This window comes from Lucilia sericata, unplaced genomic scaffold (assembly GCF_015586225.1).
Source record: "Lucilia sericata isolate MDLA Ls3-8-SP2 unplaced genomic scaffold, ASM1558622v1 Contig000804F_arrow, whole genome shotgun sequence".
In the NCBI taxonomy this organism is placed as follows: Eukaryota; Metazoa; Arthropoda; class Insecta; order Diptera; family Calliphoridae; genus Lucilia; species Lucilia sericata.
Genome location: NW_023994796.1, coordinates 115302 through 233851, shown reverse-complemented (window position 1 = coordinate 233851; position 118550 = coordinate 115302). Strand labels below are relative to the sequence as shown.

The following is a 118550-nucleotide window of genomic DNA, read 5'->3' as shown; positions in this document are numbered from 1 at the left end:
TATAGTGATTGTAGTTATACTCTCTTTCGTAGGTATTGTTATCCTGCATTAACATCTTCAAAGCTAATGACGTAAATATTGCACATGCCATGATTTCTTTCTTTTTTTTCAATTATTAAAAAAAAATGTTTTTTTTTAAACAAATCCTATCAAAGTATTCAATTAGAAAAAATATATATTTTTAACATACGAATAAAAATATTGTAGCAGTTATTTATAATAATTTGTTACGACGACGATGATGAAGCATGAAAAATTGATAAGATCAAGGTTAATGTGAAAAAGTATTTTGTTTAAATAATAATGAGGCGTAGGTTTGTTAACAGATACAATTTACTCCTTAAAAAACAAACAAAAATTCTATATTGTTTTGAAAATATTTTCAACATCTGATAAAGAAAAAAAACAATTAAAAAGAAAAGTAAGGTAATAGAGAGGAGTCTTGAATAGACAAAAGTAGTTTGGGCATCATGTGTCCATAAGTCTTCAAAAACTAACACATTATATTGGCAGTTTGGGTTTTCTATTACCATTATTTTTGTTTGTGGATGTCATATTATACAAATGCTATTGGATATTTTAGGTGCCAAGATCCTTTGTTAGAGAAAGTAAATTGCACTTCTTAAGGTTTCAAATCATGGTTGACTATTACCTCACCTTGTTTTTCTTTTCTTTGCTAATGATTTTATCATTTCATTTTTCATCTACTTTTGTTAGAATCTGATCATATTTCATTTAATCTGTGATCAGTGCTTAGAGTTAAAAATAAATGACAACATTTTGAATACTTTAGAAATTTGAATTGTTCAGAATAAAGAGTATTTTGTATTGTGTTGGCAGTTAGCCCTTTTTGGCTTAGAGGGTGCTGTGGAATCAAATTTCCAAAATATGACGCAATGCATATTAATTTTTTTAAAATATTTATAGATATTTTGGTGTAATACTTATTCAATTGACTTTGTTTATTAATGCCTTAAGGAATTTTATAACTTTTTCGGACATATAAATTGGATCAAACATGTTTTCTTTAATTTAAAAAAATGTTATACCATTCACCTTCTTGAGAAAGGTATATAACTAAATCAGCAAAATCGATCCATATATAATGGGGATAAAGCAAAATACCGATTTCATGCAAACACAATGAATACAATCCCAGCCAAAACTTTTATTACAAAGTAAGGGGGTTTTATATCATTATGATGATGTCATTTGAGGCAAGTACCTACCACGATTACTTGCTAATAAGGAGTTATATAAGTAGTTTGGTTTTTGGAAAGTATGTTGTTGGAAAAGTTTAAGTCATTATCATGTTTTTGCTGGGATAACACTTAACAGTAACAAAATAGAACAACATGTGCTATATCCCAGGTAGAATTTGGAAGATTTTTGGATGATTAAAAGAGAAGTAAACTGAGTCTTTTTTACTCCATTTAATGATCTAAAAGTGATTAATAAGTTACGAGCTTAAAAACGGCACGCTCTGCGAAGAACACTATCCGACATCACTAGATATTCAATAGACTGGAATCCGCAGAAAAGGCCGTCCAAGTCACTCATGGCGCAGACAACTGCACATGGAGATAAGAAAGGCCAACAAGTCGTGGAGCGAGTTGAAAAATGCGGCGACAGATAAACGAGAATGGAACGCAATCGTTGAGGCCCTATGTTCCTAATAGAAATAACAGGAATTTATATATACATATATTAAAAAACGATTCGAAAATGATCCCGATATATGATTGAAAACTGATTATTTGAAAAACAATAACAAAATGTATAACAATCATAAATTGATCATCCTGGTATTTAAAATATGATCATTGTAATCATATATCAAACAGTTGGAAGATCTAAAATTGTTTCATATGTATGTTATTGATTTTATTTGTAACGGCCCAGCTAGCATTTCGAAGATTGTTGGAAGATTAATCAGTAAACTGAGTAATCTTTGACAGCCAAAAATGTTCCCGATATATGATTGAAAACTGATTATTTGAAAACAATAACAAAATTAATAACAATCATAAATTCATCATCCTGGTGTTTGAAATATGATGATTTAAAAAACTTATTTTATAATCATATAACAAGCAGTTGGAAGATATAAAATTGTTTCTTATGTAATTGATTTTGTTTGTAAAGGAACAACAATAACAATTACACTTAAAAATGATTCGTAACTATTAAACAAAAATGAGCCAAAACTGATTAGAAAAGGGACTCATAAAAGACTCTTTTAGAAGAGTTGCCAAGAACGTTTGTGTGACCTAAAATCAGTTGATGTAATTCTCATTTTATTTATAATATTAAATGTATAAGTATTTGAGTTTATCTGTAAAGAATATTTAAATTATATTATCTTTTAAAAGAGTCATAAATGACTCCAATGTGATCAAAAATTTCAAAAAATGTTAGCTGGGATGTTTCACATTTTATAAAAATTCAAATTTCAAATTTCTCTCTTTATAGAATATTTTCAAAATATTATATAAATAATTTCGAAAAAATTCTCTATTTTATAGAAAATTCTCGAAAAAATTCTCTTTCTATAGAAATTTTTCGAAAAAATTTCCTTTTTATAGAAAATTTTCGAAAAATGTCTCTTTTTATTGAAAATTTCTCTTTCTATAGAAAACTTTTAGAAAATTTCCCTTTCTATAGAAAATTTTCGAAAAATTTCTCTTCTTATAAAGAATTTTCGAAAAATTTCCCTTTTTATAGAGAGTTTTTGGAAAATTTCCCTTTCTATAGAAAATTTTCGGAAAATTCCTTTTTTATAGAGAATTTTCGGAAAATTTTTCTTTTTAAAGAGAATATTCCAAAAAAAATTTAAACAAATTATAAAAAATTTCTCTTTTTTAAAGAAAATTTTCAAAAATTTTAATTTTCTGCATTATGAAATATGAAAATGTCTCTTTTGGCTATTAATATTATTTTTCGAAAGTTTATTATTAAAATGAATTTAATTAAACGTTCCTTTTCTCTTTGATTAAATACTAACGTATCCTTCAGTTTTTTTCTCATCATTACCAACATTCTACATAAATGTAATTAAGGCTTAGATGTTTGGGTTGTATGGGTAAAGTACTACAAGCATGTTTATCTAGACCTATAACTATGTCAAAATTTCAATGTTTTGTAAAGAAATATTATAGTCCTTTTTCACAATTTACAAAATAACAAGAACAAAAAATGTATAACTGTAAATATAACAAGAAAAGAAACATGAAAAAAACTAAAATCTCTTTTTGAAATCATACAAAGAGTAACTAGAGTATGGCAACTGGAGAGGGGGGGTGAGGTAGATGATAGGAGCAAAGTAAAGGAATATAAAAGCCAATTTCTTATAGTGAAACGCCCCAAATCTGAGTCACAATGAGCAAAAAAACTAGAAATAAATGAAAGATAAAAGGGAAAACCAAAAATTGAAAGAAAAAAAACTTTTATCAACAACAGCTCGAGGATAGTGACAACAAACGTTAACGACAACAATCTCTAACGATGATAACAACAATGACGATGATGGCGACGGCTTTCATTGTTGTTGCTGTTGGTGCTGTTGATAATGATGATGATGACGATGGTGGCTTATGTGCTCAACTGAAGAATACTTGTTAAAGAACAAATATCCAACAACAATAGCAGCAAAAGACTAGAGAGTTAATAAGTGTATGTTGAGTAGTGTATACAAAACTACAAGAGTCCTCTCATACATACAATTATGCGAACAAAAAAAGGAAGAAAGAAAAAACACATACACTTAACAAACGGCAACGATATTCATACCTACAACAACAAATAAAAAAGGAAGAAAAACGAACAATACTCTCGTACACGAAGGATGCCCAATCCCATTGGATGTTAGATGGGCAGACTCATAAGCTTGTTGTACTTTTGCAATAAACTTGCTCTGAATTGTTTATTTACATCCACCCACACCAACACCCACTCTCTCTCATTCATACATTCATTCTTACTTAATGGCTTTGGTTTGCGATTTATGTTAAGGGCTCTTTTATTGCAGAGTTGAGAGCAATTCTTTTTTGTTGTTTTTTTCTTGTTTGTACTCGTAGAATAATAGAAAGAATGGTGTTGTTTCTTTTCTAAAGGTGATTTTTTTTCTTGGTTAAAGTATTTTTTTTTTGCGAAATACAAACATAATTGTTGTTAGCGATGCCGGATGTGGGGATTTGCATTGAAATGGGATAGTTAATTGGTCAATAAATCTATGACTTACAGTCTATAGTCTAGTCTATAGTCTAGTCTATAGTCTAGTCTATAGTCTAGTCTATAGTCTAGTCTATAGTCTAGTCTATAGTCTAGTCTATAGTCTAGTCTATAGTCTAGTCTATAGTCTAGTCTATAGTCTAGTCTATAGTCTAGTCTATAGTCTAGTCTATAGTCTAGTCTATAGTCTAGTCTATAGTCTAGTATTAGTCTAGTCTAAGTCTAGTCTATAGTCTAGTCTATAGTCTAAGTCTATAGTCTAGTCTATAGTAGTCTAGAGTCTAGTCTATAGTCTAGTCTATAGTCTAGTCTATAGTCTAGTCTATAGTCTAGTCTATAGTCTAGTCTATAGTCTCGGCGATAGTCTAGTCTATAGTCTAGTCTATAGTCTAGTCTATAGTCTAGTCTATAGTCTAGTCTATAGTCTAGTCTATAGTCTAGTCTATAGTCTAGTCTATAGTCTAGTCTATAGTCTAGTCTATAGTCCTAGTCTATAGTCCTAGTCTATAGTCCTAGTCCCTATAGTCTAGTCTATAGTCTAGGGTCCTATAGTCTAGTCTATAGTCTAGTCTATTAGTCCTAGTCTATAGTCTAGTCTATAGTCTAGTAGTCTAGTATAGTCTAGTCTATAGTCTAGTCTATAGTCTAGTCTATAGTCCTAGTCTATAGTCTAGTCTATAGTAGTATATTAGAGAGTCTATAGTCTAGTCTATAGTCTAGTCCTATAGTCTAGTCTATAGTATAGTCTATAGTCTATCTATAGTCTAGTCTATAGTCCTAGTCTATAGTCTAGTCTATAGTCTTAGTCTATAGTCTAGTCTATAAGTCTAGTCTATAGTCTAGTCTATAGTCTAGTCATAGTCTAGTCTAGTCTAGTCTATAGTCTGTATAGTCTAGTCTATAGTCTATCTAAGGTATTCTATAGTCTAGTCTATAGTCTAGTCTATAGTCTAGTCTATAGTCTAGTCTATAGTCTAGTCTATAGTCTAGTCTATAGTCTAGTCTATAGTCTAGTCTATAGTCTAGTCTAGTCTAGTCTAGTCTAGTCTAGTCTAGTCTAGTCTAGTCTATAGTCTAGTCTAGTCTAGTCTAGTCTAGTCTAGTCTAGTCTATAGTCTAGTCTATAGTCTAGTCTATAGTCTAGTCTATAGTCTAGTCTATAGTCTAGTCTATAGTCTAGTCTATAGTCTAGTCTATAGTCTAGTCTATAGTCTAGTCTATAGTCTAGTCTATAGTCTAGTCTATAGTCTAGTCTATAGTCTAGTCTATAGTCTAGTCTATAGTCTAGTCTATAGTCTAGTCTATAGTCTAGTCTATAGTCTAGTCTATAGTCTAGTCTATAGTCTAGTCTATAGTCTAGTCTATAGTCTAGTCTATAGTCTAGTCTATAGTCTAGTCTATAGTCTAGTCTATAGTCTAGTCTATAGTCTAGTCTATAGTCTAGTCTATAGTCTAGTCTATAGTCTAGTCTATAGTCTAGTCTATAGTCTAGTCTATAGTCTAGTCTATAGTCTAGTCTATAGTCTAGTCTATAGTCTAGTCTATAGTCTAGTCTATAGTCTAGTCTATAGTCTAGTCTATAGTCTAGTCTATAGTCTAGTCTATAGTCTAGTCTATAGTCTAGTCTACAGTCTAGTCTATAGTCTAGTGTATAGTCTAGTCTATAGTCTAGTCTATAGTCTAGTCTATAGTCTAGTCTATAGTCTAGTCTATAGTCTAGTCTATAGTCTAGTCTATAGTCTAGTCTATAGTCTAGTCTATAGTCTAGTCTATAGTCTAGTCTATAGTCTAGTCTATAGTCTAGTCTATAGTCTAGTCTATAGTCTAGTCTATAGTCTAGTCTATAGTCTAGTCTATAGTCTAGTCTGTAGTCTAGTCTATAGTCTAGTCTATAGTCTAGTCTATAGTCTAGTCTATAGTCCAGTCTATAGTCTAGTCTATAGTCCAGTCTATGGTCTAGTATTATCTCTAGACTAGTCTCTGGTTCAAATTCACAATCGATCTGGCAACATTCAATGTAACGCTTGTTTATGTACTTTTTCTTGTTTTTTTGGCTTGGTTTTCATGACGAACCCAAAAAACAACAAACAATACCAGTTTATGAGCAGACAACAAAAACAAAAACGGAAATACATACAGAACAAACTCTATAGTTCTTTCTCTGTTCTTCTTCTTGTAACTGTAAAAACGCAGCAACAATGGCGCAAACGAATACAAAAAAATAAACAACGCCTCTTCCTGTTAAGAGAGAAAGAGAGCAAATATACACATTGTTTTTCTAAAATAACCAGCATCTCTTTCTAACAAATGGTTTTATAAGTTAAAGAAAATATGGGAACAGTTTTTATAAATTGAGTACAGTTTTTGAAAACATTTGAAAATGAACTTTTTTTTCGAAATCGATTTGTGAACAGCAGCAGGCAGCAGCAAACTAGGAGGATGTTTGTATGTTTTATGGTGTGTGGGTTTTGGTAATGGTGTATTTTGGGTAAGATGATGTTGGTACATTTAATTAAATTTAAAATATTGTCCCTAGTTAACTATTCAATTTATTAGGAATTTCATATTTTATATCAAATACTGTTGAGTTTTATATATTTTTTTATAAATTGTTGTTGTTCATAAATACACACATACATACACATATACTCTCACATACTTACAATTACAAAAAAGCATTAGTGAGGAGAAATACATTAAATTTCTATGTTGTAATGAGATGGTATTTTTTTCTATGGAAAATTTAATTTAATAGTAAATTGCCTGAAATACCATTAAAGCTTGAGAGTATTTTAGTACGTAGAAATGTAATTAAACAAATTGTTTTTTGCTTTTTTGGGTTTTAAATATTGTTGTTGCTTCTGCTGCAAATCAAATGGATTACATAAGAAAAATAAACAAAAGTATTTTGCAGGATTTTCTTGTTTATGTCTCGAAATAGTTTTTATTGATTAATTTATGTGTCTTGTTGTAGTTTTTTTGTTGTCTGCCTAGGTATAATGCATAAGTTATTTATTTTAAATTAAATATGTATTTTAATATGTAGTTCTATCTATCTAATTTTAATTAATATTAGAAATTGAATGTCTTTAGTATGAATAAATTAATATGTTATTATTTTTAATATGGAAAATTCTTAACTTATCGAAATACTGGTCGTAGATCCACAAAAGTATACATGTATTGTAATATCTAGATCCTTATTATCACCTTCACCTTCGTGAGAAACGTATATACATGATTGTCATTCCGTTTGAAATTTCCATTATATAAATTAGCGACCCTATAAAGAACATATATATGCGCATTTCGAGTCATTATATATATATATATATATATATATATATATATATATATATATATATATATATATATATATATATATATATATATATATATATATATATATATATATATATATATATATATATATACATATATATACATACAAATAATGACTCGAAATGCGCATATACATATATGTACTTTGTATATATCGGAGTCCATTTAGGCATGTCCGCCTGACAGTTAATTAATAATTTAACTACTTTTCTGTTTGTTTTGAAATCAAGTACGACTATAGTCTAGTCTATAGTCTAGTCTAGTCTATAGTCTAGTCTATAGTCTAGTCTATAGTCTAGTCTATAGTCTAGTCTATAGTCTAGTCTATAGTCTAGTCTATAGTCTAGTCTATAGTCTAGTCTATAGTCTAGTCTATAGTCTAGTCTATAGTCTAGTCTATAGTCTAGTCTATAGTCTAGTCTATAGTCTAGTCTATAGTCTAGTCTATAGTCTAGACTATAGTCTAGTCTATAGTCTAGTCTATAGTCTAGTCTATAGTCTAGTCTATAGTCTAGTCTATAGTCTAGTCTATAGTCTAGTCTATAGTCTAGTCTATAGTCTAGTCTATAGTCTAGTCTATAGTCTAGTCTATAGTCTAGTCTATAGTCTAGTCTATAGTCTAGTCTATGTCTAGTCTATAGTCTAGTCTATAGTCTAGTCTATAGTCTAGTCTATAGTCTATCTATAGTCTAGTCTATAGTCTAGCTATAGTCCTAGTCTATAGTCTAGTCTATAGTCTTAGTCTATAGTCTAGTCTATAGTCTAGTCTATAGTCTAGTCTATAGTCTAGTCTATAGTCTAGTCTATAGTCTAGTCTATAGTCTAGTCTATAGTCTAGTCTATAGTCTAGTCTATAGTCTAGTCTATAGTCTAGTCTATAGTCTAGTCTATAGTCGAGTCTATAGTCTAGTCTATAGTCAGTCTATAGTCTAGTCTATAGTCTAGTCTATAGTCTAGTCTATAGTCTAGTCTATAGTCTAGTCTATAGTCTAGTCTATAGTCTAGTCTATAGTCTAGTCTATAGTCTAGTCTATAGTCTAGTCTATAGTCTAGTCTATAGTCTAGTCTATAGTCTAGTCTATAGTCTAGTCTATAGTCTAGTCTATAGTCTAGTCTATAGTCTAGTCTATAGTCTAGTCTATAGTCTAGTCTATAGTCTAGTCTAAGTCTGTCTATAGTCTACCTATAGTCTAGGTCTATAGTCTAGTCTATAGTTCTAGTCTATAGTCTAGTCTATAGGTTCTAGTCTATAGTCTAGTCTATAGTCTAGTCTCTAGTCTAGTCTATAGTCTAGTCTTAGTCTAGTTCTAAGTAGTCTATAGTCTAGTCTTATAGTTAGTCTATAGGTCTAGTCTATAGTCTAGTCTATAGTCTAGTCTATAGTCTAGGCTATAGTCTAGTCTATAGTAGTCTAGTCTATAGTTCTAGTCTATAGTCTAGTCTATAGTTCTAGTCTATAGTCTAGTCTATAGTCTAGTCTATAGTCTAGGTCTATAGTCTAGTCTATAGTCTAGTCTATAGTCTAGTCTATAGTCTAGTCTATAGTCTAGTCTATAGTCTAGTCTATAGTCTAGTCTATAGTCTAGTCTATCTATAGTCTAGTCTATAGTCTAGTCTATAGTCTAGTCTATAGTCTAGTCTATAGTCTAGTCTATAGTCTAGTCTATAGTCTAGTCTATAGTCTAGTCTATAGTCTAGTCTATAGTCTAGTCTATAGTCTAGTCTATAGTCTAGTCTATAGTCTAGTCTATAGTCTAGTCTATAGTCTAGTCTATAGTCTAGTCTATAGTCTAGTCTATAGTCTAGTCTATAGTCTAGTCTATAGTCTAGTCTATAGTCTAGTCTATAGTCTAGTCTATAGTCTAGTCTATAGTCTAGTCTAGTCTAGTCTAGTCTAGTCTAGTCTAGTCTATAGTCTAGTCTATAGTCTAGTCTATAGTCTAGTCTATAGTCTAGTCTATAGTCTAGTCTATAGTCTAGTCTATAGTCTAGTCTATAGTCTAGTCTATAGTCTAGTCTATAGTCTAGTCTATAGTCTAGTCTATAGTCTAGTCTATAGTCTAGTCTATAGTCTAGTCTATAGTCTAGTCTATAGTCTAGTCTATAGTCTAGGCTATAGTCTAGTCTATAGTCTAGTCTATAGTCTAGTCTATAGTCTAGTCTATAGTCTAGTCTATAGTCTAGTCTATAGTCTAGTCTATAGTCTAGTCTATAGTCTAGTCTATAGTCTAGTCTATAGTCTAGTCTATAGTCTAGTCTATAGTCTAGTCTATAGTCTAGTCTATAGTCTAGTCTATAGTCTAGTCTATAGTCTAGTCTATAGTCTAGTCTATAGTCTAGTCTATAGTCTAGTCTATAGTCTAGTCTATAGTCTAGTCTATAGTCTAGTCTATAGTCTAGTCTATAGTCTAGTCTATAGTCTAGTCTATAGTCTAGTCTATAGTCTAGTCTATAGTCTAGTCTATAGTCTAGTCTATAGTCTAGTCTATAGTCTAGTCTATAGTCTAGTCTATAGTCTAGTCTATAGTCTAGTCTATAGTCTAGTCTATAGTCTAGTCTATAGTCTAGTCTATAGTCTAGTCTATAGTCTAGTCTATAGTCTAGTCTATAGTCTAGTCTATAGTCTAGTCTATAGTCTAGTCTATAGTCTAGTCTATAGTCTAGTCTATAGTCTAGTCTATAGTCTAGTCTATAGTCTAGTCTATAGTCTAGTCTATAGTCTAGTCTATAGTCTAGTCTATAGTCTAGTCTATAGTCTAGTCTATAGTCTAGTCTAGTCTAGTCTATAGTCTAGTCTATAGTCTAGTCTATAGTCTAGTCTATAGTCTAGTCTATAGTCTAGTCTATAGTCTAGTCTATAGTCTAGTCTATAGTCTAGTCTATAGTCTAGTCTATAGTCTAGTCTAGTAGAGTGTAGTCTATAGTCTAGTCTAGTTTAGTCTAGTCTAGTCAGTCTAGTCAGTCTAGTCAGTCTAGTCAGTCTAGTCAGTCTAGTCAGTCTAGTCAGTCTAGTCAGTCTAGTCTAGCCTAGTCTAGTCTAGGCTAGTCTAAAGTCTAGTCTATAGTCCAATCTATAGTCTAGTCGATAGTCTAGTCTATAGTCTAGTCTACAGTCTAGTCTTCAGTATAGTATACAGTCTAGTCTATATTCTAGTCTAGTCTACAGTCTAGTCTTCAGAATAGTATACAGTCTACTCTACATTCTAGTCTATTTATAGTCTAGTCTATGGTATAGTCTATGGTCTAGTCTATAGTCTAGTCTATAGTCTAGTCTATAGGCTAGTCTATAGTCTAATTTATAGTCTAGTCTATAGTCTAGTCTACTGTCTAGTCTATAGTCTAGTCTGCAGCGTAGTCTATAGTATAGTCTATATTCTAGTCTATAGTCTAGTCTATAGTCTAGTCTATAGTCTATTCTATAGTCTAGTTGCATACCATAGTCTAGTCCATAGTCTAGTCTAAAGTCTAGTCCAGTCTCATATAAAATGGAATAATTACAAATAGTACCTATAGTCTATAGATTACTCTATAGTTTATTGTTTAGTCTTTAGTTTAGTTCTATAGTCTAGTTTATAGTCTAGACTTTAGTCTGGTCTATCGTGTAGTCTAAAGTTTAGTCCAGTGTCATATAAAATGAAGTACATAATTACAAAGGACTATAGTTTAGTGTATAGTCTTTATATAGACTATATAAGACGATATGTAGTCTTGTGTATAGTTTAGTCTATACTCTTGTTTATGGTTTAGCCTATAGACTAGTATGGTCTAGTCTATAGTCTAATCTATAGGCTAGTCTATAGTATAGTCGATAGTCTAGTCTATAGTCTAGTCTATAGTCTAGTATATAGTCTAGTCTATAAATAGCGAAACTACATACCATAGCCAACTTAAAACATACGTACCTGAATCGAGAACTTGATTTAAGGAAAACTGTACTAAACGTTTCGGATTGATTTGAGTGCACATTATTCAAGGTGTTTTTTGAGTGTAGCTAACGTTTAAAAATATTAATTAAAAACTTCACTAAATTGCTATACCACATATTTAATATATAAAACTTAATTTATTTATTTTCCAACAATACTTACTCATTAAATTAAATGAAATTCAACTCAAACTATTTCATTTAATTATCGTTTATGATTAATAGATAGAATCACAGATTATATCGAATAAAACTAAAGGATTTTCATGATTAATTATAAATTTATAGAAAATAACTGAACGTTTGTTGTTTTGTTTTCTTCTCATTTATCGACATTTAATTAGCCGGTGCAAAATGCCAAACAAATGACAACGAACGTCGTCAGCCACAAATAAATGCCACAAAATAGATTTGTAAAAAGCTGGCAAATTGTAACGAGGGGGAAGGGGGATTGGCGTTACGGCTGTAAGAGGATAATCAAAGTGATGTTTTAACAAATAAATACATTGGAACACCAAAACGACACTTTTAAAACTTCTTCAAATTACTACGTTCATTTAGGTTTTTGTTTCCTAAGATGAATTTGTTTGGTTGCTGTTGTTGTTGCGTTGGTCCTTGTGACCAGAAAAAGACACGTGCCACAGCAGTTGCCTGTCGAAATGTCAGATATCATCTGGCAAAAGTAAGTGAGAGTGCGGTATTAATAGTAGAATGTATTTAGTTGTTTATTTTTTTTTTCTTCGTTGGATTGTTGGAATATGAGCGTGCATACGTTCTTTGGGTAATAGATTAAAATCAATTTACTTTAACACACACATTTTTAACATTATTGGCAAAAAATTCGAATAAAAATGCTGGAAAATATTTTAGCATTTATCAGCAGCAACTTGTGGGTCACACTGCGAAAACAAAACACCAGCAAACACACACAAAGCATTCATCCATCTATTCAGTCATACATTTCCACTAACTCATACACTCTAATAAAAATACGGATGGTTGAATGACTGGCTGACTGATGAAGAAGATGATTATATGGTAGAAAGGAACGACGTAGAGTAGCAAAAGTCGAAGCCTCATAAATATGAAATTAGTTGGTAATTCTATAAGCAACACGCGTCCTGTTTTAGTTTTTCCCCTTTTTATTATTTTTTCTTTCTTTTAAAGAACTTCATTTGCTATTTTTGCTGCTGCTGTTGTTGTTGTTATTATTATTTCATCAAAGTGCGTGGGAAGTGTATGGGCCTTTTCTCTTTTTTTTTGTTGTTTTGTATTTCAGCAAATAAATTGGGTTTAAATATTTATATAAATGAAAAAGGTATTAAGTAGGTTAATGGAATTTTTTTCTTCGCATTTAATGCATCACAGAATAAAATTGAAAAAACAGCACAAAACAAACAAATGGTTGTTGTTTTCTTTTTTAAAGTGAGAAATATGTGAATGAATAATTTATATTGAAATCAGAAGTCATTTAATAATAATTATTTATTTTTTGCAATTTCAAAAATTTCAATAGTGATTATAACGATTTCCATAAATTTTTTTCTGATATCTTTGTGGTCACTTGTTTTCAAACGGCAACATCATATTTTCTTAGAGTTGTGTTTATTTGGATATATAGATTCCCAGCATAGACCCTAACTACTAACTAACTAACTAACTAACTAACTAACTAACTAACTAACTAACTACTAACTAACTAACTAACTAACTAACTAACTACTAACTAAACTAACTAACTAACTAACTAACTAACTAACTAACTACTAAACTACTAACTAACTAACTAACTAACGAACTAACAACTAACTAACTAACTAACTAACTAACTAACTAACTAACTAACTAACTAACTAACTAACTAACTACTAACTAACTAACTAAAGAACTAATAACTAACTAACTAACTAACTAACTAACTACTAACTAACTAACTAACTAACTAACTAACTAACTAACTAACTAACTAACTAACTAACTAACTAACTAACTAACTAACTAACTAACTAACTAACTAACTAACTAACTAACTAACTAACTAACTAACTAAAAAACTAACTAACTAACTAACTAACTAACTAACTAACTAACTAACTAACTAACTAACTAACTAACTAACTAACTAAACTAACTAACTAAACTAACTAACTAACTAACTAACTAACTAACTAACTAACTAAAACTAACTAACTAAAACTAACTAACTAACTAACTAACTAACTAACTAACTAACTAACTAACTAACTAACTAACTAACTAAAACTAAACTAACTAACTAAAAAAAAAACTAAACTAACTAACTAACTAACTAACTAACTAACTAACTAACTAACTAACTAACTAACTAACTAACTAACTAACTAACTAACTAACTAACTAACTAACTAACTAACTAACTAACTAACTAACTAACTAACTAACTAACTAACTAACTACTTAACTAAATAACTAACTAACTTCCTATTTATAAGTACTTATATAAGTAGTTTTTTGTAAGCGAGCATGGAAAGTACTTCTTTAACTTCCTATTCGCAAGCGTTCGTGGTAGGTATTTGCCTCCTATGACATCAACGTATTAAAATAATGAGCTAAAATGTCAATGACTTTGAAAAGTTTTTCTGCGTTAATATGTATGGATTTCAGAATCTTTTAAAGTGATCCTGTTTTGTGCCAGTCTTTTTTTAGACCAGTTTTTCATTAAAAACAATTTGAGATTTTGTTTTAGAAAATGGAATTGATATAGGATTAATGTCTCCTTTTTCAAAATTTAAAAAATGTGTTACTTAAAAAATCGATTGAAAGACTTTAGGTCTGATTATAAACAAGTAAATGTCGTTTTAACTAGGGCTTTTCGGAAATACATCAGCCGGTTTGGAAGTGATCTCAGATTATAAGATTTTTTCCAGTGTGATTCAACTACCCAGAAAAAACTTACATTGTAATTGGTTAAAGTTCCTTAAAGTTTTTACCACGTTCGCTTACAAATAGGAGTTAGGTAAGTACTTAATATGATCACCAGCAAATAGGTTTACTGCGTTTATTATTAGTGTTCACAAAAACAATATGTCGAAGCTAAAAAGTTAGTACTTACATAACATATAGGTACGTAAGTCATTACTCCGGTAGGTTAGTTTGCAGTGTTATGCCGGAGCTGGTTGGTTCTATTTCCACCTGAGGCACTGGTTAGGGAATGCACAACATGCCTAGGTGTATTTCTTCTGATTTGATGTATGTATATACATATATCCTCCTTTTAAACTAAGTCATTATTAGACTACTTTTAAGTAATGCTGACAGTATGTTGTAGTCATTGAAAAGTAATTTGTAACTAAGTTATTACCATGTTTTTGCTGGGAAACTAATCTTGTTTTGTAAAACAGAAGTGATCACGGCGGCAACTAGAAATAGAACAAGTAAGAGTGTTATATTCGGCTATGCCGAATCTAATATACCCACCATCAAACCGTATACCGTAAAAGGTACGCTTTCCTATAAACATCAGGATGATATTACTCATCAAATTTACTGAAGAGGACCTTATGTGAGAGGTAGGGTGAATTATTGACCGTTTTTCATAAAATTGTTCATATTTTTTTGTTTTAGACCGTTTTTGGTTCATATAAAATATGTTTACATCGAATATCAGTTCCCGACACTTTCCGCATGAAATTTAATAGGAAAATTTACGTTCCTATAAAAGTTTCTTAGGTTTTGGCTCGTAACTTACTTATGTCAAATTTTTTCATCTCTATACTCGAACTATTAAGCCAGTAAAGATCTGGAGGGACCTTATATTGAGGGTAGCTCAATTATGGACCGATCCACATAACATTTGCTGGAGAGGATTTTGCTCCTAAGAGAATTACTTATGTCAAATTTCTTTACTATACTTTTATTTTTAAGCCAGTAATGAGCGTTAACGTAACTTTTTGAAGGGGACCTTAATTTTTGACCGATCGACATAAAATTTGGTAGAGAGGTTTTGCCTTGCATGAAGCTTATGTGTGTGAAATTTCATTGCTATACTCGTATTTCTAAGGCAGTAATTAGCGTTAAAGTCATTTCTAATTTCAAATTTCTTTGCTATACTTGTATTTTTAAGCCAATAATGAGCGTCAAAGTCATTTTCTGAGGGGGACCTTATAAGAGAGGTAGGTTCAATTATAGACCGATCCATATAAAATTTGGCAGAGAGATTTTGTATCGCACGAAACTTATGCCTGTCGATTTTCGTTGCTATATTCTTATTTTTAAGCCAGTAATGAGCGTTATAGTGATTTTCTGAAGGGGACCTTATATGAAAAAAGATATGCCCGTTAAAGCTGTTTTTCGAGGGTCCACTTGTATGGGGACTATTCGAAAACGTGGATCGATGTAGAGAATATTTGTAGCTCATTTCGTTCGGACTCTATCATGCTTTCAACAGACAGACGGACGGACTGTCTGGATCGTCTTATAATTTAATAAGGACATACTTTTGCGGGTCTATGACCATTATTACAAAATCAATATACCCCCCATCTTTCTTGATGTTGGGTATAAAAACGTGGACCTAATGGACGACCTTTTAAAATTTATCCCATCGAAAATAATATTTAGTGATAAGACGTTTTCGACAAGATTTACATAGGCTGCTGCAATATTTTATTGACACATACTCTACTGTGACGTCATGAAGTCTTAAACATCCTAAAGCCTACACAATTAGAACCTAAGAGGCCTATGTTGAAGTGATTTGAATTGCTTTATCCAACCATAAATAAAAGACCATAATTTATATATTTTTTTTATTATTATTTTTATATTTTTCTTTATATATATTTATATATAATTTTTTTACATTTATTTAGTTTTTGCATTTATTTTTTTTTTCTTTAATTATAATAAAAATAAATTTTCACTTAAACTTTAAGGAATAATAAAAATATATGAAACTAACTTACAAAAAACAGGGAAACTGCTACACAAACAAAAGGCGTAGAGTAAAAAGGGAGGGGGTTAGAGAAAAGGGGGGGTAGGAAAAAAACGCAAGGAAATAAACTAAATTAATTAACTAATTAAATTTTTTTTGTTTTTTTAAATTTATTTATGAATTTAAAATAATAATAAATTGTTTAAAACAAATCAAATTAAGAAAAAAAAATAAACTATAAAATATAAATTTCTTAAAAAAGGAATGTTTTTTTAGTTAAATTAAAAATTAAAAATGTTTACAGTTTTTGAGAGAGAAGTTTAATATTATTTTATGTATTATAATATTTTTTTATAAATATTTTTTTTTGTTTTTTTGTACACAGATTATTAACTATTAGTTGTGGGTTTTTTCTTTATCATTATTATTATTTAGAGCATACAATTACTTAGTTATTTTAAAGGGGCGTGAGGGGGGGCGGGTTTTTTAAATTTGAAATTTTTTTTTTTGTTTTTATACAACGTCTAAATAAAATTTACTAGTTGCTAAAAATATGTAAGAAGTTGTTGTTTTTTTAATAAGAATTATTATTTTTTTGTTTTCCCTTTTTTTAATTAATTTTTTTTTTTAAGATTTGAACTTTTATTTGCTATTTATAATAAGTTTTTGTTGTTAATTTTTTTAAATTTATACATTTAGTAGAAATTTTTGTTTAGAGTTAATTATTACTTTATACAAATTAATATTATAATTATTTTTGGGTTTTTTTAAATTTATTTTTTTTGTTTAATTTGTTGTAATAATAGTGATATGAAATACAATTAAAAGGTTTTTTTATATTTAGTTTTTTTTTTTGTTTTAATAATTTTAAATCTAGTTTTTTGTTTTTCTGATAGATTTTATCATCATTTACAATTGTGTTTTTTTTAATAATAATACTTGATAAAGTTTTTGGGGTTTTTTTAGTTTGTTGGTAGGAAAAATTATTATAAAATTTAAAAAAAAGAAAAATTAGTTTTTTTAAAAAATACTGTAAATTATTTATATATATAAAAAAATGTTTTAAACATAAGACAAGTTTATTTGGATTTTTTTGTGTTTTTTTTAATAATTTTATCATTTGTTAGAGAATTTTGAGTTGAAATTATATAATTTTTCTTTAGATTGTTTATTTATTAAGAGTTAAATTATTTTTTTTTTTTTTTTTTGTTTTTATCACTCGATTTTCGTTGATCTTGGCTGTTAAATGATAAAAAAAAAGTAAACAATAGTTTATTTACAAGTTTTTCTTTTTTCAAGAAATTTTCTTTAAAAATAGCTTTTTATTTAAAAAAGAAAACAAAAGGGTTTTAAAATTAAAAATCTTTTGAAAATATAAAAAAATATTTTAAAATTAGCTTTTTTTTAAAGAAAGAGAGACCTTTGAAGTATTACCCAAGGAATGCGTTTTTTGCTTAAATATGTTACTCCCTAAGTAATTTTCCCTCTAAAGAGCTTTATCATTAACTTTAATTTTTCACAATTTTTAAAACCCCTTTCTTGATATTTAAAACTTTTTTGCTCTCTTTATTTTTTAAGCTAAAATTTTTTTGTTACTCTCTTAACTAAAAGAAGAAAAAAACAAAATATACATTAACACTGTTATATTTCGTAGGATATGTTTTAAAAAATGTTTCTCTGGTGAATTTCAGACTATTTATTTATAAAGAAGAAAACAATTCACTCTAATTTATGCATACTCAAACGGCGTTTTAGTCGAATTATATGAACCACTGGCTGAATCATCATCCGATTTATTGCCGCAATATTGTATCAGCAGATTCTACACCATATTGACATATTTATCCTGAGGCGTCATGTAGTCTAGACTATTTTGCGAGAAAGCCTGAGCCGAAACGGTGCCTGTAAATGAGGGACTAGGCGAGAGACCAAAATTAGTGGCAGCTGAATAGCCCGAATGACCCATATTATAGTTGACTTGATTTTGATTGCTGAAATATTCCATTTGAGAGTAATAGCTCGGCGCTTGGGCATAGTTATTGGGATATTGTTGGTACTGATTATGCCAGAAATTGTAGGAATCATGATTGGACATATAGGCAGCCGAATGGGCTGCAGAATGATGAGCCGATTGGGCGGTTTGGGCAGCATGGGCTGCAGCTGCCGATTGTGGAGACATGGGTGTTATGGGAGGTGAGGGAGTGGTTATACTGCTGTTAGAATCCATGGGTGTTATATTGCCACCAGGTTGTAAAAGTCGGGGATTGGCCGAGGCTGCTGTGCCATAAATACTATGATGATGAGAACTAGAACTGATATCGCCACCCGATTCCTTAAGAGTATCATAAGATGAGCCACGTAAAGCATCAACATTTGAGCCCGGATAGCCGGAACCACCCAGATGCTCTTTCTTGCATACAATACTAACCGGACTAACCGAGGTGGCAGGTGTGGGCAGTAAAGGTGAAGAATTCTGATGATTATTACCGCCCGAGGTATTAAGACCACCAGCCGACCCCGAGCCCACACTACTGCCGGCCATGTGATGTAAATGTGAAACGGCTGAAGAGCTGCTGGGTGTAACGGCGGAGGCGGACGAGGAGGAATTGTGGAAGGAACTGTGATGTGATTTAATGGATTGTGCCACGGCTGCTGCAGCCGCTGCGGCCGAAGAGCCCTGTGAGGAGGAATTATTATTCGATGAATTGTTATTTGATTTGTTGCTGTTATTGTTGTTGTTATTGTTATTGGCGGACGAGGAATGATGACTGTTGGATTTGGAAGAATTCGTTGAATTGGAATTGCTGCTGCCGTTATTCGATGTATTGCGTGAGGAGGAGGATGAACACGAGGCGGAACCCGAACCCGAATTAACCGATTTCGAGTTGCTTAAACTATTTGACTGCTGTTGCTGTTGCAACTGTTGACGGCATTTGGCGCGACGATTTTTAAACCAGACCTGCAAGTAAAAAGAAAACCAATTTAATTAAATTTTTAAAAATGCTTTGATTTTGTTTAAATTAAAAGCTCAGCATTTAAAATATTTTCTAGTTCATTTAATGATTTCAAACATTTTCATTTTATAATATTATTAAAATTGTCTTTTCAGCAAATTTAAAAAAAAATATGTCCTTTACTGTCCTTCCTTTATTCCCACTGACTCGTTTGATTACAAATCTTAATTTTATCAAAAGAGAAACATACAAACACATACTAATATAATGAAAGCAAGAAGGACAAATTGAGTAATATAATGAAATCTGATACGCCTTGTTTAATGCTCTTTTTTTCCATTCAGACGGCAATATAACGCAAATAAAGTCCTGCTTTACCCTCTAACCAAAAAAAAAAAAATTCACAATAATGATTTTTTTTTTTGGTCATGAATGAATAGAAGTTTTTTTGTTTTATTTTACTTTGAAGGCAAAAATTTGTTTCCTTCGTTGGGAGCTGTTTAACAACAGGGGCGTTGAAAGTGTGTGGTAACATTTATAGATTGTGGCGTGTGGCATTAATATCAAGGCAAATATTGTATAAATATATATTTGTGTGTGTGTGTGTTGAATATCAAGGGGTGGCAATATGAAACCATTAACACAAACCCAACTCTAGTGTTTATAAACCGGTTAACCGGTTAACCGAAAAACCGGTTTTTATTGCATATTTCGGTTTTTCGCAAACCGGTTTTTTAAAACATTGGTTTTCGGTTAACCGGGTTATCCGGTTTTTAAGTCTCGGTTAACCGGTTTCAAAAAAATCTAATTTTTAGTACAAAATTTTATGTTTTCTTTGATATTTTATTGTGATTTTTAAAAATTTTGGATAGATAATTTTAAACATTATTTTCCGTTTGTGCATATGAAAACAGACCTAAGATTGTTAAACAAATATTATCTATATACTTACTTGTTTACTGCGTGAGTATAGTAAAAATCGAGAAGTTTCTCAAACGTTCTCAAAACGGACTTTATTTATCGAAACATAAGGATTGTTGTTGCCGTCCGAGAACTTATGCTGCTGGGGTTTTTCACAAACTGTAATGGCGCTTAGGTTGATTGACAGGAAGTCAGAATGACACCTGTCAATATTCCTAAGCGTCATTCACAGTAATTTGAACAACCACAGGCGTAGTGAGTGGAGGGAGGTCACTGTCTATGTCGAGACAATCGTCGCGAACCTGAACACTGTTTATAGTTCTGGGCATAATTTTTGCTATTGATATATATGGTCAATTTATCCCTCGTATGGCAACTTCCATATACCTAACGAATCAATAATATCTTCAGATCTATATAAGTTTGTTTTCTTATGATATATTAATGTACATATCTATACTAAAAAATGCAAATATCTTATTAAGTAATTTATAATATTTCGCAAAATGACATTTTTCAACTATATATTATAATATTTTAAAGATTTCCAAACATTTCGGTTAACCGGTTTAACCGGTTTTTTATACTCGGTTAACCGACAAACCGGTTTTTTAGAAATGGTTAATTTTCGGTTAACCGAAAAACCGGTTTTTCCAAAAGTCGGTTTTTTATAAACACTACCCAACTCTTGGTGTTTTATGTGAATTTTTCTTATGGACCCATTGAGAGCTTTTGAAATCACTGTAAAAACAAATTCTTAAACAGTTTCACTAACTACACTTGTACGAGAAATAAGTTGTTTAAATGATGAGAATGTGAACACATCTAGAGTGCGTTCGTAAGCACTTTAACGTTTGTTAGCTTTTGGTCCCCTTAAGCATAACAAACAAGGATAATGTGTACATGACTATCTGAATGAAATCCCCCTTCCTCTAAATGTGTGTGTTTTTTTGGGAAAATTTCTTGCCCTGCACTTGTTTTTAACTGATAAAAGGGGGAGTGTGTTGTTGGCATGAGGTTTGCTTTTCTATTTGACAATATAATCGAGTCAATTTGCAACTGTACGCTTTGGATAAACATTTCAGTTTGTTTGTTTTTGTTGTTTATTTGTTTTGTATCCTTTGCCTAGCAAAGCCTGCAGCATCTTTAAAATGGGCGCGTGACTTTTAACACTTGTTTCTTGTTACAGGGCTATAATAATAATAACAACAACTATAATTTATTCATTGATACTTGTCTTGTTTCCGCTTGAAAAGCCATTCACTTCACTTGTGTCACACTCACGCACTCACTCAAGTTAAACAAATAAACACTAGAATTTGTTGAAATTTCCAATTATTATAATTGTTGTGGGAAAAAAGCGTTATGTTGTTGTTAACGAAAGGCAAACAGTAACAGAAATTTGTTTTTTGTCAACAGAGTTTAACTGGGGTTTAAGTAAACTCAGCCAGGAGGTGTTCATCACAAGTTTAAATTAGTTATTTAGAAAATTTTGTTCAATTCAGACGATATTTTGATTAGGTTTTTATTAAAAAAGTTTAACTAAAGTTTAAATAAATCTTCTATTTATGAAGAATTTTTAAACTAAACTTTAATAATTTCTTTACAATTTTCTTTTATGTTTAGATTTTTTAATGAAAACCTTCCTTTAAATATGGTAAACTTACAGCGCGTTTCTTACTACTCAGTTAAACTAGGCTTAACTTGCTATTAGATTAAACTCGGAACAAATTTAGGCGGACTTTAAACGATGATTGTGTTTTTCAGTTATGGATTTAAGTTCAGTTAACTTTGTTAGTATTGCCAACTTTTCACTCAAAAACATAAACAATGAACAGCTGTTTTTTTGCAAATAATACTTTTGTAAAATGAAAAGTTTTGGAAAAAATTTTAAATAAACATTTAAAACAATACTAAATAAAACAAAACAAATCAAATCAGAAAATTGCAATTTACTTAAAATATTAAGTGTTTGTTCTTCCATAATCATTGTTTTTGTTCATTGTGTCTTCTCACTTATAACTTAAGTTTAATTGGTCAATAACACTCAGTTAAACAAAGATAATAAGAAACGTTACTGTTTACTGAAAAACACAAAACATATATTAAACCAGGTTTAAACAAAGAATGTAGATTATCTTTATCTGAAAAACCCGCCCTTAGTGTTCAAATGTTAAACTATATTAATCTTAAAATTTTTAAGTTTAAACTAAGTTTAACTAACAGTTTTTGAAACAAACTTTAATCATTCTATTCAAATTTCCTTGTAGTCCAGACTTTTAAAGAATACTTTCATTGGAAGATGTTATTATGTGATAAATTTGAAATTTTTAAGTTTAAACTAAGTTTAACTAAGAGTTTTAAAAGATTAACGTTTAATTCTCTACTTATATAAACATTTTTGAAGAATAATTTAGTGCTCAAAAGTTAAAATTCCTTAATCTTAAGGTTTTTAAGTTTAAACTAAGTTTAACTAACTGTTAAAGAGTTTTTTTTTTAAACAAACTTTAATGATTTCAATGAAAAATTTTCTTTTATTTAAGATTTTTGCTAAATGCTTTCATTTAGAGATGTTAATGTTTGTTAAATTGGACTTTTTTAAATTTAAACTAAGTTTAACTAACAGTTTAAGAGATTTTTAAAACAAACTTTAATGATTTTATTCAAATTTTCTAAATGCTTTCATTTAGAGTTGTTAATGTTTACTAAACTTGACTTTTTGAAGTTTAAAACAAGTTTAACTAACAGTTAAAGAGATTGTTAAAACAAATTTTAATGATTTCAATTAAAAATTCCTTTTTATTTAAGATTTTTGCTAATGGCTTTCATTTAGAGATGTTAATGTTAGCTATATTTGACTTTTTTAAGTTTAAACTAAGTTTAACTAGTAGTTTTAAAAGATTAATGTTTAAATGTTTTGTTATGAAAACAATTTAAAAGAATAAATTAGTGTTAATAAGTTAAATTACATTAATCTTGAGATTTTAAGTTTAAACCAAGTTTAACCAGTAGTTGTAAGCAGGACTAAACAATCTACTAATTTCTTAACAAAACTTCTATTTAATTTTAATATTTTAACATTATTATCACGTTATAAATTTGCAGTTACAATTGATTTAACATTCACTTTCATTTCATATTACCAAACTTTTGGGTGAATTAAATAACTAACGAAATGTGAATATTTATTTAACAAAAAAGTAATGAATAAACAATTTAAATACAATTTCAAATAATTCAAGCGTTAACTGAAGAAAAAAATGTGTTGATTTGCCAATAATTGAATATAATGTTGAACAAATAAAAAGTTTTTTCTTCAATCTCTTTCAAAAATCAAATCAAAATTTTACATTACATTGTAACAGTCACCAATTTGAAAGAAAGAAAGAATGAATGACAATAAAACGTAGTTGAATAAATAACAAAATTTTAATCTGCAATGGGAAATTTTCAACAATATTACAGCTGTTGTTGTTAAATCAAATAATGTTTACGCATTATTGACATACAGTGTAAAATAGAGGGGTAGTGGTAAAAATTGAATTTGTCATTTAGAATTTAAATCTCTTATGAAGGAATATATATATGTATATTGTCACCAGACAATGGCAAAAATGAGAAAAAAAGAGTTAGCTTGTATTTAAGCAAATATTTGTTAAAATATCCCCTAAATTTAAGAAAACCCAAAACAATACATCCTAAAAGTAGTATATGGCAAACTAGTTTGTGTATAGTAGGTTTTTAGGGAAAACCCACCCTTAATTAAATGTTCCTTCTTATAGTGGCAAATAAATATAATTTTTCAAATTTAATGACAAATTATGTTAACACTCATACATACATACATATGTATGTATTAAGAGTTTTTTATATAAAGAGTTTATGTATTTGTTAAAAATACTAGGTTTGGTTTCTGGAATTATTTTAGGGAAAAAAGTACTTTTTGTAGATTTTAAATTGTTTATGAAATTATAAACTATTTAGAGAAATTGGACAAGAAATTGGTTTTTAATAAAAAAGTACTTTTTTGTTAGGTTTATTAAGGTACTATTTTGAAATTAAAAGTACTTAATCATTAATATAACTAAATTTTAAACAAAACTAGATACTTGTTAAATTACTTTTCTTAAAGGGAATGAAAGAAATAATCTAAGACAAAAAAAGTTTTAAAAATTGGTACTTTTTCTAAAAAGTACTTTTTGTAAAAGTACCAAAAATATAAACTTTTGTTAAAAAGTACTTTTTAAAGTTTATACTTAAGGCCTATAAGTTCTTTATAAACAAAATGTTTATGTATGATAGTGAGTATGTGTGTATGTGTAAGTAAGTGTATTCATGTGTGTGTGTGTGTGAGTAAACGGAAGCGCTTAGCAAGGTTATCAACATGAATAATAAATTTCTTTTTTTTTGGTGATTTATGATTTATATTTCATTATGCTTACAACAACAAAAAACCCCCTTTCCTAACCCTCAAATGTAACAAACCCAAAAGTGACTGAACAACATCATTATCACCATGTCAAATTGCTAGTGGGTTGGCAAATGTGTAACCATTTCTTTCTCATCTTAGTAATAATAATAATAATAATAATTGTCTAAAGTTGGCAAACAAGCTGATGTTGAGTTGTGGGTTGCAACAACCCAATAGTAGCATTTATTAGGGCGTCAATGTTTGTTCTGTTCTGGTACAGATAAGCTGTGTGTGTATGTGTGTGTAGAAAATTATTACATTTATGGTGTTTTTTTCCTGAGTCAATTTTGAAATTTGTTTTCTTGCCACAACTAAAGTCGGGACCTTTTTTTGCCCAAAATTTTAGGGGTGGAGCAAAATTTATGAAATAAATTTTAACAAAGAGAATGCCAAACATTTGGCAACGACCTTTGGACTTCAAAACAGTCCACATTATTACAAACAATCTATTCTTATAGTTAAAAGTTTAAAAGGTCTTGCTACTAAAACTCATCTAAATCGGTTTATAAATGTTTGAATTATGCTTAAAAAACCAAGATCAACTAGAATTTTTCCAAAATATCTTCATTATAAACAATATGTATATCAAATGAAAGCTACTTACAAAAGCTTTACCAAAAGCTATTTCATTAAAAGTTTTTTTAAAACAAAATAATTGAATTTTTTTAAAAAATAACAAAAAAATTTCACAATTTTAATTGAATTTTATAAAAAATTTCTATACACTACTTATTAACAAAAACTTACAACTTTGACTTTAACAAATTAATTTGAAGAGAGAAAAAACCCAATCCCAAAAACAAAGTAATTTGTTAAATGTAGCATATGTGTGGGATGATTGTTATCAATAAAATGACATATCTTTAAGGGATATTTATCTTAACACGCTTAAATCTTATAAATGCAACATATAACATATGATTATATTAAATCATTTAAATTGTTCATATAACTATAAATGATTATGACACCAAAACATCAGGCAGCCAGCAAAGGAAACCCACAAATTTAATACCAAACATTTTTTCTCTATTTCTAAAATTACAGTCCCAAAAAAAAGCAAAATAAACAATTACACAAATCACTAACAAAAATAAAATAAATCTTAAAAGTAAACAAATATTTCGTATAAACAAACATACAACATTATTATGGTTTGAATATCTATGTACGAATGTATCTAGCTGAGCTGCAACATTATAGGCAACGATGGCAAACAGCAGTAGCAGTTAGTAGTAGTAGTCTAACAAGAGTTACAACCATCATCGTATGGTTTTGTGACTTTGGTTTAAAGACCATTAAAGAAGCCATAAAACATTTACAACGAAAATAAACATCTATTTGCTATATACACTGAGGAAAAATTCGGTAACAAATTTGTTTCCCTTAGTTTTCTTTTTTTAAAGAATGTTAGGAAAATTTTATTTGTTTAAACGGCAACATCATGTGTACATTTTTTGGAAGATTTTTTGAATTTCAAATCCTTAATATTTTAAGCAAATAAAGTTTTTGTTGTAGGTTTTTTTACCCTCGCCAAAAGGCGAGTTAGTTTCCTTCCCCTTTTTTTTGGCAGTTAAATTTTGTTGTTTGTTTAAGCTAGATTTCTATGACAAATTTAACCGATTTTGAATATAAAAAGTAGTTATAAGGAACATATAATTTTTCCATATAAAAAGGGAAATATATTCAAAAGGTTTTCTATAGAAAAAAAGTGAAAATTTTAAAAGTTTTCTATAGAAGAGAGAATTTTCTCAAAATTTTCTATAAAATAGAGAATTTTGCAAAAGTTTTTTAATGAAAAAGAGAGGATTTCCATAAAAGGGAGAATTTTCCAAAAGTTTTTTAGGAAATATAGAGTTTTATCAAAGTTTTTCTTATAAAAAAGAGAGAATTTTCTAAAAGTTTTCTATAAAGGAGAAAATTTTGTGAAAGTTTCTTATAAAAGAGAGTTTTGCAAAAGCTGCTAATGAAAAAGAGAGGATTTCCATAAAAAAGATAATTTTCCAAAAAATTTTCTATGAAATAAAAGTTTTCTCAAAGTTTTTCTTATAAAAAAGAGAAAATTTTCTAAAAGTTTTCTAAAAAAGAGGGAATTTTGTGAAAGTTTCTTATAAAAGAGAGATTTTTGCAAAAGTTTGTTATCAAAAATTTTGAAATTTTTCTATAAAATACCGATCTTTTTCAAAGTTTTTTTATAAAAGGGAGAATTTGCAAAAGTTGTTTTTATGAAAAAAGAGAGGATTTTGCAAAATTGTCTGTAAAAGATATAATTTTGAAAGTTTATTTTTTTTTTATAAAAATATAGAGTTTTCTCAAAGAGAGAAAATTTTCAAACAGTTTTCTATAAAAGAGAGAATTTTGTGAAAGTTTTGTATAAAAGAGAGACTTTGGCAAAAGTTTCTTATGAAAAAGTGAGAATTTCGCAAAAAATTTCCATAAAATATAGATCTTTTACAAAGTTTTCTATAAAAGCGAGACTTATGCAAAAGTTTCTTATGAAAAAAGAGAGGATCATGTAAATCCCTGATCGGCAAAGAGCTTTGTTAAGAGCTTTCTTGCACTCTTAATTTCACACGCATGTATAAAAAACGATAAAAACCAGTAAGATAACTTATTTTTTACTCTCTGCCGATGTAGGATGTAAATGTTTTTTTTTTTTAAAAGAGAATTTACTCAAAGCTTTTCTTAGAAAAGAGACAATTTCTTATAAAAGAGAGATTTTGGCAAAAGTTTGTTATGAAGAAGAGAGAATTTTGCAAAAATTTACTATGAAAGAGAGAACTTTGAAAATTTTCTATAAGATAAATTTCTTTTTCAAAGTTTTCTATAAAAGGGAGATTTCATGATAGTTCCTTATAAAAGAGAGAGAATTTTCTGAAAGTTTTTTTACAAAAAAAAAAAGAAATTTTATGAAAGTTTTTTAAAAAAGAGAGATTTTTGCAAAAGTTTCTTATGAAAAAGACAGAATTGTGCAAAAGTTGTCTTCTGTATTTTTGAAAATTTTCTGTAAAATACAAATCGTTTTTAAAGTTTTCTATAAAAGAAAGAATTTTGGAAATTTTTTATAAAATATATAATATTCTCAAAGTTTTCTATAAAAGAATTTTACGAAAGTTTCTTATAAAAGAGACATAAATTTCCAAAAGTTTTCCTTTAAAGGACATAATTTTGGAAGGTTTTTATAAAAATATAGAATATTTGGAAAATTTTCTATTAAAGAGAGAATTTTGCGAAAGTTTCTTATAAAAGAGAGAAAAAAATATAAAGTTTTTAATAAAAAAAAAAGAGAGAAATTTCCGAAAGTGTTCTATAAAGAAGGAATATGAATATAGAATTTTGTATATGAAATATAGAATTTTGAGAAAGTTTTCTATAAAATAGTTACGTAAGCAAAAGTTTCTTCTAAAAGAGAGTATATGTCAAAGTTTCTTTATAAAAAAGAGACTTTTTTGAAAGTTTTCTATAAAAGAGAGATTTTTTTTTAAAGTTTTTCTCTAAAAAACAAAAATGTTCCAAAAGTTTTTTTTTTATAAAAAAAGAGAATTTTCAAAAAGGTTCTATAAAAAGAAAGAGAAATTTAATTAAAAGAGAAACAGAATTTAATGGAAATTTTTCTATTAAAAGAGATTTGAATTGACAATTTTCTATAAAGAGATAATTTAATTGAAAAATTACTATAAAAAGAGGAGTTTTTTGAAAATTTCGTGTAAAAAGAGAATCGATAAATATTTATAAAAAAATTGAAGGGAAAATTTTCTATAAAAAGAAAAGTTAATTTTAACAAAATAGAAAAAGAAAAGAACTTTTGGAAAATTTTCTTTTAAAAGACAAATTTTCAAACAAAAACATAAAATGAGAATTGAGTCAGAAATTTTCTTTAAAATGAAAACAGAAAGGAAAATTTTCTTTAAAAAGAAACATTTTTGAAAATTTTTTAATTTCTAATTGTTGCAATGTTCTAACAACATTTAACAAGGTGATAATTTGTGTTAATAAAACAAATTTTTTCTTTTTAATATAAATACAAACAAACATTAAAAAATTTATTACTATTTATTTAGGATCATTTACAAAATTGATGATGATTTTGCTAAAATATAATTATTTATTTTAGGGCTTGAAACAAGCAAATGACATAATTATGTTGCAACATATGAGCATGAACAATAACTTTTTCGCAGAAATAAAAAAGACCAATCTTTCAACTAACAAACACATAATAATAAAAATAATAAAAACAAACAAAACCCAGACAATAACAATAAAAATTGTCCTTATCAGACAGTATGCAACGCAGTTGAGGACACAAAAATACCCTTAATATGCCTTTAGGTCTATTTGAGAATTTGTTGAATTAAAAGATCTCTGTAGCGGAGGATAGAGATGTCATTTCTGTTTAAAATAGTAAAAATAATGATTGGTTGATATAACTGTTTACATAGGTATGTTAAGGGGAGAGTGACATTGGAACACAATTTATCAAATGATTAAACAAACACAGCCGTTTGTAAGCAGCAACTGTGATAATAAACAAACAAATATTCTAAAAAAAAGGATATTCTGTTTGCTGTAGAATTGCAAAAAAACAAAATCGATTATTTGTAATTTAAGGACGTGACACTGAATACCTTTTTTTTCGTGTTGCATAAACTACAAACAAAACAAAACTGCATGCCTTGCACATTTGCTTATTTGTTGTAGAACTTAAAAAAAAACAGGCAAAAGTAAAAAGAACATGTTGCAAGATTTTGTGTCCGTGTTGTAATGTAATGTTGGTATGTAAATTGTAACAGGGAAGCCCTTGTTGGTATTTTTTTTAGCAATTGACCACTCGTGAAAATTGACACGTTGCAAGTTGTCGTCTGTATTAATAATGTCTAGTACGTGTGTTTGGCTGTTGTATCTTCTTGTCATGTTACAAATTTCTTTTTTACAACAAAAACAACAGCAAGAAGAAAAAAATTGAAAACATTTTAAATAAAATAACACATGTATTGCTTACAAAGAAGGCCTAATTTGTAGTTGTTGCAACTAGAGTACATTTATTTTATTGTTTTGTAGATTTGTCAACTGTCCTACACGTCTACCGACTATGACTTTTTGTTTTTGCTTTCTTTTTTTTGGTCTGGTCTATATGTATGTCTCAGTTTAGTTTTTCATTGTAGCTTTCCTATGGTATCCTTGTGCTGCTGTTGTACGTGTTTTAAACAAATAATAGAAATGTATTGAATTTCTTTTTTTTCGCTTTTTTTTTGAAAATTTTTAAATTGTAATTTACACGTAACTCTTAGTAGGTGTCTATATGTAGGTGGAAAAACCTTAAAGGTAATTGACATTTAAATAGTTCAGAGTTGTATCTATAGACAACATACGTTAAGAATATAAAAGAACAGAAACCTGCCACATTTTGGAGGTAAAACAAAAACTATTGCAGAAAACAAATGTTAATTAAAAAGAAATTAATTTAATTTAAAAGAAATTTAAATTAAATTGAAAGGAATTGTCTAATAGAGAATAATGAAAAAATATTCTATAAAAGAATTGAATTTTTCTATAAAAATTTGGGAATTTTACAAAAATTTTCTTTAAAATTAAAATTTAATTGAGAATTGTGTTCGAAAAGAGAATTGTATACAAAATTTTCTATGAAAAAGAGAATTGAAAGGAAAATTTTAAATAAAAACAGTATTGAATCGAAAATTTTATAAAAAATGAAAATTTAGTGAAAAATTTTATAAAAAAAGTATTGAATGGAAATTTTTGTATACAAAGAAAATTGAATCCAGATTTTTTTTAAATAAAACAGAATTGGATTACATTTTTTTAAATAAAAGACAATTGAATTGAAAATTTTCTAAAAAAAAGAGAATTGAATCCAAAATTGTATAAGAAAAGAAATTTGAAAGGAAAAAATTTGGAATCAAAAGAGAATTGAGTCGAAAATTTTGTAAAAAAAGAGAATTGACTGGAAAATTAAAAAAAAAAGATATTGAATCGAAAATTTTGTATAAAAAGAGAATTCAATCCAACAATTTTTTAATAAAACAGAATTGAAAATTTTATAAATAAAGAGAATTGAATCCAAAATTTTATAAGAATAATAAATTTAAAAGAATTGAGTCGAAATTTAAAAAATAGAGAATTGAATTGAAAATTTTGTAAAAAAAACATTGAATCGAAAATTTTGTATAAAGAGAGAATTGAATCCAAAATATCTTTAAATAAAATAAATTGAATTGAAAATTTTATAAAAAAAGAGAATTGAATGCAAAATTTTATAAGAAAAAGAAATTTTAAAGGAAAAATTCTATTAAAATTGAATTGAATCAAAAATTTTATACAAAAATAGAATTGAATAAAAAATATTGTATAAAAAGAGAATGGATTCGAAAATTTTGTTAAAAAAAGAGAATTAAATTAAAAATTTTATGCAAAAGAAGAATTGAATCGAAAATTTTGTACAAAAAAAGAAATGAATACAATTTTTTTTTAATAAAACAGAATTGAATTGAAAATTTTATAAAAAAAGTGATTGAATACAAAGTTTTATAAGAAAAAGAAATTTAAAAGAAAAAAATCTTTAATAAAAAGAAAATTGAGTCAGAAATTTTGTAAAAAGGAGAATCGAATGCAATTTTTTTATACAAAAGAATTGAATCGAAAATTTCTATAAATGAGAAATTTTGTATAAAAAAAGAATCGAATCTAAAATTTTGTAAAAAATAAGAATTAAATGATACATTATATAGAAAAGTAGAGCTGAATCGTTAATTTTCTTTAAAATAAAAATTGAATTAAAAATTTTCTAAAAAAAGAGAAATTTTGTATAAAAAAGAGAATTTAAAGGAAAATTTTATTAAAAAAGAGAATTGAAAGGAATAAAAGTAACATTTAATCGAAATTTTTTTTTAAAAATTTTATAAAAATAAAATAGAATAGAATAGAAGTGATAATTTTTATAAAAAACGGAATAAATTTTGATTTTTTTTTTTTTTTTGTAAAAATAAAAACTTTTGGCAAAAATTTCTTTAAATAAAGAGAATTTAGACAAAATTTTCCATAGAAAGGTTATTTATGAAAAAAATTTACAAAAATACCTTTTAATTTGTTTGTTTTTATAAAATGAGAATTACAAAAATTTTCAAAAATGAAAAAAAATCTAAAAAATTTTTTTAAATTACAAAATTTAAAAAAAAAAATTTAATTTTTTAAAATTTGTGAAAACTTTAAAATTTATAGACAATTTATTAAAAACTTTCTTAAAATAGAAAATTTTTAAAGATTTACTAAAAATGGAAAATTTATTAAAAATTTTCTAAATTTATAAAAATTATTAAAATTGTACTAATTTTTTTATTAAAACTTTAAAATTTTAGAAAATGTATTGAAATTTTCTTAAAATATAAAATTTATTAAAATTTTCTTAAAATAGAAAATTTATTAAAATTTTCTTTAAATAGAAAATTTTTGAAAATTTTTTTTAAATAGAAAATTTTCGAAAATTTACTAGAAATTTGAAATTTTTCTAGAAATTTGAAATTTTTTAATATTTTTTTTTTAATTTTCTTTAAAATATTTGTAAGAAAATCTAAGAAACTGTGAAGTTAACATTAACAAACAGCTTTGAGCTTTTAAAACTTTTTAAGAAAACTTTTTTTTAATGTTAATTTCCTTTCATATGAAAAGATTGAACTAAAAGAAATTTGAATTACCTGTACTCTAGATTCTGGTAGATTTATCTTTAAAGCCACTTCTTCGCGCATAAATATATCGGGATAACGTGTTTTGCCAAACAAGGCCTCCAAAACATCCAGCTGGGCTCGGGTAAATGTGGTGCGTTCACGTCTCTGTTTGCGGGTATTAACACCTTAAGGGGGAGGAGAAAGGACAACAAAGAAAAAATTAATAAAAAAATGCCTAAAACTATAAATAATGCCTAAACAATGTGGTGAAACTGTTATTAAAAAAAAACTAGTTTATTAAAAACCTTATTAAAGTCAACAAAATATATTAACTTTAGTTAAAAACTAATTAATTAAGAGATTATTTCAAAAGGTGATCTAAAAAAATATCCTGCTGTTTATTAAAACTAAAAGAGCAATATTTAGTTTTTTTTCTAGTTGCTAATAAAAAAGTTTTATTGTCTAATAGAAAAAGAAATGGCGTATGTGTCCTTTTTCCTAAAAAAAGGTGTTTTATTTAAATAAACAAATACTACCCCCAAAATCATGATTATAAGAAATTTCTAAAACGCCATTCCTTTAATAGAAAACTTCTATCAATAACCACCCCAATTTTATATAAAAGATTTGATAAAGGCCTGATCTAAAACATATAACCACCCTTGTTGTTTAGATGTTTCGCTGGCTGATTGCCAGCTATTGGTTTGGTGGCGCAGCAAAACATACTTTGTTTCCACTACATGATGATGTTTTGCCTTTTTTATTTGGAAAGTATATAATGTATTTTATATATTATATACTTTTATAATATTTTTAATCCTACAACAACGACTTTATTGTTTTGTCACCCTTATGTATGTATACGATGCGATTTTTTATATTTTCAGCTTGCTGGGACCGTCGGAAAATAGTTTTTTAATGTTATGTGTTTTTTTGTGTAATTTTTTTAGCTATTGTTTTTTTTCTCTTTTTTTTGAAAGGGTATCTCTAGTTTTTAATGCTGTTATATGATCCCAGTTAAGTATTTATGCAGTTGGTATAGGGCCCTGTTAAAAGTTAGTCTGAGGCATATGTACGTGCCTTTTAAATAAATGAATTTTTAAAAAGATTTAACACAGCTGCTTTAAATTTTGTTTAGATTTTTAATATTTTATTCAGATGTTAAAGATGTTGGCATTAATTGAAGGACTTTTGATTTTTTAAGCTAAATGTAAGAGGTTTTAGAAATTAAAGTATTAAGCGTTACACTGTGTTTTGTGTTAGCAAGTAATTGATATAAAAACTTAACTTAGAAAGCAACTTTTTTTAAGAATTACTATAATTACATAAAGCCCACAGTGCTTACTATTTGACTTAAAAGAAATTTCATGCTCTTTGGCTGTATTAATAAAAAAGTACTAAAAAGAGTACCAAACTTAACATTTCCATTGAATTGTTAATATTATTACTACAAAAATTTGCTTTCTTAAATTAAAACTAAAAATTTGATTCCATTTAGTGGAAAACTATATGGAAATCACATGCTCTTTTGCTATATTAATAAAAAAGGTACTAAAAATAGTACCAAACTGAACAATTCAACTAGTTTGTTAATATTACTTTAAAAACTTGCTTTCTTACCTCAAAACTAACAATTTGTTTAAATTTTGTTGAAAATTGTTTATAAATTTCTTCTCTATTGATGTATTTATGAAAAAGGGGCTAAAAATAGTACCAAACTTAACATTTTTCCAGGATTTAAGCTAAAACTTTAAAAAAATTAATAACTTAAAGCAAAACTAACAATTTGTTTCTATTTAGTGGATAACTGTATGTAAATTTCATGCTCTTCAGCTGCATTAATGAAAAAGGTACTAAAAATAGTACCAATTTTAAAATTTTTGAAGGATTGTAAGAGAAAACTTTAAAAATTTAATTACTTAAATTAAAATTAACAATTTGGTTCCATTTAATGAAAATCTGCAAAGAAATTTCATGCTTTTTAGCTGTATTAATGGAAAAGGTACTAAAAAAGTATTAAACTTAACATTTTTGCGTGATAGTAACCAAAAACTTCAAAATGTTTATTACTTAAATCAAAATTAACAATTTAGTTCCATTTAGTGAAAAACTGTGAAGAAATTTCATACTCTTTGGTTGTATTAATAAAAAAGGTACTAAAAAAGTACCAAACTTAATATTTTTGCTGGATTGTAATAGAAAACTTTAAAAATTTAATTACTTAAATCAAAACTAACAATTTGGTTCTACTTAGTAGAAAACTGTTAAGAAATTTCTTGCTTTTTGCCTGTATTTATGAAAAAGGTACTAAAAATAGTACCAAATTTGGCATTTTTGCAGGATTGTAAATGAAAACTTCAAAAACTTTATTTCTTAAATCAAAATTAACAATTTGGTTTCTTTTAGTGGAAAACTGCAAAGAAATTTCATGCCTTTTGGTTGTATTAATGGAAAAGGTACTAAAAATAGTACCAAATTTAACATTTTTGCAGGGTTGTAAAAAAAAACTTCGAAAATTTACTTTCTTAAATCTAAACTAAAAATTTGGTATTATTTAGTGGAAAACTGTATAGACATTTAATGCTCTTTGACTGTTTCAATGAAAAAGGGGGATAAAAAAAGTACCAATCTCAACTTTATGGTATATATAACGTTAAAAATTAGGTTTCTTCTATAGAATTTAACTATTGCTTGCTATTTGTTTAAAATTGTATAGAAATTTCTTTGTCTAGGGCTGGACTAAATGAAAAAGGTACTAAAAATAGTACCCAACTTAACATTTTAACTAAATTGGTATTATTACTCTAAAAAATAGCTTTCTCAAATCAAATTTAACAATTGTAAACTATTTCCTCTCAATTGTATAAACATTTCATTTCCCAGATAGCTTTTTAGGAAAAAAGGTACTAAAAAAAGTACCAAACTTAATATATCAGCAATAAAGGAAACACTATTTTAACAATTTAGCTATTATATCCATGTTGTTCTTAATTCAAGTACAGCCTGTTGTTAGTTTCAACTTTTTTTAACACGGCAGATTTTAGTTGAAGTGACTTCCTATTAAAAGTTTAAAATTTTATTGAAATTTTATCGTCTTTTATAAATAAAAATTTATATGGAAATTTCTTTTCTATTATTTTCAAATTATTATTGTTAACTTTTATATATTCAATATAATTTATGTTTAAAATTTATTAATAAATATGCAAAAATATGCTTCATTTTGCTAGAAATATAAACAAAAGCAATTAATATGCTAAATAATGATTTTATGAATTTCTTTTCATTAATGATAATTTAAAAACCATATAATTGTCTTTTTAAAAAAGACCTTCCTACGTCAAAATTTAAGAAATGATTTTCTTTTATTAAAATGGAATTTCCAATAGGTTTTAAAGAAATGTTTTAATCTGAAAATTAACATAATTTAAACATTAAAATTAGTGTGTGAAATAAACAAATTGGCATATTATTTTTTAAAAAAATTAGATCTTTTTTGAAAAGTTTTTTTTTTTTTGTTAACAGAGTGTGAACTCCTTATGTTTTGAAAACTAAAGTAAAAATCATTAATTTTAAAAAATTTAACTTATCAGTTCAAGATTTTGTAAAAAAGAAGAACCAACAAAATGACAAATGATTTGTCATGACAAAACAAAATGTTGTTGGCCTTAAAGAAAACGGGCCAAAGAAAACAACAAAACTTCACTGATAACTCAATTTTAACTAAAGATGACAAGGTGATTTCATTTGGAAAAATGACAACAAACCTCTGGGAATATTTCACATTTTTATCTGGGCACTTAGGATTCAACCAAAAAGAAATATACAAAATCAAAACGGCTACAACTTGCAACACATCCTGTAAGCAGCAGCAGCAGCAACGGCAAGTGTATAGGTATCATGCAGCCGATTTCTTTCTTTAATTCAAAATATAAATTTCAATATAAATATATTTCCAGTTTCTGCTGTTTTTCAAGAAGATATAGTCAAAGACGTTAAGAAAAAATAAAACTCATATTGCATCATTATCAATAATATTGTCAAAATGAATAATGAGCGCTTGCGTGCACTGACTTGACAAATACAGTGACGTAGCAAATGACAAGTTAACAGACAACTTCTAACCATTATCCATTCCATAAAAAACCAAAGTGAAATCTTCTTCTTCTTTTTCTTGCTTAATAAATGGTGTCATTTTTTTGTCATATACAGTTTGGCATGTTTTTTGAAAACAATAAATGACAAATAGGTTGGAAAGACAGACAAAAAAAACTCCAAAATAATTAATGGTTAATAGTTGTGGAGGTTACAAATTTTAATAAAAATTAACGTTTTGTAAGAAAAAAATTTAATATTAGTGCCTAACTTTAGAATGAAATAAGCAATTGCAAAGGGGTATAGGAAAAAAGTGCCAAAAAAGTACCAAATAGAAAATTCTGTTCTCAGAATATCAGTTGAGTTCTACTTATCACCAAAAATTTGCTTTTAAGAAAAAGTTGAAAAATGTACCAAACAGTTAGCAAAAGTTGTGTGATTTCAAATTATGATCAAAGTAAAGATTTTTTAATAAAATTTCTTAATATAAATGCTTAACTTTATAAAGAAAACGAGAATTATAATAGGAACTTTATAAAGTACTAAAAACGTACTTTTACTATTACTGTGACCTATACGTTTTTGAAATAAATAAAACTTGAATTCAAAACTATAGTTTGAAGTTAAAAATTGTGCCCAAACGTGAGAAGGTTAAAATTTTAATAAAAACAGACTTTTAGTTATAAAAAATCTAAATATCAAAACTAAAGAAATAGCAAACAGGACTTTAAAAAGTACCAAAAAAGTACTTTTAGTGTAATTCTAACATATAAATTTTTGTAAATTTCTATTCTAAATTGAAAAACTATAAAAACTTAAATTGAATCTTGAAATTTTACCAAAAAGGTACCAAAATTTTACTAAGTCCGATTTTTTTCAAAAAAGGGTTCTAAAAAGTACCAAAACTTTAGCATTTCTATAACTTTAACTACTTGAAATTTATTTAAAATGGGCGAATTATTCAAAAAAGTAATAAATCTAGTTTTCAAAAGGAAATTATTGAGCAAATTATTTGATTTCTTTAAGAAATACAAAATATAGTTTAAAAAAGTACCATATTGAACCATTTATATCCCTTTAGTATATTTACTATTCGAATTTCTTATTCAAATGAAAATTCCACAAAAAAATTTAATCGAATCACACTTTTACAAAATCAACTTTCAAAATGGGCAAATTGCTCGGAAAGGTACCAAAATTGGTTTTCAAAAAGGGAATTTTTGAACAATTTTTTTAATTTCTTAAAGAAGTACCAAAAGTAGTTCTAAAAAGTACCAGTATTGTACCATTTCTATAACTGTAGTCACTTTACTATTCGAATTTCTTAATCGAATGAAAATTCTTTAAAAAAAAAACTTTAATTGAATCAAACTTTTATAAAATCAATATAAAAAACTTTTGAAATTTCTTCAAAAAAAGTACCAAATATGGTTTTCAAAAGGGAATTATTGAACATCATATTTGATTTCTTTAAGAAGTACAAAATGTAGTTCTAAAAAGTACCAGTATTGAACCATTTCTATAACTTTAGTCACAATACTATTCGAATTTGTTATTCAAATTAAAATTCAATAAAAAAACTTTAATCGAATCAGACTTTTATAAAAACAAACTATTGAAATTTCTTCAAAATGGGTAAATTGCTCAAAAAGGTACCAAAACTGCTTTTCAAAAAGTGAATTATTGAAATTTTTTTTTTTAAATTTCTTAAAGAAGTTCAAACTTCAGCATATCTATAACTTTAAAAACTTAACTATAACAATTGAAAATTCTATAAAAAAGAACTTAATTCGAATTAAACTTTTATAAAATCAATTAAAAAACTTTTAAAATTTCTTTAAAACGGGTAAATTGCTTAAAAAGGTACCAAAACTGGGTTTCAAAAGGGAATGATGGAACAAATTATTTAATTTCTTAAAGAAGTATTAAATTACTTTTCAAAATTGGCCAAAATGTAGCAAAAAGTACTTTATGTATCTTTGCTGAAGAGCCTATTCTTTGGTGAAAAAACGTACTAAAAAGTATTTTATGTATTTCAAGGCTTTACTGAAGAGCTTTTTCTTAAAGTATTTTTTATAGAGCATTTTCTGTGAAAAATAGGGATTTACTTATCAAAATGGGACGAAATGTAGCAAAAAGTACTTTATACATTTTAAAGCTTTGCTGAAGAGCTTTTTGTTTGATGAAAAACGTTCTAAAGATGAGTAAAAGTATGTTTTATAGAGCATTTCCTTTGGAAAAGAGAGATTTTATAATTGTATCAAAAAAGTACTTAATATAGCTTAAAGCTTTTCTAAAAAGCTTTGTCTTTGGACAAAAATCTAAAAAGTTTTAGCAAAATTTGTATAAAAAACTATGATAACTTGAATTCCTAAAATTAAACTCAAGATTTATACTATTGCTATTATTGCAGACTAGTCCTAGACTGTATAAAATCTTTTAAAAATCGTTCTAAAATAGCAATTTGGGCAAATTAGTTTCAAATTTATATAATTATCTATGATTTCTCCTAACATTTTCACCACATTTACAAAATTTTTGCTGTTACACAAAAAATTTAAAAAAGTTTGTATTTTTTTTTTAACCAAAATTGGTGCGATATTTACCCCACATACCTTGGGAGAACCCGACGGCCTCTAGGCCATGGGGTAAACCAAAGGGTCCCAATGACGGCATCGGCATACCAGGCGGCAAAGGTCCATGTGGTCCATGATGGGGATGAGGACCACCATAACTGTGTGGATGAGGTCCCAAATCCCCCGATTTAAGAAAACCGGCAGCCATTAAGGCTTCTGTTGAGTGAAGAGCCACTGTGAAGCCGTTTACACAAAGGTAAACAAAAAAACTGTAAAGCAGAAAAAGAAGAAAAAAAATTAATTAATTATAAATTAAAATTATTAACATAATTATTTATAAAATGCAAAACAAAATAAAAAAAAATGGCGTACTTTTTTTTACAAGGTTTAGAGTGTTACAAAAAGGGTTGGTTGTTGGTTGGTTTTGGTGGCAAAACTGAATCACAATATTTAGAGTTTGTTTTCCAGACAGATGCGTTATTAATTTATGTGTCAAGGCAAGCGTGTAATTTAGGGTCTGTTTCAATTTTTACACAATTCTTGTGGCACAAACACACACGAACGAACGAACGTACGTTATATTCCAAGCCAGGGTGAGTGATAAGTGATAATTAAGGCAAAAATGTACGTATCTTTTATTAAACTATTTTTATATATTTTTTTGTTTTTCGTATTTATACTGTGTTAGAGAGCGCGCTCTTATCTTTTGGTTGCCTGTTATGGTATGATATGCGGTAGACCAATGATGATTTGTAAATGACTGTCTAAATAACTGTGGCAGAGCGTTAAATGACAAATAACCTAAGGGTACCTACTTGCCTGACGATGCTAGGTGTGGACATTTTAAAGAGCATCTCTTTGTGTTTGAGTGAAAGAGCAAAAAGGATAATTGAGGAGAAAGAGTAAGTAAGAGTTTCTTTTGATAATATTTAACAGGAGGATATAGATGATTTTAATCCCTAGCACTAGGATTTGCCATTCTTTTGTGCGTTAGATCTATGGTAGACAATATGTGAACTTTTTTTGGGTTGTTATTGTTGTTGTTGTTGGCTAAATGTAGACTAATTTGTCTGCAGTTCTAGTTTAGGTCATATGAAAGTATGTATGTGTATGTGTGGGTTCGTTTAAGCCTGGTTTTAAATCCCTCTAGATTTAAAACCCTCTTGTTGTTGTTGTAAAATGTATGTGTTAGTTTGTTGTTGCCGCCCTGGCTTTAGTCTATTTGTGGTCTAAGCATTATTAAAATTATTTAAATCTCTTTCTTTCTTACTTTTTTCAAACTTTGTTTGTTTCAGCTTAGATCAAACATTTTCAACCGAAATTTTTTTCAAATTTTCATTTTTGACAAATTTTTCTTTTCTTTAACACACGAAAACCCAAATTTTCTAAATGAAATCCTGTGGTGTAATCATGTCACAGACAATCATCCAGAAATTTTCAACACTCCAGTTATTAATTCTAAAAAGTATTTCTATGACAAAGCATTACAAATAAAACATTGTTTTTCTTAAATCATTTTCCGGACCTTAAAGCACGTTCAAGTACAAGAGAAATATGTCTCCTTTTTTCAACTCTCACAAAAACATTACTTGCTATTTCCGGTTAAACAAACAATAACAAGAAAACAATTCAAAACTGGACTCAAGCTGTCATGTGTTTGGAAAAAAACACAAAAAATAACAAACAATATACAATTAATGATCATCATGCAACATTTTGTGTTTATTTTTTGGAAATATTTCTTATATAGTTTATTATTTGTGCACCCGCACTTACTTAATAACACCGTTAGAAAAATCTTTCAATAATTCAAAGTCATATTTTGAAATCATCTCTAAATGATTTATTTAAGATTGTATATTATTTCAACACTCGCTTAGCAATTACGGTCAAAATAATATTTGGATTTTTTCCTCATTTAGATGCCAGGCCATTAGTACTTTACGGTAGCTGCTAAATGCCTTAAGTCATATTTGAATTGTGGGAATTTTTATGGGAACTACTACTACTGTTTTGATTTGTCTTAAACAATTACTGACTTTTAATGGTTTTATTTTTATAACAAATGTTAAGGGAACAGAAATTGTTATGGCAAAAGTAAGAGAAATTTATAAACACTGTTTTTTTAATACAAACATTGCTTAGATGCCAAATGTGTTAACTCAAAATTTTAATTTAATAATGTTTCACTTAAAGAATTGTTTCTTCGTTTTAATCTAAAATAAAAAGCTTTCGAATTGATTAAGAGTACAATCAAGATATCGAAGAAAGCTCTCTCTCTTCTGCTTTATAGCGTTCACACTTAGGAAAGCTTAAAAATGAATCAAACACAAACTAAACTAGACCGAGAAGTTATATATCTAATTCCGTTAAGATCTGATTTAAAGTCAAAATTTAGCCCCTAAACATAAACAGAAAGCTCTTATACCATTGCGCTTAATTGCGTTCCCACGAAAGCCTACAAATGTATTAAATGTAAAGAAACCCGGACAGAGAAGTTATTTATCTAATTCCGTTAAGATCTGCTTTGAATTAAAATTAAAAATTTTGTTTCTAAACATAGACAGAAAGCTCTCACTATTGCGCTTTATTGCGTTCACACAAAAGCTTACAAATGATCTGATTTAAATTAAAATTTATCCCCTAAACAGAGACAGAAAGCTCCCATTCTCCAGCTTTACTGTGTTCACACTTAGGAAAACTTAAAAAAGTATAAAATACAAACAAAACTACACCAAGAAGTTATTTATCTAATTCCGTTAAGATCTGCTTTAAATCAAAATTTAAAATTTTGCACCTAAACAAAGACAGTGAGCACTCACTTTCGCACTTTATTGTTTTTACACTTACAAAAGCTTATTTGTAAGCTAAAATATAAACAACACTAGATTGGGAACTTCGGTAATCCATTCTGCTGATAACGGATTTCTATCATTTCAAAACATTCACATAAATTTAAACTTTTTGTAATTTTCCTTTATTTTGAAGCTAGAAAAGTTCTCGGATTAATGTTATTTGTTTAGTATAAAAAGCTTTTTTAAAAACAGATTTTTTTAACAAATATAAGTAAAATTTCTTACTGTTATGGTTTAAAATGATTGAGAGAGAGAACTGGAGTCTAACCCTTAATCTTGGCATTAGAAATGAGCCCTCTCTCTCATGCTTTATTGCGTTCACACGTATTAAAAGCTCACTTATGATTGAAAACAAACACAACAAGTTTAATTTTTGTTATTCTTACTTTCTCTTTAAAGTAATTTCAATTTAAAAGAAACTTTAACTAAACATTATGATATTTGTTGTATTTAAAGCTTTACAAAAAATGAAAAGAGAGTAATTTTGACAACTGATCTGCGAGCTTAATAAAGAGTTTTAAAACTTGCTTGATGATTTATTGTGAACCAAAACAAACTCCCCTATAATGAGTTCATTTCGTTTTGGGAAGAAATACACTTTCTTCTTTTGAGAACTTTACGAAACAGCAAAGAGCATACGAACTTGTTCGAGAGAGAGAGAGAGAGAGAGGTATCATGATCAATATAACAGATTAAGTGCTTTTAGAGAAAATTTAAAGAATAGTTTTGTATGTTGTGTTGCTAAAGAAACCAAACTTTAGAAAGGTTTGAGTAAGATTTAAAGCAAATATTAGGTAAAAATGTTCGAAACTAAGTTCACACCTACAAAAGCTCTCTTAGGTAAAAACAATAGGCACAAACAGTTTGAGTGTTCGATAACTGAACACTCGGCCGATAACTACTCTAAAACGTCTGAGTTATAACTCTTTAGCTTATAGACAAAAACTATAAAAAATTCTTGCTGTTATTGTTGTTAGTACAAAAAAAGATCTTGTTTACGATAAATGGCAGCTAAAATTGACTGATTAAAAATTGCTACCACTTGCTGTGCCATTTGACTACAAGCCAACACTTTTAAACACAGTTTAAGGCAACATTATAGGAACAGTATTAAAAAAAAGAGAAAAGAAACTCTATTTAAATATATTATTAAAAAGCTAATGAAAACTCTACTTTTTAAAAATTTAAACCCACTGTAGTAATTAAAAATTTTCCGCTAAAACGCTTCATCAACAAATTAAGACATCTAACTAGTTTCGTTTTTTTTCAGAAAATTGTTAAGAAAAAACAAGTTGAACTTATGGCTTTAATAAACTCATATTTAATTATGTTATTTTTGATATTTTAATTACATTTCAAATATGTTAATTAAAATGCTTTAAGTAAGAAAAACATGTATTAAAAATATATATATATACATATTTTAACGTTAACTCAACAATGTCACCCACTGTTAAAGCAAGTTAGGAAAAAAATAAATGTTATTAGTCATAAAAAAATTATTCATAAATAAATAAGAAAAAAAGTGCAGGCTGTTTATGCTACATCTTACACTTTGTAGCAAGAAGCCAAAAGCTTATCATTTAAAATTTGCAATTTTGCTGGAATATATGTATATCTAGATAGACATCCATACATATCTTTTTCATCTGTTTGCTTGTGCTGCCAAAGTTAATAAACACTTTGTAATAAGCAACCAGTTTTCCTTTTCAAAAGAAAAAGCTACTGTAGAAAATTTATGCTAAAATGCATAAAACCATAAGCAGCATATTTTCTGACAGTTTTTGTTTATTTCGTTTGTTGCTTTTGGAAATGGAAAAGTTACTTTTTTCTTGGTCACATGGGTTCTCAAAGGGGAGCAGGAACAATAGATCTATAAGGCTAAAAGTTTCATATAGCTACAAACTTAACTTTTGTAAGCTTTTCACATAGATAAATTATACTATTATAAAGCTTTCTAAAGCTACTTTTGCGTTATTCACCCTTAATTGCCGAAAGATCAATTGAGCGATCAGGCAATGGTAAAGAGATATAAAAGAGCTTTCTGAGCGATTTTGTTTGTTTTCTATACATGTGTAAGCATGAGAGACCTTTGCTTATATCTGCTCTAAATGAATATCACGATCAATTATAGAAATATTTGATAATATTAGCTTGCTCACCAAAAGACCAATATTTTTAAACAAGTAGTTATTTTTAATTAATTTAGAGACTTTATTCTCTTAGCTGCAATTCGAGGTTACACTTTATTTATCAAATTTTTGATCAGTATACATATGCCTTAAGGTTTTCTGCTCAGTTAATGTGAGGATCATTTAATCACTGTTACCTTAATTAAGTCTTTAGAAAAACATATCACGTTACAAAGATTAAAGTATTTATTTTAAACCACCAAGATTTCTTAGTCTTCTACGGGATATTTTCTACATGATTAATAACTCATCAAATATGGCAAAAGAGAGAAGATCATTATTAATCGTTGAGAGAGATTCAAAGGAGTAGTGAAGAACTAATCACGATGTTTAAAGTGATGCAAATTGTTAAAATTTGTTTCTTTTGCTTCTGCCTTTTTGTGATCTTCGCCAAGCTGCAAGAAGAATGAATAGTTTTGCAGAAGTGATCTTGAGGTTCAACAAAGATCGTTCGTTCTTTTTTAGATCTACAAATTTCTCAAAAAAACTGATTATTTTAATCTACAGCTACCAAATGTACTAGTCTACAGCATCTTCTACAAGATTAATACCCCATCAAACATGATCAAAGAGAAAGAGATCAGTATTGATCTTTGAGAGAGAGAGATTCAAAGGAGTAGTGAAACACTAAACAAGATGTTTAAACTGATGCATATGGTAAACTGGAGTAAAATCAGCTTCTTTTGCTTTTGCCTTTTTGATATCTAGCAAAACTCTAAGAAGGATGATTTGCACAACTGATCTCGTGGTTCAATAAAGATCATTTTGTTTGATCTTCAGATTTCTCCAAAAAAAGCCGTATGCATATTTAAATCTAGAGTTACAAAATCTACATGATCTTCTTTTTACATGATTAATAACTCATAAAACATGGCAAAAGAGAGGAGATCATTATTGATCGTTGAGAGAGATTCCAAGGAGTGGTGAAACTCCGTTTCCAAATTTTAAGCTGGAATAAAATCTATTTCTTGCTCTTGCCTTTTTGAGATCTTTGTAAAGCTGCTGGAAGGTTAGTTTTGCAAAAGTGATCTTGAGTTTCAGCAAAGCTCATTGCTGTTCAGATCCGTTTTCATATTTTAATCTACAGTTACAAAATTAGCTACTCTAGCCTCTTAAATATCTTAGCAAAGATAGTTTCTTCGCAAAACTGAAAAAAGTTTCTATGATAAACTGGAAAATATACAGTTTTTCAAAAGGGATCTTGAGGTTTAACATTAGATCTTCTCATTTCTCAAAACACCGTTTGCATGTTTTAATCTAGAGCTACAAAATCTCTATATTTTGACTCTTTAAGATCTTTGCAAAGCTAGTTCTGCAGTGATCGTGAGCTTTAACAAATATCATATATGTTCACATCTTCTCATTTCTCAAAAAACCCGTTTGCATATTTTAAACTAGAGCTACATAATCTCTACATTTTGCCTCTTTAAGCTGTAATAAAGATAGTTTTGTAGAAGTGATCTTGAGGTTCTATAAAGATAGTTTTTTAGACCTTCTCAAAAAAAACCGTTTGCATATTTTAGTCTAAAGCTACAAAACATGGAAATTTTGCCTCTTTAAGATCTTTACAAAGCTGTAAGAAGGATCGTTTTCAGAACTGATCATAAGATCATTTTTCATGAGATCTTTAGATCTTGCTTGACAAATTAAGATCTTTGCAAAGCTGCAGGAAGTATCGTTTTCAAAACTGATCTATAGGTTGATGAAAATATCATTTATTAGGAGATCTTCAGATCTTGTTTGGCAAATTTAAGCTCGATTAAAGTCGGCTCAATAGTGTAAGTATTTTGGATTTTTCTAAGAATGATCTTGTGATACTTGTAAAGTATTTAAGGCATGCTGGATATAAGTTACAAGCTTTACAATACTAAAATCAAAATAATTTTGAGTATTGATCTTGCGAGCTTAATAAAGATCGTTTCTGCCTTAACATTTGATGATCCATAGCGATCCAAACTTAGCTTAACCGAAATCAGTTCATTTTGTTATAGAGAGTAATATAACATTTGAGAACTATACAAAGCAGCATAGAGCTGAAGATCTTGTTCTAAAGAGAGATCTTGTTCGAAAAAGAATTGCTTGAGAGTTTTAAATGTTGTGTTTGAACTCAAACTTTTAGGGTTTGAATAAGATTTCAGAACAAATACAAATTATTGGAAAAAAGTTTTGGAACTTCTCGGTTTTATATGGTTTTTACTGTTTATTTGCAATAACTATTACAATGATGATTTGTTTAACATTTAACAGTAGTTAGTAGTTTAGTTGCAATGTTTGTTGGTTGGTTGGTTGTTTTCCACTGCAACTTTTTCTCGTATGCTTGAGTGCATTTTGCTTTAGGTAAACGCGTGGATTTGCGTGGAAATTTGTTGCGCCATTTGTGAAGTTGCATATAAATATTAAAATTTTGCATTTGTTTAAGTTTTAAGTTTGTATGTTACATGTTTGTTATGGTGTTAAATGCATTTTGACAAGTGGACGTAGTGGATTTCTATTAAAAAAAAAAAAAAAATAAAATAAAAATTTCAAATTTTAATATGTATGAAATGTGTTGTTGTTGTTGTACATATTTAAAAGAAAAGACATTTGAAAAATTATGCATTAGAGTTGCAAATATCATGATGTACAACTTTAACAACATAGCGACGCATCGTTGTCATGACACGCATGCGTGGCTGTCAACATCAAGCTTTAGTTAAAATATTTATTTTCATTTTAGTTGTTTATTTAGCAACTGTAAACTTGTTTGTATTTGTGTATTTTCCGCTGCTCCGGCTGCTGGTTGATGAATCTGTTTAAAATCTATTTTGAAGTTTAATTAAGTTTTGTGCCAAAAACTTAAAAAAGTGTGAAAATTTGACAAGTTTAATACTCTTTATAGTAGACAAATAAAAAAAAAACTACACTGTGAAAAAACAAACACAAATTGCAAAATGGCCTAGAATTACTTTAGTTTTTTAATCATATTTAATTTATTTTTTTGTAATGTTTTATGGCTTAAAGCGGGTTTTTTTTTTTTGTTTTGTTGTTCGTTCATAGACTTAGTTTTTAATTGAAATTTCAATTTGTTTATTTTAATTAGATTTCTCATAAATCAAAATGCAATTATCATGTTTGTTGGAGTTGTTGTTTTTAATAATTTTAAATCCCAGATAGAAACATCACATTTATAAACTTGTCATCTATGAAATTAAAGCTTTCCTCAATGGTTTTCTACTTTTAATGGTTTCAAATTTAATAAAAAAAACTCGTATGCTGTACAATACCAGATCAATTAAGTTGCCGTCAACAGTTAAAGATTTTTCTTAAAGAAAACCAACAAAAATTTATTTAATCTAAATTCTTGATAATTCTATTTGGTTTTCAATTGTTTCAAAAAAGTGAGTGACATTACGTCATGTTATATCACTTACTGGGTTGCCCCTTTTTTTCCACAAAAAACAATTTTTCATTAAGTCTAGTTTGTTTATAAATCTTGATTTCATTTCTTAACGCTCACACCTGAATGATCATTATTTCTATTTAAATGGCTTTGTCAACTACAGACTGAGTCTGAAAAAAAAGAGGTGCGTCCTTTTATCTTTGAAAACAGAAAAAAACACATACAAAAGTCTAAAAAAAACAACTCCTCCAACCTTGTGTTCATACAAAACAAATGAAATTTCAATTCAATTTTTAAGATTTTTTTTCTTTACATTAATAACAATAGCAATTCATATTGAAAAACCAACATAATGTTGATGTTATTGTAATATCTGTCTCGAAATATCTGTTTTTTTTAAGAAATCTCAAGAAAAAACAACAAACAGGAATAAAAATCATTCATGAATACATGTTTAAACTCACAAGAAATCTTTTAAAAAGAAACCTGTACATTTTAAAGGGGGGAATTGAACAAACAACAAAAACAAACATACAAACAACTGTCAATTTGATAGTTGTTAAGTCTCAGTTGTTGCCTATATATTCCTGGTCTCCAAAATAGTTCCAGCAAAAAAAAACTAAACTAAATTTATCAATGGTGGTTTGGCTCTGGTTTCTTTTTTTTAAAGCGGATGTAAGCTTTGAAAGTTTTATAAGATTTTTTTATATATGAATGAATTTTATTATTATTTTTTTTTTTAATTTTTATTTCAAGAAATTGAAATTTGTCAAAAATGGTAAGATATCTATGAATGAGTGTTTTTTCTGCTGTTTATTTTAATTTTATTAAAAGTGTAGGTGTTTAAATTTTTTTTGGGGGATTATTAACGAAAGTGTAGCCTAAAGTTATAAAAAAAACTTTATTAAAAACAACAGTAATTTAAAAAGATAATAAGAAATCAATTTTGTTTCAATTACCAATCGTTTGTATACAAAATTTTACAATTTTATTTACTTTTTATATACGCTACTCATTACTTTATAGATTACTAGGTAATGGGTAGGTCCAAAAGCTTCATAAACACATTAGCTTTTAACTTGTAATCAAGCTGATTTATATTAAGCTTTTTCAAAATATCTCTATAAAATAGAACTTGTGTTTTAGTTGAGTTGAAAAAGTTAAATATTTGAATGAATTTTTATTTAGCTTTCAAAACTTCTGCTGAAAAAGAAACTAAAGTGAAAAAAGCTTTAATATTTTAAACTTTAGTTCTAGTAAAAGTTAAATTTTAAATTTTAAGTCAAAACTTGACAATTTGTCGAAATCTATAATTTTAAAAAATATTTATTTCCAGATGTAATCAACTTACTTAAGAAAATGGTGTAGAAATACAGCTTTTTTAATAAAAACTTCATTTCTATATAAACAACAGTTTTCTATACTTTTTGTTTCTATAACTTTTTTGTTTTAAAATTTAAATGATTACAAATAAAATTTCCTATTAACATTTCGCTAACGTTGCTACAAAGCTCTCGCGATTTATTTAGCTTTAAACTATTGTTGCGGAGAGAACAGCTAAAGCACTGTTTACTTGTCTTAATAACTTCCGTCAGACTAAAATTAACTTCAAAGAAATAACAGTAAATATCGGTACAGACTATAGACTTATACTAAAAAAGGATTAATAAAGCTATTAAAGGTTTATTAAAGGAATTTTGTAGGGAAAAGCTTTATGAATACGGGGTTTATACTTTAAGCTAATTAACTTAATGTTTTGAAGCTTTAACTTGAAATTTATAAAATGGGTTCGATTTCCGATAGAGGCCTATCAACTTAACTAACTAACTAACTAACTAACTAACTAACTAACTAACTAACTAACTAACTAACTAACTAACTAACTAACTAACTAACTAACTAACTAACTAACTAACTAACTAACTAACTAACTAACTAACTAACTAACTAACTAACTAACTAACTAACTAACTAACTAACTAACTAACTAACTAACTAACTAACTAACTAACTAACTAACTAACTAACTAACTAACTAACTAACTAACTAACTAACTAACTAACTAACTAACTAACTAACTAACTAACTAACTAACTAACTAACTAACTAACTAACTAACTAACTAACTAACTAACTAACTAACTAACTAACTAACTAACTAACTAACTAACTAACTAACTAACTAACTAACTAACTAACTAACTAACTAACTAACTAACTAAAGTTTAGAAACTTTTTCTATAAACTTAACGCTTTAACCTATGAAAACTTTTAAAAGCACAAAAAGCTGTTTTAAATTCACAAATATAAGAGACAAAATTTTAGCAAAAACTTTAAAAAATGTTAATAATTTTTGTCTTTTCTTATAAAAGTGTTAAAATTACATTAACTTTAAAATTCCTTAAAATTAACATCTGTCTTCTACAAAAAAAAAAACAACAACCTCGAAATTCTTAATAAAGTTTTTTTATGCGAAAATAAAATTAACAAAATTCCATAAATTCAAAAACCACATTTATTTAAACAAAATACCTATAAAGCGTTTAAATGACAGCAAAAACAAAAGACAAATTTTTATAGATTCCCAGCAGACAACAATTTTTATGACTTTTATTTTTGCATTTTTAATAAATCTTTGTTCAGGAGCGTAAGAAAACAAACAAAAAAAAAATCAACACAAAAATATTATTAATTTATTTTTATAAAAATTATGAAATAATAAGCTAATTAAATATTCCTTAAAGAAGAAAAACACAAACAACAACCAAGAAACCTAACATATCATTAATATAACAGAAGAAAAAAAAGCAAAACGTAAAAATCATTTCCATATGCAGCTTGTAGTATGTGTATCTCGATATTTGTATTATTTGTTCTCTTATAACCAGTCATCATTTTTCAATGTTTAGCCAGCAGATTGTTTAAAAAAAAAGAAAACTTGTTTTCTGGCCAACACAAAATCTATACAAAATAAATTGGAAAAAATTGGAGTTTTTATTTTGGCTTTATTAGTAGTTTTCTTAGCTACACGGTGTGTAAGCTTGTTTAAGAGTTTTGTATCTTTTAGGAAACCCCTTTTTCACAAAATAAACAAACTACATACATAGATGTAGGTATCTAGATAGATAAACGTTAAATGTAGCTAGTTTGTTACTGTTTTACAGATTCAATTCTGTTGAAATAATTTATAAAATATTCAATATGTAAATGTGCTTCTGATTAATAATCGTAAGTAATAATAACTTGGGCAGCAACATCATTATAATTTATTACTCTCCATTAGAGCTGCTTCAGTTATAGTTTTTTGTAGCTGCGCTCAGCACAACACATTGAACCCCGTAGCTTCATGGTTTTTTTTTTCTTTCTGAAAACTATAATTTGTTTATGCTAGGAATACTATTTTAAAACGTAAGAAAACCAAATTATGGAAATGTTCCAAATGTGTGAATAATGTGTCGGTTATCTTTTGATAATTCTTGACTAAAGCCTTAATAAGTAGTAGTTTTTTTCCTCCGCAGTCTAATTTGTTTTAAATATTAATTTCTAATATTAATAATAATGTCGTCGTGAGTGAACCTTTTTGTTTTTTTCTTTTGGTCCACATCAAAAATTTCTCTTAATCAAGGTTATCGGTAAAATGTCTAAGCATTTTGGGTATTGGTTTTTTAGACATGTTTATTATAAGTTTTATATTTTGTTTTTAATTTTTTTTTTTTATTTTTCTGAACCCAAAAAGTGTTCATTTTATGTAAGAATTATTTCCTGTTAATAATTTGTAGCTTTTCACACGGTGTTTTTTTATATTTTTTTATAATTTTAATTGACCTAATTTAGCAGTTTGTTATTAATTTTTATTATTTGTTTGTTATTTTTATATTTATGGTAATAGTCACATACATTCATATTTTAATAGTAATTTAAATTGTTAACTTGTCACTTTAGATTAGAAATTGCATTGGTTTTGAGTTTTATTTCTAATAGTCATACTAAATGCTTTGGCTGAAGATAACCCAGTAAATTAGATAGACAATTAAATAGAATATTAAAGAAATATATTGGATAATTCCTTAGAATTTGTCAGTAAAACCATTAGAACTGAACTAGAACTAGAACTGAACTAGAACTGAACTAGAACTGAACTAGAACTGAACTAGAACTGAACTAGAACTGAACTAGAACTGAACTAGAACTGAACTAGAACTGAACTAGAACTGAACTAGAACTGAACTAGAACTGAACTAGAACTGAACTAGAATAGAACTGAACTAGAACTGAACTAGAACTGAACTAGAACTGAACTAGAACTGAACTAGAACTGAACTAGAACTGAACTAGAACTGAACTAGAACTGAACTAGAACTGAACTAGAACTGAACTAGAACTGAACTAGAACTGAACTAGAACTGAACTAGAACTGAACTAGAACTGAACTAGAACTGAACTAGAACTGAACTAGAACTGAACTAGAACTGAACTAGAACTGAACTAGAACTGAACTAGAACTGAACTAGAACTGAACTAGAACTGAACTAGAACTGAACTAGAACTGAACTAGAACTGAACTAGAACTGAACTAGAACTGAACTAGAACTGAACTAGAACTGAACTAGAACTGAACTAGAACTGAACTAGAACTGAACTAGAACTGAACTAGAACTGAACTAGAACTGAACTAGAACTAGAACTGAACTAGAACTGAACTAGAACTGAACTAGAACTGAACTAGAACTGAACTAGAACTGAACTAGAACTGAACTAGAACTGAACTAGAACTGAACTAGAACTGAACTAGAACTGAACTAGAACTGAACTAGAACTGAACTAGAACTGAACTAGAACTGAACTAGAACTGAACTAGAACTGAACTAGAACTGAACTAGAACTGAACTAGAACTGAACTAGAACTGAACTAGAACTGAACTAGAACTGAACTAGAACTGAACTAGAACTGAACTAGAACTGAACTAGAACTGAACGAACTGAACAAGAACTGAACTAGAGCTGAACTAGAAATGAACTAGAACTGAACTAGAACTGAACTAGAACTGAACTAGAACTGAACTAGAACTGACCTAGAACTGAACTAGAACTGAACTAGAACTGAACTAGAATTGAACTAGAACTGAACTAGAACTGAACTAGAACTGAATTAGAACTGAACTTGAACTGAACTAGAACTGAACTAGAACTGAACTAGAACTGAACTAGAACTGAACTAGAACTGAACTAGAACTACTGAACTAGAACTTAACTAGAACTGAACTAGAACTGAACTAGAACTGAACTAGAACTGAACTAGAACTGAACTAGAACTGAACGAGAACTGAACTAAAACTTAACTAGAACTGAACTATAACTTCTGAAATGGAAAATCCTATAAAATGTCTTTTCATTTCAAATTAAAATTTTTAGAATTACACTGCGTCTATAGTTGCCATTAGAATACTTGTCAAGCAGAGTCTACCTGTCACTACTAGCAAGCTTACTTGTCATCATGAACTTCAAATTATTGTGACAGAGCAGCGTAAGTGTTAGGTAAAACTTTAAGATAAACTTTTTATTAATTAAAATAAATTCTAAAAAAATAAGATTTTAAGATAATTATAATAAATACTAAAGAGCTTTACTTATGTTAATATTAAATTATTTAAATTAATTGTCAACAAGTATTCCCTTTATATAAAACGAGCTTTGTTGAAATTACAAAAATCCCCGGCAGAAATATTGACCTTAACAAAACTTAAGTGGAAACTTCAAGAAAATAATTATAGAAAAATACACTATTTTAAAAACCTTAATATTTATAAAGTTGAGAGCAAATATAAATGCTTAAAAAGCTTTAAGCTGTGTTGAAATGCAAGCTTTTCTAAAAAGTTTATTGTAAGTTTAAGTTTGTCTTGGACAAACGCTTGAGATGTTTAAATTCTATTAATTTCCTAATAAATCGCTATCAGCCGACAGAAATATTTTAAAGGCGCCCTATTCCCCAGCGGTTTAATAATAAAAGCAATTGATTGATCAGCCAGCTAATAGCAGTTATCTTTAATTAAGCTTAGATTAATAAAGTAATAATCTTTTTATAAATTACATTAAAAAAACATCAATTGCAATTTTTTAGAAAATTGCATAAATAGTTAACACATTATTTATATTTCCACTAAAAAATACTATTTAAAGAATTGTTTATTAAACCGCTATTACCTCTACAATAGCTTAATAATCAATTATATTAAAAACTTTTTGTTTTTGTTATAAACATTGACAATTGTTTACTAAAGCCTGTTTAAAAATTGCAAATATAAAATAGTTTAAAAAGTCATAAATCTTTTTTGCTTTATTTTTGTTGTTGTTTAAAACTCATTTTAATTCTGCCATTAATAAAGACTTACCGAATAAATTAAAAAGCACGTTTAACTTTAGACACGCTAACAAACAGCAAAATTGTTTGCTGGGTTAGGTTGTATAGAGAAATAAGCAGCGTAGCGTGTTATAAAAATGAATAATATTCCAAAAAAGAGGTGGCTGCCTTTGCGGGATTTAATTTGATTTAATTTTTATAAAACAAATTTTATAATTTGCATTAAATTAGCACGCAAAAAGCACTAATTGTTTTAATTTTTTTTTAATAAAAAGGTTGGGTAGTTATATAAACACTAAATTTTTAATTTTATTTACTCTTTTTATAAAACTTTGAAATTCTTTTATTTTTTTAACACTTTGAGAAATTTTTAAATAAATGCTAAAGAACTTTAAATTATTTTGTTTTGTTTATTTGAAAAGCTTTTGCTTTTGTTAAGGTTTGTTTTTATTTTAAGCTTTTGTTGTTGTTGCTTTGTTTTATTTCCACGTGTTTATTTGTTTTTATAAACGATTTAACGGTTTATTTGGCAAAATATTTTTTATTGAAATGTAATTAAAACTCAAACGGAAATTGTGTTGTAAAGCTGTTTCCACACACTCACACGCACAACAAATTTATTTATAATAAAACCGTATTATTTGATATTAGAACGTGTTTTAGAAAAAAATCCATTGGTAACTAAATGCAGCGACGGCGGCGGCGTTTTTTAGTTTGTTTTCAGAAAGGTTTTGCGTTAAAAAATAATATATTTTTTTACTTTTTCTGTTTACTTCTTCTTTGCGTTACGCTACAACGTTTGAGAATGTTAACAATAATAATAATAATAAACGATACACAAAAAAACACCACAGTTACACAAGACACTACGAATTCGTACGAACGTTACTTTGGAACTGATTGTAATTCTATGAACAAAACACCTTTTGCCACAGACGAAACGTAGCAGTAGTACAACGAAACAGCAGCAATAGCAACAACTTCCAGCCACTACCAACAACAAGCGAAAGACGAAACAAACAAACAGTTAAAAAACTCTCTAGCAAAGGTGGGGTGGAAATGAAAAACAACAAAAAATCATTTAAAAACGAATGAACACAACAGCTATACTCCAGCAACAACATACCAGGCGTATACTCAATATTAAATGTTAAAAAGAGAACAACGTATGAGTACTACTAGCAAAGGCAAAGTAAATACACAAAACCAAACCAGAAATGGTGAAAAACATAACATTAATACAGTCTTTCTCTCTCTCTCTCTCTCTTTCTTTTGTATTCCTAATAAAACTCTGGCCAAACAGAGTAAACCCTAGTAAACCGTTAGTTTTATTTAACTCTCATGCTGTTTATAAATTTATATGGGTTTGTGTGTAAATGTGAGTATTTATAAAAATTTCGTGTGTTTTTCGCTTCCTCTTCCCTAACCATTTATTTTATACCCACTCTCGGTCACTATAAACAACACTCACACATTTGCTGTGTTTTACTCAAAGACAAAAATTGTGAAAAAAGTATTCGCACCCATACAAAACTTTTTTTGTTTTGATTTTTTTTGTTGGTTTGGTTTCTGTTCGTATACTTCTTTAGGATGTGCTTAAACCACTCCCCCAAATAAACGAAACCAAAATAAAGAAACAAACAGTGCTTTTTGTTGACAGCGGTTCAACAACTTCCATCCATCCAGCCATCGAAAATAAAAATGTTACTCGTGCTCAGGCATATACCCAGGGTTAAAATAGAAATGCGAATTGTTGGTACTTTTTTAGGGGGTACTATTTAGAGTTTGCTACTTTAAGTTTTTATAATTATCAAAAACTATGGGCATTTTTGCCTTTCGAAATTGAACTGAACTAGAACTGAATTAAAATTGAACTAGAACTGAATTGAACTGAATTAGAACTGAACTTAGAACTGAACTAGAACTGAACTAGAACTGAACTAGAACTGAACTAGAACTGAACTAGAACTGAACTAGAACTGAACTAGAACTGAACTAGAACTGAACTAGAACTGAACTAGAACTGAACTAGAACTGAACTAGAACTGAACTAGAACTGAACTAGAACTGAACTAGAACTGAACTAGAACTGAACTAGAACTGAACTAGAACTGAACTAGAACTGAACTAGAACTGAACTAGAACTGAACTAGAACTGAACTAGAACTGAACTAGAACTGAACTAGAAACTGAACTAGAACTGAACTAGAACTGAACTAGAACTGAACTAGAACTGAACTAGAACTGAACTAGAACTGAACTAGAACTGAACTAGAACTGAACTAGAACTGAACTAGAACTGAACTAGAACTGAACTAGAACTGAACTAGAACTGAACTAGAACTGAACTAGAACTGAACTGAACTAGAACTGAACTAGAACTGAACTAGAACTGAACTAGAACTGAACTAGAACTGAACTAGAACTGAACTAGAACTGAACTAGAACTGAACTAGAACCGAACTAGAACTGAACTAGAACTGAACTAGAACTGAACTAGAACTCAACTAGAACTGAACTAGAACTGAACTAGAACTGAACTAGAACTGAACTAGAACTGAACTAGAACTGAACTAGAACTGAACTAGAACTGAACTAGAACTGAACTAGAACTGAACTAGAACTGAACTAGAACTGAACTAGAACTGAACTAGAATTGAACTAGAACTGAACTAGAACTGAACTAGAACTGAACTAGAACTGAACTAGAACTAAACTGAACTAGAACTGAACTAGAACTGAACTAGAACTGAACTAGAACTGAACTAGAACTGAACTAGAACTGAACTAGAACTGAACTAGAACTGAACTAGAACTGAACTAGAACTGAACTAGAACTGAACTAGAACTGAACTAGAACTGAACTAGAACTGAACTAGAACTGAACTAGAACTGAACTAGAACTGAACTAGAACTGAATAGAACTGAACTAGAACTGAACTAGAACTGAACTAGAACTGAACTAGAACTGAACTAGAACTGAACTAGAACTGAACTAGAACTGAACTAGAACTGAACTAGAACTGAACTAGAACTGACTAGAACTGAACTAGAACTGAACTAGAACTGAACTAGAACTGAACTAGAACTGAACTAGAACTGAACTAGAACTGAACTAGAACTGAACTAGAACTGAACTAGAACTGAACTAGAACTGAACTAGAACTGAACTAGAACTGAACTAGAACTGAACTAGAACTGAACTAAACTGAACTAGAACTGAACTAGAACTGAACTAGAACTGAACTAGAACTGAACTAGAACTGAACTAGAACTGAACTAGAACTGAACTAGAACTGAACTAGAACTGAACTAAACTGAACTAGAACTGAATTAGAACTCAACTAGAACTGAACTAGAACTGAACTAGAACTGAACTAGAACTGAACTAGAAACCTGAACTAGGAACTGAACTAGAACTGAACTAGAACTGAACTAAAACTGAACTAGAACTGAACTAGAACTGAACTAGAACTGAACTAGAACTGAACTAGAACTGAACTAGAACTGAACTAGAACTGAACTAGAACTGAACTAGAACTGAACTAGAACTGAACTAGAACTGAACTAGAACTGAACTAGAACTGAACTAGAACTGAACTAGACTGAACTAGAACTGAACTAAAACTGAAATAGAACTGAATTAGAACTGAACTAGAACTGAACTAGAACTGAACTAGAACTGAACTAGAACTGAACTAGAACTGAACTAGAACTGAATTAGAACTGAACTAGAACTGAACTAGAACTGAACTTGAACTGAACTAGAACTGAACTAGAACTGAACTAGAACTGAACTAGAACTGAACTAGAACTGAACTAGAACTGAACTAGAACTGAACTAGAACTGAACTAGAACTGAACTAGAACTGAACTAGAACTGAACTAGAACTGAACTAGAACTGAACTAGAACTGAACTAGAACTGAACTAGAACTGAACTGGAACTGAACTAGAACTGAACTAGAACTGAACTAGAACTGAACTAGAACTGAACTAGAACTGAACTAGAACTGAACTAGAACTGAACTAGAACTGAACTAGAACTGAACTAGAACTAAACTAGAACTGAACTAGAACTGAACTAGAACTAAACTAGAACTGAACTAGAACTGAACTAGAACTGAACTAGAACTGAACTAGAACTGAACTAGAACTGAACTAGAACTGAACTAGAACTGAACTAGAACTGAACTAGAACTAACTAGAACTAAACTAGAACTGAACTAGAACTGAACTAGAACTGAACTAGAACTGAACTAGAACTGAACTAGAACTGAACTAGAACTGAACTAGAACTGAACTAGAACTAAACTAGAACTAAACTAGAACTGAACTAGAACTGAACTAGAACTGAACTAGAACTGAACTAGAACTGAACTAGAACTGAACTAGTACTGAACTAGAACTGAACTAGAACTGAACTAGAACTGAACTAGAACTGAACTAGAACTGAACTAGAACTGAACTAGAACTGAACTAGAACTGAACTAGAACTGAACTAGAACTGAACTAGAACTGAACTAGAACTGAACTAGAACTGACTAGAACTGAACTAGAACTGAACTAGAACTGAACTAGAACTGAACTAGAACTGAACTAGAACTGAACTAGAACTGAACTAGAACTGAACTAGAACTGAACTAGAACTGAACTAGAACTGAACAAGAACTGAACTAGAACTCGAGGAAGGTCTCCCAAATACCACTTTTTTGTTATATGAGGTATTACAGGACACTAATGGCAATATGTAGCTTTGGTACTAAATGTTTTGGAGAAGTACTATATTTTTGCTGGTACCAAATGTAAATATTTTAAGCATTCCTCCAACCAAGCAACAAAATAAAAAAATATTGTTAACCATAACCACTTTCAGTATGTACGTTTTTGCTTTTGTCATGGTCTCTTTTTTTGGGATACATTTTTTTAAATTACACAAATGTAGATAGCTATGTATGTATGCTTTATTTGTTTGTGTTAGTTTTTGTTGTTGTTGGAGCCCATCAGTAAACGTGCAAAAGCATACAATATCTTTGCTTGAATCTACAACATGTCTACGACAAATTGTTTAACACTATGCTCCAGAGTAGTTGGGCAAATAAAGTTTTTTTTTTCATTTTTATTGCTCTAACATTTTCTCCTAACAAACTTTACTAGCTCTACTATTACTACCACAACCATTTCTACACCTAAAGCCCACCACATTTGTTTGATATAAAAAAAAAACACAGTATAGTGTGTACCTTTCGTATAGCCTGGCAAGCGTGTGCCACTCTCTGGTAGAGAGCGACAATAGAAAGATTGGCAGACACGCACTTTAATATTCATAGTACACTGAGATTTAGTTGACATTTTTTTTATGTTTAGGATATTTAAGCAATTTACTATTTTTAGGAAAATTTTCATTTAATTTACTATTTTTGGGAAATTTTTAATAAATTATATAGATTTTGAAAATATTCAAAAATTTTTATATATTTAATTTTATATAAAATTTTCTTGATTTAGAAAACTATTATCAAATTTTCTTATTTAAAGGAATTTTTGATAAATTTCTTTATTTAAGGAAATTTAGAATAAATTTTCAATATAGAAAATTTTCGATCAAGTTTCTCTTTGCCAAATTCCTTTTGTCAAGTGTACCCCATCTAAAAGCGAAAAATATTAAAACCACTGTCATGTTAAAAAGAAGTAGCAGTACGTATACTTACTTTACCTTACCCGCTTCCAGCTTATTGCCAACAATCATCCATCTACACACATACATAGACACGTGAATACAATGAAACTAATTGAGGTACCAATTTTTTATTTCATTTAATAATCATTTTTATTTTGTTCCTTCTATTATTTTTTCGCATTTTGCTACTTCACATTGTATATTGTTTTTTGCATGTAGTCGGGTACTTAAGTTGGAAGTATGGCATGACTCCGTGTTAATAGAATGCCTTTACAACCACCCACTCATATAGGCCCCCAGTTAGACCATACACACTTATGCAAACATACATACATACAAATGTATATTGTTAGCCATTTTATTTAACTTTGTTAAAGTGTTTAACATACATTTTTACATTTTGATATGAGTATATATTCATATTTCTAGGACATGCATATATAAACCGGTAGTTCGGAGAGGCTGCCACAAAATAAGTTAAGTTTAGAGAACCGATTTAAAAACATGGGCAAGAGAATTCCATATGTCTAGTTCGAATAATAGAATGGTGGTTAGAATCACCTTGGAATGAATAAGTGCAAGGTTAGTATGATGCTACATTTCTAGGCCGAACGGATTTCGATATATATAGAGTTTGCGAAGAGGACAATGAAGGACTTTTGTCAAAGACGAAGGACTTTTGTCAAAATTAGTTCCAAATATCTTAGAAACAAGGATTGGAAAATTCGAAGGAACTGATTTTTTCTTACCAAGACTACTGAGACTTATATTGCCTAAAAGGAGTACATTGACTTATTTAAAACTGCTAGGACATAAGTATGTGTGTGTGTGTATGCATTAATATTCATATTCATGCGATTGTAAATGTGAACGTATGCAGGATGATTGTTGAATTCAAATACTCATAGTAGATGTCATAAATTGGGGGTTTTGGTAATGAAAAGAAAAAAAATAGAGAAAATAATAATTATATATATGTACACTGTTAGCAATCTTAAACAATTTGATTTGATCTAATTGCAACTGATTAAACAAGAAAAGGAAAATTTTGAATTCAAAACCCTATTTTCGTAACATTTATAATGACATTTTCAACTAAGCATTAAAATTAACTTTCTGAATTCAGCTTTTGGTCCGAAATTGCAAATTTCAGTTAGTTTTATTGATATTGCTGATAATCTGCATTTTTGTCAAGCAATGATTAAATAAAGTCTAATAAATTTTTAATACAGAAAAAAGTATACTTTTGTAAAGGATTGAGCTACAATGACACCGAATCTGGCCCCAAAGTCTCAAATCCATTTTGTTAACTTTTAACGTTTGTTATATCTTCTTCATTTTTCGAGATATCGTAACATAAAAACCGCACTAAATTTAACTTAATTTTCTCATCTTTAGCTTTGAATTAGTTAGTTAGTAGTAGTTAGTTAGTTAGTATTTTAGTTGGTTAGTTGTTAGTTAGTTAGTTAGTTAGTTAGTTAGTTAGTTTAGTTAGTTAGTTAGTTAGTTAGTAGTTCGTTAGTTAGTTAGTTAGTTAGTTAGTTAGTTAGTGTTAGTTAGTTAGTTAGTTAGTTAGTTAGTTAGTTAGTAGTTAGTTAGTTAGTAGTTAGTTAGTTCGTTAGTGTTAGTTTTAGTTAGTTAGTTAGTTAGTTAGTTAGTTCGTTAGTTAGTTAGTTAGTTAGTTAGTTAGTTAGTTAGTAGTTAGTTTAGTTAGTTAGTTAGTTAGTAGTTAGTTAGTTAGTTAGTTAGTTAGTTAGTTAGTTAGTTAGTAGTTAGTAGTTAGTTAGTTAGTTAGTTAGTTAGTTAGTTAGTAGTTAGTAGTTAGTTAGTAGTTAGTTAGTTAGTTAGTTAGTTAGTTAGTAGTTAGTTAGTTAGATTAGTAGTTAGTTAGTTAGTTAGTTAGTTAGTTGTAGTTAGTTAGTTAGTAGTTAGTTAGTTAGTTAGTTAGTTAGGTAGTTAGTTAGTTAGTTAGTTAGTTAGTTAGTTAGTTGTAGTTAGTTAGTTAGTTAGTTAGTAGTTAGTTAGTTAGTTAGTTAGTTAGTTAATTAGTTAGTTAGTTAGTTAGTAGTAGTAGTTAGTTAGTTAATAGTTAGTTAGTTAGTAGTTAGTTAGTTAGTTATAGTTAGTTAGTTAGTTAGTTATTAGTTAGTTAGTTAGTAGTTAGGTAGTTAGTTATGTAGTTAGTTAGTTAGTTAGTTAGTTAGTTAGTTAGTTAGTTAGTTAGTTAGTTAGTTAGTTAGTTAGTTAGTTAGTTAGTTAGTTAGTTAGTTAGTAGTTAGTTAGTTAGTTAGTTAGTTAGTTAGTTAGTTAGTTAGTTAGTTAGTTAGTTAGTTAGTTAGTTAGTTAGTTAGTTAGTTAGTTAGTTAGTTAGTTAGTTAGTTAGTTAGTTAGTTAGTTAGTTAGTTAGTTAGTTAGTTAGTTAGTTAGTTAGTTAGTTAGTTAGTTAGTTAGTTAGTTAGTTAGTTAGTTAGTTAGTTAGTTAGTTAGTTAGTTAGTTAGTTAGTTAGTTAGTTAGTTAGTAGTTAGTTAGTTAGTTAGTTAGTTAGTTAGTTAGTTAGTTAGTTAGTTAGTTAGTTAGTTAGTTAGTTAGTTAGTTAGTTAGTAGTTAGTTAGTTAGTTAGTTAGTTAGTTAGTTAGTTAGTTAGTTAGTTAGTTAGTTAGTTAGTTAGTTAGTAGTTAGTAGTTAGTTAGTTAGTTAGTTAGTTAGTTAGTTAGTTAGTTAGTTAGTTGTTAGTAGTTAGTTAGTTAGTAGTAGTAGTTAGTTAGTTAGTTAGTAGTTAGTTAGTAGTTAGTTAGTTAGTTAGTTAGTTAGTTAGTTAGTTAGTTAGTGTTAGTTAGTTAGTTAGTTAGTTAGTTAGTTAGTTAGTTAGTTAGTTAGTTAGTTAGTTAGTTAGTTAGTTAGTTAGTTAGTTAGTTAGTTAGTTAGTAGTTTAGTTAGTAGTTAGTTTAGTTAGTTAGTTAGTTAGTTAGTTAGTTAGTTAGTTAGTTAGTTAGTTAGTTAGTTAGTTAGTTAGTTAGTTAGTTAGTTAGTTAGTTAGTAGGTAGTAGTTAGTTAGTTAGTTAGTTAGTTAGTTAGTTAGTTAGTTAGTTAGTTAGTTAGTTAGTTGTAGTAGAGTTAGTTAGTTAGTTAGTTAGTTAGTTAGTTAGTTAGTTAGTTAGTAGTTAGTAGTTAGTTAGTTAGTTAGTTAGTTAGTTAGTGTTAGTTAGTTAGTTAGTTAGTTAGTTAGTTAGTTAGTTAGTTAGTTAGTTAGTTAGTTAGTTAGTTAGTTAGTTAGTTAGTTAGTAGTTAGTTAGTTAGTTAGTTAGTTAGTTAGTTAGTGTTAGTTAGTTAGTTAGTTAGTTAGTTAGTTAGTTAGTTAGTTAGTTAGTTAGTTAGTTAGTTAGTAGTTAGTTAGTTAGTTAGTTAGTTAGTTAGTTAGTTAGTTAGTTAGTTAGTTAGTTAGTTAGTTAGTAGTTAGTTAGTAGTTAGTTAGTTAGTTAGTTAGTTAGTTAGTTAGTTAGTAGTTAGTTAGTTAGTAGTTAGTTAGTTAGTTAGTTAGTTAGTTAGTTAGTTAGTTAGTTAGTTAGTTAGTTAGTTAGTTAGTTAGTTAGTTAGTTAGTTAGTAGTTAGTTAGTTAGTTAGTTAGTTAGTTAGTTAGTTAGTTAGTTAGTTAGTTAGTTAGTTAGTTAGTAGTTAGTTAGTTAGTTAGTTAGTTAGTTAGTTAGTTAGTAGTTAGTTAGTTAGTTAGTTAGTTAGTTAGTTAGTTAGTTAGTTAGTTAGTTAGTTAGTTAGTTAGTTAGTTAGTTAGTAGTTAGTTAGTTAGTAGTTAGTAGTTAGTTAGTTAGTTAGTTAGTTAGTTAGTTAGTTAGTTAGTTAGTTAGTTAGTTAGTTAGTTAGTTAGTTAGTTAGTTAGTTAGTTAGTTAGTTAGTTAGTAGTTAGTTAGTTAGTTAGTTAGTTAGTTAGTTAGTTAGTTAGTTAGTTAGTTAGTTAGTTAGTTAGTTAGTTAGTTAGTTAGTTAGTGTTAGTTAGTTAGTTAGTTAGTTAGTTAGTTAGTTAGTTAGTTAGTTAGTTAGTTAGTTAGTTAGTTAGTAGTTAGTTAGTTAGTTAGTTAGTTAGTTAGTTAGTTAGTTAGTTAGTAGTTAGTTAGTTAGTTAGTTAGTTAGTTAGTTAGTTAGTTAGTTAGTTAGTTGTTAGTTAGTTAGTTAGTTAGTTAGTAGTTAGTTAGTTAGTTAGTTAGTTAGTTAGTTAGTTAGTTAGTTAGTTAGTTAGTTAGTTAGTTAGTTAGTTAGTTAGTTAGTTTAGTTAGTTAGTGTTAGTTAGTTAGTTAGTAGTTAGTTAGTTAGTTAGTTAGTTAGTTAGTTAGTTAGTTAGTAGTTAGTTAGTTAGTTAGTTAGTTAGTTAGTTAGTTAGTTAGTTAGTTAGTAGTTAGTTAGTTAGTTAGTTAGTTAGTTAGTTAGTTAGTAGTTAGTTAGTAGTTAGTTAGTTAGTTAGTTAGTTAGTTAGTTAGTTAGTTAGTGTAGTTAGTTAGTTAGTTAGTTAGTTAGTTAGTTTAGTTAGTTAGTTAGTTAGTTAGTTAGTTAGTTAGGTTAGTTAGTTAGTTAGTTAGTTAGTTAGTTAGTTAGTTAGTTAGTAGTTAGTTAGTTAGTTAGTTAGTTAGTTAGTTAGTTAGTTAGTTAGTTAGTTAGTTAGTTAGTTAGTTAGTAGTTAGTTAGTTAGTTAGTTAGTTAGTTAGTTAGTTAGTAGTTAGTTAGTTAGTAGTTAGTTAGTTTAGTTAGTTAGTAGTTAGTTAGTTAGTTAGTTAGTTAGTTAGTTAGTTAGTTAGTTAGTTAGTTAGTTAGTTAGTTAGTAGTTAGTTAGTTAGTTAGTTAGTTAGTTAGTTAGTTAGTTAGTTAGTTAGTTAGTTAGTAGTTAGTTAGTTAGTTAGTTATTAGTTAGTTAGTTAGTTAGTTAGTTAGTTAGTTAGTTAGTTAGTTAGTTAGTTAGTTAGTTAGTTAGTTAGTTAGTTAGTTAGTTAGTTAGTTAGTTAGTTAGTTAGTTAGTTAGTTAGTTAGTTAGTTAGTAGTAGTTAGTTAGTTAGTAGTTAGTTAGTTAGTTAGTTAGTTAGTAGTTAGTTAGAAAGGAGGATGTATGTTACATCAATCGAAGAAATACACCTAGGCCTCTATCGGGCCTGTTGGCGCTCCTTACCAATGCCTCAGGTGGGAATCGAACCCACTACCTCCGGCCCACAAGACTAGAACACATCCTTAAATCAATCTTATTTTTACCTCAATATCGTTTTTTGAGATATCTCGAAGAATTAAGATGATATTACAGTGGTTTAAACCTACATATATTTTAAAGTCGATAGATGTTCCATTTTAGGATGACATAAACATTTTTTAAAAAGAAATACGTATGTCTTCGCATTGCTAAACGACTCGAAAGTGTCCAAACTTTAGAACACGAAGTTTTGAAAAATTGCTCCGATTTTGAGGCCATTTTTTGATTCAGTGCACACTAATCCTTGTGAATACTTTTCCTTTAGGTTTCCATTTTTTTTAATTTTTGTTGAAAAATGTTGCTATTTTTCTAACTGTATTTTCACTTAAACTTTTCTTAAAAGTAAAAAAAAATTATCTAGAAACAAATTTTTATTCATTAGCTGGTGCAGCAGAAAAACTAACTTCTAAACAAAATTTGCTAGACTTTAATAAATAAACAACAAAAACTGGGAAATACAACAACAATTTAAATCTTCTAATATGGAAAATTTTACAAACATTTGGTGAAGCAACAAAAAAAGTAAAAGTGTATGAAAATTAAGGAAAAAGTTATTTCCAGAAAAGTTTTCTCTAGCTGATAAAAATAATGTTGTTGTGACCAGACATGGACAAGTCAAAGTGATTATAACAACAACAATATGTACGTAGATAATAACTTCAAACTTTTTATTTTATTCTGAAAACTAAAAAAAAAACCAAAATGAAAACAATGCAAGTCATGTACTTTTCATGATCCATTAAAAATAATTTTCATTTTGAGTTAAAGTGCTATCTCTCTGCCTGTGGAGGCGTTTTTTTTTTTTTTGCTGGTGGGGGTAAAATGCTTAAAGATGGAAGACATTTTCCATTGTTCCAAGTTTTTATTTTTTTATTTTTGTTGTTAATAATGTATGTAATACTTTGTAACTACTCTATCGATTCGAGTATGTTTTTATTTTCTTAACATAAAAATTATTATACATATATATTGAAGGTGAAAAGTTGAAATCAAGTAACTAACAATGTTTTTTTTTCGAACTTAGGAGTATAACGATTATCGATTTTTCTTTAAAGCTGAAATTGATGGGCTTTATTATTTTATGTTAAAAATACTATGTTAGTTACTTAGTGTTAAGCTTTCATCATCCATATGTTCGCCTTTTTCATTAAAATACTTTTGTATTTTTTTTCTTCAAGTATTTGCTTGTGGTTGTTAGTGTGTATGTATGTATAAAAAGCGTGGGTGGTTTGCTGGATTTTGTATACACCCTACCATCATAGTTTTGAGGCTAATAGAGGGTAAGCTAAATTATGACAAAGTTTAAGTAACCTGATATCTCTTTTATCTTTTAGTAATATATAAAACCCCTAAAGACCTAAAACTCAACTTTGCACAATATTTGATCATATCTCTGCCTACTACTCCAAATCAGTTAGATTTTGAAAAAAATCGAACAAAATTTAATAGTTTTGAGGTTTTTGAACTTTAGCATCAAAATTTTACATAAAGTACTTTATTAGTCTTTATAAACTATCCATAATTTTGCCTTTTGTTGTTAATAAAAAAGAAGGTTGGTTTCGTTAGTTTATTTTTTTATTTTAGTTTTTTGTATAATGTATATTTTGTTCCTTTTGTGTTCATTATTTACTTTTGTTCTTGTGTTTTTATATTTTGTAATAAACAAGATTTTTTTCGTACTACTTGAAAAAAAAATACAAAGGAATATACAAGTATACTTACATATACAAAAATAAATAAATAAAATACTACTCACACATATATACATACATGTTTATTTACCCGCACTTAAACAACAATACTAGTAAGTATGTATATAAATATTTATATATACAATATAGTGTACACTCAGAAAAATATATAAATCAAATCCCAGAAATTTTGCAAGGAGTTGAATAATACTATAGACTAAACTATAGACTAGATTACAGACTAAAAAAAGACTGAACTAAGGACTAGACTATAGACTAAACTATAGATTAGACTATAGACTAGACTATAGACTAGACTATAGACTAGACTGTAGACTAGACTATAGACTAGACTATAGACTAGACTATAGACTAGACTATAGACTAGACTATAGACTAGACTATAGACCAGACTATAGACTAGACTATAGACTAGACATAGATTAGACTATAGACTAGACAATAGACTAGACTATAGACTAGACAATATAACTAGACTATAGACTAGACTATAGACTAGACTATAGACTAGACTAAGACTAGACTATAGACTAGACTAGAGACTAGACTATAACTAGACTATGACTAGACATAGACTAAACTATAGACTAGACTATAGACTAGACTATAGACTAGACTATAGACTAGACTATAGACTAGACTATAGACTAGACTATAGACTAGACTATAGCTAGACTATAGACTGACTATAGACTAGACTATAGACTAGACCATACTAGACTATAGACTAACGATAGACTACTATAGACTAGACTATAGACTAGACTAGACTATACTAGACTAACTAGACTATAGACTAGACTAGACTATAGACTAGACTAGACTATAGACTAGACTATAGACTAGACTATAGACTAGACTATAGACTAGACTATAGACTAGACTATAGACTAGACTATAGACTAGACTATAGACCAGACTATAGACTAGACTATAGACTAGACTATAGACTAGACTATATACTAGACTATAGACTAGACTAGACTAGACTAGACTAGACTATAGACTAGACTATAGACTAGACTATAGACTAGACTATAGACTAGACTATAGACTAGACTATAGACTAGACTATAGACAGACTATAGACTAGACTATGACTAGACTATACTAGACTATAGACTAGACTATAGACTAGACTATAGACTAGACATATAGACTAGACTAGACTAGACATAGACTATAGACTAGACTTAGACTAGACTATAGACTAGACTATAGACTAGACTATAGACTAGACTATAGACTAGACTATAGACTAGACTATAGACTAGACTATAGACTAGACTATAGACTAGACTATAGACTAGACTATAGACTAGACTATAGACTAGACTATAGACTAGACTATAGACTAGACTATAGACTAGACTATAGACTAGACTATAGACTAGACTATGACTAGACTAGACTAGACTAGACTATAGACTAGACTATAGACTAGACTATAGACTAGACTATAGACTAGACTATAGACTAGACTATAGACTAGACTATAGACTAGACTATAGACTAGACTATAGACTAGACTATAGACTAGACTATAGACTAGACTATAGACTAGACTATAGACTAAGACTAGACTATAGACTAGACTATAGACTAGACTATAGACTAGACTAGACTATAGACTAGACTATAGACTAGACTATAGACTAGACTATAGACTAGAGTATTTTGATCTTAGCTTAAATAAAACCGTATAGTGCTAGACTATAGACTAGACTATAGACTAGACTATAGACTAGACTATAGACTAGACTATAGACTAGACTATAGACTAGACTATAGACTAGACTATAGACTAGACTATAGACTAGACTAGACTATAGACTAGACTATAGACTAGACTATAGACTAGACTATAGACTAGAGTATTTTGATCTTAGCTTAAATAAAACCGTATAGTGCTAGTAAAACCGCCCTGAATTGATTTGAGTATGTATAACTTAATTATTTTTTTGAGTGTATCTATATGTACTATATATGAATAGTATTTGTATGTATTAATGTCTGTATCACAATATTTATATGATGTTTGTATTTCTTTTATATAAAACTCATAAAATATTCATGCGCACAAAATATCAAATTTATTTTTATTTATTTATTTTCCTTTTTTTTGCAAAAAAAAAAAAAAAACTTAAATAAATAAAAAATATCTTTATATGAATAAATATTAAAAATGGGTACCTTTCTATAAAGACAAAAGAGTGCAAACAAATAACAATTATTTTGTTTTCTTTTTTGGTATAAATTTTTCGAAATGGAATTTAACATCAATATTGATGTTAAATTTCTTATACATAACTTATTTTCAGAAATTTGTCAAATAAACCAAAAACGAACAATTTCTTGTAAAAAGTTTATTTTCAATTACATGTAGACTTATAAGTTGTTTTATGAAAAAACTTTGTTTAATAGTTGTCACCTATATTATATAAAAGAAATTTAACTTTAAAATAATGAATCAATCGAAAGTATTTGCAAGAAAATGAAACTAAAATTAAACTGCAATTAAATTAGATAGAATTAAAAACATTCAAATTCCTGCTAAGAGAATTGTTAATTTATTTTTATAAATTTAAAATTACTTAATTGTTACTTAATAATTACCATTATCCATTTGAAATTCTTTTTAACCACCACTTAAACAGCTAGAATTACTTATTTCACACATTACTATGACTCTTGCCTTAATTTTTAACAGTTTTCCAAAGAAAACCACTCTTGTTGTCTAAAACTCTAAAAAAACACCAGAAAAAGTAAAACTAGATCTTTTAACCCAAAAAAAGTATCAATTACATTAAACCCTCCATTAGTAATTAAAATGTTTTTAATGTTTCATTGTTCGTTTTTAAAGTCTTTTAAGAAAGTACTTTAGAAAAAAAGGACTAATGGTTTCATAATTGACCGCAAAGTGTCTACAAAATCAATGAACAAGTTTGATCGATTCAAAATGATAAATTGAAGAGTAAAATTGTATTGATTATTTTGAAAGAAATGAAGATAAAAATCATTTTAATGGATTTGTTGTAAAAAAAATATAATAAAAAAGGAGTAAGAGGAGCTACTGACTAACAAAGACAAGTTGTGTTTGTCTGTCTGGCTGTCTTTGTTCTAAGAGTTTTTATCAAGATTTAAATATGTATCTTTAAAAGGATATTTTAATCCTTTAAGGTTTTTCTTTTATCATTGTCGAAAAGTATTTATTGTCACTTATAAAATGTTTGTATATTTTTTTACAATAGTAAAGATTTCTTACAATATAATATTAAACAAGATATAACATTTTCCATAAGCCAATTTTTAAATAAAAGTCTAATCTTAAAACCAACATTATCTTCCGAAATAATACCCCGCGAGCTACACAGAAGGAAAAAGAAATATACACGCCTGGTATCAAATTGACACCAAACTGTTTATAATTTTTCGTTGTCAAAGTATATACATACGTACGACAACACTATGTAATGTTGACAACATTGCAACAATTCGTTGTTGAAATCTAAATTTTATACACATCCGTTGTCTAAATGTTAACAAACGTGGTAAGCTCACTATTGGCAACGGATTGTTTGACAATAGTGAGCTTACCACGTTGGACAACGGATGTGTATAAAATTTAGATTTCGACAACGAATTGTTGCAACGAAACGTTGTCAACATTACATAGTGTTGTTGTACGTATGTATATACTTTGACAACGGATGTTATTGAAAAATTATAAACTCTTTGTTGTCAATTTGGTACCAGGCGTGTATATTTCTTTTTCCCTCTGTATATAGGTTACCTCAGCATGATGTCTGGTCACACCGCTACTCAAAGGACTTCAACAATTCATAGTCCCAGCAAACTAGGAATACTGGTAACACCTCTATAACCCAGGATTGCAATAACAATAAGGTGATGGTACTATAATGGGTGGTACTTATAATGGGTGGTACTTATAATGGGTGGTACGAAATCTATTAATCGTGATTGCGCTGTAAAAACTGCTGCTTTAATATAGAATCTTTGACTAGTAATGCATAGGCCCAAATGGAAAAAAAATTATCAAGACACTTCAATTTATGAGGGTCCACCCTAGAAAACGGACGAGTTATTTCTGATTCGCAATAATTAAGAATCCAATTCAGTACCGATGTCGTTTAAAATTTATATTTTCTATGAAGAATTCGACTTCTACTGGCGATAATCAAAATTGATCAATATAATTTTGACTAATAGTTCAGTTTGTAAGATTAATGGATCGGTATCGTTATATTTGACATTTGAAAAGAGGAGTACTACTGTGATATAGATTTTTTTGATTTGATTTCTTATCTCACTGATCAACATTTTGATGAGAGAAGATGGTGAATTGTAATCTTGAAAGAGTTTTGAATTTATATTTCTTAATGAAGAATTCGATTTCTTAAATCATGATTTACTGGCTATAAAGATAATTGATCAATATTATTCTGACTTACTAGACATACGCCTTCAACTTCTAGACACACGCCTTCAGTTTGTAAGATTAATGAATCGGTACCGTTGTATTTGACATCTGAACAAAGGTGTTCAGTACTAAATTTGAAGTCTGATCTCATGGATCAACATTTTGATGAGAGATGATTAATTGTGATCTTGAAAGAGTTATTAAATTATCTTAGAGGAATATTTAGGATCGTTGCCGACATATAATGATCTTCAGGATCGTTGCTGTGATAAAAACAAAAATTTTATCTATGCTCCCACACATCTTGAAAACGCTAAAGATTTATCCGATCGTATTATTGCATTAGATAACATTTATTTAACATTTTGTGATCTCACGGATAAGAAATATTGACCTGGTTATTGGCTGATTCACGCTGAAAAGAATGTTTAGGATCGTTGCTTTGATCAACAAAATTCAGTTTTATCCACTTTTCATGGATCATAGATGATAATCAATTGTGATCTTTAAAAAGTTATCCTAAATTAATATTTAGGTTCGTTGCGTAATTAACATTTTTACTGCAAAATATGATAAATTCTGATCTTCACTGAGTTTTTGAAAGATTCGCGCTGATATTTTGTGCTTTCATGGATCATAGAAAATGATCAATTGTGATTTTGAAAGGATTATTGACTAATACGATCGGTTTTTTAGGATCGTTGCTTTAGATTAAACATTTTTTTCGACATTTTGTGATCTCACAGATAAGAAATATCATCATTTAAATATTGACTGGGTTATTGGCTGATTCACGCTTGAAGGAGTTATTAATTTATCGGAATGTTTAGGATCGTTGCTTTGATCAACAAACTTAAGTTTTATACACATTTTGTGATCTCAAGTATTACAAAATATGATCAATTATAATCATGACTGGGGTATTGGCGGAATCACGGTAATATTTTATGCTATCACGGATCATTCTAGCATATTATTTAGGATCGCTTTAGATACAACATTTTGTTTAATTGACACTTTGTGATCTTATGGGTTTAAAAATATGATCAACTCTGATCTTGACTAGTGATATATCCTTATTCGGCAAAAATCTTTAAATAACAAAATGATCGTGAAACTGATCTTTTTTATACATTTCAAAACTTATTCTCTTTATTGCCTTTTAACGAAGTTTTCAGCCGAAAGATCATGTCATTAAAAACTGTTTATAACTTGATCCGCATAAAGAGATGGCCCACCCAAGAAGTCTTATTAAGATTTAAAATTTCCCAATAGTTTATTAAACGAACTTCGTTTAAAAATCTTAAATAAATTTCTAAATTTAATATAATAAATGTGGGAGAATATCTCTATATTATAACAGTTTCTAATCTATTATTATGCATATAATCACCCAAACCATCTATTCCCTTTACGAAAAACCCACTAACATTTAATTTTTCTCGCCACTCAATTAAATCCTAAGGTGTTTTAGTTAACTTATTAAACCGATAATCATTTGGATAATTTCCAACTATAATAACAACAACAACAGAAAATAAACTTTCCAAAAAAAAAAAAAACGAAATTTATACGAAATCATAATAACTTATGCAGACAATTAAGAGATGACAACATTTTAAGCTGATCATGATCAAATACACTTTTAAATCTGGATAAAATAAAAAAAATAATATTTGTTACTAAAACTATTATAGAGTAATTGATACCACCAGGGTACAACCTTAAATGACAAAGCGATTAAGTTCTTATGCCAGCCAGCGAAACAGCCAGTCAGGCATGCGGCACTCACAGCACAGCACAGCAGAGACAAAATTAAGTGAAGGGATTGTGAAAAGGCGGTGGTAAAGCTGCAAAATACCCCGCTTATAATGATTAGCGGCAGCACGTTCATGTTTAAACAATATCCATCCATCCATCCAGCATGCAATAGTTAAGACCAGCAGTCAGAGTCGTCCAGACACCAAATATTTAGTAAGTAGTCTTCAGCTATTTTAAATATGTATGTGGTCTTTATGAGTTAGTGGTATTTTTCCACTTAATTTTCAAAGTAAACGCTCTCTTGAACAAAATCATTTACTTAACTGGGCTAAGAATTTAAGCAAGTAACAACAACAAAGTCTCTTAAGTAATGTGAAGTAAATAGTTTTGGAATACAAATCCACATGTTATTGTTACAACCTTTGATGTTTACTTAACGTTTTACTACGGATCATAAATTCATAATCACCAGCCCAACCACATTTTATCATCTATTGAGTTGTTTTTTTTTTTTTCTTCCATTGGCTTTAAAATAGTTTTCCTTAACTGAGCTGAAAATTAGGCTTATCCCTATGAGAACAATAGTAACACAACTTTTAACTGTGCGATTTACTTTCAGCACAGTGGTGATCATCAGTTGAGAAAAGTGTGGCTTAATAAAATTAAGCGGAAATAACGAAATTGTTGAACAATGCTTATAACACTTAATGATGATCAGTTGTAGGATTGTATTCAGTTTGTTCAAAAACCCTTTTATGAGATTTGTATTATTCTTTATTACGAATCATATCAGTAAAATGCCTTAAGGAACTAAAGATTTGAGTTCATTTTAATGCTTAGTCAAGTATTACCTTATTTGGAAACAACGACTTTCAAATAGTAAGTCGCTCCGAAATGATACATTAGGCTGAAAGTGTCGAAGAAGCTTAGGGCTATTCTCAAATTCATCTGAATTATATGTGGGTTATAAAGATTTCCCTTACCAATCCGGGGGATTTTGTGCATATTGTGATCATCGCAAGTAAAAATGGCTAATCCACTAGGAATATGGAGAAGTTTTGTACTGCTATTGGCGGAATAATGAGTAGATGATATGAGATTTCTTAGAATTTAATCTGAAATTCTAATATTCGAGATTTCATTAAGGCTCGAGAAGTAGGAAGAGACAGTTGTGTTGTTAAACCCTACACCACTATAATGGGGATGGTATTATGCGTTTATGCCGATAATTGTAACAACCAAAAACATTGGTTCTACATCCACCAATCTGCGCCAAATCACCTCTAAGTCGATTTTGCTATGTCTGTCTACCCGTACGTCTGTGTTGTCCATGTAGGTCGCAATTTTCAAGATACTTTTATAAAATTTTTCTGGCACTAAGCCTATTTAAAATGTTTAAAATTGATCCATTATTTCACCTAATCCCCATACAAATCAACTTCCCGAAAGGACTTTTGAGTCCATTATTACCGTGCCGATGATCGGACTTTATTTGACCCTAGGTCCCATATGTCAACAATACATATATAAACACTAATATTACGATGAAATGCGGCACAAATGAATTGTATCGGGATCGGTACATATTTACCCTAGCCCCCATATAAAGCCTCTTCCGAACCCAGTTAAAATTCACATAAATTTAGAACTTTTGGATTATAAAAGTCTTGTAGTAAGTTAGTTGGTTCGTTAGTTAGTAGTTAGTAGTGGTTAGTAGTTAGTTAGTTTAGTTAGTTAGTTAGTTAGTTAGTTAGTTAGTTAGTTAGTAGTTAGTTAGTTAGTTAGTTTGTTAGTTAGTTAGTAGTTAGTTAGTTAGTTAGTAGTAGTTAGTTAGTTAGTTAGTTAGTAGTTAGTTAGTTAGTTAGTTAGATTAGTTAGTTAGTTAGTTAGTTAGTTAGTTAGTTAGTTAGTTAGTTAGTTAGTTAGTTAGTTAGTTAGTTAGTTAGTAGTTAGTTAGTTAGTTAGTAGTTAGTTAGTTAGTTAGTTAGTTAGTTATTAGTTAGTAGTTAGTAGTTAGTTAGTAGTTAGTTAGTTAGTTAGTTAGTTAGTTAGTTAGTTTGTTAGTTAGTTAGTACGTTAGTTAGTTAGTTAGTTAGTTAGTTAGTTAGTTAGTTAGTTAGTTAGTTAGTTAGTCTAGTAGTTAGTTAGTCTAGTAGTTAGTTAGTTAGTTAGTAGTTAGTTAGTAGTTAGTTTAGTTAGTTGTTAGTAGGTAGTTAGTTAGTAGTTAGTTAGTTAGTTAGTTAGTGTTAGTTAGTTAGTTAGTTAGTTAGTTAGTTAGTTAGTTAGTAGTTAGTTAGTTAGTTAGTTAGTTAGTTAGTTAGTTAGTTAGTTAGTTAGTTAGTTAGTTAGTTAGTAGTTAGTTAGTTAGTTAGTTAGTTAGTTAGTTAGTTAGTAGTTAGTTAGTTAGTAGTAGTTAGTTAGTTAGTTAGTTAGTTAGTTAGTTAGTTAGTTAGTTAGTTAGTTAGTTAGTTAGTAGTTAGTTAGTTAGTTAGTTAGTTAGTTAGTTAGTTAGTTAGTTAGTAGTGTTAGTTAGTAGTTAGTTTAGTTAGTTAGTTAGTTAGTTAGTTAGTTAGTTAGTTAGTTAGTTAGTAGTTAGTTAGTTAGTTAGTTAGTTAGTTAGTTAGTTAGTTAGTAGTTAGTTAGTTAGTAGTTAGTTAGTAGTTAGTTAGTTAGTTAGTTAGTTAGTTAGTTAGTTAGTTAGTTAGTTAGTTAGTTAGTTAGTTAGTTAGTTAGTTAGTTAGTAGTTAGTTAGTTAGTTAGTTAGTTAGTTAGTTAGTTAGTTAGTTAGTTAGTAGTTAGTTAGTTAGTTAGTTAGTTAGTTAGTAGTAGTTAGTTAGTTAGTTAGTTAGTTAGTTAGTTAGTTAGTAGTTAGTTAGTAGTTAGTTAGTTAGTTAGTTAGTTAGTTAGTTAGTTAGTTAGTTAGTTAGTTAGTTAGTTAGTTAGTTAGTTAGTTAGTTAGTTAGTTAGTTAGTTAGTTAGTTAGTTAGTTAGTTAGTTAGTTAGTTAGTTAGTTAGTTAGTTAGTAGTTAGTAGTTAGTTAGTTAGTTAGTTAGTTAGTTTAGTTAGTTAGTTAGTTAGTTAGTTAGTTAGTTAGTTAGTTAGTTAGTTAGTTAGTTAGTTAGTTAGTTAGTTAGTTAGTTAGTTAGTTAGTTAGTTAGTTAGTTAGTTAGTTAGTTAGTTAGTTAGTTAGTTAGTTAGTTAGTTAGTTAGTTAGTTAGTTAGTTAGTTAGTTAGTAGTTAGTTAGTTAGTTAGTTAGTTAGTTAGTAGTTAGTTAGTAGTAGTTAGTAGTTAGTTAGTTAGTTAGTTAGTTAGTTAGTTAGTTAGTTAGTTAGTTAGTTAGTTAGTTAGTTAGTTAGTTAGTTAGTTAGTTAGTTAGTTAGTTAGTTAGTTAGTTAGTTAGTTAGTTAGTTAGTTAGTTAGTTAGTAGTTAGTTAGTTAGTTAGTTAGTTAGTTAGTTAGTTAGTTAGTTAGTTAGTTAGTTAGTTAGTTAGTTAGTTAGTAGTTAGTTAGTTAGTTAGTTAGTTAGTTAGTTAGTTAGTTAGTAGTTAGTTAGTTAGTTAGTTAGTTAGTTAGTAGTTAGTTAGTTAGTTAGTTAGTTAGTTAGTTAGTTAGTAGTTAGTTAGTTAGTTAGTTAGTTAGTTAGTTAGTTAGTTAGTTAGTTAGTTAGTTAGTTAGTTAGTTAGTTAGTTAGTTAGTTAGTTAGTTAGTTAGTTAGTTAGTTAGTTAGTTAGTTAGTTAGTTAGTTAGTTAGTTAGTTAGTTAGTTAGTTAGTTAGTTAGTTAGTTAGTTAGTTAGTTAGTTAGTTAGTTAGTTAGTTAGTTAGTTAGTTAGTTAGTTAGTTAGTTAGTAGTTAGTTAGTTAGTTAGTTAGTTAGTTAGTTAGTTAGTTAGTTAGTTAGTTAGTTAGTTAGTTAGTTAGTTAGTTAGTTAGTTAGTTAGTTAGTTAGTTAGTTAGTTAGTTAGTTAGTTAGTTAGTTAGTTAGTTAGTTAGTTAGTTAGTTAGTTAGTTAGTTAGTTAGTTAGTTAGTTAGTTAGTTAGTTAGTTAGTTAGTTAGTTAGTTAGTTAGTTAGTTAGTTAGTTAGTTAGTTAGTTAGTTAGTTAGTTAGTTAGTTAGTTAGTTAGTTAGTTAGTTAGTTAGTTAGTTAGTTAGTTAGTTAGTTAGTTAGTTAGTTAGTTAGTTAGTTAGTTAGTTAGTTAGTTAGTTAGTTAGTTAGTTAGTTAGTTAGTTAGTTAGTTAGTTAGTTAGTTAGTTAGTTAGTTAGTTAGTTAGTTAGTTAGTTAGTTAGTTAGTTAGTTAGTAGTTAGTTAGTTAGTTAGTTAGTTAGTTAGTTAGTTAGTTAGTTAGTTAGTTAGTTAGTTAGTTAGTTAGTTAGTTAGTTAGTTAGTTAGTTAGTTAGTTAGTTAGTTAGTTAGTTAGTTAGTTAGTTAGTTAGTTAGTTAGTTAGTTAGTTAGTTAGTTAGTTAGTTAGTTAGTTAGTTAGTTAGTTAGTTAGTTAGTAGTTAGTTAGTTAGTTAGTTAGTTAGTTAGTTAGTTAGTTAGTTAGTTAGTTAGTTAGTTAGTTAGTTAGTAGTTAGTTAGTTAGTTAGTTAGTTAGTTAGTTAGTTAGTTAGTTAGTTAGTTAGTTAGTTAGTTAGTTAGTTAGTTAGTTAGTTAGTTAGTTAGTTAGTTAGTTAGTTAGTTAGTAGAAATATATGTAGGTGGCAATCACGCCCAAGACCAGCGGAAACGGGAACGCTGCCGTATACGAAGGTGAGGGAGGAAGTTTTTCATAGCAATGAAGTAACTCTTTGTTAATTTGTTTAATATCAAAACCATTTAAGAAAGCTTTTTAAATATAATTATAATCCTTTTCAAACCCTTTTTTCCTAACACGACCCACTGTTAATTTTGTACTAAAAACCCACTTACATGTATTAAGACATAATACCAACATAAGTGGTTCACTGAAAGAGTAAGTTCTCCTCTCATAAGTACCATCGATAGTCATTTATTTATTCCTACATACAGCATTCACAGTAATTCAATCTTAAGCCTTTTTGTAAAGATATAGATGGAATCACTAATTGTTTAACAGTAATGGTGAAAAGGATTAATGATGAATGCTGCTGCAGTAATTGTTCGTGGCAAATACCGCACGCGATTAATACCAAACTATGATTATATGTTTTTGGTAAACCGCAAAAGGAATAACTTAAATCCATCTAGATAGATAACTAGATATCTACTAAAGGCTCAATGACTGACTGACTAGCTAGTTAGCTGACCATTTGTTTCGTAATCCAGCCAGTTAATCCTGAACATTTTTGTAGTCCAGCATGTAAGGAATTGTTGCATATAATGAAAACACTATGTTCAACAACAACAACAATAAATACCAAAGCAGAAGTGTGTGTTATTCATGGCATTTTAAGTACCTGCTGCTGCCAATAGTTTATGTGTGAGTTGCTGCTGTTACTAAACTAAAGGTTTTATCCATACTTACTTATGTAAATGTAAATCCTTACGTTATTCTAGGTACATATTTGTGATCATAAGCAAAGGTAGGTCAGTCTATCTATCTGTCTGTCTGTATTTTACAAATAAATATGGTTGTTTGTATAATAAAACGTGCCATTGTTTGTCCAGTTAAAAAGGTAGGTGGTGTAGAGTAGAGTAGTCTGTGCAGAAGGTGGCAAACAAAAGCATCCTCTGCGTGAGTTGGTTTTTGCGGTTACTCGCTTTAACCACAACCCATTTTACCACAAAAGCATCATAAAATCATCATCATAGTTTTACGGGCTTTTATGACAGTTTGTGTGCGCACATACTTATTCTCTTTCTCTAACTACTTACTATTCTTCTCTAATCTAAACAGCTGCTCCTTAATGACATGCTACTACTTCGACAACGACTACTACAGCGGCTGCTGTTTGTTGCTGCTATTATTAAAACATTTAAACAGCGACTACTAGCAGTCAGTCAGTCATTCACTTTCACAGTCATAAATCGTTAGTCATTTTAGTTTTATTTTTCTGGGGTTTTTTTCTGTCTATCGTAATGAACGAATGAAGACACTGTAGTTTCCATCTCAATTTTCCATTTTATGTACATAAATTTGGTTAGACAGTTGAAAGGACAGACTGACAGACAGACGGTTATACAGAAGAAAGACAGGTCAGGCATGTGTTTAGCCAAAGTTTCTTTGGCTTTTTCTTTACAGGCTTCAACACATTTTATATTTTTAAATTACGAGCTTATCAATCAATCAACTACTTTTAACTAATTTTTTTAAACATTGAAATACACGCAAAGAAAAATGTTAGATGGAATTCATATTTAAGTACTAAACAAGCTCAAATCAAGTTCGTTTTGGGATTAATTCAACATTTTTCATTCTTAAATCTATTTTATTTTAATCTCAATCAAGTTGAGAGGAACATCATCAAATGCGATGATTGTGCGTTCCTTTACATGGAAAATATTTTTGGATCATAGCTTTTATAGGATTTAATACAAATATTATCGTCAGATATTCTGAAACTTGAGTATTCGCAAGGATTTCATATCGCTCCTAAGATATTTAAATCTAATTTGACCCAAAAAACTGGTAATGATTCAAATATTCAAGCATATTAATGTCCTCTCCGCATGATCTACATATTCATACATATTTGAATCCGCCTTATCACCTGATATCGCCCCAATCACCTGGACTTCTATCTGGAAGCTAGTATTGTTTAGAACCTTCTTTGGAACAACGGTTTCCTACGGGAATTAGCTCTAATGTTCCGCTCGACCATGATATTCCATTTGAGATCAGTGTCTCAAAGTTCCCAACAAATTATGTGTCCGATATGAGCTTAGTTACATCCAATGTTTATGTATAGCCTTCCAATGTGTCCAGATTATGTGTCCTATAACCACCTTTGACCAAATTCGGCAAAATTTAAAAGCCGCGCTTTTCAATAAGGGAATATCTAGCAACATTTCTGGAGCCTTAGTCAACGCAATGCTCATGGCCCCATATATATATATATATATATATATATATATATACCCAAACAATATGTATGCTAAACCCACTTCTGCAGTTAAAATAACTTTTTTGTCTATAGAAGATTATTGAAGCAAAAACCAATGTGTTCTAGAGGGAATAAGACCACATTTCAGGTCAAAAGTTGTTCTACAGAGCGCCCATTACCGATGGGCTTTGTTGATCCTTAATTTTAATTTTCGGTCAAAGTACTTAGGTTTAAGTATATACTTAACTCTGTCGGTCTCTGATATCATCTTTTTCAGGAAACCGGGATCAATGTTCGTCTTTCTTGTGAAAAGTTGGATTTCAGGACTCTCAATTGAGTCCAGCTAAAGTCAATATTCGAAGTCTCTTCGACCCTTCCACAAAATTAATTCGGATATTCTTGCTGAGGAAACCGGGATCAATGTTCATCTTTCTTGTGAAAAGTTGTATTTCAGGATTCACGGACTTAAGATTAAGCCCTCACAGTTGAGCCCAGCTAAAGTCAATATTCAAAGCTTCTTCGACTTTTTTTCAAAAACTTATTTCCTTAAGATATAGAATGTTGGCAGTTCAAGAGTGATGATTTTGCTTCGAAAACTTTGAAGGAATTCGTTAAAAGTTCTGTTACTGTCAAGCGAGATTATCTCATCGTTGTATCTTTGATAGTTCTGAATTTCCTGAATTGCCCTCAGAAAGTTATGAGAATAGGATTTACTAAAGTTTCAGACTTTAGCTTCATTAAAGTAAATTTCTATGACCACTTTTGCTTCTACTGCACACTTGCTGAATTCTCGAGGAACTGAACTCAAGATGATTCATAAACTCTAACTAGTTCGCTCCTTATCTGTATTCAAATGCCACTTCTCTGTCTGCCACTGATCAATTTTGCTAAATTCCCATGGGAAACAGTATAACTAATCTTTAATTTAGCTCTTATCTAAATTTAAAACAATCGACACTTTTCACCATATTTTCAAATTGTAACTATTTTTCGAGTGTAAACATTTATAAATTGAATTCCAGTTCTTCAAACATATGGAAATTCAAAATACCATGATTTCTAATTTAATAGTGACAATGAAGAGTGACTATGATGATGGTGATTATAATGATGATAGTATTTGCCCAAAGATTTAAGAACCTGTTATAATGTTTTTATCGTTCCACAACTATCTTAATCCGAAAACCGAAAAAACTGAAAAAAAAAACCATAAAGATATTTGCTGATCCAAAATGCAATTAACACATTACTCTTAAATACTTTATACAAATAGACAGTTGTTATTCACACACACACACACATACATATGCACATAATGAAATGAAAATTTTTCAAATATATTTAAAGAAACAGTTACAGAGTAATTTAACTTATTTAAACATAAATACATACAGACATGTTTAGTTAACAACCAAAAAAAAAGGAAAAGTCATAGAGATTTTTATTACTATTTATTTGGCAAATGTTTCAGTTTCATTTAATGCCAAAACCATAACCCCTCAGGGGCATCACCATCACCACCATCGAGCTACATAATCAACGTCATCATACTGTTGGTTACATTTCCTGTTTGATGTTTGATGAAATTATCAAATGCTATAGAGTTGGTAGAAGTAAAAAAAAACTGAAAAATACTGTCGTTAAACAAATTAGGCAGAGAAGTCAAAATCTGTTTCCGCTCTAAACGAGCGAGGAGCGGTATTATGTTTATTAAGTGCTTGATGTGATTTGATTTCCTTCATTCAGTGTATATTTCTACTTTGAAATGATTTCATTAGATTTGATTTAATTTCAGTTGATTTGCTAAGAGTTCGTTCGAATCGTTCGTTCTGTCTGTTAGTGTCTTTGGTTATTATCTTTCTAGTTGTTGTTGTCACGATTTGCTTTGGCTTGAAGTTTAAGGGAAGTTTTTTTTTTTTCTTTGACTGAATGTAAAAAGTTTTTCCTTGTTTGGTTAAATAAATCGAATGAAAAGGTATGACGAGTATGTTGTTGTTGATGATGTTGTTTGCTTGGTTAGTTGATTGTTTGATGGTTTAAATATCAATTCACATGTAATGCGGGATTTTTGTTGTTTTCCTTATTTAAGTTTCAAAAAAAAGGGGGTGACAAATTTTTTTCTTTTTTTGGTCTTATCAAAATTATTTATTTAGCAAAAAAATTTTAATCCTTAGACAACAGTTATATCCTTTTTTCTATTTTTATGATTTGTGTAGAACTTACATTAGCTGCTATCAGTTGTATTTACCACCCCACTCTTCTCCGAATTACATATTTGAAACATTTTGACAGCTGGTCTCATAATGTTTTAGATACTTTTACTGAAATATTTAAACTAATAAATAAGTCTTATTATATACACTTGTATATAAAGTATATATAAAACATTTTAAAACTTTCAACAAGGATTATTAGTTACTTAAAAGATTCTATATTATAGTCTAAGAGGGTTTCAAAGAATCATTATCAGAGTCAGTTATTAAACAAATTAAGCAATTATGAAATTATCCTTAAATATCATAACATTTTCAATTTCAATAACTACAAATAACCAAATTTAAACTAATGGATAAGAAGTAACCTTTACTAAACTATTGCTCCGTTAAACGATGAAAAGTTTAATTGAGTAATCCGCACTTATATCAATGTAGAGCGTGTTCTGTAGCACGGTTTTACTTAAATCAAAACTTGATTCAAGCCAGCATCCGTTAATGATGATGTTAAATATTTCCTCCTTAATTTTACATATCGAATGTGCAAAGTAGATGATTTATATATCAATGGATAGGAAATTAAGTATACTTTTCAAAAAATTTTAAATTTTATAGCAATGAAATAAATAAATAGAATAAATAGTCTCCTAAGGAACCTAACCGAGAAAGGACTTACCCCTGTCTGCTATGCAGACAATGTCGTAATACTTCCAAGGAAAAAGAGCTGAAGAGGCTCTGAATACGGCCTTGAGCTGTGCTCAACCGAGAGGCCTCAATGTTAAACCGGCGAAAACGAAAATCAATCTTTTCACAAGAATCACAAAAATTCAGGGTGCAGCATTTCTGTTTCCTGGGCAAGAAGATACCGGTGACAGACAGAGTTAAGTAATAATCCTAAGAATTAAGCTGTAATTCTTTACTGAAAATTAAAATGGAGACACCACATAGAGGATAGAATCGGTGAAGGGCAATATGTAGGAAAACTATAGGAATGAAATTGGGTCTTAGTTCTACTATGACACATTGGTTTTATAAAAGTTTGCCAGGGAGTTCAGAGTATATATTGCTTGGCTATAGGCATTATGTCAACCAATACTCTGGAAACATTGCTAGATATTCCACATATTTAAGATATGATGCGGCACTTACAGCCGAACGGCTCATAGTATAGACGAACTAACCAAAAGCGGTTATAAAACACGTCATCAATGTATACTGGACACACTGAAATGCTATAGACAATCATCAGACGTGTCCGATAGCATACCTAACAGAGAACATGCCGGAAACTTTGAAGCACTGATCCCAGATAGAATTTCTAGGTGTCTTGAAAATCTGTTGCTACGCGAAATGTTCTAAATTGGGGGGACAAAGTGGGCCAGGGGTTCCATATTTAAGACCCAGAAACAGAAATATACCACCGTTTACCTAATCGCAACTTGAATGGGTTCGATTCCCACCTGAGCCACTGGTTAAGTAGCGCACCGATAGAGGCCTAGGTGTAATTCTTCGGATTTGATGTATATACATCCTCCTTTCAAACAAACTAACTAACTAACTAACTAACTAACTAACTAACTAACTAACTAACTAACTAACTAACTAACTAACTAACTAACTAACTAACTAACTAACTAACTAACTAACTAACTACTAACTAACTAACTAACTACTAACTAACTAACTAACTAACTAACTAACTAACTAACTAACTAACTAACTAACTAACTAACTAACTAACTAACTAACTAACTAACTAACTAACTAACTAACTAACTACTAACTAACTAACTAACTAACTAACTAACTAACTAACTAACTAACTAACTAACTAACTAACTAACTAACTAACTAACTAACTAACTAACTAACTAACTAACTAACTAACTAACTAACTAACTAACTAACTAACTAACTAACTAACTAACTAACTAACTAACTAACTAACTAACTAACTAACTAACTAACTAACTAACTAACTAACTAACTAACTAACTAACTAACTAACTAACTAACTAACTAACTAACTAACTAACTAACTAACTAACTAACTAACTAACTAACTAACTAACTAACTAAGTAACTAACTAACTAACTAACTAACTAACTAACTAACTAACTAACTAACTAACTAACTAACTAACTAACTAACTAACTAACTAACTAACTAACTAACTAACTAACTAACTAACTAACTAACTAACTAACTAACTACTAACTAACTAACTAACTAACTAACTAACTAACTAACTAACTAACTAACTAACTAACTAACTAACTAACTAACTAACTAACTAACTAACTAACTAACTAACTAACTAACTACTAACTAACTAACTACTAACTAACTAACTAACTAACTAACTACTAACTAACTAACTAACTAACTAACTAACTAACTAACTAACTAACTAACTAACTAACTAACTAACTAACTAACTAACTAACTACTAACTAACTAACTAACTAACTACTAACTAACTAACTAACTAACTAACTAACTAACTAACTAACTAACTAACTAACTAACTAACTAACTACTAACTAACTAACTAACTAACTAACTAACTAACTAACTAACTAACTAACTAACTAACTAACTAACTAACTACTAACTAACTAACTAACTAACTAACTAACTAACTAACTAACTAACTAACTAACTAACTAACTAACTAACTAACTAACTAACTAACTAACTAACTAACTAACTAACTAACTAACTAACTAACTAACTAACTAACTAACTAACTAACTAACTAACTAACTAACTAACTAACTAACTAACTAACTAACTAACTAACTAACTAACTAACTAACTACTAACTAACTAACTAACTAACTAACTAACTAACTAACTAACTAACTAACTAACTAACTAACTAACTAACTAACTAACTAACTACTAACTAACTAACTAACTAACTAACTAACTAACTAACTAACAAACTAACTAACTAACTAACTAACTAAATAACAATTCTTTCTCCAAATTCAAGACCTAAACTAGACAACACTTCTTCTTTACGTAGGTGAAATTCGATTAAAATCGGATCAGTTTAGAAGTTACAGAATTATTTCTCTCTTTTGTTTATTTCTATACTACTGTGCATTGGGTATAGACCAAAAACCAAGCTTTTGGCATTTCAACTATTCCGAAAAAACTCCTTGTTATAAACAGAACCGCCAGGGTGTGTTAATAGAAATCTATTTTGCATCACTTCAGTCCAAAATAATTTGAAACTGTTAATCTTTATGTCTCCACAAAAATCAACATAAAATTTCATTGATCAAGAAAAAATCGTTATATGTAAACATGAATGTGTCTTTCTATTAGCTTTAACATACATACAATCAGACCTTCATAAATCTCATTAATTTGTTGGTTGTACTTTTTTTTGAATTGTTTATTTAGTTCTAATTAAAGGTAGAAATCAATAAAAAGCTTACACAACTTATTTCCTGTTTATTGTTATTTTTTCTTTCTTAAATTTTTGTTATAGTTTTTTTTTTTTTTTTTTTGGTTTATTACTTATGTCATGATTTTGACAACAAACCAAAACACTAGAATCAGAAACACAGATTCAGATTCAGAAAAATAAAAGAACGAAATAAAAACAACAACAACAATAATAAAATGTTGGTTAAACATCAATGTGTTGTCAAGTCAGGAAATCGAGCATGACATGGCAATGTTGAGTGAATGAGGGTTTTTAAATGATTGACGCGTGTGTCTTTTGATTAAGAAAAAAATCAGAAACCTGCTTTCTTAGCAGCTCATAGCTATAATATGTGCCACAACCTTAAGATCACTATGAAATGCAAGTCAGTCTGTAGATACTTCTCTTCAGCTTGAGCAGAGGATACAAAAAATTAGTAGGCCAATAACTTAAGGATACATAATGCATGCTTAATAACAAATGTTTGAAAAAAAATTACATTAACTAAAAAAAGAGCAACAAAAACAACAGCAACAGCAGCTACAGAATATTATACTACAAAACAACAAGTTACAGATTGTGATCAAGCGAGCAGGCGAATCAGTTTTCCAATTGATCATATCATGCTGGGAATGACGAAATAAATCATGGCTGCAGAGTCAAGTCATACAAAAAAATTTGTTTCATCAAGCGAGGATTAGTGTCTAAAACGTGTTAAATGGACTGAAGGGTATGTAGACGCTGACTAAAATGATGGACGGCTATGCTGTGTCACTCACTCACGCACTCACTAACTCACTTGGCTGACTGCCAGTTGGTCGCTCGCCTGCTTGCTAATATTCAGTCACACTGACTACTTTGGCAGCATAAATATATTAAAACTTACCAACCAGTCTTGAGAGCCTCATAAGGTTTTTTTTTGTTTTAATTTTGTATTTATTTTTGTTTAGGGCCTGTCAAGTAGAGCAGAACATTGTAGACCAGCATTATATTTTACACTCCTCTTTTGGTTGGAGTTTAAACAAATCCATCATATCTGTTGCCATAATGCTCAGCATGTGGAAGTTTTCTTACATCATAATAAATAAATATGTTTTAAGCGAGAAAAATGTATTAACAAATAGATGAATGATTTCATTGAGTTTTTTTTTTCTTCGTCTTCTTTTATATGTTACAATTCTCAGACTAGAGTTGGGTACTATTCTCTTGGAAATAAAACTAAAACTTAAAATTTTTACTCGACTTGTAACTGATTAAATGATCTATGTATAGTTAAGACTATAGGCAAGCTTATATACTGATCTATAGTCAAGCTTATAGATTTAACTAATCTCAAGACTGTATATTGATCTATAGTTAAGAATATAGACTGATTGATAGTGCTGACTATAGACTATAGACTGATCTCTAGTCAAGACTGTTCCATAGCCAAGAGAATAGACTGATCTTTTGTCAAGAATATAGATTGATCTATAGTCAAACATGAAACTGATCTTTATTCTATTCTACTGACCGACCCATAGTCAAGACAATAGACTCTTCCATTGTCAGGACTATAGACTGATCTATAGTCATGAAAATAGACTGATCTACAGTCAAGAGTATAGACTGATCTATAGGCATAGACTGATCTACATTCAAAAGTATAGATCGTAAAGATTATAGACTGATCTATACTGATCTACTGATTATAGACTGATCTAGACTGATCGAAGTCAAATATATAGTCTGATCTACATTCTACATAATATAGTCTGATCTACATTCAAGAGTATAAACTAATCTATAGTAAAGATTATAGACTGATCTATTGTCAAGCTTATAGCTTGATTTATAGTCAAGACTATAGACTGATCGGTGTCAAATCAAGACTATGTAGTCCAAACTGCAGGCTGCTATATAGTCAAGACTATAGACTTATCTAGTATCAAGACTATTTATAGACTGATCAAGACTATAGATTAATCTATAGCCAAGAGTATACACTAATCTACAGTAAAGATTATGAAATGATCTATTACCAAGCTTAGTCAAGACTATAGACTGATCTATAGTCAAGAAAATAGACTGATCTACAGACTGTAGACTGCTCCATAGTCAAGAGTATAGACTGATCTATAGTCAAGACTATAGTCTGATCTATAGTTAAGATTATTCCATGGTCAAGACTAAAGACGGATCGAAGTCAAATCAAGACTTGTAATCAAGACTATAGACAAATATCTTTTCAAGACTATAGACAGTTATCTTGTCATATCTAGTCAAGACTATAGACTAATCTTGTGTGTAGACTATAGACTGATCTACAGTCAAGACTTAAACTGATCTCTAGTCAAGACTATTGACTATAGGACGTTTCATAGTCAATACTATACACTGATCTGTAGTCAAGAATATAGTCTGATCTACATTCAAGAGTATAGACTAATCTACAGTAAAGATTATAGACGGCTATAAGCTTGACTATAGATCAGTCTATAGACTTATCGGAGTCAAATCAAGACTACATATTCAAGACTATAGGCAGACATCTATTCAAGACTATAGACTGATCTCTAGTCAAGACTAGTGTCAAGAGTATTTATAGACTGATCTATAGCCAAGAGTATACACTAATTTACAGTAAAGATTATAAAATGATCTATTGTCACGTTTATGGCCTGATCTATAGTCAAGACTATAGACTGATCAATAGTTAAGAATGTTCCATAGTCAAGATTATAGACTGATCTTAGTCAAATGAAGACTGTATGCTGTTCCGCAGTCAATATATCAATATAGACTATGACTTATAGTTAAAACTGTTGGCTGACTATAGAATGATATGTAGTTAAGACTGCACTATATTTAATATTATAAGCTGATCTATAGTCAAGACTTTAAAACCAAAAAAGTAGTACCGACGGTAATTGCGGTTATTCCCACACTCTGACCAATGTTTATTTTCTATCCAAAAAACTCACAAATCTTAAAAGTGGCGTTTTAAATTCGACTTAGTTGTTAAAAATTACATGTATTTGTTAACTTTTTTTTATATTACAAGCTCTCTCACCGTTTTGATTTATTTGTTTTTATAATTTTTATTTAAGTCATTTTTATTAATGAAAATCTCTTTGTTTACTTTTATTTTAAGACAAATCATAAAAAAATTTATTGCCTGCCCAAGAAAAATAACAAATTGTAGTCAATGATTTAACACTTTTTTAATTCAATATAATTTTTTTTGAAAAACAACAACAAATTGTGGTCAATATATTAATAACAGTGGCATTTTTATGTTACTCAAAATGACATTTCAGAAAGAGAGAGAGAAGAGAGTCTGATTAATATAACAGATATGTAAACCATGAAACTTGTGCTTTGTGAAATTTTGAATCCTTTTAAAATGTCAAAATTGTGTTCAGAGTTAATGAGGAATTACACTACTGTATTCAACAAAAAAAGTTTAAATTTATTAAATTTAAAATGGCGCGTAATGTCAAGTTTGAATACTAAACTGAACTTTAAATATTGTCAAACCTTTTCCCCACCATAAATACATATTTTCCCAAACTTTTATTTTTGTATTATTGAAATTTTAACAAAGTATTAAATTTTCAAATATTTTTCATTTTCATGATAATTTTTATTGTTGTAAAATATACATGTTGAATACTATTTGTTGCTACAGTTATTGTTTAAAACTTTCAGATTTAAACAATAACAAAATTTGTTTATTTTTATTATTTTCTTCTGAATTTTTTGTTACTGAAATATTTTCAATAATCTTATGTGGGTTTCACAGGTCCGCATACAGTTTTTTTTTTCATATATATATAAATAAATATTTGTTATTTTTTTTTTTTTTGTTTTCCTTTGACTCTATACGTTATTACGATCATAATTAATTTTACTATGGTAGCCAGCTAAAACTCATAAAGTTCGAAATGAAAATAAAAGAAAAAAAAACACTGAATCTTCTTCTTCTTCGTTTATTCGTATATAAAGCTAAAGAAAATAAAAAATAATAAAAAAAGAAACGAAATACTAAAAAAATGAATAAAAATATGAAAAATTTAAATAATGAGACGACATTTCGAACGCATAAAATCGTCATAATAATTTTTGATATATGAAGCTGCACAGCAGTTGAAGCGCTGAAATCAAACGAATTCTTACCGAGATAAACACATATGAACACGCTTTAAAATATTACAACAACAATTTCTGAATATAGGCTGTATGAGTGTGTGTGTGAATGTTTGAACGAGGAGTGACAACGAAACAGAAAGATTCGGACAATACTAAGCAAATGAGGAAGAGAATAAAGAAGAAGCAGTTGCTGGTTCGGGAACATAATGGTCGAATTTTGTAAACCCTTTGAAGACCTTTGAAAGTATGAAAGATCTTTTCATTGGCAAAAACCACTGATCTATAGTTAATACTATAGATTGATCTATAGTCAATGCTATAGATTGATCTACAGTTAAGCCTTAAGACTAAACTATAGTCAACACTTTAGACTGATCTATAATAAAGATCATAGACATGATCTATAGTCAATACTATTAACTGATCTATAGTAAAAACTATAGACAGATCTATAGTCAAGGCTATAAACTGGTTTATATTCAAGACTATAAAATGATATAAAGTCTATAGACTATAGAATGATCTATAGTCAAGACATAGATTGATCTATTGTCAAGACTAGAGACTGATCTATAGTCAAGACTATTGACTATAGACTGATCTATAGTCAAGACTATAGATTGATCTATAGTCAAGACTATAGACTGATCTATAGTCAAGACTATAGATTGATCTATAGTCAAGACTATAGATTGATCTATAGTCAAGACTATAGATTGATCTATAGTCAAGACTATAGATTGATCTATAGTCAAGACTATAGATTGATCTATAGTCAAGACTATAGATTGATCTATAGTCAAGACTATAGATTGATCTATAGTCAAGACTATAGATTGATCTGTAGTCAAGACTGATCTATAGTCAAAACTATAGACAGATCTATAGTCAAAACTATAGACAGATCTATAGTCAAGACTATAGACTGATCTATAGTCAAGACTATAGACTGATCTATAGTCAAGACTATAGATTGATCTATAGTCAAGACTATAGATTGATCTATAGTCAGGACTATAGACTGATATATAGTCAAGACTATAGACTGATCTATAGTCAAGACTATAGACTGATCTATAGTCTAAATTGTAGAATGACCTATAGTCAATACTATTGATTGGTCTATCGTCAAGACTACCATCTGATCTATTGTCAAGACTATAGTCTGATATACAGTCATGACGATAGACTGATCTGCAGTCAAGTTGATAGACTTCTATAGTTAAGAATAAAGACTGATCTATAGTCAAGACTATAGACTGATCTATAATCAAGACTATAGACTGCTTTATAGTCAAGTCTATATACTGGTCTGTAGTCAGTACTATAGACTGATCTATAGTCAGGATTATAGACTGATCTATAGTCAAGACTTTAGAGTGATCTGTAGTCAAGTTGATAGTCGTTCTATAGTCAAGAATATAGACTGATCTATAGTCAAGACTATAGACTGATATAAGTATACTCAATACCATAAAGTGATCTATAGTCAAGGCTATAGACTGATCAATAGTCAAGACTACAGACTGATCTATAGTTAAGACTATTAAATTATCTATAGTCAAGATCATAGGCTATAGTTAAGACTATAGACTGATCTATAGTCAAGATTATAGACTGATCTATAGTCAAGATTATAGACTGATATATAGACTTACTAATAGTCAAGATTATAGACTGATCTATTGTCAAAATAGACTGAAAAATAACCTTGTGATCGTAACATATTCATTAAACACTTCACATAGTAATGAGTAGGGTGAAGGTTATAAAATCAAACTACCCGTAGTATACTCCAACATAAACAGAAACAAATTTAAAATCTTATTGTATGCCTTCGAAAAAAGAACAATAAATGAACAATTTGAATATTTAGTCGATTTGTAAAGAAAACAGCCAAAAAAGAAAATAATCAAAATAAAGTTTTGATTCTTTTATTTTTTAAATATTTTTTTTTGTTGATTCCCAACACATGTGTAGGTAAAACTATACGAAAGAATGTTGACTTGTCTTCTGGACTGGCTGAAGTTACAAACAATGGACAAATGGATGGCTAAAAATTATGAGCTGTGAGCAGTAGCAGCAAAACGCTTAACACTACACCACACAAACATTCCCAGCAGATGAGTAGTCTTTCTTTTCAACTTCAATCTTTTATACAACAACAAATAGCTGTAGTTTTTATTAAACAAAATCAAAGAATGATGAGCATTTAAAGCTGGTGGGTTCAAGTTCTTTACATTTTTTTTTTTTATTTCATAAAAACCAATACAAAATATGAAATACAAAAACTGAAATAAAACTAAGAAAATATTGAAGAAGAAAAAATCAAAATATAAAAAAAAGAAAAATAATCGTAACAATGTTATTAGTCGTACAACAGCGGATTAGGCTACCGGCGATTTCATCGTCGACACATTCTATAACCCCTACAAAATGGACTGACTGACTGGTTGGTAAGACTTGGGTGTGCAGCATCAAGCTTATAAGAAGATACGTATATTGGTCTGGGCTAGTGTATAGGAATATATTTACATACTTATGTATGTACATATGTGTATAATGGGATGTTTATATGTAGTTTCAGCAGAACATTTATGGTTGCTGCCACTGCCACTGCTGCTGTTATTATGGCGGTGCTTAATCAACAAACTAAGAAGGGCTTTCTTCTGGCTGTTCTTTTTTTTATATTTGTAGTGTCCCAATAACAACAACTATGTAGATACTACTTACTACCTTTGCCACCATGCCATCATTATTTTTATTTGTAGCATGACGATTTTAAGTCTTTAGTTTATATTACAATAAGCGTCTGTATTAATTAAAATTTACACAGTTAGTCAATACAGTAGCTATAGTAGAGCTTAAATCCCTTCACAGCGGTAACTCCTCTAGTTCAAAATGGTGTGTAGGTTTTTTTATGTTTTTTTAATATTTTCTATATTAAACAAGTTGACCAAATACCTTGAAACGGCCTATGAAATTTGTCAGCATGTTGATCGTTTATGTAAACAAAAAAAAAAAACTATTTAAAACAAAAGTTTATTTTCATCAAAAGGTGTAACTTAATTGTGGTATTTTTTCTTTAAGAATTTGTTATAAACATTCAGATTTCAATTTCATTGGGGTTTATTTTTGTTAAAAAATGGTGCAATTCTTTGTATAGAATAGTTTTTTAAATTCATATCAATCATTCGCATGCGTGGCCTTTACTAATACATCTTTACTTCCAAATACGTACATCTGCATGTGTAGAAAGGCAGGCAGACATTGTTTTACCACTATTTGTTTTGAAACTTGTCAATCAACCTCTTTTCTCACTCTTCCTATTAATAAACTGGCTAATAGAAAAACATCATCTAAAATAACAACAAGCAAGCAACAACAAACAACTACGAATTATTCCATCTATTAGTTTGTTTTTATATAGGCCTGTACCGTTATTGTTACCAACAAGAAAGAGTAAAATTGTATTTAACGTTAGCAAAAGATTTTTCTAACAATTTTCAAACAATTACTTTCAAATTCATTTTCTTTTGACCTTTTCTATTACTATGTGTCTATTCAAGTTGAAGGCCTCTCCAATATCCTTTAGTCTACATAGAAAAATCCCTATATTTGCCGTCTATATTGTAGGGCTATTTGATGAGGTACTTTCATCATATTTATTGTTTTGCCATCAAAATTCTATTTCTATTTTAAATGTATTTTTTTCAATTTTTCTCTTGTTCATTATTATTTTTGTTTTGTGTGTTGACGAGTAGTTGAACCTAATATTGATTGTTTTATTGTTGTTTTGTCTGTTTTATAACATCCATGGCTTTTCAAATACTTCGACAAAGTCGTCCTTCTTAAGTCCTGTATTGTGTGTATATAGAAGAGTAGAGTAGCAGCAGCAGCATTATTTGCTGCAATTGCTGTGTCTGCGAGTTTTGTATGCAATTTCAATGAATAGCCGGATTATCTGGGCAATAATCATAGATGTATGAATAAAGTTAGAGAAAAGCCGAAGCCATTTTTATATATATACAATATATATACAAACATGTGTGTATTTACTTTCAATAACATTTTAACTCATATGTGGACAGGGTTTAAAAGAATAAATCTAAGAATTTAGGTAGTAATTTAGATATATAGAAAGATAGATATAGATAGATAGATAGATAGATAGATAGATAGATAGATAGATAGATAGATAGATAGATAGATAGATAGATAGATAGATAGATAGATAGAGCGATAGATAGATAGATAGATAGATAGAGATAGATAGATAGATAGATCGATAGATATAGATCGCTAGATAGATCGATAGATAGATCGATAGATCGATAGCTAGATAGATAGCTCGCTCGCTCGCCTCGATCGCTATAGCTAGCTCTCGCTCGATCGCTCGCTAGATCTAGATCGATAGCTATATAGATCGATAGATATTTAGGTCGATATTTAGGTAGATTTAGGTAGTTAGTTAGTCAGTTAGTTCGTTTAGTTAGTTCGTTAGTTCGTTCGTTAGTTTTAGGTAGTTCGTTCGTTCGTTCGTTAGTTCGTTAGTTAGTCCGTTCGTTCTTGTTAGTTGTTAGTTATCGTTCGTTAGTTCGTTTAGTTCTTTGTTCGTTCGTTTAGTTGTTAGTTTGTTCGTTTGTGTTCGTTTCGTTAGTGTTCGTTCGTTTCGTTCTTCGTCGTTCGTTCGTCGTTCGTTCGTTCGTTTCGTTCGTTCGTTTTCGTTTCGTTGTTCGTTCGTTCGTTCGTTCGTCGTTCGTTCGTTCGTTCGTTCGTTCGTTCGTTTCTTCGTTCGTTGTCGTTCGTTCTTCTTTCGTTCGTCGTTCGTTCTTCGTTCGTTCGTTCGTTCGTTCGTTCGTTCGTTTCGTTCGTTCGTTCGTTCGTTCGTTCGTTCGTTCGTTCTTTCGTTCGTTAGTTTCGTTCGTTCGTTCGTTCGTTCGTTCGTTTCGTTCGTTCGTTAGTTTCGTTCGTTCGTTAGTTCGTTCGTTCTTCGTTCGTTCGTTTCTTCGTAGTTCGTTTCGTTCGTTCGTTCGTTCGTTAGTTCTTCGTTAGTTAGTTAGTTCGTTAGTTAGTTGTTCTTAGTTAGTTAGTTAGTTAGTTCGTTAGTTCGTTAGTTTTTAGTTAGTTTTTTCGTTCGTTAGTTCGTTTAGTTCTTCGTTAGTTCGTTCGTTCGTTGTTCGTTAGTTCGTTCGTTCGTTCGTTCGTTCGTTCGTTCGTTCGTTCGTTCGTTCGTTTCGTTCGTTCTTCGTTCGTTCGTTCTTCGTTCGTTCGTTCGTTCGTTCGTTCGTTCGTTCGTTCGTTCGTTCGTTCGTTCTTCGTTCGTTCGTTCGTTCGTTCGTTCGTTAGTTCCGTTCGTTCGTTCGTTCGTTCGTTCGTTCGTTCGTTCGTTAGTTCGTTCGTTCGTTCGTTCGTTCGTTCGTCGTTCGTTCGTTCGTTCGTTGTTCGTTCGTTCGTTCGTTCGTTGTTCGTTCGTTCGTTCGTTCGTTCGTTCGTTCGTTTCGTTCGTTCGTTCGTTTCGTTCGTTCGTTCGTTCGTTCGTTCGTTCGTTCGTCGTTCGTTCGTTCGTTAGTTCGTTCGTCGTTCGTTCGTTCGTTCGTTCGTTCGTTCGTTCTTCGTTCGTTCGTTCGTTCGTTCGTTCGTTCGTTCGTTCGTTTCGTTCGTTCGTTCGTTCGTTCGTTCGTTCGTTCGTTCGTTCGTTCGTTTCGTTCGTTCTTTCGTTCGTTCGTTCGTTTTCTTCGTTCGTTCGTTCGTTCGTTTCGTTCGTTCGTTCGTTCGTTCGTTCTTCGTTCGTTCGTTCGTTCGTTCGTTCGTTTCTTTCGTTTCGTTCGTTTCGTTCGTTCGTTCGTTCGTTCGTTCGTTCGTTCGTTCGTTCGTTCGTTCGTTCGTTCGTTCGTTCGTTCGTTCGTTTCGTTCGTTCGTTCGTTCGTTCGTTCGTTCGTTCGTTCGTTGTTCGTTTCGTTCTTTCGTTCGTTCTTCGTTCGTTCGTTCGTTCGTTCTTCGTTCGTTCTTCGTTGTTCGTTCGTTAGTCGTTCGTTCGTTCGTTCGTTCGTTCGTTCGTTCGTTCGTTCGTTCGTTTCGTTCGTTCGTTCGTTCTTCGTTCGTCTTCGTTCGTTCGTTCGTTCGTTCGTTCTTTCGTTCGTTCGTTCGTTCGTTCGTTCGTTCCTGCCAGACTCCAACTACATCAACTAAAGTATGGAGGCTCCATCAGGACATTTGAAAGATGGAAAAGCAATGTCAGGGTAATTGGATCTAGTTCATCTCGGTGTTGTGATGAAATACTCAGGTGCGGTTGCGATAATTTGATACATTTCCAAATGATTTAATACATTAAAACCTCTGCCAACCTACATAGGTATTCACATAATCAACATTTGTTTGCCTTAGGTAACCTCTATTATTCGATTGATCCACATTTAAAGTACAAATATACTGTTAGCATTTATTGCCACCAGTCTTGAATTTAAAAATCATTTTCCTCAAAAAGTCCTTGCCATTGATTTCAGTGAAAACCAATTTAAATCCGCCAACAACAAATTATTACAGACAATACATTTTTCTTTCTGTCTTTGTTTTCAACTCATATGTGTAACAAACAGACTGACATGCATAAGTAGTGAAACAATAGAAGAAAAAGTAAAGATCAACATTTCGATTATTCAATAAAAAAAACAAGAAAACTACGTCTTTCTATTACTTTAAAATTTTCTTAGAATATGTACTTATCAAATTCATAATAACAATTATTACTTTCAACTATTTTAAATCTTGTTTGTCTTTAAAGGAAAATTGTTCAAATGTAAATTATAAATCCATTGATGCTGCTGCTGCTGATTTATAGGTAAAAGGTGTTGATTTAAGTTGGATTTTTTTCGGGAATTGTTTTCAATAATGAAGTTTTTTTTTAGGCAATTACTGTGTATGTGTGAGAAAATTAAATAATACATGGGCTGTGACTGTAAACACATTTTATTATAAAATTTTCTTTGAACTGGAATTACGCATTTTCTTTTTTTAAATGTTTGAGAGAAAGAAATTAACTGTAAAAAATAAGTTATTAATTTGAAAATTGTTTCAATTTGGTATTAAGACTATTTTCTATTACAATATAGGAAAGTATCCCCGTAAAGCGGGAGTTATCCACAACCACATGTTGTGCAATTTCTTGCTGTCACATAATGTTATTTGAAGAATGACAGAACTACTAGTAGAGTTCTATAGCTGAAACGAAAAGTCGACTTTTCGACTTTTTTCATTTAGTTAAAAGTCGACTTTTCTACTTTTCGACTTTTTTCATTTAAATAAAAGTCGACTTTTAGACTATAAGTATTTTATAAATAGCCGACTTTTCGACTTTTTTCGACTTTTCGACTTTTTCGACTATTTTTTGACTTTTTTCAAGTTTTTCCGACTATTTTAGAGTTTTTGACTTTTTTTCCACTTTTTTTAAATTTTTGACTATTTTTGACTTGTTTCTACAATTTTCGATTTTTCGACTTTTTCCGACTTTTCGACTTTTTCCGACTTTTTTCGACTTTTTCCGACTTTTCGACTTTTTTCGACTTTTTACGACTTTTCGACTTTTTTCGACTTTCTTCGACTTTTTTCGACTTTATTCGACTTTTTTCGACTTATCGACTTTCAGACTTTGCGACTTTTCGACTTTTTTCGACTTTTATTCACAAAGTCGACTTTTCGACTTTTTTCACAGACGATAGTCGAGTTATCGACTTTTTTGGAACAAAATAGTCGACTTCGACTTTTCGACTTTTTTCGACAAAAAGTCGATTGTTCGATTATTCGAAAGTCGATTTATAGAACCCTAACTACTAGCTGCAGATTTACTTCAAAGTCGTTGTTAATACAAAAGTGGTCGATCTTAATTTTGATAATTTCCCAGCTAAAGTAAAGCTTAATAATTTATCTATTAAATCTCCACTGATGTCACAAAATCGCTACCTGTTTTTTAATATCCAAAACCTTGTAAACTTGTTTTAACCATATTAACTAATTGTGTTCAATTTAAATTTTCCAAATAAACAAAAAAATATATGAATTGAAAAATTAACTTTTTCGGTATTTTAAACTTTTATAAGCTTTAAATATCCAATTAGTAAAATTTTTACAAAACATTTTTTTCTTGTTAATAAAAAAACTTTATGATTAATTGTTTATTATGTAGTAGCTCATGTGACTACTGCTGCAACATCATGGTACTACTTATACATACAAACTTACATACATTCATACTTAGATATGTATGTATGAAATTAATTCACAATAAATATCTAGCTGCATTGACAATGTTGTTTTTTATGTTTATTATTTTTTTTTTAATTTTTTTATTGTTATTTATATTTATTTATATGTAAGTTGTCTTAGACAAGTCGTTTAAAGTAGCAAAACGAATCAATTGAGGCGATGACCCCCTGTCGTCTATTTTTAACCATTAGTACAAATATTGGCAGCAGGAATTGTACAATGAAATGCATCGTTTTTTTTCACTTTTTCTGCTTCTTCACCGACATTTAGTTAGTGCGTTTTGGGTTTAGGGTCTTAAAGAATTGTTGGAATTGTGTGTTGATGTTATTGTTTACTTCATTTAAATAAATTTTTCTTCTGTCGAACACACTTTACCGAGATTTTTTTTTTTTTCGTTTTCAATGTGTGTTTCATTTATGTAGATTTTTTATTATTAATGAGTCTCAATTTGTGTATCATTTACGGGTCAGTATCGAAAGTAAACGATTGTGGTTTATTTGTAATCTGGAAACGAAATTTTTGTGAGGGTACACAGTAGTGGTCAAAATTATAAAGACATTGTTGGAATATGAAATATATATAGACTAAGTTCTTGTAAAATTTGAGACTACTCCGCATATGCCTGTAAAGAGTACTCCTTAATGAACCAGGACTGGTTTATAACTAATCCAAATATATGGGAGAAAACGAACTCCAGTTAACAATGTAATATCCTAGGCGAGGACCATGTAATCCACAAATGCATTATAACGGACTAATCTTGCTTAAATTATGGGAGTACATGATCCGCAACATGGTTATGTTGGCATTGGACTATGCTGTTTAAAAAAATCTATGCCTGCATTACATAGGACCACAAAACGGATCATGTACTCCAATAATAATATTAATAGTGGTCAATAAAGGTATTATAGCCCGATTTTCAGAAACTAAGTTTCCAGGACGTAATTCTAATCAATGTTCGAAAGGCATGTTATATCCGAAATAATATTCCAAGATATTTGGATCTAATTTCGACGAAAGTCTGACCAATTTTGTAAAGTTATGCCCCTAATCCACTCAAAATACTACGTCTGCTTATTTTGAGCAGACTTTTCGTACTTCTCTCGTTAGTGTCACCCCTTAGGATGTTTGTGGTTCTACCCACCATTTAATTATTCCAAGAGGCCTTACATTGCTATTTCGGCCCTTGCTACGTCGAATGTTTTTGGGTTCGTCAATTTAACTACCACCTTCTCTTTAAAGCAAGTAAATTCGCTAATTCGTTGCCGACTACTAACGAGTTGTTTGGTACCCATATGATGGAAAATTTTACTCTGTGAGACATGTAGTATACTCAACCGTTTATACCCTGGTGTTGACTATTAAACCTAAACTGTTTATACCATTTAATACTGAAGATATAGTTAGATTTCCTTTAAACCAACTTGGGATACCCTGAAGTTTGGCTTATGAGCTCAGACAACAAATTAAATAATCCAAAAAACCTCTGTGAGAGTGTTTGATTAAGGTTTCTTTATAATCCCATGTGGTCCTAGATTTAACCTAATACTGCCCTAATAACTTCCTGGCTGTCGGTAAATATGTTAACCCCTGATGACGTCATATTTATTCCGTTATTGCTGGGACTGTTGTAGTATATTTCTATTTCTGGCTTTTCAATATAGAACATCAGACCCGCTTTTCCCTCAGTTTAGAGCCATCCGCGTAGTAACCGATTTATAGGGGTATTTTTTGACATGACATTTTATTTGGTATCAGTGTTTCAAATTTCACGACATATTCTGTTTCTTTTATGTAATCGGGAAGTCCAATAATTATGTATAGCCTTCCTATGTACTAAATTTTATCAAAAATTAAAAATTAAATTACTTTTTACCTAGATAAGTGTATGGACGAGTTGAATAGTATATTTCCTATCCTATGGACAAGTCTATTGACTCACCTATGGACTAGTATATTGCCATGAATGTTAGTCAACTACTAACTACTTAGTCTATTGAATCTTTCTATTGACTAGTCTAGGACGGGGCTATTAAGAAGTATATTGTTTAAATAGTTTATTAACTATTAATTTCTGCATTAATCTATTGTCTAATCTATGACCTATTCTATGGACTAGTCTTTAGACAAACTTATTGACTACTATATACACTAATATATTCACTAGCCTAATGACTATACTATGGACTAATCGATTGACTAGTAAATCTAGTCCAAAGACTAGTAAACCTAGGCTAATAACAAGTATGTATAGTCTCTAGTTGACAGAATATACCATTAACTTGTCTATGGTCGGTTCAATGGTAAATTCTTTAAACTAGTCTATGGACTCAATCCGTGATATGCACGAAGATATCTGGGGCGTTCAGAAAATTGTTGCTAACAAAGTTGAAGGTTATGAAAAACGATGGACCGACTTATATTTTTAACCATAAGTGTTTTGAAAAAACATTTTTGTACATATTACATATGGTCAGAAGGAAGCCCACAATAACATACAAACGCAGCATTGGACACAGATGGATAAAAGTGAATATACTACATACAACAAACACCAACCGAAAATATGAAAAAAAAAAAAAAATACACGACAGAAGCTTGTGGGGAGTGTATGTATTTACATTGTATGAGTGAATGAATGTGTTCTGACGATGAATGTGTGGAGCTTTAGAGCGTTGCACAGAAGCGCATTAAGCCACATTTCAATGCACGTCGATAATTTATTATGCGGGAAATCTTTTCTCGTGACTTATTTGTTTTTTCGTTCGATATTTTTGTTGTATTTTTTATTAATAATATTTTCCATGGTAGACCCTTTTTTTTGACTTACCTTAATATTGTTATTGTTAAAGCTAATGCTTTAGATCTAAAACAACAGCATTTCAAGGTATTTGAAAAACTCCAGCCTCCAACTCATACATACATTGACATAAAACTATTTACTCCCAATATGCTGCTGCGGTAATCAAACAACAAGAACAGATGTTAAATGCTACTGCACCAGGAGGTCGATCAAAATCTTGTTCAGATTTTATTTTTCAAAAAAAAAATCATAAGATTTTTTTAGCTCCCTACTGATTTACAGAAAGCAAACAAAACAACAACAGCATAAACCAAAAAATATGTATCTTTAAGCTCAGGTGAGTGAGTCAGTGTGGTTCTTTAATAGGTTGTTATTTTGGTCCCAAAAAAAAAAAAAAAACATGAAAATAAGCTACAGTCAGTCATTTAGTCTCAACGACAGCCTGTCGGCAGTTACCACACCTTTAGACTGTCACTGCATTATGACCATCGAACGCATTAAATGGTCAACTCCAAAAACTTAAAAAAAAAATCGAGAAAAAAACTTTATGTCGGCATTTGAGCCTTTGTAAGTAGTTCTGCTTTTTTCGTTCGTTCGTTCGTTTGGTTTCGCTGCTGTCATTCTTCCACCATATTACTTTATACTCCACTGAACGTTATGATCGTTTCTTATAATTTTTATCGAATAATATTATTGCACAAATAAAAAGTTATATTCCTTTTTTGTTGTTTCCCTCGGTTGCGTATGAGATGATGACACTTACATTTTTTCCAGTCAGTGCACTATGGGTCGGTAATTTTAAACGCTTTAGACTGCTCCAAAAATGGAAATAATGCGCATTTTAATTCCCATTCCCCTTTAAGAGTCGTTAGTTAGTTTGAAAGTCGGAGTGACCGAGGAACTACCCTTGTAAGCATCTTATGTACGAATACCTCAATTCCCTACCAGCGATTGAAAATGTTAATCTCAGCAGATTAAGTTAAAAAAGTCTACACTAAATGGTTCTCAAAAATTCGGTAAATTTCCCGAAAATTTTTATTTATTTTCCTCGCAATAAGCTCAAAATTACGGAATCTTTAAAACCCATTTTGGAAACGAGAGCAAAAAATTGTTTAAAATATTTATTGTTGCATGATTAGTTAGTTAGTTAGTTAGTTAGTTAGTTAGTTAGTTTTAGTTAGTTAGTTAGTTAGTTTAGTTAGTGTTAGTTAGTTAGTTAGTTAGTTAGTTAGTTAGTTAGTTAGTGTTAGTTAGTTAGTTAGTTAGTTCGTTAGTTAGTAGTTCGTTCGTTCGTGTTAGTTAGTTTTCGTTCGTTCGTTCGTTCGTTCGTTCGTTAGTTTCGTTAGTTTTAGTTCGTTCGTTCTTTTCGTTAGTTCGTTAGTTCGTTCGTTCGTTCGTTCGTTCGTTCGTTCGTTCGTTCGTCGTTAGTTCGTTAGTTTCGTTCCTTTCGTTTCGTTCGTTCGTTCTTCGTTTCGTTCGTTCGTTCGTTCGTTTTTCGTTCGTTCGTGTTGTTGTTCGTTCGTTCGTTCGTTCGTTCGTTCGTTCGTTCGTTCGTTCGTTCGTTCGTTCGTTCGTTCGTTCGTTCGTTCGTTCGTTCGTTCGTTGTCGTTCGTTCGTTCGTTCGTTTCGTTCGTTCGTTCGTTCGTTCGTTTCGTTCGTTCGTTCGTTCGTTCGTTCGTTCGTTCGTTCGTTCTTCGTTCGTTCGTTCGTTCGTTCGTTCGTTCGTTCGTTCGTTCGTTCGTTCGTTCGGTTCGTTCGTTCGTTCGTTCGTTCGTTCGTTCGTTCGTTCGTTCGTTCGTTCGTTCGTTCGTTCGTTCGTTCGTTCGTTCGGTCGTTCGTTCGTTCGTTCGTTCGTTAGTTCGTTCGTTCGTTCGTTCGTTCGTTCGTTCGTTCGTTCGTTCGTTCGTTCGTTCGTTCGTTCGTTCGTTCGTTCGTTCGTTCGTTCTTTCGTTCGTTCGTTCGTTCGTTCGTTCGTTCGTTCGTTCGTTCGTTCGTTCGTTCGTTCGTTCGTTCGTTAGTTCGTTCGTTCGTTCGTTCGTTCGTTCGTTCGTTCTTCGTTCGTTCGTTCGTTCGTTCGTTCGTCGTTCGTTCGTTGCGTTCGTTCGTTCTTCGTTCGTTCGTTCGTTTCGTTCGTTTCGTTCGTTCGTTCTTCGTTCGTTCGTTTCGTTCGTTCGTTCGTTCGTTCGCGTTCGTTCGTTCGTTCGTTCGCTGTTCGTTCGTTCGTTTCGTTTCGTTCGTTCTTCGTTCGTTGTTCGTTCGTTGTCCCGTTCTTTCGTTCGTTCGTTCGTCTCTTAGTTCTTCCTTCTCCTCCTGCCTGCCTTTCCACCCCTTGTGCCCCCTCCCTTTCTCTTCCTTTTTTCCGGTGCCCCGGCCGTTCTTTTTTCATTGCTTATGAAATTTATGGACATTCCTGACATGGTCATTTCAATGCCCCACCACAAAGTCTTAGGGCCTCACAGGCATACCTTTCGTAACCAACAAACGAAGACAAACAACAATTCCCAAGGAACAATAACAAACTTTGCGAGACTGCACGGCGTTGCTGAAAGTAGCAGCCGTTAAAGTTTACTGTCTCACCCCCTTCTCTGGTGGACACCTTAGAGAAAAAACTTTGTCGCATATGACTGCTCGTAAGATAAGTCAGTCTTGGCACAAACTTTTTTTAAGTACGCAGTAAATGATCCTTCTTTACTCCTTTATCGAATGGTTCAAAGGTTCGTCGTTCGTTCTTAAACATTTGACCATATGAATACATACATATAATATAAATATTGTTGGCTCGACCAAAAGGTACCGCTCTCTACTGGAGCTCTTAACAAATTTGTTAAGCAACACGCCTATAAGTGGAAATAACTCTAATTATGTGCGCGTGCGTGCGTGCATCCTAGTATAAAATAAATATACATACACCCATATATACTTATAGTTTGTTTGTGGGTTTGCGTGTTATTCTTGCCACTTTTTTCTGAGGTATTTTTTCACTTTTTTTCATATTCGATTTATTTTATCTGGAATCTTTTTATTTCATTTTGTTTTTATTATTATTACTGCCTGTATTGGTTGTTGGTATATTTTAATATATTTTCGATCATATCTCTGCACACACACTCTATCTGTTTCGTTACGCTTCTGGTTTTTTTTCTACTCCTCTTTCATGTCCCAAAGATACAATCGAGAGAAAAAAATGTTATGTATTATGGAAAACGTCTTTGCCACCAATCAGTTAAAGTGCTTAAACAAAGTCACCAGATAAAGTCCATATATAAAAATCAGTTTGTTTGTTCTTTAAAAAGAAAAAAAGTAGCCCAAAAAATGACCACATATTATTGGAATTTTTTCGGTAGTTTTCAAAAAGACTCAAGAAAACATTGAACTAGATGAAATAAAGAAGCCGATTTAGGATATTCAGATCGATTACTTTATTATGAGTTAAGTTTTTTTTTTTTTGGAAATCATTTCAATATTTATGATTAACGCCGAGAACTACAATATTATGTGTGTAGAACAAATTAATAATATGCAAAGAATGAGGAGTTCTGAAGTGTTCGTTTTGTTTAGTGTATTGATTTTTCTTTAAATTAATTAGTTCATTATAAAAAGAAATTTCAATAATGAAGGAATTTTTTAAAAGGATTAACATTTAATAAATGTATGTGTGTGTGTGTCACTTTGATAGAATTTAAGCAAAAAAAAACGGAAATTCCTACATTTTTAAAATAGTTTTTAAAATTTAAATCCCATTCATATTGTTCAAATATTTAACAACAATAAATGTTGTTATCATAAATTACATTTGAAAAGTTACTAAAAGATAAATTTTCTATAGAAAAGTAGTTTTGTTATGAAGTTTAAATAATCATTTTTTTCTTTAGAAAAGTTGTCCTGCGATCAGTACTACATGATCAATTCCTATATTTGTATTATAAGTAATCAGGCATGGGTGGTAATAATTACACAAAGTAATTTATTACATGGTCAATTACAATTACTTCTTATGTATGTGTAATTGAGCAATAACCAATTACAATTGTAATTGAAGTTTTGCCAATTACAATTACTTGTAATTGAAGTTTCCATTTAAAATTACTTGTAATTGTCATTAAAGTATTACTAATTACAAATTACATGTAATTATAAGGAACAAAATTCACAATTACAAATATGTAATTGTAATTGGAAATTCTTCAATTTTAAGTATGTAATTGTAATTGGCAAAACTTCAATTACAATTACAAATAATTGTAATTAGAAAAACTTCAATTACAATTACAAGTAATTGTAATTGGTAAAGCTTCAATAACAATTACTTCAAATGTAATTGTAATTGAAAATGTAGTCATTACCCCCCCAACCCTGAAAGAAATATTTAGAAAATTTATTGAAAAACCTATTGTATGATCAGTTTTATTCTTATTTCAATTCTCTAGAAAATAAGTTCTCGACATATTTTATTTAGCAAATATTTCTTTGATCGTGTATCTATGGAAAACTAATTATACGATCAATCTTCTATGGAAAACTTTTTGCACGATCAATAACTACGGTTTTTTATTGAAAAAAAATAATAAATTTTCATAGAATTGATAGTATGATCACTTCTCTATAGAAAACTAATTGTGCAATCGATCTTCTATATAAAGTTATTTGTACGATCAATTCTCTTAGAGAAACTTAATGAACAATCAATTTTCGTACGATCAATTTTCTTTGAGGAAGTACTATCAATTTTCGTTGGAAAACGTATTACAAGATCAATTTTTTATAGAAAACTTTCTGAACGATCAATTTGCTTTGGACAATGTATTATATGATCAATTCTCTATAGAAAACTTATTGTTCTTTGGAAGAGCTAATGGAAAATATATTTTACAATCAATTCTCTATAGAAAGCTTAGTGTATGATCAATGTTCGAAATATAATTAATTGTAAAATTGATCATTTTATTCAGAAAAGTTATAATACGAGAAATTTTCTTTATAAAATATTTCATACGATCAATTGAATTGATCAGTTTTCTTAAGAAAACTTGTAGTGCGATCAATTTTCTTTTAAAACTGAATTCAAATATCAATCTATAGAACATTATACGATAGTTTTTTACAAAACTTTTTCTACGATCATTTTTGTTTTGGAAAATGTATTACATGATCAATTTCTATAGAAAACTTATTGTATGATAAACTTTCTTTAGAAAAGTTATTGGAAAACATTATACAATCAGTTCTCTATAGAAAATTATGTAATTATTTAATCAATTTTCCACAGAAATAAGATGTACGATTAAATGATCAATAAAAAACTCATTGTACGATCAATATTATATACAAAACTTATTGTACGATAAATTTTCTTTAAATAACTTATTGTACTAACAATTTGCTATAGAAAGCCTTTTTTATGATCAATTTTCTATATAAAATTAATTGTAAAATTGATAATTTTTTTTTAGAAATTTATAGTACGATAAATTTGTTTTAGAATGCTTAATGTATGATAAATTTTCTATAAAATATTTCATGCGATCAATTTTCTTTAGAAAACTTATTTTACGATCAGTTTTCTTAAGAAAACTAGAAGTACAATCAATATTATTTTAAAAATATATTCAAAGATCAGATGATTTTATTGAAGGAATGAGTTGTAGTAGGAAACTTATTGTACGATCAATGTTCTTTAGAAAATTTATTGTACGATCAAAATTTGCTTTTAAAATGTATTCAAAGATCAGTCCGTAGAATATGGTACGATAATTTTTACAAAACTTTTTGTGTTTTGTTTTAAAAAGAAAATTTTTGCACGATCAATATCCATGCCATTAATTTTTAATATAAAACTTATGATACGATCAATTTACTATAGAAAATTTATTTCCACGATCAGTTATCTATAGAGAAACGCCATTCTATTGTTGTTTTTATAATTATAGCTCTTTCAATGATTGTTGTCTCTTGTCAGCTGATAATAAAAGATCATCTAAATAATGGATACAAAGCCATTGTTCTGAAGCATGTCCACCCGAAAAAAGGCCTTCAATCATTAATAAAATTTAATTAAATTGCTATAGAGTTAAAAACAACCTGTACACAAAAGACCACCTAGGAACTTGAAACCAAAACATTTAAAATTTTCACACGATCTACATTTCCCAACAGTAGCCAAAAATTGGCAACTGAAAGAAAATTGCTATTGAAATGTTAACAAGCCATGAGACAAAACAATGAATTAACAATAAAGGCTAATTGTAAGGTGTTGGCTATGGGAAGAAAATCCTTGATAAGAAAGTAAAAGTATGGTGACACTTCCTTCCTGTTTCTTTTCTTTTTAGGCAAACAAATCAATGCAAGTAAGTAAGTAAGGTGGTTGTTACATAAAATTTATAGAGAACTAATTGAAAATTGTATAAGATCAATTCATTCACCTTATTTTTTCTTCACAAATTTTCACAACGATCTTTTTTTGAGTTAACAATAGAATGTCGTAATTTATTTATGGTGCAAGCAACTTTAGTAGACACACTGGCGAGAGGAAAACCCAGAGAAACAAAAACAAAATTACTATTGGGTTGCACCGACTAAATAACAATTAAAACAATTAACAAAAGGCTGCTTCTCTTCATAGTTTTCATAGAGAAAAAGAAACTAAAAATAAAGTGTGAAATAAGTCTGAAGTTATAATATCTTTTCATAAAAATGTCCGATTGCACCTGATGGTAAATGAGTAAGTGAATTATAGTTTCCTTAACTAAAGTAGCAGCAACAACAATAAGAAAAAAAAAAGACCATAATCAAAAATTTCCAATTTCTAAAATTCATTCATTCATTAATTTTGTTGGACATTGGTAATGTATTACATTCATTCATTCATAGACTCATTTACCGGATTGCTCCAAAAAATGTGCGTGTGAGTGACCTCTGGTTATGGGTTTGGTTTCTTATTGTCTAGCTAAACACCAGTTGCAGTGTAATTGTTTTATTTGACAGCCTCAATAAATTATCAACGAAATGGCTATTTGCCTTCTATTGTTATTTGTCCACATTATATTTTAGTTATCTTTCCCCCTTTCCAAAATTACAAAAAATGATAAAAAAAAGAAGAGTTACCGTTTTCTTTGAAATTTCTCTTTAATAAAAGTTTTATTTTCAAATCGAAAATAAAAAACGGTGGTCTTACATAATTGTTATCATTTATTGTTCGATTCGTTACAAAAGAATTTTCGAATAGTAATAAAAAATTTAAACGAAAAAATTATTTTATGTAGGAGAAGCATTTACGAATATTATAAACCCTATAGATATTATTAAGAAGAGAAAAAGAAGAAGGTCATCGAATAAATTTTCTATACAAAATCGATTGTGGCTTAATTTTCATACAAAAAACGGATCAAATTTTCTTAATAAAAGTGATCGTAGCATAAATTTTCTATAGAAAATTGATCGCAGCTTATATTTTCTCTAGAAAAGTGTTGTTAACGTTAATTGTCTAAAGTGATTGTCTATAGTAAATGTGATCGAGGCAATTCTCTAAATTGATCTTAACGTAAATGTTCAATAGAAAAATGATCATGGCACAATTTTTTTATAGAAAATAGATCGTTGTATAAATTTACCAGGCATGGGGAGTAATGATTACACAAAGAAATTAATTACAAGGTCAATTACAATTACTTGTAATGTGTAATTGAACAATAACCAATTACTATTACTTGTAATTGTAATTAAAATTTTTCAATTAGAATTACTTGTAATGTGTAATTGACAATTAACTAATTACTATTATTTGTAATTGTAATTGAAGTTTTGCCAATTACAATTACTTGTATTTGTTATTGAAATTTTCAATTACAATTACTTGTATCTGTAATTTAGGTATTACTAATTACAAATTACATGTAATTACAAGGAACAAAATTCACAATTACAAGTAATTGTAATTGGAATTTCTTCAATTACAATTACAAGTAATTGTAATTGGCAAAACTTCAATTACAATTAAAAATAATTGTAATTGGCAAAACTTCAATTACAATTACTTCAAATGTAATTGAAAATGTAGTCATTACCCCCCAAGCCTGAAATTTACTATAGAATAGTAATCGCAACCCAAAATTTTCTTTAGAATCTTTAGATCGTAGCAAATATTTTCTATAGAAAACTGATCATAGTACAATTTTTTTTTTTAGCAAATTGATCGTTGTATAGATTTACTATAGAATAGTTATCGTAATCCAAATTATTTTTAGAATAGTGATCGTATCATACATTTGCTATATAACATTGATGGTAGCACTCATTTTATATATAAAACTGATCATAGCAAACTGATCGTTGTATAAATTTACTATAGAATAGTTATTTTTTTCAAAATAGTGATCGTAGCATTAATTTTTATAGAAAATAAATCGTAGCACACATTTTCTACAAAAATCGGAACAAATTTTCTATAGAAATGTGACCATAGCGTAAATGTCCGAAGAATAGTGATCGTAGTATACATTTTCTATAAAAAGTTGAACGCAGCAACTTTCGAAATTGATCCTAGTACACATTTTCTATAGTAAACTAATAATTCAGTAAATTTTCTATAAAAAAAATTTCCATAAATAACTGATCGTACAGTACAATTCTTAAATAAAAGAGATCGTACAGTAACGGATCTACTGTACGATCCGTTTTCTGAAGAAATTGTGTTGTTCGATTAGTTTTTTGTGTGAATTGTACTGTACGATCAGTTCTTTTATAGAAATGGAACTGCACGATCAATGTTCTTTAAAAATTATACTATACGATATGTTTTATATAACAATTGTACTGTGCGATCGGTTATCTATAGAAATTTTTATAGAATATTCCTAAAACTGATCGTGTAGCAAAAGTTGTATTAATACTGATAGAAAACCATTGGTACCTTTCCTATAGAATACTGATCGTAAAACACAATTTCTATAGAAAACTTATGATCAGAAAACTGATCGTACACTATAATGCTTAAAAAATACCGATCTTACACCATAATTCTTATCGAAAACTGATCGTACAATTCCCATAATTCCTATGGAGAACTGATCGTACAATAAAACTCTTATAGAAAAATGATTGTACACTATAATGCTTAGCGAATACCGATCTTACACCATAATTCTTATCGAAAACTGATCGTAGAGTACAATTCCGATAATACAGTACAATTCCTATGGAGTACTGATCGTACAATATAACTCTTATAGAAAACTGATCGTACAGCCTAAAATTCCTCTGGAAAACAATAGATTTCCTATAGAGAGATCATTGTACAGCACAGAAAACTAATCGCATAGTACAATTCCTATAGAAAACTGATCATAAACTATAATTCTTAAAAAAACAGATCGTAGAGAACAAATCATGTAGAAAACTGATCGTGTTTTATATTTCCTGTAGAATACTGATCGTACCCTACAATTTCTATACAAACCTGCACAATTTTTATAGAAATATCGTACATTACTAAAACTGTACGATAATTTCTATATAAAAGTCTGAAACTGATCGTATGGTACAATTTCTATATAAAACTCATCGTACACTATAATTCCTATAGAAAATTTATCGTACAGTACTATTTGTATACAAAACTGCACAAACGGATCGTACAGTATAATTCCTAAAAGTAATCATGCAGCAAAAGATATATATAAAACTGACAGTACAATACCATGCCAGACCATAAAGTATAATTCCTATCAAAAAACTGATCGTACAAAACAATTTATACATAAAGCTGATCATACAGTATAATTCTTATAGAAAACGGATCGTAAATTATAATGCTTACCTAATACTGATCTTACACCAGTATAATTCCTATAGAATACCGATAACGCAGTACAATGTCTATGAAAAACTGATCGTACAATATAACTCTAATAGAAATCTGATCGTACGGATTGAAAATGGAATGGAAAACAGATCTAAAACACTAGATTTCCTGGAATGGAAAACAGATCTAAAACACTAGAATTTCTACAGCAACCTGATCGCATTGTACAATCCCTAGCTGATCGTAAACTATAATTCTTAAAGAAAACAAATCGTAGAGTACAAATCATATAGAAAACGTATTATGCGTTATAATTTCTGTAGAATACTGATCGTGCAGAACAATTTCTATACAAAACTGAAATAATTTATATGGAAAGCTGATCGTACATTACAAAACTGATCGGGCAGTATATTCTCCTATAGAAAACTAATCGTACAAACTCATCCTGCAGTAATTTTCTATAGAAACAATGTATGATACACTTTCTACATAAAACTGATCAAATACTATAGCTCTTATAGACAACCGATCATTGAGTTTAAATCATATAGAAAATTGATCGTACATAACAAAACTGCACAGTTTATAGAGAATGTTGATCGTATATTACAAAATTGATCGGACAGTATAACTCCTTTGGAATATTGATCGCACAATAAAAGTTGTATAGAAAACTGATCGTACAAAACTATTTCTGTGGAAAACTAATACCGTACCACAGTGGTATAGGAAAAAAAAAAGAGGGAAATAATTCGGTAACTTCTAAACGGTTAATCCGATTTTAATGAAATTTGGTATGCACAAAGAGGAGGTGTTGTCGAGTTTAGGTTTTGAATTTGGACCTTATAGGCCAACCAGGGGCCCGGCGGGGGGTCCTCAAATTAGGACACCTCGGCTATGTTAAATTTTTAAAACGATCCTATTTCTTCATTTGAGTTCCGATTTAAAAAAAATTTCGTATATAGAATCTCCTCATCGAGCACTATAAAAAATGTCGTCGTAGCAGTAAATTATCTCTTATAGTTTAGGAGATATTCGCATTTGAATATTAAAATTTTAAAATTTTTACCGTCCTTACTTTAGTTTTTTTGATAATAGCAGGTCCAAATATTTCCGATTTTCGCCATTTTTTTTTTATTTGCTTAACAACAAGTTTATATACCAAGCAGTGAAAGAATTATGTAAAATCATGACTGAGTCCAAAGTTATAGGCATTTAAATTTAAAAAATTAAAAAAAGGCGATTTTTTGTCATTTTTTTGGGAAAAAAGTATCTTTTTCTTTTTAAGTTATCTAAAAAGTTTCTAAGAAGATGTATATAGAATTTATACTTTTTGGAAAGCTGACTTTACATAAAATACGATAAATGAAACAAAACCTAAAAATTTTTGATACCGAGGGGACCAGGTCCATCCAAAAAAACCCTATTTTTTATGGAAAATTAAATTTTGAGCAAAAATTCTCAAATCGCATAGTCGATATCAAATTATAGTGACCTGTTTTATATGACCCAATAAGTTCTTAATCATTTTGTAACGGGTTTCGATAACCCCGCCCCTGGTATGGATATAATAGGCAAAAAACCAAAAAATCCCATTTTTGGGATTTTTTAAAACTTTTTTGGGAATTCCGGGATTTCTAATAAGAAAATTCGAAATTTTTATTTAATTTTGGATTTTGAGTAAAAAAATCTACCTAACTGTAAAATTTCATCAAAAAATATTCATAAATAAAATTTTTATTGCAATTTGAAAAATTTGTATCTTCGCAAAAACTGAATAAAAAACATTTTTTAATTTTTTTTAAAAAAAGTATTCCGCGAATTTTTTAATTTTCAAAAATTATATACAGTTTTGAAAAATAGACAAAATTACCTTTCCATTGATATATAACATGCCTACCTAATGTTTTTTAAGTGACAAATTAATTAGGGAAAACTCAACATCTTTTAGAAAATTTGCCTAGCACTATTATTTTCATCCATAAGGTTAACTCTTAAATTTGTTACATATATGGATGAAAATAATAGTGCTAGGTAAATTTTCTAAAAGATGTTGAGTTTTCCCTAATTAATTTGTCACTTAAAAAACATTAGGTAGGCATGTTATATATCAATGGAAAGGTAATTTTGTCTATTTTTCAAAACTGTATATAATTTTTGAAAATTAAAAAATTCGCGGAATACTTTTTTTAAAAAAAATTAAAAAATGTTTTTATTCAGTTTTTGCGAAGATACAAATTTTTCAAATTGCAATAAAAATTTTATTTATGAATATTTTTTGATGAAATTTTACAGTTAGGTAGATTTTTTTACTCAAAATCCAAAATTAAATAAAAATTTCGAATTTTCTTATTAGAAATCCCGGAATTCCCAAAAAAGTTTTAAAAAATCCCAAAAATGGGATTTTTTGGTTTTTTGCCTATTATATCCATACCAGGGGCGGGGTTATCGAAACCCGTTACAAAATGATTAAGAACTTATTGGGTCATATAAAACAGGTCACTATAATTTGATATCGACTATGCGATTTGAGAATTTTTGCTCAAAATTTAATTTTCCATAAAAAATAGGGTTTTTTTGGATGGACCTGGTCCCCTCGGTATCAAAAATTTTTAGGTTTTGTTTCATTTATCGTATTTTATGTAAAGTCAGCTTTCCAAAAAGTATAAATTCTATATACATCTTCTTAGAAACTTTTTAGATAACTTAAAAAGAAAAAGATACTTTTTTCCCAAAAAAATGACAAAAAATCGCCTTTTTTTAATTTTTTAAATTTAAATGCCTATAACTTTGGACTCAGTCATGATTTTTACATAATTCTTTCACTGCTTGGTATATAAACTTGTTGTTAAGCAAATAAAAAAAAATGGCGAAAATCGGAAATATTTGGACCTGCTATTATCAAAAAAACTAAAGTAAGGACGGTAAAAATTTTAAAATTTTAATATTCAAATGCGAATATCTCCTAAACTATAAGAGATAATTTACTGCTACGACGACATTTTTTATAGTGCTCGATGAGGAGATTCTATATACGAAATTTTTTTTAAATCGGAACTCAAATGAAGAAATAGGATCGTTTTAAAAATTTAACATAGCCGAGGTGTCCTAATTTGAGGACCCCCCGCCGGGCCCCTGGTTGGCCTATAAGGTCCAAATTCAAAACCTAAACTCGACAACACCTCCTCTTTGTGCATACCAAATTTCATTAAAATCGGATTAACCGTTTAGAAGTTACCGAATTATTTCCCTCTTTTTTTTTTCCTATACCACTGTGCGTACGTTAATTTCTATGAAGAAATTCTATGAAGAAAAATTGTAAAGTCGGAGCATTGTAGTGGGTTTCAAATTCGTGTTTACCGGCTAAGCAGTTTTTTTTTATAAAGAAAACAAGTCTTTTTTTTCTATAAAATAATGGTACGATTCTTTATATTAATTTTGTTAGTTATTTTCTACTTCATTATAGAATTTGTTATAAAAGCTGAAATTTATTTAGGATTCTGGTTTTTTGATATTTTATTTCATATTTCTTTTCTGTTTTTATTTCATTTGGTTTTTTGTTTATTTATTGAAGTCGTGGCAACGAATTAATACGATTTTTTTACATTTATTGTATCCATGAACTATGTAATTTCATTCATTTATTTACTTTTTTTGTACAAAGAATCATACATACATATACGAATTAATATATTCCGGTAGCCGGACCAAAGTATTAAACATTAACAAGGTACAGATATGTTTTTTTTTTATAAAAAAATAATTTTTTTTTATTTCTTTACAATAAAATGGAAGAAAAAAAAATAGTTTCTTTTGTTATTGAAAATGTAATAAAAAAAAATTCATTCATTGAAGGCCTCACGTAATAATAACCGCCATAGCAGTTTTAATGACACGTCTGTCCATCCATTGGTAATTTAATTTCTCTCCTTCCAGCAGTTAAAATCATAAATAAGGCAGTTTTAACGTTGTACGATATAGTAAATAATAGTTAATTTTGAAGATGTGTGTCAAAAGGTCAATTTATAGTTTCTTTTTATTGTAGTTATTTTTTTACTCTCTATTCAGATCCTTTTTTATTTGCCCGTGTGTGTGTTTTTTACTAAAAAAAATCTTTTCATTTAGATATTGTAAAACACAAAGATACGTTACACATCATTTGTGTAACACGATTTCCTGTGTGTTCCGTACGTTTGTCAAATTATATTGATACGTTTTTTAACACATTTCTAATAGACCATTATTGCAAACACGGAAGTCCAAGGCATCGTTCTCCAATATAACGTAAAGGATGTTCAGTTGAATGGAGTTTTTTACTTTGATTTTTTTTTTGTATAGACATCTGTAAAATAAAAATTTATTGATAAAAAATTATAATTTATTGCTTGTTTTAATAACAATAATAAATTTTTAATAACCATTTTATTGCATAGGGAAATATGTGAGACGTTTTGAGACGATATGAGGTCTATTTCTGAAGTTTTTTTAATAAAATATTTAGAAAAATAAAATATGACAGCAGGAAGAAGTATTCTCGACCTTTAACCTTTAAATAAAATCTTACAATTTTTTTAGAGAATTGTTGTGATTGTTTGGTAATAATTAAACCAAATATATTTTCCACCTAAAATCCCCTATTTGTAAAATAATATGTATATTATATAGGTTAATTGTTTCTTTTTTCATACATCTTCAGGTAATAGCAATAATGATAATTTAACTGTCCAACACAATATCATTACAAACGACCACCTTTCATTAAGTGCAATTGCAATTATCAATATTTTAGCAATTTCTTTTTTTTTCGGTTTTGGTTTTTTGCATATTCAATATGGTTAATTATAGAGAACAACGAACCTAAGTCAACTTAAAGGTTTCCACTTGAATGGCTCCAGTAGCAACAAAAGCAGCAAAACAATTAAAATGAACAATAAAACAACAGCAAAAATAATAAAATAAAACAAAAAGGAAACCAAATAAACCTGGCACTAGAATTTTGCACAAAATAAAACCCTAAAAATAGACTGCAACAATAGTTACATACACACATACACACAGAGAAAACAGACGGACAATCAATAATTATGAAAATATAACATTTAAAATGTATTGTTCTAGTATTTAGTTATGTCCGTCTGTCTATACGTCTAAACATGTTTTCTATATTATATTTTAAACCAATACAACAACAACCAAAACAATATGCAAAAAACAAATATTTCGATTTTCAAACTTTGTTGTTGTTGAACATTTTCCAAATGCAAAATTCCTTAACAAGACAATATTTTGAATGGGTTTTTTTTTGGGTAAAATATAGACAAAAAACTGAATGTAATGTATACATGTTCTATATGCATATTTACATACATATAGATGTGTGTATGTATTTATGTTGGAAATTAAAACAAAAGGACTAAAATACCAAAAAAAAAATAAACAAATTGAAAAGACATACAACTACATACATACATATGTACATGAAAAGCACACAAATGCAGAATTCATGTCATATATGCATGCACCACTAGAGGTGTTCAGAAATAACGATCTTGGTTTGCCTTGTCCATTTTTTACCCAATTTTACACTTTTCAATCGATTCCCGGTACGAAGATTGACTAAAATTGTGCACAATTATAAACCAAAAAAGACCCATCTGAACGAAAAACGACGTTTTGAACCCCTCTAACGCCAAAATTTGCATGTTCGCATATATTGCACAAGAAAGATATAGAAAAATGTCCTTAATGAGACCAACCTATCCACTAACTAACTAACTAACTAACTAACTAACTAACTAACTAACTAACTAACTAACTAACTAACTAACTAACTAACTAACTAACTAACTAACTAACTAACTAACTAACTAACTAACTAACTAACTAACTAACTAACTAACTAACTAACTAACTAACTAACTAACTAACTAACTAACTAACTACTAACTAACTAACTAACTAACTAACTAACTAACTAACTAACTAACTAACTAACTACTAACTAACTAACTAACTAACTAACTAACTAACTAACTAACTAACTAACTAACTAACTAACTAACTAACTACTAACTACTAACTAACTAACTAACTAACTAACTAACTAACTAACTAACTAACTAACTAACTAACTAACTAACTAACTAACTAACTAACTAACTAACTAACTAACTAACTAACTAACTAACTAACTAACTAACTAACTAACTAACTAACTAACTAACTAACTAACTAACTAACTAACTAACTAACTAACTAACTAACTACTAACTACTAACTAACTAACTAACTAACTAACTAACTAACTAACTAACTAACTAACTAACTAACTAACTAACTAACTACTAACTAACTAACTAACTAACTAACTAACTAACTAACTAACTAACTAACTAACTAACTACTAACTAACTAACTAACTAACTAACTAACTAACTAACTAACTAACTAACTACTAACTAACTAACTAACTAACTAACTAACTAACTAACTAACTAACTAACTAACTAACTACTAACTAACTAACTAACTAACTAACTAACTACTACCTAACTAACTAACTAACTAACTAACTAACTAACTAACTAACTAACTAACTAACTAACTAACTAACTAACTAACTACTAACTAACTAACTAACTAACTAACTAACTAACTAACTAACTAACTAACTAACTAACTAACTAACTAACTAACTAACTAACTAACTACTAACTAACTAACTAACTACCAACTAACTAACTAACTAGAAGTATTAAAAAACTAATACCTTAAAGTATACCAGTCGGCTCAGAAATACTTTCTAAGTTGATTAGCAATGTTCGTATATGTGTCCATGTAAACCTAGCATGTAGCATGCGCTAAATGTCGCAATTCGTAAGATGAAATTTGGTACATACACTTCTTTTGACACAAGGACGAACCTTATTGGAAATGGTTAAAATCGGACCATTACTTTGCCGAGCCCCCACACAACCGTATCTACGAATAGGGCTTGAGCTCATAATTAAAAACAAATTAAATACTTTAAAAAATTAATCCACATTTTTAACATACTCACGGTGTAGGGTATCATATGGTCGGTCATGCCCGACTATACATTCTTACTTGTTTTTTTTTCGACCTTTTAAAAATGACATTCTCAGCTAAATAGGCTTTTATTGGAACGACAAACATTTTTAAGGAAAAATTGCTCTAGATAAGTCGGAAAGCAAAGCGTTGGTCGCATTAAATAGCTTACTTTTGAATAGTAAGTATGAATATACATACATATGTATGTAAGTATGTGTAGATATAAATCTGTGCAAACTTATATCCGTAGTTTTGTGCATGCTGCACTCACTAGGGGTATTTAAAGCATTCAGTTTTTAAATACAAACAGCCATGCAACGAATAAATGAAAAAAAGTAATTAAATATTAACATTTTAAGCATGAATAATTTTAAATAAAAATATTACATTTCTCGTCTAACTTGACAGCAAAATAGTATGAAGTCTAGTTAGTTTTGGTAAGCAAACGAAACAAGTATTTAGAAATATTTTAATAAAATTTAGAGAAAATTAAAAAAATGTTAGTTAAATTTTAAGAACTTGTTATTATTCGACCATAGTTTTTAAAATTATTATTTCAAATAATATGCAAAGTTTCAACTTTTAACTACTACTTTCTATTATAAACATTAATTTTTTTCTTCATTATCAAAATCTACAAGATCATAATGATCTTACCGCTCAAAACGATCAGTAGCAAACTACATTTCGTTTATAAATTTCAAGTTTTCTTTATACATTCAATTTTATATTTCGGTATTTTTTCCATATTTTACTTTACCCATTTAGTGATCCTAATTGAAAGCGATCAAGTGGAAATGTCGAGAGTATTTTTGTTCCTTGTGCATTGCCGACCGCTTTTCAATCGAAGAAGTTAAAACAGCCAGCCAAAGCGATTGCGCCTAATCGACTACTTGGGAAACCAGGTTTTCTGGTTGAGAATATTCAATATAAATCTGGCTTTCAAAAACTAAGTGGAAGAATGAAAAAAAATCTCACAGATATTGTTATTTAAGGAAAAGAATAAAGAATTCATTGATTTTTTTTATTCATTATTTTATGTGAGTTTTTTTTTTTTTTTTTTTTTGTATCATCGTGAATGTGAACGATATGGTGC

General features: G+C 29.2%; 1 protein-coding gene across 2 annotated transcripts; it reads right to left on the bottom strand.

Annotated features, from left to right (window-relative positions):
• Positions 1 to 17597: 17597 nt before the first annotated feature.
• On the bottom strand, positions 17598 to 54174 carry LOC119608190 (homeotic protein ocelliless). Of its 2 annotated transcripts, none has more exons than XM_037962518.1 (4): positions 53925 to 54174; positions 39148 to 39377; positions 32468 to 32622; positions 17598 to 19368 (listed from the first exon to the last, which is right to left on the bottom strand). In XM_037962518.1, exons 2-4 carry the CDS (start codon positions 39314 to 39316, stop codon positions 18232 to 18234), a joined length of 1461 nt encoding a protein of 486 aa, XP_037818446.1. In that variant the 5' UTR covers positions 39317 to 39377; positions 53925 to 54174; the 3' UTR covers positions 17598 to 18231. The 2 variants fall into 2 exon arrangements, with proteins under 2 accessions (XP_037818446.1, XP_037818445.1); XM_037962517.1 differs by having other exon boundaries at positions 17599 to 19368; positions 39139 to 39377.
• Positions 54175 to 118550: the final 64376 nt, after the last annotated feature.

Excerpts from the sequence above, each read along its gene's own strand:
- LOC119608190 (XM_037962517.1), bottom strand. The coding sequence starts at position 39,316 with ATGGCTGCCGGTTTTCTTAAATCGGGGGATTTGGGACCTCATCCACAC. Across the intron at positions 32,623-39,138 it reads GTTCTCCCAAGGTATGTGGG|GTGTTAATACCCGCAAACAG; the intron begins GTAAATATCGCA and ends CTCCCCCTTAAG. Across the intron at positions 19,369-32,467 it reads TACCAGAATCTAGAGTACAG|GTCTGGTTTAAAAATCGTCG; the intron begins GTAATTCAAATT and ends TTTTACTTGCAG.